This window comes from Emys orbicularis, chromosome 3 (genome assembly GCF_028017835.1).
Source record: "Emys orbicularis isolate rEmyOrb1 chromosome 3, rEmyOrb1.hap1, whole genome shotgun sequence".
NCBI lineage: Eukaryota > Metazoa > Chordata > Testudines > Emydidae > Emys > Emys orbicularis.
The window spans coordinates 122,722,151-122,866,329 of NC_088685.1; the positions used below are offsets into that span (position 1 = coordinate 122,722,151).

Genomic DNA, 144,179 nt, shown 5'->3' on the forward strand with positions numbered 1-144,179 from the left:
AGGGAGAAGACAACTTGATTGTTCCCGCAGCCACTTGCTCACTGCTCCACCACACCCTCTGAGATGTCTTGAGGTTCCACCACTTAACACAGCTTTCAGTGCTCAGTGATTTCAGCTGCTAGTAGGGGAACCTCACTGCTAGTGCAGGCTCGGCAGTTTCTTTCACCGGAGACACTGTCCCATAGCAGATCTAATGCTCAGACCTGGTTATCAGTGATTTCAGCTCTACTGATGTGCAACAAAGACTTTTGGAATGAGGTTAGCCAGGGCTCGTCTCTCTAGGGTGGTGGGGACCTCCACCGCCTCACTAAGTTCGGGAGGAGGTCTAGAAGGGAATTAGTCTGGTTGCAGGAGTCTTCCTCTGCGGCCTTTGTGAGGGCAGAAACAACACAGACAGTCATCAGCCTAAGCCCTAGGTCAGGGCAGGGCAATGGTGAGTCAGGGGCTTAGGCCCTCAAACAGGGACCAAGCAATAACAGTATATACACAGTGGGCCCAGGCCCTGGATCAGGGCGTGGCAATGGTGAGTCAGGGGCTCAGGCCCTCAGGCAGGGACTGAGTAACAACAGTATATCAACAGTGAGCCCAGGTCCTGGGTCCGAAGGCCTGGGAGGGGGGAGACTACCACCCATGAGTTGGGTGGCACAGGGGGACGCAGGCCCTCCCACTCCATTGCGTCCCAGCCCAGGGCCCTAGCAGTGGCAGAAGACCCGCTGCTGCGTCAGTGGGGATCCTGGCTGCAACACACTGGCATGCATTCTGGCAGTGTTGCAGCCAGACTAGGGTCAGCTGTCCCCAGGCTACTTTTGGACTCCCCCTCTTGAGGTACCTGGGTCAGGGTGGTGTCCCCAGGGGGGTCCAACACCATAGGTTCCTCGGGATCGCTGGTGCAGGGTAGGCTCGGCCACTCCTCTGGATAGCTGGCCTGGGGCAGGCTTGGCAACTCCTCCGGGTAGCTGGCCTGGGGCAGGCCTGGCCAGCCCTTGGGTCCGCCGCAGGTCGCTGGGGCTTCCCAACTGGGAAGTAGGCCAGAGACGTCTGGTCTCCCCAGCGGCTGCTCTCCCAGTGAGCTCTGGGGTTGGGCCTTTATACTTCCTGTGCCATGCCTGACCCTCTGGGTGACGGGCTCAGAGCTCCCGGGCTCCGCCCACTCTGGTGTCCGTAGGGGCTCGTCTCTCTCTGGGGAGACGGGGACCCACACTGCCTCACTACACACACACACCATCAAATCTGGCTCCCGCTCGTCAGGGCCAGGCTCTTCCATACCTCCTACGCGGGACAGGAAGTCCGCATTGGCGTGGTCTTTGCCGGCCCTATGCAGAACTGTGAAAGCATAGGGCTGTAACGCCAGGTACCAGCGCATTAGCCTAGCGTTGTTGTTTTTCATTTGGTTAACCACTGGAGTGGGCATGGTCTGTGACTAGCATAAATCTGGCCCCGAGGCAGTAGTACCGCAGGGCATCACAGGCCCATTTCACTGCAATGCTTCTTTCTCTACTACCGCATAGTTCTTCTCGTGGGGGAATAATTTCTGGCTGAGATATAAGACCGGGTGGTCTTCTCCGTTGATTTCCTGGGACAGGACTGCCCCAAGCCCCACCTCTAAGACATCCGTGTGGAGGATGAAGTCACGGTCGAAGTCCTGGCTATATAGGACCCGGCTTCTCGCAGAGGCGCTCTTTGAGTGTCTGGAAGGCGTCTTTGCATTTTTGAGTCCACGGCACGCGCCGGGGGCTGTCCTTAGTCAAAAGTCCTGTCAAAGGGTCTGCAATGGAAGCGAACTGGGGAATGAATCGCCAATATTAGCCAGCAAGCCCCAGGAACTGTCGCACTTGACATTTCATGGTGGGTGGCGGGCATGCTGCCAATGCTTGAACCTTCCCAATGAGGGGCTTCACCCATCCTCCTGCTATGGTGTATCTGAGGTAGGTTGCCTCTTACCATCCAATGCGACACTTTTTGGATTGGCCGTTAGTCCCACCTTTTGCAGGGATCTCAGGACCGCTGCTACCTGCTCCAGGTGGTCATCCAAGTATGCCGCTACATAGTCTCAATGGGGCCGTAGAAGGCAGTCCATCAGTCATTGGTACGTCGCCATGGCCCCATGGAGGCCGAAGGGCATTCGGGTAAATTGATAAAGTCCCGTTGGGGTGGCGAACGCTGTCTTCTCCTTAGAGATGGGGTCGAGCAGGATCTGTCAGAACCCCTTACTGAGGTCAAGGGTTGTGATGAAACAGGCCACCCCTAGGCGTCCGAGCAGTTCATCCACACGGGGCATAGGATATGCATCGAACCTCGAGATCACATTGACCCGCCAGAAGTCTATACAGAAGCGCCGTGTTCCATCGGGCTTGGGTACCAATACCACCGGACTGCGCCACTCACTCTGCGATGGCTTGATGACTCCTAGGGCTAGCATGGCCTGTACTTCCTCCTCGACCTCCTGGCACATTCGGTGCGGCAGTGGCCTGGTCATCTCCCAGATTACCCTTCCCGGCTCAGTCTGGATGGCATGATGGACCAGGTTCGTGTAACCAGGTAGGGCTATAAAGTTTCCCCTGAAAACCTGCAGGAGACATTGGGCCTGCTTTCGCTGCTCCTCCGTGAGCGTGTCCCCGAGCTGGAGTCCTGCGGGGTCCTCCGTCGGGGCGCGCGGGGACCCAACTCTGGTTCTGGTGGGTAAGGGTTAATTAACAGGCCCTCCCGCTCCCGCCATGGTTTCAAGAGATTCACGTGATATCTCTGGGTCTTCTTATGCCGATCAGGTTGGTGGACCTCATAGGTGACAGGCCCGACCTTCCAGGTCACCTCATAGGGTCCCTGCCACCGGGCTAGCAGCTTCGATTCGCTTGACAGCAGGAGGAGCAGGACCCGATCACCTGGCTCAAAGGCCTGGACCCGCGCTTCCTGGTTATAGGTTCGCGCCTGGACTTCCTGCGTGGCTTTTAAGTTTTCATGCACTAGGGCTCCGGCGTGAGCGAGGTGCTCCTGGAGCTGGAGGCCCTGGGTCGGAGATGGTGACTGCTCCCATGTCTCTCACATTATGTCTAATAGGCCCCACGGGCGGCGGCCATATAGTAGCTCAAACGAAGAAAATTTTGTTGATGACTGGGGTACCTCGCAGATGGCCAGCAGTAAAGGCAGGAGTAGCTGGTCCTACTGGCGTAGCTCCTCTGGGGGGAACTTGCGCAGCATCTCCTTCAGGGTCTGATTGAATCGTTCCACCAACCTGTCAGTCTGTGTGTGGTAGACGGAGATGCGTAACTGTTTAACTCCCAGAAGCTCGTGTACCTGTTGCAACAGCCGAGAGGTAAAATTGGTGCCCTGGTCCGTTAGGATCTCTCGGGGAAGCCCCACTCGAGCGAAAACATTCACTAGTTCGCTGGCGATGGTTCGGGCAGTGGTACTCTGCAATGGCATGGCCTCGGGAAAACGGGTGGCCTAATCAACGATGACCAACATGTACTGGAATCCCGCGGCACTTTTCAGGAACGGGCCCACCAGGTCCATGGCCACCCGCTCAAATGGCATTTCCACTATGGGCATGGGAACCAAAGGGGCCTTAGGCACCCGTGAGGAAGCCACTAATTGGCACTCTGGGCAGGAGCTACAATAATTCCTCACCTCCTGGTGAATGCCGGGCCAGAAGAACCGTGTCAAAATCCGGGCAATGGTCTTTTCATGGTCCAAGTGCCCTGCGGCAGGGATGTCATGTGCGAGCTTCATCACTGCTCGTCGGTGGCACCGAGGCACCAGTAGCGGGGTCCATGGTTCCTTCTTGCGGGAATCCCGTTCCACCCTGTAAAGACGGTCATGGTGTAGCTCAAAACGGGGCCACTGATTCGTGTGACGCCGGTGGATCACGGCCCCATCGACAGTGGCTAGTTGTCCGTAGGCCCAACTAAGGGTGGGGTCTGCTCTTTGATCGCGGCAAAAGTCAGTGTCAAGTAGGGATTCGATAGCCGGTCCAGGTGGGGGGTCCTCTGGTTCCTCAGTCCCTTGCTTGGGGTCTGGGACCTCCTCCTCCTTCCAGCGCAGGGGTCGAGCAGAGGACCTCCTCAAATGCCGGGCAGTCACACCCCAGAATCACTGGATAGGCTAGTCAAAGAGCCAGGCCAATGACCATCCAGTGTGTGACCCTGGCCATGGTGAGTGGGACCCGGGCACTGGGGTATGGCCGCATGTCGCTGTGGATGCATTGCAGCTGGATTGTCCCCAGATGGGGGTTGCCCCAGGGCCTGACGGACTAGTGTCTGGCCGCAGCTCGAATCGATCAGGGCCAGATTTGGGTGGTCCCCAACAACTACTGGAACCGTGATCTTGGGGACCTGTGGCAGCCAGGCCCGGGTCTCTCCCACACAGACATGGCCGAAGCTGCAGTCCATCTCCGTGCAATCACGCTGCAAGTGCCCATTTTTTCCCCGCATAAAACTGAGTTCCGGGCGACCACCCCAGTTGGAGGCTTCCGTCAGGCCCCTGGAGGGACTCCGACTGGTCCTCGGGACCCCCTGCACGACGGGCGCGGATCCTTGTCAATGTGGGAGTTTGGGACATCTGGCCCAAACCCCCGAGCAAGCCTCTTGCCCGCGTGGGAGGCTCTGCGCTTCAGTCTGGGCACCCCATTTCTTTTTGGGGTTAGGGCGCTCTGGTTCTGCGGGGTGGGCTCGGCAAGGAAGTCTTCCATCAGTGCGACAGCGGTGGCTAGTGTCACTGGCTGATGGCGAAGCACCCAGGCCCTTCCTCGCGACGGGAGGATGTGGACAAACTGTTCTAAAATAATTTGCTCTGTGACCTCGTCCGCGGTTTGCCTCTCTGGCTGTAGCCACCGCTTGCACGCTTCCCTCCGCTCTTGGGCCACCAACTGGGGTGTGGCGCCTGTGGGGTAGGTCTGGCTCCAGAACCGCTGTCGAAAGGTTTCCAGGCTGATGTCCGAGGCATCCAGGATTGCGGCCTTTACCTGGCTATAGTCCTTTGCATCCTCCGTAGACAGCCCTCTGTACGCCGTTTGGGTTGTCCTGTTAATTACGGAGCCAAGAACATCCCACAACCAGTGCCACCCTTTCAAAAGTTACCAAAAAGGCTTCGGGATCGTTGTTGGGTCCCATCTTTGTCAGCCGCACCGGCGCCATGGTGCAGGGTGACCCAGCTGTGTCTCCCAGCTGGGACTCAGCGGGGCGAGGCAGTATTCTCGCCAGGTGCTGCAGGCATTGTGCTGGTGTTCCTGGTTCTGAACCCCCAGGTCCCGAACCAGTTGCTGCTGCTGGATGAGCTGCTGCTGGAACTGGGCCGCCTGCTGCCGCTGCTGGCTCTCAGTCAGGAGCTTGATAAGTTTGTCCATATCCATGGCTCTTTCTGGGGTATGGTCCCCCCAGACCCCTTCTCACAGGGGTCGAGGGATCATGCCCACATTCTCCACCATGTGTAATGAGGTTAGATGGGGCTCGTCTCTCTCTGGGGCGGCAGGGACCCCCACCGCCTCACTAAGCTTGGGAGGACGTCTAGCAGGGAATTAGTCCGGCCGCAGGAGTCTTCCTCCGCGGCCTTTGTGAGGGCAGAAACAACACAGTTAGTCGTCAGCCCAGGCCCTAGGTCAAGGCGGGGCAATGGTGAGTCAGGTGCGCAGGCTCTCAGGAAGGGGCTAAGCAACAACAGTTTATCAACAGTGAGCCCAGGTCCTGGGTCCGAAGGCCTGGGAGGGGGAGACTACCACCCACGGGTTGGGTGGCAGGGGGGACGCAGGCCCTCCCACTCCACTGCGTCCCAGCCCAGGGCCCTAGCAGTGGCAGAAGACCCGCTGCTGCGTCAGTGGGGATCCTGGCTGCAACACACTGACATGCAGTCAGGGCGGGAGGGATAGCTCAGTGGTTTGAGCATTGGTCTGCTAAACCCAGGGTTGTGAGTTCAACCCTTGAGAGGGCCATTTAGGGATATGGGGCAAAAATTGGTTGGATGATTTAATTGGGGATTGGTCCTGTTTTGAGCAGGGGGTTGGACTAGATCAGGGGTTGGCAACCTTTCAGAAGTGGTTTGCCGAATCTTCATTTATTCACTCTAATTTAAGGTTTCGTGTGCCAGTAATACATTTTAACGTTTTTAGAAGGTCTCTTTCTATAAGTCTATACTATATAACTAAACTATTGTTGTATGTAAAGTAAATAAGGTTTTTAAAATGTTTAAGAAGCTTCATTTAAAATTAAATTAAATTCAGAGCCCCCCAGACCGGTGGCCAGGACCCGGGCAGTGTGCATGCCACTGAAAATCAGCTTGCGTGCCGCCTTCGGCACGCGTGCCATAGGTTGCCTACCCCTGGACTAGATGATCTCCTGAGGTCCCTTCCAACCCTGATATTCTATTCTATGAGTGTCGTAGACAGACTAGGGTCGTCTGTCCCCAGGCTACTTCCTGACTCACCCTCTTGAGGTACCTGGGTCAGGGTGGTGTCCTCAGTGGGGTCCAACACCATGGGTTCCTTGGGATCACTGGTGCAGGGCAGACTCAGTCACTCCTCTGGGTAGCTGGCCTGGGGCAGGCTCGGCAACTCCTCCGGGTAGCTGGCCTGGGGCAGGCCCGGCCAGCCCTTGGGTCCGCCGCAGGTCACTGTGGCTTCCCAACTGGGAGGTAGGCCGGAGTCGTCTGGTCTCCCCGGCAGCTGCTCTCCCAGTGAGCTCTGGGGTCGGGCCTTTATACTTCCTGTGCCATGCCTGACCCTCTGGGGGGCAGGCTCAGAGCTCCCAGGCTCCACCCACACTGGTGTCCGTAGGGGCTCATCTCTCTCTGGGGCAGCGGGGACCCACACCGCCTCACTACAACTCTCAATTGAGTTTTAATCAGCTCTGTCAGTACACAGTGGAGAGGGGGCAGGTCAAGTGATCTCTAGGACCTTTAGGCCTGTGGTTTTTAAACTGCGGGTCGCGACCCAGCACTGAGTTGCGGAATGTAAGGCACTGGGTCGTGGTGGCTCTGGTCAGCACTGCTGACTGGGCTGTTAAAAGTCCCGTCAGCAGTGCTGCCTGGCTAAGGCAGGCTAGTCCCTACCTGTTCTGACACCACACTGCAGAAGCGGCCAGCAGCAGGTCTGGCTCCTCAGCAGGGGTGGGCCATGGGGCTCCGTGCACTGCCTTCACCCCAAGCACCAGCTCCGCACTTCCATTAGCTGGGAACCAGCCACTGGGAGCTGGCCGGTGGGGGGGGGGAGGATGCCTGTGGGCGACAGCCATGCAGAGCTGCTTGCGCACCTCCACCTGGGAGCTGGACCTGCTGCTGGCTGATTCCAGGGTGCAGCGCGGTCTGTGGTGCCAGGAGAGGCAGGAAGCCTGCCTTAGCACCCCCGCTGCACCGCTGACCAGATAAGCTCGTGCTCCAACCCCGTGCCCCAATCCTCTGCCCCAGCCCTGAGCCCCCCCCAAACCCGGAGCCCTTTTTTGCACCCCAAACCTTTCATCCCTGCCCCCACCCCAGAGCCTGCACCCCAACCCCCTGCCCCAGCCCTGATCCCCCCCAAACCTAGAGCCCCTTCCTGCACACCAAACCTTTCATCCCCAGCCCCATCCCAAAGCTTGCACCCCGAGCCCTAACCCTCTGCCCCAGCCCTGAGCCCCTCCCACACCCCAAACCCCTCATCCCCAGCTTTGTTGGGTCGCGGGCTTCAACAATTTTCTTCAACTGGATCGCCAGAAAAAAAAATTGAAAACCACTGCCTTAGGCAACACCCATATCACAGGTACAAACATCTGTCCCCACCCTCTCTCAATTCCACTGGGTTTTGACACCCCTGCAGTTCAGTTGAGGGTGAGTCCCTCAATCAGGGTGTGCCACACACAGTTCTGCTGCCCTTGATTCACACAACAGGGATGACAACCCTTTATTACCCCTGCTCCCCAATAAAAAGGTGACTTGTGATCCAACACCAGCCGAAAGTGAGCATTTGGGCAAAGCATTCCCATCATGCTGCACAGCTAGACCGAGAGGGTGTGTCCATGCAAACAAGATTGGCTCCTGAAATCCTCTTCCCCCACTGATCACCAGATGTCAGGGGAGAGTTCATTCAGACCCTGCTTACACATAATTGAACAATAAAAAACAAGAAAATTGCCAGAGCAACAAAGATTGTCTGACTCTGTCTTTTCACGAGTAGGGAAAAATAGTCATAAGTATAACACAATACAGATTTTGTAAAAGTTTGAAAAACGTGTACATTTAGTCTTAGAAAAAAGAAGACTGAGTGGGGACCTGACAACAGTCTTCAAATATGTTAAGAGCTGTTCTAAAGAGGATGATGATCAATTGTTCTGCATGTCCATTGAAGGTAGGACAAGAAGTAATGGGCTTAATCAGCAGCAAGGGCGATTTAGATTAGATATTAAGAAAAGCTTTTCAAATATACGTATAGTTAAGCACTCGAAGAGGCTACTAAGGGAGGTTGTGGAATCTGCATCATAGGAGGTTTTTAAGAACAGATTAAACAGACATCTGTCAGGGATGGTCAAGGTGTTCATAGTACCGTCTCAGCACAGGGGGATGGATTATATAAACTCTTGTATAAAGTCCCTTCCAGCCCTACATTTCTATGATTCAGGCAAACCTCCATCCAAGCTGTGTAAAGCTATTGGCTGTGTTGTGGCTTTTAAGCCACAGTCTGTATTTGTGGGGTGGGGTTGCATGACAGTGCGAGTCACCAGAGGCATTTTGGCTCACTGGGCTAGGTGCAACAGGCACTCCCCCTGTACTAATTCAGCTTGGCCATGCCTCGCTAACCCTGACCCCTTTTGGGAAGTCTGGTGCTACCACTGCACTAGACTCCAGAACCTCTCAGAATGCAAGAACTGGGACTGTGGCTGACACCTGCATAGGGGCATAGGGAGGGAAATGATTCCGGGCCCTTTCTGCTCTGTTTGATTCCCATGCAGGCCTAGCCATAGTTTGGTTCTGTATGTTTTAAATGTTACCAGATGTTATAATTTATATATAGATCAGAACTGAATGCACAATTGCCGCATTTTTAAATTTTTACTGTGCACAGAATTTTAATAGCAGCAGCAAATCCATTGTTTCTGAATGGTGGTATTCTAAGTACTCATTTTGGGCCATCTCCGAATGTCTTTATTCAAGTGTTTGCTGAGGCTCAGATCCACAAAGATATCTAGGGTCCCAACTTGCATGGAATTCAGTGGAAAAATTAGAAGCCTAAATACCTCGGAGGATCTGGGCCTCTGTCTTTATTCAGGCTAAACTCCCATGTACTTAAATGGGAATTTAGTCAGAATTTGGCCCATTATTATTTTATATTTGTACCAATACAAATCCTTGAAAATATCACTATTTGTGTACAAATAAACTATTCTGTGAATCTCTAAAAAGGATTCTCTCTGCTCCCCATTATCAGCTTGTTATGTACTGTTCAGAAATAGCTGCTGTCAAAAAGCTGTTTCACAAAATGGGCCTGAAATCTTTAATTCTGTGTGTGGCATTTTGTAGACCGGGGGGAAAACCCTTTTGTTTTTAAGAATATGGAGGGGCTGGGAAATAACATAACTATTCATTTATTTATTTGATAACTGTAGGTGTTGCTGTTATTAGCAGTGTATTAATATTAATCCTTTGAGATGGGTTTTGCTTGGTCCCACTGCTAATTACTTCTGTGGAATTTGCTAGTCTCCAAATGACATGCCTCCGAATTTTTGCCTTCAGATTTATTGAGAACATTGTAACAATATTAGCTTTTCAAATCAATCCTAGAGAAATAGAAGGCACTGCTCACAGATTCTCCTGGGGCCTGATGCTGTGTGGTGCTGCATGCCGCCTGCAAAGTGCCTCCTGACTTCAGTGGGAGTTGAGGGTTCTCAGCACCACTCAAGGGGGATTCAGTACCTGGCAGGATCAGACTCCAAAAGAGAAGAGCCTTAAAGAAATGATGGTAGTGAAAGATCAACTTGAGCAGTGGTTGTGCATGTCTTTGAAAACGGCCTATGTTGTGAGAATGCATAACTGCTGTGGCTTTAAATGTGTTTTAGTAACTTCCTGTAAAATGCAATTGGTGAGGAAATAAAATATGATTGTTCATATCATTGCCTCCTCTGTTTCCACCGGAAATTCATGATATATCTTTTTTTTTCTTTAACAGTTTTCTATGTGAAAATCTGTCAGTTTTTTGTCATCAAAGAATTTTATCAAAAGAATGCAGGAGCATATACACAGCTCCTGTCTGGATATAAAAAGCAGCATCTCCTCCTGCCTTCTTTTACAAAATTAGGTGGATAAAGTTGAGCTAGCCTGACAGCATAGGTGATGCGTGAACTGCTGGCTAGCCCTCAGTCCTGCCCCTTCCACCCAAGGCCCCGCCTCTTCCGTACACCCCCACTGGAGCCCAGGGTCCCCACCAGAGCCACTGGCCCCTGTCCCAGGCTAGCTCCCCTCCTCCCCTCCAGCCCTGTAGCACCGGGAGGGCGATGCGGCCCAAGCCCCTCCCCAGAGGGAGACTGGACTCCAGCCATGGCAGTGGAGCGTGAAGCAGGAGGGAGGGGCTGGGGACAGAGCATGGGTGGGGTCACGCCTTGCTGTTTTGGGAGGCACAGCCTCCTCCAGCCTATGATACCTGCTGCCCATCCTTGACAGTTTGGATGTAAAACACACATATAAAACAATCAAATAGCTGTAGATATCTGCAAATAAATTGGTAACGTGGAGTGTCTGGTACTTAAAACAAAACATACAGATAATGAGTCAGATCTTCAGTTGGTGTAAATCAGTGTAATTTCATTGACTTCAATAAAGCTACACCCGTCCATACTAGTGAAAGATCTGGCCCTGTGTATTTAATACCTGTAGAAATATGTTTGTAGAACATGATAATTTAGAGACACTCCCTCATAAGGGATAGTATTATGAACGTAGGAATTTGGGAGATATGCCCTGGAGATGAGGGTTGAGAGTATTGCATGGCATGGCTGTGTGCTGCAGTTCACCAGTTATGCTCTCTAGTTTGTTTTGTTAAAGTTTTATTCCTTTCTCATTCATTTGGTTTGCTCTTTAATGAACCCCAAGATAGTTACATGGTGTCAGAAGTGTTGAAAAAGAAGGAAACCGCAGTGATTTTGAAGTTAACTCCTGTGTTTGCAACTGAAAGCGGAGAAGAAGTGAGGTTCTTACCCACGAAAGCTTATGCTCCCAATACTTCTGTTAGTCTTAAAGGTGCCACAGGACCCTCTGTTGCTTTTTACAGATTCAGACTAACACGGCTACCCCTCTGATACTCAGTAAAACCTGTGACTTTGGTGAGCTGACAGAGTCTCTGGTCAGAAATAGACTCATTTGTAGCATTAAAGACAATGTGTTAAGAGAGAGACTTCTACATGAAGGAGACTTAACGTCAGAAAAAGCTCTCCAAATATGCAGGGCAGCAGAAACTGAAACAACATGCCAAAGAGCTGAATTCACCAGAAAGGGTTATCCAAGTACTAAGTACAAAAGAATATAACCAGAATAGGTCAAATCAAAGAGTGGAAACACCTATGAAAACCATTGCTAGGGGGAAGACTGGTTACACATGCTCATGTGGAAGCTGTGGATCATAGCATGGCCCCAAAGAGTGTATTGCCTTTAGGATATTGTCATAAATGTGGGGGAAATAGTCATTTTGAAAAATGCTGCAGATCCCAAATGCAGAAAAGTCAAATGCATCCAGTTCCACAAAGGCCTTATTAGAAGGTTGGTATAACTTATTTATCTGACAATCAAAGTATTATTTAATAGTCACAAATTATTATTCTCTGTATCCAGAAATGTGCACACTGCACAGTACTAATAATAAGTCAGTGATAGCTGGCTTGAAGAGGATCTTTTCCAAACAGGGAACTCCAGATGAAGTCTTTAGCAATAATGGGCCGCAATTTTCCAGTGCAGATTTTAAGCAAATTGCCAGAGATTGGGATTTTCATCACAAAACATCAAGTCCAAATTATCCCCAATCAAATGGACCTTAGGAAATGTTTATACAGACAGTAAAGAATCTTATGAAAAAGATTTTTGACAGTGGGGGTGATTTGCATAAAGCATTATTGGTTACCAAAGTACACCCCTGGAGAATGGCTTTTCTCTAGCTCTGTTGTTAATGGGAAGAAAGATCAGATCTAATTTACCAATTACCGATGATCTGTTGAAATCTCATAACAGTGCTACCATAGAGAAGATGAAAGGAAATTAGAAGTGGAAGAAGAAATATTATTTTGACAAAAGGGCCCATATCATCCCATCTCTTAACCCAGGTATTAGTGTGCTCCTGAGGAATCACACCTCTAATACTTGAGGCCAAAGGGGTGCCATTAAAGAACAGCTACATCCAAGGTTTTATGTAGTCCAGACAGACCAGATGGACACATTTTGACATAATTGAAGGGATGTACGATTAATCTCAGAAGGTTCCAACACATTGACAGCTGATGTGGACTCTGGCATTTCCCATGTGACTGATCCTTTATCATCAACTCACAAAAGAGCAACTGTCAAGGAACAAAAGAACAACTCAGACTCTAATGAAAGGCTGATCCTCAGAAGATCAGAGTGTGAGATTAAACATCCTGGAAGACTCAGAGAGACTTGCTAACCTGCCTGGAGAAAGGGTATTTGAGGAAAGTGAGTGGTAAAGATTCATTGGAGAGTGATGTGCTAGTAATCTGTCCTCTCTAGGTAGTTGACACACTGGGTTTATGGAAATGTACTAGATGGGGTTTAGAATTTAATGCATGTGTTATTAGATAGTTGTTAGCCGTTATATATGAGTTAATTTGTTTTTCTTTAACAGGGAAGATACAGAGATATGTTTGTAGAAGATTATAATTTAGAGACGATCCCTCATAAGGGACAGTATTATGAACATAGGAATTTGGAGATGTGCCCTCGAGGCAGTGGTTGGGAACACCACATGGCAGTGTGCAGTTCATCAGAGATGCTCTCCAGTTTGTTTTAATAAAGTTTTGTTCCTTTATCATTCATTTGGTTTGTTGTTTAATGAACCCCGAGATTGTTATAATACTTAGATTAAACACTCAAGACTTTATCTTAAAACTAATTTTTATTTTATTGCCTTTTAATACTAGAGGTGCGTCAAAACTGGTCTGCTTTTAACCCTCCTGAATAGGTCATACCAACCCAAATATAGACTTTATAACGTAATAGAAACAGTATGATTTTGTAAGATATGCAAACGTTCTGAATGTGATTCAAGAACAGTTTTCCTTTTGCAGGTGCTACAGTAATATCCATTATTATTAAAAAATAACACACTTTTTCTTTTGTTCAGTTTTTTGAAAGCTATACATATAGAGCCAGTTTCTGCAGTTTCATCAAGCAAATGCCTTTTGATTTCAGTGGGAGTTTTGTACAAGTAAGTACCACAGAATTTGTCCCATAGATACAAAGCAGTTCTTGCGTGTTTTTATTTAAACTTCGTTGTCACGGTTCTTGAGGTACCCAGAACTGTGAATCATCTTGTTGCCCTCCGCCTCCAGCAAGAGGAAGTCTTGCTTGTGGTCGCTGGATGTTAGCTTCCTGACCGTGCCAGCCCTTCAGCCACTCGAGCATTCTCCTCTGGGCTATGCCAGCCCTAGTTTAGCAGATTAGCAATAGGTGTACCCAAGTCCCTTTGAAGTGTTCCCCTGCAATATCCAGCCCCTGACACTGATTACTCTCAGCAATTTCTGATCCTCTGCACCCAAAGATGCAGTATACCCCAATTTACCAGTTGTACCTTAAACCACTGCTCCTGTAAACCACACAGCACTTGAGAGCACTTATAAAACAAAAGAAGATTTATTAAAGTAAGAATAGTATGAGGGGGTAGCCGTATTAGTCTGTGTCCACAAAAACAACAAGGAGTCCGGTGGCACCTTAAAGACTAACAGATTTATTTGGGCATAAGCTTTCGTGGGCAAAAAACGCACTTCTTCAGATGCATGGAGTGAACAAATAAATCTATTAGTCTTTACGGTGCCACCGGACTCCTTGTTGTTAAAGTAAGAATAGGGATTTAAGTAGAAATGAGAGAGTGGTAGAAAAAGTGGTTACAATACGAAACAAAATCATAAAATGTGAACCTGGGTCTTCACTTATTAATAGTTACTTTTCTTAGCTAATAAAGTAGATTTCACCCCCAAAGTTTAGTCAGTTGCAGAGCTGGCTAGTTTCAGAAGAGCCAGCATTCAAATGCTCCTGAAAGCACCCTTCTCTCCCAGGGGTTTTCCTCAATGAATGGATACAGAGTGCTTTCCCTTACACTCTGGTTATCTCTATATGTACAGCACTGCAGTGGCGCATCTGGTGAAGATGCTTTATGTCAACGGCAGAGAGCTCTCCCGTCAGCATAAAAAAACCACCTCCGAGAGCGGCCGAAGCTATGTCGGCGGGAGAAGCTCTCCCCCTGACATGCATTGTGCACATGAGTGCTTATGTCTCCGTAACTTATGTCGCTCAGGGGGGAGGTGTGGATTCCACCCCCACCCCGAGCAATATAAATTTTGCTGACATAGGCTATAGTATAGACATTGCTTCTCTTAAAGTGAAGCAATCTTTTGTCTTTATTCATACCCAGAGCAATTTCCTGCCTCCTATAATGTTCATTTTCACCTCCAAGTGGTTCCAGTCATTTGCAATTGTCTTTGATGGTTTTCTATTGATTGTCCTGGGGCAGGGGTGGGCAAACTTTTTGGTCTGAGGGCTGCATCGGGTTTCGGAAATTTTATGGAGGGACGGTTAGGGGACCTCCCCAAACAGCCAGGCGTGGCTCGTCCCCCGCCCCCATCCGCGCCCCCCCCCACTTCTTGCCCCCTGACGCCCCCCCCCCCCCCCAGGACTCCTGTCCCATCCAACCACCCCTTCTCCCTGTCCACCCCCGGAACAGCTGCCCCTGACTGCCCCCTGCCGCCCCATCCAACCCCTCCTCCTTCCTGACTGCCCCCCTGGAACCCCTGTCCCCATTCAACCCCCCTATTCCCCACCCTCTGACTGCCCCGACCCCTATCCACAGCCCCACCCCCTGACCACCACCCTGAACTCCCCTGCTCTCTATTCAACCCCTCCTGCTCCCTGCCCCCTTACCGCGCTGCCTGGAGCACCGGTGGCTGGCGGCGCTACAGACGCGCCGCCCAGAATACCAGGACAAGCAGCTGCGCCGCCCGGCTGGAGCCAACTACGCCACCACGCAGCACAGAGCACCAGGTCAGGCTGGGCTCTGCATCTGCGCTACCCCAGGAGCTCCCAGCCCCGCCGCCCAGAGCATTGCCCGACGGCGCAGTGAGCTGAGGCTGCGGGGGAGGGGGAACAGCAGGGGAGGGGCCGGGGGCGAGCCTCCCTGGCCAGGAGCTCAGAGGCCAGGCAGGAGGCTCCCGTGGGCCGGATGTGGCCCGTGGGCTGTAGTTTGCCCACCTCTGTTCTGGGGTGTGGCAAGGGTAGACAATAGAACCTTGCATTACCTCGATGGCTGACTAAGGAGGGATGATAACTCCCTCTTGCTTGACTGGGTCAGCATGGAGACATATTACCCCTGGTGACTAATTTTTACTCGAAGTCCATAAAGCCTATTTTCCATATAAATACATTATTCCATAAATATTACCTGTACATATATATTGCAATGAGATTATGAGTCTTGACAAATTAGGAGCTTTCTTTAGATACCTTACATACTATTTTTTAATGAATAAGACATGTAAGACACATCTTTGGTGTAGTGAGTTTGTCAGGTCTGAGGTGAGAAAAAAGGGTCTCTGTGTCACATTCATCCATTTCTCTTTCTGTATTTTCCTGCTTCTTGTATGTTTGCACATAAGTAACTCATCAGTTTGGGATGAGGAACTATTTGTGCACAATGCTAGAAATAAAACTGTATCCTCTTGACTTTTTGTGTTTGTGTGTATTTAACAAAGATAGCAGCACTGCTGTGCACGAAACCTTTTATCTAGCCTCTACAGAAAGAAGCTAGATGTGATTCAGATGGCAGGCCCATTAGCTATTAAAACCTATAAATAATTGATAGAGCAACACCCCTCAGAGTTGTTTCTTTCTCCTTTTATTACAAGTTTTTAATGCTTTGTCACTTCTAGAAGATGATTAGTACAGCTACTAATCAGCTAAGGAGCACATATCATAACCAATATGTCTTGAAGTCATGAGGCCATAGGGCCAGCCTCTGAATTTTCTTGGCAGCTACTTTTATTGATTGATTTTTTTTGCATTATCAGCACAACACAAAAATTATTCTTCTCCAAGCTATTAATGCAGAAGGCTAAGCATTAATGGAACATGTGGGTATGTATGATGGCAATGCTGACTGAAGAATGGTCTGTCTTATTCAGTATCTCCAGGCTAATCCAGCATATCTGAATCAGTGTATGAAAGGTATATTTGTATACAATAAAGTTTGTTTTTCACAGAGTAATGCCCAGATGCTAGCAGGAAGATGTTGAAGAAGAAGAAATGAGGGAAAATAACACTTTATCTTTGTTTTTCTCTAGGTCCTGAACAAGATACTATTTTTATTCTAGCTACTTCCTACCATGAAATTTCTAAAGCAAGAGGTCAAGTAAGACAAGCTGCTTTCCTCTCCTTCGTGTCCTTTTCCTGCGTGAAGGCTCCCTCAGCCTTGTGATTACAAATAAAACCTTACTTTGGGCTATTGTCAGTTTTGGAGCCACTCTCAGCAAAAAAAGAACTTTCATATGAAAGGCAGCAGACTGTTGTGACCCTGCTAAATGACCTGTTCATCAGGGGGCAGAGACACTCTGGAAATAATGATTTGCATAGAGATCAACATTCTCATTTTTTTTTCTTCAAGAGTATGACACAGTAGAAATGTATCACCAATGAAATAAGAGCACAGGCACTTAAAAGAACTCATAGACCTCCTGAGTGCTATATTATACTCCAGACAACAGTAATATCTGTCAGCTTGGATATAGTAGAACTGTGTATAGTGCAGGGGTCTCCAAAGGAAGTGAAGTGTGGGGAAAATGACCCGTGAACTGAATCTGAACTTCCTTAAGGAATTGGAACGAGAGACAGTTTTACAGGTCCTGTACCGTGACCAGATGGTGAGAAAAGTGGATGAGGAAAGGATAAGGTATTTGCCTTTTTTGTACTATGCCACCATTTCTCTTTGCTTTCCTCTCTAATTTTATTCCTTCTCTTGTCTGCTGTTAACTAGTATCTTCTTTCTAGTTGGGAAAACTAAGAGGTATCCAGTGTGTCATGGCTTTAACATGCTAGTGGCTCACTATCCATTAGAGCTGAACAAATACCATGCATTGAATAAACTACTGAATGAATTTAGCTTCTAGCATTCCTAAAAAAAAATCAAGCTATCACAAGGGTTACTCCCTCAGTGAAGAGTTTATAGTTAATTCTCTCCCATCACATTCACAGGTGCACATGCATTGTCCCAGTTACAAAGAATGAGTTCAGGTCTTTGACTGATTTATGTCATTTCATCTGTTCCAGGATTCTCACAAGGGGTTTTGGGAACCTTTTCCCAATGCTGAGTGAAGCAGTGTCCCATCCCATATAAATTTTATGCCAAGTGCATTGCATTTACTAGTGTGCAATTTCCTGTCATCACCAGAGGGTTTTATTGGCTGAATGAAGAGTTTAAATTTAATTCTCTCTCAGCACCTTCACACAGATATTTGATTTGTAAAGGATGAGGTTAAATCTTTGTCTGGCTTATTTTGTTTCCTGTATACTAGGGCTCTGACAAGGTTTTTTTTGGAACCTTGCAACCTACTTTGTCAAGCAATAACCTACCCCATATAAAACATGCCATTTGGGTTGCTAATATTTACACCTGCAAGTTTAAAATTCTCTGTGTTTGCACACTTGAATGTAGGGCCCTACAGTTTGTTTTCTGCAAGTATTTGCATGATTAAACTTAAATGTCTGTGGAAAGCAAATGCTAATAGGTTGTAAGCAAAGCAGAAACAAATTCATTTTTAAATTTGAGCAAATACAGTAACTTTTTTGGTATTTACAAAGTTCAACTTTGTATAGTCTCCTGCAGAAGGGTTATGATGTAACGAAATAGTGCAGGGAACAGGATTCTTAATGTTACTGATCCTTGTCAGAGAAACACTGAACTAAGGTTATGTCTGGTAAGTAAAAGCAACAATCTTCAATTTTTTTGGTTTAAAATGTGGGGTTTTTTTGGTAATTTTAAGTCTACACATAATTCGGTTAAATTCACCTGTAGCTGATTCATGTATTTGAGGAAGCTGTTTTTGCAGTTCTCACTCATGAATCAAATTTGCAAAGGGAACCAAATCCAGCTTCTATTTGCATGTGCACAGCTTTGAACACATGATCACTTGCATACATACTTTTGGGCTTCCTATTAAGTGTGCATAATTTGCATGTGCAGAGCACCATTTGTACTAGATTAGAACTCCATTTATGCACACAAGTGGGGTTTCATGTGCAAGTGATAATGCAAAAAAATACTGTATGCAAGTGATTTTAGGCAACTTAAAAATAGAGACCACAATTTGAAGATATGACCCATAAAGTATTATCACTATTGGATACAAACATCAGCTTGTGATTGTACATATTTTTATTTGCTTGGTGGGGACAGGAAATTGAAAATGCAGTTGCAGCAACTTCGGTGGAAGGGGGCAAAAAGTGTAAACCATGAAGACCAGGAAAGATCCTGCGCTCGCTGTCAGAAATCCTTGGGCCTGGTTATGAATAGAGGTGCAGTGTGCAATGGATGCAGTCATCGAGTGTGCTCTGAGTGCCGTGTCTGCCTGAATCCCTACCTGTGGAAATGCACCATCTGTTATGCTCATGGGTGAGAAATTTGACTAGTTTTGTTAAGCCATCTCTGTTATTTGTGGTGTTGAAAGTAATAGTTAGAGAAGCAAATAAAATGCCTAAATTGTTATAATTAAGATAGCATTGACAAGAGTTGAAAGCCTGGGGTGAAATCCTCACCCCATTGAAGTCAATGGGAATTTTGCCATTGACTTCAGTTGAGCTGAAATTTCATCCCTTGTGTTTAGCAAAGTGGACAGGTCACAGAGACTCAAAGGTGCATCACTATTTCCTGGGGCTGTGATAGTGTTAGATCTCATAAGGTAGGGCAGGATTTGGTATAGTTGGTTCTTGCATAGAAATTATCTGAAGAAAACCCAGTTACTGCAGGAAGTGATACTGTGATTCCCACAGATGGCTCTCTTCCCTCTGAGTCACTACTGAACCAGTGCATTCCTGCAGGGTACTGGGGATCTTGTGCCATAGGAGGTACCATCTTTTGGATGAGATGTATGACTGAGTTCTTGACTACTTCCTTGTAATTATTTTTCCCAAGGCCCTTATCACAAGAGTAGAGGTATCCCCATTGTGTTTAATAATAATAATAATTAATAAATAATGTGAAGCCATAGTACATGTAGGTTAAAAAAGTATAACAAATATTAATAACAACATTCTGATGACAAGCGCATATAGTCAGACTCAGCCCTAAACTTATCTAATTTAAATTTGTTACCTTTTAATTTCATTGCATATCACTTTGTTCTTGTATTACCAGAAAGTGTAAATAAGAGTGTTTGATTTACCTTCTCTGTACTATTATATTAAATACCTCCACTGAATACACTCTTATTCATAACATCCTGTCTAAGCTGAATAGTCCAAACAGGGATATTCTGATACATTTCTGCCTTTGATGAGAAACATTCTGATACAGAGTTTTGAAATCAAACCAGCAGTTCTGAAGGTGAAATTCATCCCTGTGCATAGGGCGAGTACTTTAAATAAAATTCATCACTATGAAGAAATAACAGGAGTACTTGTGGCACCTTAGAGACTAACAAATTTATTAGAGCATAAGCTTTCGTGGGCTACAACCCACTTCTTCGGATGCATATGAAGTGCATCCGAAGAAGTGGGTTGTAGCCCACGAAAGCTTATGCTCTAATAAATTTGTTAGTCTCTAAGGTGCCACAAGTACTCCTGTTATTTTTGCGGATACAGACTAACACGGCTGCTACTCTGAAACCTATCACTATGAAGGTCAGTATAAGGGCTGTGCACCACTTAAATCCCTCGTTAGACCTCAAATTTAGGTTTAAATAAGAACTCAAGTGGTGCATAGGTCTTGGACTAGCTCTTTGAACAGGGTTGACTATCTGTGAATGGTTGCCAGTTTAAAGTCAGTTTGTGTATCTTGGGTGACAATGCAGACTTTAAGAATGCACAATGAATGTCTTTTCATGTAAACTGTGATTTTTAAACAATGTATTTTGAAATGCATTTATCACAAAACGGGCAAAGTAGTTTGCCCCACATTTGGGGCTAAATAATTATGGGGTTGTTTTTTTGGGGAGAAAGGAGGGAAAAGCAGCTTTTGAATTATGAGTTCCAGAACCATCATCTCCACCTCCAAAATGCTTTTATTTTTAGTGAAAAGGGGATGGATTCATAACTCTTTTTGTGTGTAGGCAACCATAAGTTTCCTACACACAAATGGATCACATTTTTTCTAATTTGTTTTTTAAGATTATTGTTCAGAGGCTAAGTGTTCCAAGTTTTAACATGGAAAAACTCTTTTTATCCCAAAGCAACTAAAAATAGAGGTTTATAATAAAAGTGTCATTTCAGCCATATAAGATCACATCATATAATATCTCATATCATCACTTATCCTGTTATTTATTCATGCATGCAGCAAGACACACACACATAAACATGCCCAGGGAAATCTATTTTTCTGTCTATTGTAGATGTTGAAAAATGATGCAACTTCAGTGAGTGAAATTTACCTTTGAGGAGAGAGCCAGCACAAGGCCCTATCTCCACTTACACCTCATTTGAGCTCATCACTTAGGGCCTGATCCAAAGCCCATTGGAATCATTGCAAGTTTTTCCATTGACTTTAATGGGCTTTGGTTCAGGACTATAAAGCTTAAGAGATGGATAGGGCTATGTGTGGGCCCTCTGTAATGGGGTAGTTCCATTCAGTGCCCTATGGGAAGAGGAAAGATGTAGAAATTTAGAGTCCGATTTTCAGAGGTACTGAGCACTCAGTTCTGTTGAAGTCAAGAAAAGCATGTTGACCTCTGAAAATCAGCATCTAAATGACTTCTTGCAGAATCTAGGTCAACAGAGGCTCTGTGTGTCTTTGTGATTACAAGTAGAGTGACTGCTTATAAATGATCAAATACAAAACATACTGGTGTACATTTGATAGGCAGTATAATTTCATTATCTTCAGCTTGATTTTTTTTACTCCTGATACTGTCTAGCTCTCAGTTGCTGTTAAAATGTTTTTTCCCCAACAAACCATTGGTATCAGCAACATCACTGATGTTCTTCCTTCCCCACCCTGCTCTTTAGATACTAGTCTTAGATATTAGATTATCTGTGGAGACAAACTTCATGTATCAAACTGAGCATAAGCAATGACAAAAAGGCTATCATAGAATACCAGTTTTGACATTTCAAAAACAAAATAGAAATGTATTTCCCGTGTGCTGTATCTAGATGATTCTAGGTATTACTATGAGTCACACATAAGTGAACAGAAATCAGCCATCATTCTCTGTTCTTGGTCTTGCTCTGATAAGTTTATAAATGTGAGTAGAAGCATCTTTTAACTTCTCATGTGCCCTTTCTCTGTGCATGGCTGAGGGCAAATATCTCTAAAGCAATCCCATTATACCCTTGGTTATGATTTATCACAGGACTACATACATGTCCCCATTTGCTACATGAACACTGTTAGTCAAATTCAACTCTTAAGTGCTCAGATCCCACCTGTCCAAAGAAAATAAATGTTTAACTGAGGTCGGCATTTGGTTTGCTATATTGTGAGTAGAAAGAGAGCCAAACTACAATGTTCCAATTGGGATCTTAACCTCAGAAAGTTTGGGGATGTTCAGATCAGGGATTTTGGGGCTGATCATATTGTTAGTCATGTAATGTATTCAAACGAAATAAATCTGGATTGAATGAATGCTAGATGTAAAGTAACATTTAAATATGTACATCCTGTAGTAGGAAGGAAGCGGTGAACAAGGATAAAGTTATTTATAATGTTATTTGTCTTTCTAAATGAGTGGGCCCCAAACTTTTCAGGGTCGCATCCCCCTTACCCTTGTCCATGTCCCCCATAAAAGCATGATTTTATGGAAAATATGTCTTGTTCAAGAAATTTTATATATTTTTTTTATTTGGATGAGATTACAGGTATGGTTGATAAAGGTAACTGTATTGGCATAGTATCAGGGGGTAGCCATGTTAGTCTGTATCCACAAAAATAACAAGGAGTCCGGTGGCACCTTAAAGACTAACAGATTTATTAGGCCATAAGTTTTCGTGGGTAAAAGACCTCACTTCTTCAGATGCATGGCCATGCATCTGAAGAAGTGAGGTCTTTTACCCAAATAAATTTGTTAGTCTTTAAGGTGCCACTGGACTCCTTGTTGTATTGGCATAGTATGGATTTAGACTTCTGTAAGGTGTTTGATTTAGTTTCGCATAACATTCTGATTAAAAAATTAGCATTATACAAAATCAATATATCACATATTGAATGGATTAAAAACTGGCTAATTGATAAACCTCAAAAAATAATTGTAAATGGGGAATTATCATCCAAAGCAGGTGTTTCTAGTGGGCTCCCACAGGGATCTGTTCTTGGTGTAATGCTATTTTGTATGTTTATCAACGATCTAGAAGAAAATATTAAATCTTTGCTGGCAAAGTGTGCAGGTGATATGAAAATAGGTAAAGTGGTAAATAATGATAAGGATAGGTCAATTATACAGAGCAGTCTAGATCACTTGGTAAGATGAGTTCATTTGAACAACATACAACACATATAGGTCAGTTACAGGATTGGGGACTCTGTTTTGGAAGCAGTGACTCTGAAATGGACCTAGGGGGTCATGATGAATAACTAACTGAATATGAGCTCCCTGTGTTTTACTGTGGCTAAACTGGCTAATGCAATTCTTGGATGTATAACCAGGGGGAAATCAAATAGAAAGTTGATATAACTTATGTATACATATGTTTGCTAGAAGCTGGGAATGGGTGACAGGGGATGGATCACTTGATGATTATCTGTTCTGTTCATTCCCTCTGGAGCACCTGACATTGGCCACTGTCGGGTAATGGGCTAGATGGACCTTTGGTCTGAACCAGTATGGCCTTTCTTATGTTCTTATGAACAGCACCGGTGAGACTGCTACTAGAATAGTCTGTCCAGTTCTGATCTCTACACTCCAAAAGGGTGTTGAAAAATTGGAAAGAGTTCAGAAAAGAGCTACAAGAATGATTTGAGGTCTGGAAAACTTACCTTACAGTGGAAGACTTAAGAAGCTCACTCTATCTAATCTATGGTATATATAGAGCTGCATGGGGAGAAGTTCTGATAGCATGGGGCTCTTAAATGTGACACAGGCATAATAATGCCCAGTGGTTGGAAGCTGAAGCTAGATAAATACACGCTAGAAATAAGGTGCACATTTAGAACAGTGAGTGTAATTAACCATTGGATCAAGTTACCTAGTGTTGTGATGGATTCACCATCACTTGACGTCTTTAAGGCAAGATTGGATGTCTTTCCAACAAGTATGCTCTAGTCCAACCACAAGATATAGGCTTGAGGCAGGAATTACTCGGTGAAGATCACTGGCCTGTGGTGTGTAGGTTAGACTAGATTGGGGTGGGGAACCTGTGGCAGGATCCGGCCCGCTGCTTCATTTCATCTGGCCCATGGCAAGTCTCCGTGCCGCAGGCTGGAAGCCCCAAGCCTTGGCGCCCTCTCCCCCCTCCCTCCACAGGGCTTGAGCCACCAGCGCCAGCTCACCGGGTTGCCAGAAGTCTGGTTGGCTCTGTGCCACTCCCAGCATGTCCCTGTGTCCCCTAGGAGCAGGGGTGATCAGGGAAGCTCTGCGTGCTGCCCCCAGCACCGGCTCCGCAGCTCCCATTGGCCGGGAATCGTGGCCAATGGGAGCTGTGGGGGCAGTGCCTGTGGGCTCAGGCAGCATGCACTATGCAGAGCCCCCTCGCCCCTCCGCCTAGGGGCTGAACATGGCAGCTGCTTCTGGGAGCAGCGTGGAGCCCCAACAGGCAGGGAGCCTGCCTTAGCCCCTCTGTGCCACTGACCAGGAGCCGCCTGAGGTAAGCGCCGCCCGACCGGAGCCTGCACCCCAAACCCCCTGCCCCAAGTCGGAACCCCCCCCGCACCCTAACTCCCTCCCAGACCCTGCATCCCCATACCTCCTCCCACACCCCAACCCCCTGCCCCAACCCTGAACATGCTCCTGCACTCCAAGTCCCTTGGCCCCAGCCTGGATCCTCTTCCTGAACCCCAACCCCCTCATCACACTTTGTATCTGATCCACAGCCCAATTAAGTCAATGGTAACCTGTGTGACTTTGGGAAAGTCACTTAGCCTCAGTGTGCCTCAATTCCCCATCTGTAAAATAGCACTGCCCTACCTCACAGGGATTTTGTGAGAATAAATACATTAAAAATTATCAGGCCCTCCAACACTATGATGATGGAGCCTTATAAGGACCTAAGATGGATAGATAAGACTCTTTTAGTGGCTTCAGTAGCTTTGCAGTAGGCTCTCTCTGGATGAATTCTGTTCTACTGTTTCCCCTCTATAGTCAGTCAGTTCCCCTATTTGTATGGATCATTCACACAACAGGGGAGAGAAAGATGTTTTGGAAAATGCAGTATTAAAACCAGAGGACTCAGAAGCAGTTGTATGATCTGAACCAACTTGAAACTTGTTTGTTTGTTTGAAAAAAAAAGTTCAGATTTCAAGTTGATTGCATTCATTTAAAGCAATCTAAACATTACAGATCAGTATTCCTTTCTCCAGAACTATGGAACCACTGTAACAAGATGCTTACTTTCTTATAGCAAAAAGCACTTTCTTAACAATCAACAGACAGTAGGATGCATGGGTAAAATAAAACTGGATTCTGGCAAGACACTATTATTTCAGTGTTTGCAAACTGTAATAAATTCTGGGTTGTTTTGCTTTCATAGCCATCTAATACTGATGAAGACCAAAATGAAAGCCATACATTATTGAAAGCAAGCAGGCAAACAAATTATTTAAGATACAAAGGGATAACTCACTATAGTTAGGCTTAGAAGGATTAGCACTGATCAAAACTATAGTTAGGCTTGGCAGAATTTGCTTTTAAATTTTTTATAATTTCAATGGATAATATAGATGTTTATTTTTAAGCATTTTTTCGAATTTTATCTGATTAAATTTTCACACTTGCACAAAATTATGGGTTTTAAGCATCTTTTTCTTCATTTATAGATTTAAATTTTCACACCTGTGGGAAATTATGGGGGGAGTTCAGACAACGGGGGGCAGACAATAATTATTTCTTGATAGTAGACGTTGAGGTTCAAAAAACTGAAGCTTTATAACCTTAGGGGGGGAGGGATAGCTCAGTGGTTTGAGCATTGGCCTGCTAAACCCAGGGTTGTGAGTTCAATCCTTGAGGGGGCCACTTAGGGATCTGGGGCAAAAATCAGTACTTGGTCCTGCTAGTGAAGGCAGGGGGCTGGACTCGATGACCTTTCAAGGTCCCTTCCAGTTCTAGGAGATGGGATATCTCCATTAATTTAATTTTTTTAATTTAATTTAATTTAAACCATCAAAACACAAATTGTATCACATGTCAAAATTTACAAAGTAAATATCCTGAAATCAAACTTTAATAAGTTCTTAAGCAGTACTTTTCTTACTTTGTCTATCTATAAATTTTGATTATTATTGATGGAAATATTTTTTCTTCAGTTTGTGTGTGTATGGTGAAATAGATGTTTACCTGTATTTACCAATACAAATCTAATCCTTTCAAGCCTAATCATAGCACATTATATGGGTTTAAAGCAGTGTCCAGTACCCCTACTGCCAAATTTTCAGATTCCATTGTCTTAAGTTAAGCACCAAAATCTATGGTTAGACAGGTAAATAAATGGCCTGATTTCAAGAGGAGCTGAACATACTCCATTTCCAATGGAGTAAGTGAAAGTTGCAGGTGTTCAGCTCCTCTGAATACAAAGATGCTTATTTAGGTGCCTAAAAATGGATCCTAAAACCAAGCTGCAACAAAAGCACACAGCGTCCTAAACATTGTACCATATTTTAAAAGGGAATGAGTTGAGAACCAGAGTGGCAGCCCAGTTGCTGCATTTCCTGTCCTTTGTGAATTTCAGTAAGAATTATGTATAGTTTTTTGGTTTTGGTTAGTTACAGGCTTTTGAATTTTTCTCAAGGATCTGTCCTTATATGCATTTCATACTCAGTAAACATCACCCATTTGATCTCATGATCCTGATGCATGCAGGTACTGTGCATGACAGTTGCCAGCAGTGGCACTAGCTTCTCGAAAGAGGAGCAGGGTAAGGTTAGGGTTAGGCCATGGCACCACCACACTGTCCACATCAATGAGGAGAGTGTGTGTTGCACCTTCTTCTAGGGTTATGACACTGCAGTGTGTGCTGCTCTTATATAGCCATTCTGACTTACACCTAGGAGCGCACACTACAGTACCTTTACACTCCCTCAAGCTAGGCTATGGCAGAAAACAGCAAGCTAGCCCTAAGGTCCTTATCGGAGGTCACAAAGCAAGTCAGGTGCAGAGCTACGAATAGAATCAAGGACTCTTGATTTCCAGTGTGTTGTTCTAAACACTAGATAATACTTACGTCAACACAGAACAGTTCTTACAGGGAGAACAAAGCTGATCCTTTGCCCTCAAACTCGGAGTCAGATTGTAGCGATCTCCCATTAGTTATACTGTACAATTAAGAAGGGTCACTGTATAGCCTTTGACTGTTAAACAGATTTTTGTCTTAAGTGCACATGTATATGGTCATGAAAATTCATCTTGGAAACTGTGTAAAAGGTTCAAATGTGTGTTGTTTGTTTTTCAGAGACATGAAAGTAAAGACTGGGGAATGGTTCTTTGAGGAACGTGCCAAGAAATTCCCAGCTGAAGGTAATTACTGGCGCAGGCAACAAACTGGTTTGCGGTGTATAGTCCTCATCTAAGTAATATACAATACAAAATCTTGATACACTACTTTGTTTCATTTTTAGCCCATTTAGTAGGAGATAGGTCTGAAATAAAGACTAGATCTTGTGGTATGTGTCTCTACAGTGGGTGTAAGACAGCAGAATGCCTGCCTTTTTGCCTCAAGCATAAACCAGAAGAAGGCCTTTAAAGGGCAAAGTACTTTGGTTGGGTAATATGAAAATATGATAACCATTTTAATTTGAACAATGTGACTGAAATTGTGAGCACCAAATAAGTGTGCAGCTTAAGACGAATAAGAAATACAATGGTCTGTGAAATAAATATAGATGCACTAGGGTATGTGTACTGCAAGAAGATATCTTGCAGCCTTTTAAGTTAATGGCAAAGTTCCCATTGATTTCAGTAGTGCAGGTTCAAAGCCTACAAAGAGGACAGGATGGAAGACAGTAAAAAGGGGAAATTTACAAACCTACTATGAGACAGTGTTCAGCACATATTAATCTATGCGAACCTAAACCGCAACCCATTTGGTGCCCAATTATACCATCCCCCTTGTGTAGTGCCCTCCTATGCCACTGGGGACACAAAGTAGCCAACAGGTGTGTGGAGGTGGCAGATCCATCCCCATCCACAGCACTGGAACGCAAAGCAGGTCAGGTGAATGAGGAACATGCTGCATCACCCAAAGGGCTACTGCAGTGTGCACTCTACCTCTGCATTCTGGGGAAAGGATTGTGTTTTATGAGACATAGTCCCTTCTTGAGCTCCCCTGGGGGTCCTGTAGCTTCCCACTTCCCCTAACTGAGACCTGTGTCTAAATGACACAACTTGGACCAGAGTATCCCCATTTTATGACTTTAGATGTAGAAGGAGAAGCCAATAGGCACTGGTCCTTAAAATACCACCTCAGGGAGCTCTGTTTATCTGGGAAAACATTAGCAATATAAGAGAAAAAGGACGTTATACATTAAATAAGCAAGCAGTCTTTGAAACAACAGGCATTCACTGAAAGCTGGCATCAAAACAAAGTGAGAAGCTGAGTAATGATACACTTCCTTGCTAAAAATCAGATAACAGCAGTTATTTATAGACTTCACTGAATCCCCTTCTAGATAGAACACACTTCCCAATTTAATAATGTTGGTTGATTCACCTTCTTACGGGCAGTGGTGTTCCAAAAGTTGTTATATGAGCTCATCTCACTCTCTCTCTCTTCAGAGGTAGTTGGTGAGAGTAAAGACGTAAATCTAAACAACCTCTCACAAATACAGAAAAGTGATCTACTGTTATTCTTCTTTGAGTGCTTGTTCATGTCCATTCCAGTCAGGTGTGTGCGCGCGCACGTGCACGTTGGCCGGAAGATTTTTCCCCTAGCAGCATCAGTCGGGTCGGCCTGGGCGCCCCCTGGAGTCGCGCCCTCATGGCGCCTAATATCTAGCCCTGCCGACCCGCCACCCTTCAGTTCCTTCTTACCTCCAGTGACAGTGGCTGGAACTTCCCTTAGCTCTTGCTCAGCAAGTTCATTCTTTATCTGCTTGTATATAGTTAATTCGTTAGTGTTATTAGAGTTATTAGTGTCTTAGTATAGAGTTTGTTGCCCCCCCCCCACTCCACTTCCTGGAGCCGTGGTATGCCGCGGTCCCCGGGTTTCAAAAATTGTGTGGCCCGCGCCGAGGGCATGCCAAAGAGTGACCCTCACTTGTCGTATCTACGGTGCCTGCGGGAGACCCATCAGAAAGATCGTTGTAAGATCTGCCGCGAGTTCCGTACGAGAATGCTTAAGGAAAGGGAACAGCGGCTCAAGGTGATCCTCATGGAGGCAGCTCTACGGCCCCACTCCAACCCGGGCTCGGGAGACCCGACCCCTACTGCGTCGTCCTCGATGCGGAGCGCCCCGGTGCCGTCGGCGAGCTCGGCACCAAGAAAGGACTCTTCCCGAGACGCTCGGCACCAACATGGCTCCTCACGGGGCCCGTCTGATAGTAGGCACCGTTCCCACTCGCCAGTGCCTCAAAAGAAGAAGAAGCCGGATGACCATTCTCCGGCCCAGCCACGAGACGTGCGATCCCAGGTGGGCCACTCCTCAGGATCCCCTGCCGGGGCCGTGTCGACTCCTGCCCAAGTGCGGCAGTCAAGTCCGGCCCCGCCTTGATCATCGGCGCCTACACAGCAGCTGCAGCTCCCATCGACGCTGGACCCATACCAGGCTGCTCGGGACCTCTTCCATCTTACGGCACCATTCTCGCCTGCCAGAGAGGAACCCTCAGCGCCGGCGGATCCACGTCCTCCAGTGCATTCGAAGGGGAAGCCAGCTATGATGTCGAGACGATCCCCCTTGCCATGTCCCTCAGTGCCTACCACTTGGACAGGGAACCTACCCACTCCCTGAGCTCTCAATGTCCAAGACACCGAGGATCGGCTCCTCCATGGTCTTCAGTGTCTGAGACCTCAGAGTCAGAGTCTGACTCCTATCACTCTGGGAGGAGCAGAAGTCGCAGATCGAGGTCCTGTAGAGACAGGAGAGAGCCCCAGGCGTGGCCTCCGCAGTGGCAGAACCCGCCTCAGTGGCCCTTCTGGACCCCCTGGGCTTTTCACCAGGGTCAGGGAGGAACCCAGGGTCCACACTCTGCGACATCTTCCGTGGCCTCTACCACCTTCATGCCACTTTCCACTGCGCATCTGCCCTTGGCGCTTACAGTCCTGATGCCTCTGCCTCCGGCTCCATCGTCGATTCCGGCACCGTGCTCGGCTCCGACCTCAGCACCGCCCTTCACGGCATTGACATACCCGTCTCCCACGCCTGACCATTGTCGATGTCGACCTTGATGCAGGCACTGGCGGCCCCGGTGCCAATGGTCGGTACCGGGCCCCCTGCTTCCAGTGGCTCCTGTGAGCGTGCTGATGCAGCTCCCTCCAGTAGGGCTGATGGCAGCGCCGACGTGTGCTTCGACGTCCACAGCCCCGGCACCATCGATGGCACCACTACCTCCAACGCTGCCCTGAGAGTCACGTGACCCCCCCCGGGGGTAGATGGTAGGGAGCTTCCACTCCCGGCACACGCTTCCTCCTGTTCGTCGCCGGACGAAGCATTGGTGGGGACAGCCATAGCCCCTGCATTAGAGGACAACAGAGTGCTACAGCAGTTGCTGCGTAGGGTCGCCCAGGGTCTGGGCATCAAGGCCGAGGAGGTGGTGGAGGAGGCTGATCCCATGGTGGACATCTTAGTACCCTCAGGACTGTCACGTATAGCCTTGCCACTTATAAAGACCATTGTGGACGCCACTAAGACCCTGTGGCAGATGCTGGCATCCTTGCCTCCTACTGCCAAACGCAACGAGTGGCAGTATTTTGTTCCCTCCAGAGGGTTAGAGCATTGATACTCTCACCCGCTTCCTGACTCCCTGGTGGTCGATGCGGCTAACCAGCGTGAGAGACAGGGCTTCCAAGAACCCTCCCCAAAGAACAGGGATGCTAAACACCTAGACCTTGTGGGTAGAAATACGGAGCTTCAAACCACTCGACAGGTGGTTTGCAGCTCCGTATTGCTAACCAACAGGCCATTGTGAGCGGGTACTCTTACAACACCTGTGCAGCAATGACGAAGTTCACGGAGCTCACCCCTTCGGATTCATGAGCGGAGTTCACAGCCTTGGTGGAGGAAGGGAAGCTAGTCTCCCAGGCTTCTCTGCAGGCTGTATTAGACGCTGCAGATGCTGCCACTAGAGTGATGGTGACGGAGGTAGCTACGAGGCGCAGTGCTTGGCTCCAAGTCTCAGGGTTACCCTACGAGGTCCAGCAAACCATTCAGGACCTCCCATTTGAGGGTGAGATTCTGTTTTCTGAAAAGACAGACAAGCAGCTGCACAGCCTGAAAGACTCCTGAGCCACCCTCAAATCCTTGGGCCTGCACACCCCCGCCACGCAGCGGAGACACTTCCACCCACAACCTCCTCAAAGGTTCTAGCAGCAGAGCCGACAGGACGGTTCTTGGAGGAGGAACAGGAGTGGCAGGAGAAGGCAACACCCTTCCTCAACTCAGGGCTCTGGCCATCCCAAACCGCCCTCTGGTCCTAAACCAGCCTTTTGAAGGTACGGTCGAGGACGGCGCACCAGATCACAGACTGGATCTAACCCGCCTTACCTTTTCCTCCCGACTATCCCCTTTCTACCGTGCATGGTCCCATATCACCTCGGACCGCTGGATGCTTCACACGGTAGAGAGGGGGTACTCCATCCAATTCTGTGCCCTCCTGCCCTTCCACCCTCTTTCCCCATCCCTCTTCAGGGACCCTTATTACGAGCAACTTCTCATTCAGGAAGTGCAGTCGCTCCTATCACTAGGGTCAGTAGAGGAGGTTCTTCGAGTGCTTGTGGAGCCCCTGGAGTGGCACCTTCATGGCGCTGGATATATACCCCAGCCGACCCAGCGCCCCCTCAGTTCCTTCTTACTGCCTGTGACGGTCGTTGGAACTGTGGAGCGCGGCATAGCTGTCCTCCACTCTCCCTAGCTTTTACTTCCCGGTTTGGTTAATTGTTCTAGTTCTTAATAGTTATATAGTTAGTGTAGTTTTGATAGTTGTAGAATTAGTTTTGTAAGTGAAGTTAGCGGGCTGGAAGGGGTCCCTCCCCCTTCCTCCCTGCGTGCCGCCCGGGCTCATGCCCAAGGCTCCGGGTTTTAAGCCGTGCTCAGCCTGTTCGAAGCCTATGCCAACGGGAGATCCCCACGACTCTTGTTTAAAGTACCTCGGGGAGTCTCACCAGGCCGAAAAGTGTAAGATCTGTAAGGCTTTCAGGCCACGAACTAAAAAGGAGCGGGACTTTAGACTCAAGCAGCTCCTTATGGAGGCGGCCCTCAGCCTGGATCCTCCTTCGGCACGCCAAGTTCCGGCACCAAGTGCCTCGGTGCGCAGTGCTCTGGCGGCAACTTCGAGTACTGCACCACGGGGAGACTTGGATAGAGACCCACGGCACCGGTCCTCGCCGGCACTGCGTCCAGCACAAGCACCTCGGCGCCGTTCCCTGTTCCCAGGACAGAAGAGACCTGCCTCCCAACAACAGGCACCGGCACCCCCTTTGACAACCTCGGATTCGCGTCCGGCACCGGAGCGACCGAGACTACAGGCGCCGATAATGGCACCGTTGACTCGGGCACCGAGGGAAGGGCCGTTGAGTCCGGCACGGACTGGCTCCCCGACCCGCACCGTGGTTGAGCCCTGACTTCCATCGACGCCAGAGACGTTTGCAACGGCGAGGGACCTCATTGCCCTTACAGAACCGGCACCAGCTCAGGCTACGGCACCGCATCTCACCCAGGCGGTACAGTCTAGGGGCAAGCCAGCCCTAATACGTCCACCATCTCCGAGCGTGGACACTCGACACCACTCCCAATCTCGGAGCAGGTCCCGGCGCCGCTCGCAGTCCCGGCGCCATTCTCTATGACGGCACCGGTCGTACTCGCGGCCCAGATCTTACTCCCAGTACCGTTCCGCCTCGTGGCACCGCTCCGGACCTCGGTATCATTCGGGCTCCCGACGCCGCTCCCGGCACCGGTCAGAGCGCCGATCCCATTCGAGAAGCCGCTCCTGGCATCGCTCCCACAGGCGGTCTTCACACAGGGCAAGGGCTTCTATTCCCAGTATTTCCTAATACCAAAAGCCAAAGCCAGCCTCAGGCCTATCCTGGATCTGCGTGAGCTCAACAAGTTCATGAAGAAACTCAGGTTCCACATGGTTTCCCTGGCCTCCATCATCCCTTCACTAGATCCAGCAGACTTGTATGCCGCCCTCGGCTTGAAGGACGCGTATTTTCACATCACAGTTGCTCAGAACCACAGGAAGTTCCTCAGGTTTGTGGTCAGTGGTTCCCACTACCAATTTACTGTTCTCCCATTCGGCCTGTCAGCAGCACCCCGAGTATTCACCAAATGCATGGCAGTCGTCGCTGCTTTTCTGCGGAGACATCAGGTACAGATATTTCTGTACCTCGACGACTGGCTGATCAAAGGCCGCTCCAGGACAGGTGGAAACTCAGGTCGCGTTTATCAAAGCCACTTTCGACAACCTGGGTCTGCTCCTAAACGAAGCAAAATCAACTCTGTCCCCCGTCCAGAGGATAGAGTTCATGGGGCAGTATTGGACTCGACCCAAGCCAGGGCATTCCTCCCACAGGCGAGGTTTCAAGCCCTCAACAACATGATCCAGGGAATCACTCAGTTTCCCATCACTACTGCGAGAAACTGCCTGAGGCTTCTCGGGCACATGGCAGCCTGTACGTATGTGGTACGGCACGCCAGACTCAGGCTTCGGCCACTACAGACGTGGCTAGCACCAGTCTATCGACCAGCCCAGGACAGCTTGGACAGGATCGTGACTCTGCCTTGCCCTGTCCTTGATTTGCTCCGGTGGTAGATCGACACTCAGGAGGTGTACTCAGGGGTCCCCTTTGCTGTCCCACAGCCATCCCTGTCATTGGTGACGGACTCATCGGATTTGGGCTGGGGAGCTCATCTGAGGGACCACAAGACCCAAGGCCTCTGGTCGCAAGCAGATCTGCGCCTCCACATCAATGTCAGAGAGCTCAGAACGGTGTGCTTAGCGTGTCAGACATTCTGCCCTTACCTAACTGGCTAATGTGTATCAGTCATGACGGACAATATGGCTGCAATGTTCTATATCAACAAACGGGGGTGCACGCTCCTCTCCCCTGTGCCAGGAAGCCCTCATACTATGGGACTTCTGTGTAGAACATTCAGTCAACCTCCAGGCGTCATACATCCCTGGGATTCAGAACGAGCTGGCGGACCACCTCAGCAGGTCATTCCGCAGCCACGAGTGATCCCTTCGCCCGGACATCACAAGTTCAGTATTCCAGAGTGGGGATTTCCCCTGATCGACCTCTTCTCCACGCGATGCAACAGGAAGTGCCAGCAGTTCTGCTCCTTCCAGAATCACAGCCCGGGCTCCACAGTGGATGCGTTCCTCCTCCATTGGGGAGGAGCTCTCCTATATGCCTTCCCGCCGATACCACTCGTTCACAAGGTCCTGCTCAAGATCCGCAAAGATCATGCTTGGGTCAGACTGATAGCGCCGGCCTGGCCTCATCAGCATTGGTACACATCTCTCCTAGACGTGTTTGTGGGAGCCCCGATTACCTTGCTGCTCTTCCCAGACCTTCTCACACAGGCTCACTGACCTCTCCAACACCCAAACCTGCAGTTGCTCCATCTCACAGCGTAGAAACTCCAGGGTTGAATCCGTCGGAGCTTTCCTGTTCAGACCAGGTTAGACAGGTCATCCTTGGCAGTAGAAAACCCTCAACGAGGGCCACGTACCTTGCCAAGTGGAAGAGATTTTCAATCTGGTCGGTGCAGCCTGACTCGCCCCCGATGCTAGCCTCAGTGTCGCACATTCTGGATTACCTTCTATATCTGAAACAGGAGGGTCTCTTGTTACCTTCTATAAGAGTGCACTTGGCTGCCATCTCAGCATTCCACCCAGGCGTACAGGGCCACTCGGTTTTTGCTAACCTCATGGTCAGCCGCTTCCTAAAGGGGCTCGATAGGCTGTACCCGCATGTTTGCCAACTGGTTCTTGCCTGGGACCTCAAATTGGTCCTTTCTAGACTCATGGGGCACCACTTTGAGCCTTTAGCAACATGCTCCCTGCTCTACCTCTCCTACACGGTCGCGTTCCTGGTGGCGATATCCTTGGCCAGGAGGGTGTCTGAGCTCAGGGCCCTGACTTAAAGGCTGTCCTACACCGTGTTCTTTAAGGACAAAGTTCAGTTCAGGTCCCACCCTGCTTTCCTCCTGAAGGTTGTGTCGCAGTTCCACATCAACCAGGACATTTTCCTTCCAGTTTTCTACCCTAAACCTCATTCTAACAACAGGGAGCAGAGACTCCACACTCTGGACGTCCACAGAGCGCTTGCTTTCTACACTGAGAGAACGAAACCGTTCAAGAAGTCGGTCCAGCTCTTCGTGGCAGTGGCGGACAGGATGAAAGGCCAGCTGGTTTCGGTCCAGCGCATTTCATCATGGATAATGGCCTGTATCAGCGAGTGCTACAACCTGGCAGGGGTTCCCGCGCCTTCGATCACAGTGCACTCTACCAGGGCACAGGCTTCATAGACGGCATGCCTGGCTCAAGTTCCTGCCCAGGAAATCTGCAGAGCGGCGACATGGTCTTCCATACACACTTTCGCCGCACACTATGCAATCACCTGGCAGACCAGAGACGATGCAGGCTTCGGAAGAGCAGTACTCCAATCAGTGGACAGCTCCAACCCCACCTTCTGAATTTGGCTTGAGAGTCACCTGATTGGAATGGACACGAACAAGCACTCGAAGAAGAAAAAACGGTTACTCACTTCTCATGACTGTTGTTCTTCGAGATGTGTTGTTCATGTCCATTCCAATACCCAACCTCCTACCCTTCTGTCGGAGGAACTGAAGGGGTGGCAGGTCGGCAGGGCTCTATATTAGGCGCCTTGAGGGCGCGACTCCAGGGGGCGCCCAGGCTGACCCGACAGATGCTACTAGGGGAAAAATCTTCCAGCCAACGTGCACATGCGTGCGCACACACCTGATTGGAATGGACATGAACAACACATCTCAAAGAACAAGTTACGAGAAGTGAGTAACTGTTTTTTCTCAGACATTGGGCCTGGTCCTACAGGGTGCTGAGTGCTCTCAATTCCCAGTGAAGTAAACTGTGGTTGATGACGTTCATCACCTTTCAGGATCAGGTCTCTGTGGATAACTGAAACACTGCATTGTGCTTAGTTATGCATCTTCCAAGAGTGTAGGAACAGAGCCCTCTTTTGGCTTGATAGCGTAATGCAAGATTAGCTGTTCACTGTATAAGGTTAATTTACTAGCATATACTATCGCTAACATTTTTATTCTTTCCATGTTATAGGCTTTAAAAAAATGAAATGCAATACCGGTATGCAGCTTCTCCTGTTAATATTTTAGCAACTTAAACAACCAACCTTCATAAAAGCAATTAGCTGCTTTTACTAAATAGTAAATTACAGTAGAACCTCAGAATTACGAACACCTTGGGAATGGAGGTTGTTTGTAACACTGAAATGTTTGTTATTCTGAACAAAACATTACGGTTGTTCTTTCAAAAGTTTACAACTGAACGTTGACGTAATACTGCTTTGAAACTTTACTATGCAGGAGAAAAACGCTGCTTTTAACCATCTTAATTTAAATGAAACAAGCACAGAAACAGGTTTCAGAGTGGTAGCCGTGTTAGTCTGTATCAGCAAAAAGAACGAGGAGTACTTGTGGCACCTTAGAGACTAACAAATTTATTTGAGCATAAGCTTTCGTGGGCTAAAACCCACTTCATCGGATGCTCAAATAAATTTGTTAGTCTCTAAGGTGCCACAAGTACAGAAACAGTTTCTTTATCTTGTCAAATCTTTTTTTTTTAAACTTTCCCTTTATTTTTTTGAGTAGGTTATGTTTGACGGAGTACTGTACTGTATTTGTTTTTTTGTCTCTGTTGCTGCCTGATTGTGTACTTCCGTTCCAAATGAGGTGTGTGGTTGACTGGTCAGTTTGTAACTTGGGTGTTCTTAACTCTGAGGTTCTACTGTAATGGGCTAAAGAAGCATTTAAAGCTGCAATAAACCAAGATACCGGACATTACTCACTGATTATTGTCCTTACGGTCAACTGAGCATCAAATTCAGGACACTTGGTAAACTTTATAACATTAAGAAAAAATTATTATTACCACCAAACCCAACTGTTAAAAGGTGTTACCTCCTCTATTGTTATAGTTAATGATGTCTTCTGCAACAGACCACAATACCCACATTGCTCTTAGAGCAATATTACTAGTGACATACTGACATTGCTAACAGTGACTTAGCAATGAGCCAGTTACTTGCTATTTTCCACTTATTAAATGAATTTAGTTTACAACTTTTGTCTGTTTGTGATTTTTATTACGCTAATTGTTCGTGATTGATAAAGCACGTATGGTTGTTGTTCTTAATGCCTTGTGATTGGTCATCTAAGTCATGTGGCATTGTTTCTGCTCCCTGATTGGATGACCCAAGCTTTATACACAGTCTCTTTTTTGTTTGTGAGTCATTGGTGCATATTCATAATTGTTCAAATGTATTGTGTGAAAAATGAAAAGACCTTTTCAAAATCACATTGAAAGTGCTTTCATGGGTATTGCTTTTCTGCATGTTCATTTGCACTACTTTTCACAGTGCTTATGTTTTATAGGTCATATTTACTTCTGTGCATTGGTCAGCACAAGGCCTATGCACTACTTAAGTCCCATTTACGTCCACTTAGAACCCTAGAGAGGAAGGATGGTCTAGTAGTGGTTAGCCTCAGACTTGGAGACCCTGGTTCAATTCCCTGCTCTGCCACAGATGTCCTGTGTGACCTTTGGCAAGTCACTTAGATCTATGCCTCAGGCCAGTTCTACACTGCAGACCTATGTCAATATAACTACATTGCTCCGGGGTGTGACATAACTACTGCCTCTCAGAGAGGTGGATTAATTACACTTATGGGAGAGCTCTCTCCCATTGGTGAAGGAGCATCTTCACTTAAGTGCTGATCCTGCATTTTAAGTGTAGACCTGCCCTCAGTTTCCCATCTGTAAAATGGGGATAATAGTACTTTCCTGCCATGCAAGAGTGTGAGGATAAATACATTAAAATGTTGTGAAGTACTCAGATACTATGGTGATGGGGATCATATAAGTATCTAAGGCTTGGTCTACACTTACCTCCCAATTCAAACTAAGGTACGCAACTTCAGCTACGTGAATAACGTAGCTGAAGTTCGAAGTACCTTAGTTCGAACTTACCTCGGTCCACACGCGGCAGGCAGGCTCCCCTGTCGACGCCGCGGTACTCCTCTCGTCTAGCTGGAGTACCGCAGTCGACGGCGATCACTTCCTGGTTCGACTTATCGCGTCCAGACAAGACGCGATAAGTCGAACCCAGAACTTCGATTCCCAGCCGCCGAACTAGCGGCTGGGTGTAGACATACCCTTAGATAGATAGGCCCAGTATCTGGGAATCAGATAAGATTACTTTTCTGTATTTATGAGCGGTTTCTCACAGTCAAGCTGGAAATGCATCTTGAGTGGGGTCCTGCAGGGATCAGTCTGGGGTCTGGTTCTGTTCAATATCTTCATAAATGATTTAGATAATGGGTATAGAGCATACACTTATAAAATTTGCGGATGATACCAAGCTGGGATGGGTTGCAAATGCTTTGCAGGATAGGATAAACATTCAAAATGATCTGGACAAACTGGAGAAATACCCTGAAGTAAATAGGCTGAAATTCAATAAGGACAAATGCATTTAGGAAGGAACAATCAATTGCACATGTACAAAATGGGAAATAACTGCCTAGGAAGGAGTACCATGGAAAGGGATCTGGGAGTTGTAGTGGATTGCAAGCTAAATATGAGTCAACAGTGTCACTGTTGCAAAAAAAGCAATCATTCTGGGATGTATTAGCAGGAGCGTTGTAAGCAAGACATGAGAATTAGTTATTCCACGCTACTCTGTGCTGATAAGGCCTCAACTGGAATATTGTGTCCAGTTCTGGGCACCACATTTCAGGAAAGAGCTGGACAAATTGGAGAAAGTCCAGAGGAGAGCAACAAAAACGATTAAAGGTCTAGAAAACATGACCTGTGCGGAAAGATTGAAAAAATTGGGTTTGTTTAGTCTGGAGAAGAGAAGACTGAGAGGGGACATGATAACAGTTTTCAAGTACATAAAAGGTTGTTACAAGGAGGAAGGAGAAAAATTGTTCTTGTTAACCTCTGAGGATAGAACAAGAAGCAATGGGCTTAAATTGCACCAAGGAAGGTTTAGGTTTGACATTAGGAAAAACTTCCTGTCTGGGTAATTAAGCACTGGAACAAATTGCCTACAGAGGTTGTGGAATCTAGGCCATTGGAAGTTTTTAAGAATAGGTTAGACAATCACCTGTCAGGAATGGTCTAGTTATTACACAGTCCTTCCTTGAGTGCAGGAGACTGGATTAGATGACCTCTTGAGGTCCCTTGCAGTCCTACACTTCTATGATTAACATCTTTAGTCTTGCCAAACTATCTCTGAAGAGAGGGTGAGGTAAGCTAATAAAACAGTTTTTGGCTTAGGTGGGATTTAAATGATGCTGAGGGCTTGTGGGGGCCTGTTGCACAGGGTTTAATTTCACCTATAGTGATTTACATCCTCACAGGCTTTTATATATTTAGTCCCGTGCCTGAAAGCACTTTGATTCTGAAAAGTGTTATCTAAGTGCTAATGACTGTTATTGCTACAAAATGACCTTTACATTATTTTCTTGCTTCATAGGTAGACACGAAACAGCTGGTGCAAAGCTCTTGAAATCTTATCAGAAACTGAGGTAAGACTTGTAGAAGGACAAATTGTCCTAGGGCACTGAGACTACTATACAATGAACCTATTTTATAATACAAAACAGCTTGCTGCTTAAGTTTTCTGATTACCAAGATGGCAAATCTCAAGATTTAAAAAAGTTTGGAATGCAATTAGTAGTACTATAGAAAGATTGTCCTCTTTTTGGCTTTGTGCATTCTATAGAAAGAGGTTGGAGTACAGTAGAAAGAATCCTACTTTTAGCTGGACAGTTTCCTTGCTTTAATTTATTGGAAATTCAGGGAAGCATACAGTATTTTGCTGTGATCTTTTTCTCTAGTGCTTTTCACATTTACAGGCTCTGTTTAAAAGATATGGGTTGAAAATCATTGCAGGAAAAATAGTAGTGGTACAAACATGCAGTAAACTGACTGGAGATTTTGCCTATTGTTATTTTTTAAGTAAATATAAGACAGAAAGGTCCCTGTTTGTCAAGGTGCACCTAAGTGTATGCAGTGTATATTCTGTTAAAGGAATCTTGTTCCTTTAAAAGTGAGTAAATAAGAATAGATACAAATCATAGGCCAAACTGAGGCTTTCTGGTGGGTCACAGGTGCATCACCAGAGAACCTGTGAATGGTCAGATACAATGGTGAGGATGACCATATAAGTACCTAGATAGAACAGAGTAGAAGCACAGGGGAAGTGCATTGTCTGCATTGGGGGTTTTGATTGTGTTAGGAGTACAGGATCAAGGGGCAGATCACTGCTCCTGGTCTGGCCCCTTTATGCTGCATGAAGGTGCTGGGGTGGAATACAAGTGCTCTAAAAGCCCCAATTCCAGCCAGGGGTGGATCCCTCCAGCACAGGAACCATGGAAGATGGCCATAAGGCTGATTTCTGAGGATCCTCTCACAACCTGTGGCATAGATGGCAGGAAGATGCATGCATGCTGGAGTCAGTGGGGGGGTGTCGGGGGGAGGCGGGGATACAGTATGCACTGGTGACCATAGAGCAGCCCAAGGAGGCTGCAGTGACTTAAATAGGCCCTCAGGTCTGTCTAAATTATACTGGCTGGAGCAGCTGAGGATCTGGAGGGTGCAAAGCCACTTTAGCCCCCACTCCTGTGGCTTCAAGTTCTTTGCTGAGCCTGTAAGAAGCGTAGCACAGACTCACCCAAGATCTTTAGGTTGCAGGAGAGAGGTGGCTCCTTTGAGGAAAGAGAAGAAACAAAGAAAGAGGTTGGGAAAGCTGTAAATATTAGAGTCTTGTGAAAAATATGTTAATTGTTTCTTTTCTCCTAACTTCCTAGTAAAATTTCTGTGGTTCCTCCTACTCCCCCACCTTTCACTGAAACCACCGGGAGAAACACCGCAATGGTAATGTTTATATGTGCAGATATCTAAGAGCTCTTTCAGTGGAAATGGCCGGCCGCAGAAGTGTAGCAAATAGCAACAACTCGTAATATTGTTTAGGAATTTGTTGCAATATAAATGATGCTTTTATTTCCTTTGTTTCATTCCTTTTTCTGAGGTGTTGGTCTCTTAGGGACATATTAGATTAATCACCAACTTTTTAGTGCACATTATGTAGCCATTTGTAATGAAAACTTTGCATGTGTTGTTTGTATAAATGAGCGAAGAGCAGAATGATTTTGATGTTTGCAATTTCATCACAGTTTCTAGCATGTGGATTATTAGGACCGGATCCGAAATCAATTGAAATCAATTGGAAGACTACCTTTGACTTCATAGGGCTCTGGATTAGGCCCTGGTGCCCTAATTCAGCAGCCCTTCCCTGCTCAGGAAAGCACTTAAGCACATGTTTAATTTTATACACATGCTTAAATCTCATTGATTTTGATGAAAAATTTTGACTAGCTCTACTTCCAATTCTTGTGAGGATCCTCTGAATCCGCACTGCCAGAAGCATTACAGCAGCTCTAAGATTAATAAGACTCTTTCTTACCTTAATTTAAATGCAAACAATATTATAAAAAATTAATCAGCTATGTCATTTGCTTAGATTTATGAAAGCAATATGGAAATTCAGTTGAAAGAGCCACCCCCTTCCCCAGCCAAATACTTTTGTGCTAATATTTACATGTAGTGCAAAAATACGTGCTTATAAATGCTACAGAAATGATAGCTCTGTGCAATCTTACACACATGCTATTTTTTGCAATTTCTAAACGCATGTGACATGAGAAGCTTTGAAAACACAGTTCTTTATTTTATCTCTTAATTTTTTTTTCTTTCAATTGCAGGAAATCAGCCAATCTAAAAGTTTTAATAAGTCTGTGGAAAACTTGTTTCTGTCTCTTGCCACAAATATGAAAAGTAAGTGTCCTTCAGTGCTTTGCCATTTAAATTTGAGCCACAAGTGGTTACAAGTGAAGGGTCTGTTAGTGACTGCTGCTAGGACCAACAAATAGTTACAAGGCATGTCTAATTTTCCATCAGAATTCCCTCTAATGTTTTAACAAGCTGAGCAACTGATGATCCCAGCTGAGCACTCTCTCTTTTCTTGCTAAGTAGCAAAAAGACTATTTATGAAGGTGTTTTGTTTTTTAAATGTAACAGTTCAGATATGTGCCGATAAAACCTGAAAATACTGCAGCAAACTCAACTATTGTGGCGTGGAATATGCCAACTTTCTATTGTGGTAACCGCGGTATTATCCATCTTCCCCTCCCCCAGTGAACTTGTCACAGATTGCCCTTCTTTGATCACTCTCAGAAGGAAGGATTTAGTATTGTCCTTCTCTTTCCTATCAGTTTTTTTTTAAAAACCTCTCCCTTCTCCTTCTCCCTCATTCTAGCTTCCTGTCAGTGTATGTGTTTTTAAAAGTCATCCTCTCCCATCAGTTCATCTTTAATCCTGATATTCTTTGTCCTCCTCATTTTCCTCTTTCACTTATTGCTATTCTGTTCTTCAGTAACTTTAGAGGGCAAGTTTAGGCTTTGGATACATATATGGAACAACCTGCACCTACTGGAGGGCAGAATTTGGCCCTATGTGCATAACAAAAGGGAGCAGTAGCCAGAAGAGAACATGCTCTGACCCTTCTGAAGACCAGAGACCCCACAATTAGCATATATTTTTACTAATCTGCTGCCTGCTGCAGAGACTGGGGGCAGTTGTAAATTTTGTCCCTCATGGCTAGAGTAATATCCTTATCCCAAAGATTATCAAATGAGACTAGACCTGAGTAACTTGGCACTAGTCTCTTGCCTCCTCTCTGTTGTCTTTCCTCTTAATCACTCCTTTCTAATGAGGAGTCCTCACTGTTTTTGCTGATACAGACTAACAAGGCTACCACTCTGAATCCCTTCTAATGAGACTCCTCCCTCCTCCCTAGCCAGTCCCCTCTCCTTGTTCTCACCAAATGTAATCCAGTTTGCCCATGTGACCCAAGAACACTGAGAAGCATAACAGCCTGTATATATATAGACACTATGATTGTTAGTGTGGATTGAACCTGGAATATACAACACCAAAAGCACAAGCTGCTACCATTTGAACTAGGGCAAGAATCTCTTTAGCTGTAAGAAAGTATGGTAGGCTGTTATTGTCTGTGAAGTCAGCTACCAAAGAAAGACATGGTCACTCACCTTAAGACAGCATGTACCCAAATACTATGTGAGGAGCGTGGCTTTTCCTTGCTGATCAGGGCAGAGCGTGGAGGAAGGGAGGCCAGCCAGGGAAGAAAGGGGTGTTTCCTAGAAGGAAGGGTTGGCTAGCTGGGAGTCACTGTAGCTAAGAGCTCTAACTCACCACTGCCCCCTGTTGGACCAGGAAGCCACCTCTTCTTGACACTATGCCCCTTAGGAGTTTCCTTCAAGCCCAATGATAAACATGTGGGCCAAAATTTTGAGTCATGAGAGCCTAAAGTTAGATTCCTAGATCCATATTTTGGCATCTAAATAAAAGTGGGCTCATTTGCAGCAGTACTGAGCATACACAGCTCCTGTATTTTGCAAGAAGTAAAAATGAAGAGCCTGGCTATGCCCTCAGACACTGCCATTTAAGCCAATGGGACTCGTGTGTGCATATCTGACAGCACATCTGGAACCAAAGGATTTGAGTGTAGGATACAAAGCCTTAGTTTCTATAAAGCCTTTCCCTTTTAGGGTGCTAGTTCCAGTTGATTCTCTTTGGCAAAGAGAGAAAGTTGTTATAACCTTTTAGTTGTTGGATGGCGTATGTGAAATGAGTTGCTGGTCTTGGTCTAGTTCACAGCACAATCCGCAACTGGCAATAATTGGCACCCTTACTGATTGTCTCAGCAGAGACACCAAAGAAAGAATGGATGTGAAAATTGAACTAAGTTGACTTTAGAAATCCCTCCAACAATCCCATTGTTAGAGCAGTGTGGGGCAAGCCTGTGCTGGTGCTGAATCTTTTATAAACCTATTCGGCCCATTAGGTCTGTCACTCCAGCCCCTTTTATGAGTGCTGAATTCGCTATACATTAAAAAAAAATCCAGTCGCATTTACTGTAGGAGACGACTGGACTGAGCCTCTTTATGAATGTGTCACCTGGCACGTTCACTGCATACACAAAGCTCAATAAATGTAGGAGGATCAATTGCTCTTAAAAGCAAAACCTATGTCACAATGGCTTTAGACGTCAGACACCCCAGAGTCCCATTGTTCTCGAGTATCTTAACAGGCTTTGTGAGTTTCCCATTGCAGCAGCCAGTGTTATACACTACAGGAGAAAGATTTATTTCCCCAGTATATATTAAACATGCGATGGCTGTTGTTCTTTTTGCACCACTTGTACTGCAATATTAACTCTTCATAAGGAGCTATGTAAGATAGTGTTTACAACACACAGTGTGTCTGTTGCTGGGACTGCCCGTCTTTAATCTTAAGAATCATGAATATGTCCTCTCCTTCCTTCCCCTGAAATAAAGAGAAGCCCTCGTGACTGCACCCAAGGTGAAAGAAGCAAAGAAGTGTTGCACTAAAGCTCTAAGTGCACTGGCAGGTTTATTTGGCTAATTGTGTACAGCCCATACGGATTGATGCATTACCATATTTTGTTGCATTACCTATACTGCAATCTGAATTGCTTGGAAAAAGGACCTTTAATGCACCGAGGCCCTAATTTAGCCAGGAATTTAAGCACATGCATAAGTTTAAGCAAGTGAGCAATCCTATTGAAGTCAGTGGGGGTACTCATCCTTAAAATCATGCATGTGGCCTGAATATAAAATGTTTCCACTTTCTTCCATATTTTGTATCCATTTTAATTGACTCCCCATTTTCCTAATTTCCACTGTAGCACTCCCATAAATGATCATAATGGTATTGCATTTGTGAATTTAGGTAGGCAGAATGCAGTTACACAAAATGGGACAGGTACTTGCTTTCCCATCTGTTTCTTTTTCTCAGGAGATCAATAGTAGATCTGTAATCTAAAAGATCTGAAAGGCATAGGATTAGCTTCATAAATCTCCAGACTTGCTGACAATGTTTATTATAAATGTGTCCTTCTCTCCTTGTATTCATTTTAGAAATCTCAAAGTCCCAGAATGATATGAGGGCTGACAAAAGTCTCCTAACTACAGATTATGGGCAGGACATGGAACAGAGGAAGGAAAGGAGGAGTCAGTCTGACACTGCCATCGATATTGCAAACAGGGTATGCAATTCATTATACTTAGTCATTATCGTTTTAAGGGCTGTTTTGTGATTGGAATATGATTAGAAGACTGATGATTGTCGTGATACAGTACTGGCTTTATTAGAGCAGTGGAAGCTAGTTAAGGTTACTTTCAGATGGCCACTGGATCTCCTTCTTTTGTAACTCTTTCAATAATTCTTCTTTTTGGCTGAAATTCTCCAGCCTTAGTCTCAGCTCAAAGCTAAGGGCTGGTTTGCATGGAGCCACCTTGCTCCAACAGTGAACACCAGGAGTGCACATGGTCACAAGCTCTCCTGGGGCTGCTTGGTGCACACTCTGCACCAGCCAATAGGCTGCTCTGATTGCTCTCCCAGTCCATCTGCTAGCCCTCCTTCAGCCCCTACTGATAAAGAGGAGACTGAGCTATGGCCCTTCCACACCGTTCCTGGGACTTTTTGGGCAATTTGCTGAGGAGAGAAGGTGTTGGCCATTTTGTGAACTGTTTGGGGAAGGTTTCCTGCAGCTCCTCCCTTTGCTCCTTCCCATGCACCTCCACAAGGGCCAATCACTACCCCTCAGTATTTTTGAAATGTTCGAGCAAAATCCATTCTCCTGTTTTTAAGTTGTGAGAGAGTGAAACAATTTAGTTTATCTTCTGTAAAAAGATGGTTAAGGGTTTGTTTTGTACACATCTAGCTCCCAAATGGCTGAGCTTTATAAGCTGAAACTTTCTAGGTAGCTGGGCCACACTGAGTTGCCGCAGCTATTTGAATAGCGTAGACTTCACATGCTGTGTTGTTACGTGAGGTGTTTACAAAACTGCTCCTGCTTTAGGGCATGTACTTCTCAGAGCAGGGGGCAGAAAGGGACATTTCCCCCCATGTACAACGTTTTACATCGTGGTGGCTTTTCATGTTCCACTAAAACATCGGGAATTGGCTGGTGTCAGAGTCAGAATGCCAGACTTAATGTACAAGTCATCTGACCTAGTACAGCAAATCCTATGTAGTTTAGAAAATGAAGCAAATTATCTGTGGTGTTTATTTTTATAGGATGCATTGAAACTATATTATAAATATTATGGAGAATATAGATAGGTTAATCACCTCAGTGCTTCCTTTTAGTTCTATGCCAGTTGTGTGTGACCAACCATATCCCCAGTGTTTCCTCATCAATCTGGTTTCACTGGAAAATCATTGCTGTGTTTCACTGCACTGAGAAGCAATAAGGAAGGAGTTAGTATACTGACATCCTCTACACACCCTAACCGTGCTTTCATTGCACATTAAACACACATCCTATTGTGTTTTATGGATGAATGAGATCTCTATAGTTTGAAATCTCCCTGTGATATGTTTGCCAAACAATATGTCTGGATTTTGTAATTGGCTATAAATGCTAAAGGTTTTAGGGTGCTAAAGTATGTCAGCACTTTATATTAAGGATATAGAAAGGTAACATTTTTCTTGATTGAGTTGTCAGAGCTCTGCTCCTGGAGATCAGGAATTTCTAATGCCCCTCTAACTGAAAAACCCAAGCTTCTGCTGAAGTTTTGGCTGATTTGGGTGAAGTTTTGGTTGATCTTCTATTTTGGATATTGCAATCTAGATTTTCTAATTCTGGTTGAAGTTTTTACTCACACCTTTTTCCCCACCCCTATTTTATGGCTCTTAGCATTCATGCTGTGATCCCTAAGTTTACTTTTAATCTCTGTGAGCTGTTGTGCCCCCCTCTTACTTTTTCCTAGCATTATCTCTAGTTCTGATCTTTGTCTTCCTTTTGATAGGGCTAGTGGCAGTGTCCATCAGTTCTTACACTTCACTGTGTAGCCTGTTTGTTATCTTTATCAAATGCCTCATCTGCTATTCCCTCTGTGGTTTCCTAGTTTTTTTTTATCTTTGTAAACCAGGTTACCACCTTTCTTCTTTTGTATTTAGCACAGTAGAGACGTATAATGGCTTGGATGGTGTGTAACCTGTTGTTCAGAATGAGGTCTGTTTTCAAATTAATCTCACCATTTCATCTTCATCAATGGCCATTTTTGTAGTTCTTTCTACTAGTAGTACAGGAAATCCCTGTGATTATTAAGGGCATGTTATCCCCTCCCTGTGTGGAAATAATTCTCACTAATGTTGTTGGTTCATTCAGGCAGGAATATTCTCACTAGTCCTTTGTTAGTAAACTCCACCAGAGTGTTTCTTCAAACAAATATTTATTCCAAAGTGATCTTTTCCTTCTTTCCTACTGCTATTTCCCCCCCATGCCCTTGAAGAAATGTGTTTCACAGACTGTATTTTCTTGGAAGAACAGAGGCTGATGGATGGGAGATCCTGAGGAATCCTACCTCATCTCTTCATTTTGCCCACACAGTCAGAATTTTCATGGGGGAGTGGAATTTAAAGATGTGCTGCTTGGAACTCCCTCATTCTGGACTATAGCAAAGTTACGGTTAAACAAACATTGAATGTTCAGCCTTTCTCTGGAGTCACAGCTAAAGTAAGACTTGTCAGTCCATCCTTGTACTGACTCCTTCAAATTACGTTCATTCTGATCTTTCTTCACATAGATGGAGACAGGCATATGCCATGTATGCTGCAACATACAATTTGTAATTTCCTGGAAGAAGAGTTCTTTTGGCAAACTGCCAGGATTTTGGGGGTCGGGGTGAAGTTGTCCTAATGAGGCCTTTTATTAATACACTGCTACAGTAATTACCTTTAATTGTAGCTACCATGTTAGCAATCATCATATGGTGGATAATGGCATGTCCACCACACAAGATTATGGGTATACTATGGACAGGGTGGAGCAGCAGTGGATCAACCACTGGAACAATACACATGTGTGTACAAATTACAATTTAGTTATAGACCTGTTCCTTGGTCAAACAGTCTCCCAAAGCAGCCACACCCATATGTAAATTGTAGGTATGGACCACATATTTATGTGGCAGAACACAGGGGGGAGGAGAGTGGGAACCACCTGGCACTTGACTTAACAAACAAATGAATGGAAGTTCAGTGCTACATCTCTTACAGATAAAAAATATACCAAGCCTTCAGCAACTCATCAATGGGACACGGGACGACAATGAAGTCTTTACCAAAAGGTATTGCAAGCAGGCAGAAGACATTCCAACCAGTCCCATGAGTGACGCTGTATTCTGCGGTGGCAAAAAACATGTAAGTGTCAACGCGAGATGAAGCAGAATAGAACAGTGGTGTAAAATGGACTGAAGTGTAGGAGTTAAAAGCTTGTTCAGTATATCGTGTGTTATGGATTATGCTCAGAAATAAGAAGAGAATTCTACTTTATTTCAGATCAAGGAAAGACTGTCTGTCCTTGGCATGGTCCTTATAGCAGTGGTATAAGTTTACTGCAGCATAAATACAGCTGAATGAATGGCAGTTAGCTGAAACCTCAGGTTAACTGAAGTTTACTTAATGTCCTCTGAGGTGTGCAAACTCAGCTGCCTCATTCTCTTCACTGAGGACAGTTTATAGAAAAGGACAAAAACATTAAAGTGCAAAGGCGATCATAGTCATTAGGGATGGAAAAGCCTTTCTAAATCATTGACATTTTCTACAAAATATAGTCCCCTGACTGATGACATATCAGATACTGCACTTGATCTTAGGCAGAAGGGAGAGAAGAAAAGCAATCAGAAGTGAATGCAACAAGGGTTTTAAAGTCTATTTGATTAGCTGTTATGTTAACTGTATGTCACTGAGGGTAATGCTTTCAGTATGTTATAAATGACTTGACAGGAATTGTCAGGACACAGTGGGAATCATAGCTGCAGTGTCTAGGCATTTCAGAGCTGGAGTTAAGAAGGAAGGAAACTAAAATGGCTCTTAGGGGCCAAACATAATTGAACCAGCCTCCTGCTTTTTAGTGACAGAACAATGAGATAATTTTACACACGCTTTGCAGAGGTGTGAATAACTACACAAAATGCATGGCAGTGGACAATCAGGTCCTCGGTGTTTGCCAACAGTTCACCACACAGTTGTATCTGAGTTGCCATACAATTCCTCTTAGCATAGGTCGTAACTGTGATGCAGTTGGCAAAGTTGACTTTTGAATGACAGTCACTACTGCTCTCTGTAGAGATCTGCCTGTATTCCTCCTTTTCCTTTTCAAACATGATTATTTTCTTTGAGGGATGGGACAAGGTGCCGGAAAAAACAAATACAAACCCCATTGATATAAGGGATTTACCTAACTTGTATTTCTGACAAAATATAAATGAACATAATTATAAGCAATTATTAGGGTTATACACCTCTACCTCGATATAACGCGACCCAATATAACACGAATTCTGGTATAACGCGGTAAAGCAGTGCTCCAGGGGGGCGGCGCTGCGCACTCCGGCGGATCAAAGCAAGTTCGATATAACGCGGTTTCACCTATAACACGGTAAGATTTTTTGGCTCCCAAGGACAGCGTTCTATCGAGGTAGAGGTGTATATTCCTTCATACATGAATAGATATTTTACCTGTTGGATAAATACCCCAGCAATGATAAAACAACCATAGACCAGGGACAAAGCCTTCAGAATGGAAGAATGGACTTGGGGTCTCTCATGTTAGAAACCCTTGTGTTCATGAGTCAGACCTCTGTATCTGAGATATAGGGCTAGTTTGTGCCTGTAAGGCACAGCTCTGTGTTGGGGGGTAGTATGGAGATGTACTTGCCCCACTGCTCTGGAGAAGCTTGGAGGGGGGTTGTGCATCCTAGCATCTTTCCCACCTTGCATCCGGGTCAAGCCCATTACAACCTAGCTTGCAGTGGATTGGAGGGCAGTTGCAGGATGCATTCTGGGACTCCACTGGCTGTACTATGGACAGCCCAGTCTAAACAGTGGAATATCGCCTACTGTCTTGTCAAAGGGGAGGCCCAGCTTTATCAAGCACCTTCTTTATGGGGGAGCTCTGTGATGCTGATCATCGATTCATCAAAATCTATCCTTTAACCTAAAGATGGTGTCGCTCCAACTCCTGCCAGCTGGGCTTGAGTACAGGAGGTCATTGTTAATTTATTATGAGGGAGGACCAAATGGAAGGGGTATTTCCTTGTTAAATGTTTCCAATGCCTGCTTTTGTCTGAGGATCTGACCCCTGCTAAAGCCACTGTACAGCCTGCTGAAAACAAGGAACACCTAATGCTATCCAACCTGAAGAGCACTGCTTGGAATAAGCATACAGCTCCTCTGAATAAATAAGAGGTTCAATGAACTAAACAGTAGGGCAGCTTTGCAAAACTGTCATTAAAATCTATCAGCTGAGGCACAAAATCTATTTGCCTCCCTTTCCTATGATGAGTGATAGTGAAAAATGAACGAGTTTTTTACTTAGCTGTCAAATAATTTACTTCCTTGTGGTGAGGGGGTGAGTAGAATTTAACAAAACTGCAACAGAGATTAACTGCTGCTCTGGCCTACATCCTGTGAGGTCAGCTGGATTACATGAGCTGTACATCAGTTCAAAATGGAACCCTAGCTCCTGTCAGGACTTCTCTTTCCGCCCTCAGGCCAAAAAAGCAATGTGTGTTACTTGGAACTTATAAGGTAGAGCAGGTGACTTCTTTGACTTCAGTCAAAGACATTGTTGTGAATTTTGAAATGGTTGCTTGGCAAGCTGCACAAATTAAAAATAACAATTGCAGAGCAGAAAGATACAATCTATTCTAAACATTAGCCTGTGTTGTTAGCTGCTCAGGCATGCAAAGTAAGAACTCCTTGGTTAACCAAGCTGGGGTGGGGGTGTAGAATGGGACGGGACTATTTTTTTCAAAAGGAGGGATGTCAAATACTGATGACATGAAGGTGTTAGTGTCGGAAGAGATTGCTGTAATAACAAGATCTTAAGGACACACTTGCTGGTAACGGTACTTAAAAGGAAACCCTGAAGCACTCACATTAAAGCCTATCATTAAAAAAGAATGGAGAGGAGAGACCAAAACTGTCTTGAATAAATACATAGTTCAATACGTTGAGAGCTAGATTACCCCCTGCAGTTATGGGGCTGCACTGGGGCACAAAAGGGAGTAAAGCCTCCTTCTTCACCCCACCTTCAGGGCCTGTGTAAGAGCTGGCCACAAGTGCTGTCTGGGCGCTTGGGGGAGCACAGAGGCTGCACCCCAAAACCTCCCCCCCAAGGAGGGTAAAGAGTGGGCAAGGAGGAGCGGAGCCATGGGTCCACCTCCCCTATGCACTGGTACCCAGTGCTGGCTGGCTATGCAGGAAAAGTATGCTATTCCCTTTAAATATGCCACTGGGGAGCCCTAGGGAATGTTTAATAAGTGACCCTCTTTGTTTCCTACAACACTTCCTCGGGCTCTTTCTAGGGCTGTGTACTTCAGCACTGCCTGTTACTCTGGGCTGCATACAACAAACACGGTCTAGTTCAGTGATTCTCAAACTTTTGTACTGGTGACCCCTTTCACATAGCAAGCCTCTGAGTGCGACCCCCCCCTCATAAATTAAAAACACTTTTAAATATATTTAACACCATTATAAATGCTGGAGGCAAAGCGGGGTTTGGGGTGGAGGCTGACAGCTCGCGACCCCCCACATAATAACCTCACGACTCCCAGTTTGAGAACCCCTGGTCTAGCTGTACATTTTTAGATGTTTGGGACTTTGGCCATTGACATCAGTGAGTGCTGGTCAGTCCAGTATCCATATTGTTCCTATCACATGCTTTTTAAAAAATCCTCTTTTTGGTCACATACTAATTTTTGGGGGAGTCAACTTCCAGATAGAGATATGGTCTCATACAGTGAGTGCCTATAGGATAGTTATGCTCAGTCATATATGGAGGACAGAGGAAGACACTGCCCTTACCTCATGGAGCTTACTATATAAAGATGGTTAATTCTGTATAGAAAAATGAAGAACTAGTAGAATTTCAACAGTAGTTATTATTTAAGGCCTAGTATGGATAGTGAAGAAATAGCTTTATGCACGTATTGTCGGTTCTGAGTTGTTTGCTATGACTTTAGCAGTCAGTTTGGTGCAAAGATATTAAGATTGAGGGAGAAAAACTATTTTATCTTATTGGATTTGGACTCACTTTTTTTAATCCTGGTCTTTTCTTAGGGCAGTTTATATAGCATTAACAGCACTTGCACCGAGGCTGGCAATTTTGACATGGTTAATGTCACAGGAGAAATAGAGTTTGCCATCAGATATGTCTTTAAAGCCTGCACTTTAGAAGTCTGCATCAAGGCCTGCAAGAACCTGGCTTACGGAGAAGAGAAGAAGAAAAAGTGTAACCCGTAAGTGTTTTGGTGTCAAAAGAAAAAGCCAAAAACAAGGTGTTTAGTTTTTCAAGATACACACGTGTGTGTGTGTGTCCGACTTGCCACTGTGTACTATACACATATCAATTTATACAGAGGCCCAGATGTCAGACCATTAGCACTTGAGTTGTGCCTGCAAAAAATGCCTGTACACTCATTGTCTAGTGGTTCCAGCATGAGACAGAAAGTTGGGAGATCTATGTTCTATTCCCGACTGACTCACTGCATGACACTGGGCAAGTTATTTAACATGTCTGTGTTTGTTGTCTTCAGCTATAAAATGAGACTACAAATCTCTGCTTTTGTAAAATGCTAGGACAGCTAATGATAAAATATAATATAAATATTACCTGTGCAAAAAGTACCCATTTCTGTGTATGAAAGATGCCTGTGTGTTTTTTATTTGCAATGTAGGTGCTAATGTTGGAACATTTAACCCAGTATTTCCTCTCTGGTTATTGTTTTATGAATGATTCTCTCTGTCTTTCCATGGCAGAAGTCATTCATGGAAATTCATCGGGCAGAATGTCCAGCTGTATGGTTAGTGCTTGACCCTGCTGTAATACATTGTTTGAGTGCATTTGGATCAGCTGGGCCAACACTAAGCATGCTGGAATTCCAGAGTTATGCTTAGATTCTACCAGGAAGAATTTGGCATTGAGTCTTTTGCAGAGGAGGATCATAAAACTGAACCCTAATAAAAGGATCCTTGTTGGGATGCCAGCTAATACAGTTAGGGAATATTTAATAAGTGACTGAATAACCCTTGAGTTTCCTGGTGGCGTAGCCAGCATTCAAATCACCAAAGATCTGAGAGCGTGGTGTGGGAAGTTCCATGTAGTAGTGAACATTACATTCTGTATTTGGTGTAGAGAGTGCTGTCTCTCAGCCAGTAGGAAAAAGTACAGGCATTGTTTACAGTTAGAACACTTGACACAGAAGTTGGCTGGGATAGGTGTTGTTTCCAACACTTATGCTAGCAAACTGTCAAAACTGTCAGCTTGTTGGCTGGTTTGAGCTATGGCTGGTTGGTTTGCATGACTCCCTGTTGCTGAAAAGGCTTTTAAAATACACACAGTACAAAGGGGCTTGGGAAGCACAGGGAAGCAGTGCATTGCTGCTGAAAGCTACAGCTGATCTTCAGTTTCCCCAGAATTTAACCCAGACTGGTTTAACAGTTATATACTGTTATAAATTAAATATAAAATACTACATTTTTAAAGAATGTTCTGGTAGAATTTGTCTCCTTCACCACAGGCCCTACGAGCAGATAATGGGCATCCATAATGCCATCGATCACCTTTGGCTCTGGATTCATACTCCATGGTGTAGACCATTGTCTGTCCATAGAATTCTCATTCAGAGAGAATATTGCTTAACATGAGTTATTTACGTGACAGGGGCCCTATCAAATTCAGGGTCCATTTTGGTCAATTTCACTGTTATAGGATTTTTAAATTGTCAATTTCTAGAGTTTCAGATATTTACATCTGAAATTTCATGATGTTATAACCATGGCGGTCCCGACCCAAAAGAGGGTTGTGGTGATGGTCGCAAGGCTATTGTAGGGGGGTTGCGGAATTGCCATCCTTACTTCTGCATTGCTTCTGATGGAGGCGCTGCCTTCAGAGTTGGGCAGCCGGAGAGCAGTGGGCAGTGCAGACATGAGGGTCGCATGGTATGGGAGGTGATCATCATTTTTTTGGCTGCGGGCAGAGCCGGCCTTATGGGTGGATGACCGACCAGGGTCCTGTGGTCAGGGTGGCGCTGTCATCCCCCCACCCCATAGCCAGCCCAAGGCCCCTTTAGCAGAGACCAACGATTGAGAGGTCGTGGAAACTGACCTGCCCTCTAACTCTTAGAGATGATCAGGATAGGATTGAAACACATCAACTGGACAGTATGTGAGGAACACTGCACTGTATCTGTCCATTCTGTTGATAAATAGAGGTTGTCAGGCACCATTAACCAGCACTGAATATACCCTGGAAAAATTCAGAATGTGCCAAGGATTAGACAGTGGGGAACATGCTGCTTTATTTCCTTCCCTTTCTTTCTCAGTTTGAACTGTCCTAAATTTTGCTCTCTCCCCCCAACCCTCTCTCTAATTGCAAGGTATGCAAAGACTTATTTGCTTCCTGATAAATCTTCTCGGAGTAAACAGAAGACAGCTGTTAAAAAGAACACAGTGGATCCGGCATTCCATGAAACTTTAAAGGTGACTTGTAAACATTTGTGACCTGGAAAGATCTCTCACTTGCAGAGCAAAGTCTCCACTTCTAGTGTCCAATCCTACAAGCTCTCTGTGAGCAGAACTCCCTTTGACTTTGAGAGCCCTGTGTAAGGGCTTTTAGAATTGTGCCACACCCTTCAATTCTAGGGGTCAAAGTGAACCTAACCATTAACTAATGATGGATGCCAATCAGAATAAAAGCAGCCTCTTGTACATTTCTGTACAGCTCTATTAATAAGTTGCAAGCTGGCAGAAAAAAGGAACATCTGGCTTTGTCCATAGAAAACATAAAGTTGACTGAATTCTGTTGCAGTTTCTGGCTAAAGAGATCGGAAATATGGTAAAAGGAAACTCTCATATCTTTTTATGGTTACATAGACTAATTGTGTATATTACAAAGGAAAATTAGTACTTTCTACTGTTATCTGTTTGAACTGACAGCTCTTTTGTGAATGTCAAAGGGAGTGTCTCTTTGCAATTTGCTACATGAATCATGGCTATTCCATTAATTCCTATTCTGCTCAAAGGAGCGATAGATCCTATGTGTTAGTTTCCTCCTTTTTCTTCCCCAACACAATTGATGTCTCATTCATCAGTGTTTGGACTTGTTCATTTACAACACATTAATCATCACAGTAGAGAGTAAGAGTGGTTGTAATTTTTCATTTTCAAAGTGCTTTACAGCATTATTTCATGAATCCTTACAGCACCTCTGTGCAGTCCATAAGTGTTGTTATCCCAATTTGACTGAGGGGGAAGCTGAGTTTGAATGACTTGCTAAGGCTGCAGTGAGTTACTGACAGAGCTGGGATTAGAACTCAGCTGTTCTTACCTCCCATCCTGTACTAAGGCCATTATGTGTAACTGAGGGATTGCAATGATGTGCAAGGTAGTAAGGGCCCCAATGGAATCTGATGATGTCATTTGCATGGGAGGGGAAAGATTAATGCCCAGACTCCTCGACTCTAATAAAGCTGTAGTGTTTGCTCCTCCCCTGAGTCCACAGAACCAGCAGGGGTGTGGAGTGGGTGATGGTGGGGGAGGATCTCAAAAGGAGAGGAAAGCCCCAGATTTGGACTCTGAAGTCCCAGATTCTGGCTAGCTTTGCAGAAGAACTCCTGCTCTATGCTTCTCTGCTGTATACCCCCTTTCGTGGCAGTATGGCACAGCTAGTACCCCTTGTCTGCTGGCAGAGCTGTGCAGAGGAGAGTCACTGAGGGTGCAGCAGGCGTTAATGCTACCTAAGGCTTTTCCTACAGATCAACCACAATTTTGGGGTGTCTTCTCCCTTCACGGCTTGCCATGCCAGCTTTGGGCCTCTGAGATGTTTTGCAGAGGAGGGCAAAGGTAGTTATGTGGAGTGGAGAAGTGTCCAGCGTAGCTACTTCCCTTTCTGCATGGCTCCACTGTGACTTTTTGCACAGATTTATTCCCCTCCACACTGCAAACTGAGAGAAGGGGGTGAAGCACATGGGCCATTATTGCTAATTATTGTTGTACAATTACAGAGTAAAATAGGATAGGGTCTTGCTCAGTCTGCAGTGGAGAATAACAGGATGGGAATGGGAAATATTCTAAACTGTGTGAGGGAACCATGAGACAATATGTTATCTTCAAGACCTTCTGCATGACATGAGATGCAGAAATCAGATTCTGGGCCCAATCCTGCAGCCATTACTCAGCCAAAACTCCCACTGAAGCTCCCTACAAGGACAAGCTCCATGACTACAGCATGTTCACTCTACCCCTGTACGTGTACTTAGAGTACTTTTCATAAACCTGTTTCATTTAAACATGTGAGTGAACAGTCCAGTAGTTCCTGTTATAAGGAACAGGTCAGTGTGTTTTGGCACAATCTGTTTCCAGGAAAGATTCAGGGCTGTGTTACCACTGAGAATTGGCTCACTTCTAACACAGTGCGCAGGTGGCAAAGAGAGGCATTACGGCTCTGGCAGTGTATCACCCTTTCACTTTCTCAAACACCATCCAATCCATAAATCTAAATAGCCCAGGTAATTTCCAATTGGTGGACTCTATTGTGCTCTTGCTTCTTCAAGATGTGTGCAGTCACACAGGAGACATTGTCCTTTGGGGGGAGGGATAGCTCAGTGGTTTGAGCATTGGCCTGCTAAACCCAGGGTTGTGAGCTCAGTCCTTGAGGGGGACACTTAGGGATCTGGGGCAAAATCAGTACTTGGTCCTGCTAGTGAAGGCAGGGGGCTGGACTCAATGACCTTTCAAGGTCCCTTCTAGTTCTAGGAGTTAGGATATCTCTATTTATTTATTTATTTATTACATCTTAAAAGGAGGCCAGAAAACAGGCTTTGGACCCAAACTTAGATTTGATAACATAAAAAGGGTTTTTTTACAGAATGTAATGGGCCTAAATTTCATTTATACTGGGGCCCCTTTACTCTGCTCTGGCCCTGTAAAGGGACTTAAAGCAGCAGTAAATTACAGTTACCCCGCTTTATGTGGCCAGAGCAGTGCAAAGAGGACGTCGAGTAAATGAAGATTAGGCCCACTGTGAAGAGAACTGTTTTTGTGATTCTTAAAAATAATTCAATTTAAAAGTTATTTTTCTTCACTTTAAATATTAGTCTGCACGGTGCTGCCGACCCAAGCACAACTGCATTATGCTAGTGCTGGAGAACTAGAACATGACATTGGCCTGTCCAATATTGCTGTCTCAGCTGAGTGAGGTGCAAAAAGTAAGCAAAGAACAAAGAGCTTGAAAAGTTATTTAGATTCTTAAATTCAGGTTATTCATCTAAGGTGTTAGCAGCACAGGTAATGACATAGGTGGTCCTGTTTTATTTTTGTAATGTTAAAAGTGAGTGAATACAATGCTTTAGAAGTGAGGGGCCATTACACTGGCTAGAGACAAGCATAGTGTGGGCAGACAATATGCAGATTTCCCAGTCCCAGCTGAGATAACGCTGCTCAATCTAGATCTCCATACCTTCAGCAAGCCCATTCTTGGGCTTCCTTTGAGCGGAGACCGGTGATTGTGTTGTGATTGGGTCTTGTTTGTGCATATGTGCTTTCATTAATCCTGTACTGCTATTTATCTTTTTTCTAGTATAAGATTGAATACTCCCAGCTGGAAACACGACAGCTTCAAATATCTGTGTGGCACTCAGAAACACTCAAGCGAAGGGTGTTCCTTGGAGAAGTGGTTGTTCCATTGGCGTCTTGGAATTTTGAAGACAATTCAACACAGTCATTCAATTGGTACCAGCTTAAAGTGAAGGTGACTCCTAGACTTTAGGTTATCATTATCATTTTTAATTTTCCAAAATATTTGTGTTTTAAAAAAATAGCATATAGTGAAAGCTGTATCAGGGCCCACCCTTACTAGATCATAGAGAGGAAGGATGAAATTTTGATGTAGCAGGCCAGTCCTGCCATACCAGCATATGGGCGGGAATGTTCCAGATATAGGTGAAAAATGAGAATGAGGAGAAGGGGAGGTGGTATAGGATGATCATAATAATACAGACTTTGTGTCTCTCTCTTTTCAGTCTGAAAAGCCTGAAGACAACCTGGTTCAGTACAATGGAGAACTCCTGGTGTGTGCAAAACTGATCTTACCATCCCAGTCTAAAAAATACCAGTATGAAGAGCAGATGAGAGGAGGTACAAAGTATTTCAGCCTTGTATGAATTACTCTGGCTATGAAAGCATGGAGACAAACAAAGAATTTGTGTGTGCATCTGGGTATAAACACTGCCTGCATAGGGGCTTATTTCTGCTTGACTAAATAGTCCCTGCATATTGTGGCATGTATTGTGTTGTGATTATATCAATGGTTAGAAACCTTTTAAGGTAAAACAAAAACTTGGTAAAATTATTTGAATTCCAGACTTGTCAGTCTCACATTTTCTCCTTTTCACACCAAAAAAGCAGGTATAAATGTGCTTATTAAAGTGGCGTTGGCATAGTGCACTCAGATGCTCTTGAAGCAAGCTTGTGCCCTCAGACCTCTGCCAGTGCACCTCATTCCTGAGCTGTAGCAGGCCAGTTATTCCACCCCAGGACCCCTCTGGAGTTAGAGACTCAGTTTTGGTAAATCAGATGATGGGGAAATGTCTGCTAGGCACAAGCACTGCACTCTTCAGACTGTTTTTGTTCCTCAGTGGAGTTAAGTTTAACTTTTCATTCTAACTGGGATTCAGTTTCTGTAAATGGTGCAGTCACTGCTGAAGGAAGGAAAAACTGTAGCGGGTCGATGATTAGGACAGCTTCACATTCTTTTGCTCACTGGATAATAGTAAGCACTGCAGGGCAGAGCTCCAGAGGTGGCTACATTGGCTGTTGTTAGCCTCCTACAGCAGATCTCCTAGACATAGAGGTAGGAAGGAAATAGTGGAAAGATCAAGTCAGTTGTTAGTTTTATTTCTTTCCGTCCCTTGGATCCCCATCTCCTCTCCCTGTATCCCAGTCACCATTCCCTTCTTGGTTCAATCCTCCTCCTCCCTCATGCTGTCTGTTCCCTCTCTCCTTTCTACACTCACCTGTGTGTTCCTCCTCTGACACACACACACACACACACACACACACACACACACACACACACACACACACACACACACACACACACACACACACCCCAGAGGCAAGGTGCATCATGTTGTGGGTTGTGCCAACTGTCCCTGCTGCTGGTTCTGCCTCACAGTGGATTGCTCCCTTGATCTCTGCAGGTGCATTGCGGGCTTGGTCTTTGAACAGACTGCCTGGTAAAGCTTCCTCATCATCATGCCACTGATTTTCCTCCCTCCCTCCATTTTTTGAAATCACATACTGTAAAAGTGTTTTCAAACCTTTCCTGTTGTCTAAAATATCTCTGCAGTTCAGCAAACATGCTGCACTTCCTCACTTCAGGGCAACAGTGTTTAGTAACTTTCCTTCCTTCCCTTAGCCCTGTGTTAACTAGCCAACCATTTACACACACTGGTCGCTAATTATAAGCAATGTTTCTGTTTTAGGGATAGAAGACCAAGCACATGCGGATGGCCAGCTTCACCTTGTGGTGCTTGGAGCCAAGAACTTGCCTGTGATGAGAAGTGGTGGCACTTTGAACTCATTTGTTAAAGGGTATGTTTTTGAGATTTAACACTTCAGATTTAGAATCTTTTAAAACCATCACCCACTTCTGCATGGAGCTAAACATTAGCTTAACACATACCAGGGAGTAGATCTTCATTACACCTGAGTATGAAGCCAGATTGTGGAGTCCTTTCTTGTGATGGTGAGCATTTACCCAAGTAGCTCCTGAGGTTGCAGCACTCACCAGCGTAAGTAAAGGGGCCACAATCTGACCCTTAGGCCCTGTTCAGACAGATTTAGGATTTGTGGCAACTCCACCAGTTATTGAGATTTAATCTCTGCTTTGAATACTGAGGTTTCACAGTTGCAAAAGTGTTTAAATGTCAAATTCTGAAGCAGTAAAAGGAAAACACTTAGGAAATGTGATTATAAACAACAAGGGAGGAGAGCCACTCTTGTCTTCTTAATTCATGCTTTGAGCTGTGCTGTTGCAAAGTGAATTATGGCATTATACTCACTGGGAGAGGTAACCTATTATCCTACTCATTCTAGGCATTTCAGAAGAGTTCTTTTAGTACTATGACTAGGTCAGAATGTTTGGAACTGATGTAGGTGACAAGTACACATATCTGTTGGAGACCACCCCCATCCTGCCTTTGTCACGGTGACTAGGAAGGGTGCATTCGGTGAAAGCTGTCACTTAGTTTTGTATGTGAAAACCTATTATGTTCAGTCGGCATATCACAGAAACACGTACCCCATGCACACTCAGCTTTGCTGTCATTTTGTATTACCTTCCTAACACGTTCTCGCTGTGCAAGCTCAGATGGAGCTAATCACATTTCCTGCTCCATCACTTCAGGGGTCAGGAAGGAATTTTTCTCCCATGTGCAGCATTGCAGAGTTAGCACTATGGGGTCATTTTACCTTCCTACAATCAAGCATCGTACACAGCAGGAGGCAGGATATTGGATACCTGTAGTGAGGGTATGTCTCGTACCTGATAAGAGCACCTTACCAGAGGTGGAATGGTCTCTTTAGTTTTGTGAGTGAGAGAAACGCTGCTCTTAGGCAGGCATTGCTGGATGGGCTGGGGGAGCAGCTGCTGTTGGGAAGCAAAGGCTGCTACAGTGGTCCCTAACAATTGGATCAGCAAGCAGAGCCAAAGGAGCTCATTCTTACTCCCCATACAGGTTAATGGGAATAGACCCACTGGCTTCAATGGGAGGAGGATCAAGCCTACGATTTAAAAGAAAAAGTGGTGTTAATATACTACCATTTCACACTTATGCCTCACTTTACTAGTCAAAGCATTCCAATGAGAAGTGTCCTATCTTATTAGACTAAATGCTTTCCCCCCCTGACTGTGAGATACACTTAGAGATGAGGTGGGTGAGGTAATATCTTTTAGGTCAGTGACCTCACCCAACATCTATTTTATTCCTTTTTGGAAGTTGTCTCACTCTCCCGGACCAACGTGAGATAAGACAGAAGTCTCCTGTCCTGAAGAAAGAAGCCTGTCCTCAGTGGAAGCACCTGTTTGTCTTTGACGGCGTGACCCCATCTCAGCTACAGCAATCTTGTCTGGACTTGGCCGTCTGGGACCAGGCATCTTTTGGCTCAAATGACCGGTTCCTGGGGGGAGCCAGGCTTAGCACAAGTAAGTCTTTTATCATTAAAAAATTGAAGACAAAAGAAACACTCCAATACTCATTTTACATAACAATAACAATAATAATAATTTACAATGCAGTAGCAATTGGAGCCTCACTCAGGACTGGTGCTGTGCAAACACACACACACACAAACACCCCTTGGCCTGAAGCACTTACAGTCTTAGGCCTTGATCCTGCAAATATTTATGCACATATTTCACTTTATGCCTGTGAAAAGTGCCACTTAAGTCAATGGGGCTCCATGTGGGCACAGAGGTCTGCTAACTAGGGGCAGGATTTGGGATCAGGGCCTAAGAACACAGACAGCAGACCTATGAAAGGCAGGGGCAGCCACTTGCATATACAAGTGTGATTTTAAAAATAATTACAAATAAGTAAAGTAGGTGCCAGCTCTCTTCATCTGCCTCTCATTCTGTCCAGTCTTAATTGGCTATTTTCTTACAGATTCATGATAGAGCTAGGTGTGGAGGACAAGTTTGAAGAAAGAAGGGGGAGTGGTCCCAAGCTTGCAAGCACTTATGCCTTTAACTTTTCACATGTGAGTTAGTCCCATTCAATAGAACAGGTGTAAACTTAAGCATGTGCACATAAGTGTTTGCCCAGTTGGGGCCTTACTGGTAACTTCTGCATAATTTATCTTAGAAGAGGCAAGGGTAGAACTCTGTTCTTCTTTAACATTTCAGAAAGCTCTGTTTGAGCTCTCTTTCTGTAGTTATTAACCTCTGCCTGGACTGCCCCAGGTAGCTTGTGGGGCCCCTAATTTCATATGCACCCATTGTCAAACTCTCACCTGCTGTCCAGCATGTGACCACACCCACTAGCCCAACCAGTTGTTGCTTGTCAAGTCACGCTATTCTGGAACTGACTCACTGGAGCCTGTTGTTGCTGCTTTGGCATCAGCCATTGTCCATCAGGTGACATTGGTAAACAAGCTAGAAAGCATGACTGGAGCAAAGAATGGGCCTGAGAATTCCTTTGAACCACTCCCTACTTGGAGTTGCTGTCTGACTGCTTTAGCTCCTGCCAGGCTTTCCCACAACCATCCCGCCTTTGACATGACCACAGACCAAGTCAACCCCTAACGTTTTACAGCTTGGCTAATTAATGCTTTAAAACCAAAGCCCACCCAGTTAACAGAACTCAAAGCTTCACAACACTGCACTCACTTTTGGTTACCAGCGGCCTAGCAAGGACCCCCCCTGCTAGTTGCATCACTTAGGAAATTCTGCAACTGCTTCATTTACATTTTAAAATGGAGAGATTTATTGCATTGAATCTGAACGTGATTAATAAATGCCCTCTGTACATAGCCCCAGGGTTTATATGGGTATTTGTTTTTCTGTCCCCATTTTTGTTCAAGCTGCTGCAGAGTTTTGCAATATAGCTGCTGCATGAAAGTTGTCGGGGGTGGGGAATAGCTGGAAATTTTGGTGGCTTGGGTGAGGGAAATTGGAGGGTCAGGCACCCAGGAAGGCAAGGGCCATAGTTTGGTTTTGTGGCAGATTCCCTTAAAATAACTGGCAGAGAAATGATCTATGTCCAACACATAGAAAAACAAACTGTTGAGCAATAGTCAACATGGTTTCTGTAAAGGGAAATCGTGTCTTACTAATCTATTAGAATTCTTTGAAGGGGTCAACAAACATGTGGACAAGGGGGATCCAGTGGACCTAGTGTACTTAGATTTCCAGAAAACCTTTGACAAGGTCCCTCACCAAAGGCTCTTACGTAAATTAAGCTGCCATGGGATAAAAGGGAAGGTCCTTTCATGGATTGAGAACTGGTTAAAAGATAGGGAACAAAGGGTAGGAATTAATGGTAAATTCTCAGAATGGAGAGGGGTAACTAGTGGTGTTCCCCAAGGGTCAGTCCTCGGACCGATCCTATTCAACTTATTCATAAATGATCTGGAGAAAGGGGTAAACAGTGAGGTAGCAAAGTTTGCAGATGATACTAAACTGCTCAAGATAGTTAAGACCAAAGCAGACTGTGAAGAACTTCAAAAAGATCTCACAAAACTAAGTGATTGGGCAACAAAATGGCAAATGAAATTTAATGTGGATAAATGTAAAGTAATGCACGTTGGAAAAAATAACCCCAACTATACATACAATATGATGGGGGCTAATTTAGCTACAAGTCAGGAAAAAGATCTTGGAGCCATCGTGGATAGTTCTCTGAAAATGTCCACGCAGTGTGCAGAGGCGGTCAAAAAAGCAAACAGGATGTTAGGAATCATTAAAAAGGGGATAGAGAATAAGACTGACAATATATTATTGCCCTTATATAAATCGATGGTACGCCCTCAACTCGAATACTGCGTACAGATGTAGTCTCCTCATCTCAAAAAAGATATACTGGCACTAGAAAAGGTTCAGAAAAGGGCAACTAAAATCATTAAGGGTTTGGAATGGGTCCCATATGAGGAGAGATTAAAGAGGCTAGGACTCTTCAGCTTGGAAAAGAGGAGACTAAGGGGGGGATATGATAGAGGTATATAAAATCATGAGTGATGTGGAGAAAGTGGATAAGGAAAAGTTATTTACTTATTCCAATAATACAAGAACGAGGGGTCATCAAATGAAATTAATAGGCAGCAGGTTTAAAACAAATAAAAGGAAGTTCTTCTTCACTCAGCGCACAGTCAACTTGTGGAACTCCTTACCTGAGGAGGTTGTGAAGGCTAGGACTATAACAGAGTTTAAAAGAGAACTGGATAAACTCATGGTGTTTAAGTCCATTAATGGCTATTAGCCAGGACGGGTAAGGAATGGTGTCCCTAGCCTCTGTCTGTCAGAGGGTGGAGATGGATGGCAGGAGAGAGATCACTTGATCATTGCCTGTTAGGTTCACTCCCTCTGGGGCACCTGGCATTGGCCACGGTTGGTAGACAGGATACTGGGCTAGATGGACCTTTGGTGTGACCCGGTACGGCCTTTCTTATGATTAAGTGGCCAGATTTAAATCCTCATCAGTAGGCTTCAGAGTTCAACTTGCTGACACAATGTGAAAACTTCCCATTTAGCTCAAGGGAGCGAGCAGCATTTCAGGCTAGCTGCCAGCTCAGGCAGGCAGCCCTACACCAGTTTATATTCATATTTTTAAGTTTCTTAACTACCAAGGCTCCAAACATCTCTTTATTAAATGAAATCTTAGCTTCTGGGGCAAGGGGCAGGTGCTGCAGCAAATTCCTCAGGGGCAACTGGACAGTTTTCTAAAGGTTAATATAGGCCCAAGTAGCAGTGTTAGGATTGGATAACCTAGCTTTTATCATCTTGCCTGCCAGCCTTAATGATAAGCAAGCCTCTGTCATATGTGCTCTCTCTCTTTCCACCTAGCTAGGCCCTTTGAATAACCTTGCTATGCCTCTGCTCCACTGCAGTCAAAGGTGCCTCAAGTTCACCTACTTAGACTTTTCCTATGGGGATGAGTTCATCTGGCAAAGGCTCAGCCTCATTGGCTTTGTTCAGTGAGCTCTAGGGTACGTCTACGGGGCAGCTAGGAATGGGCTTCCTAGCACAGCTAGGCAAACAAAGACTTGCTCTGCTCCAGCTAAGGTGCTAAAAATTGTAGAGGGGCTGGGGTGGTGCATGCAGCAGGCTTGGGCCAGTCATGTGAGCACATACCTAAGGGTTGGGCAGGTTTGGACTCAGGTGACTAGCCTGAGCTGCGGCACATGCCGCCACCACACCCACATTGCTAGTTGTAGTGTGCTGGCTTGAGCAGAACTAGCACATGGCTGTCTACCCATGCCGCGAAGCACGCCTCCAGCTGCTGTGTAGCCACACCTGTAAGTCTTGTTTGCCCATCTGCCAGACACGCTGTGCAAACTGAAAAACAGTTAATCTGCTCAACTGCATTTCTGTGCATCTCACACAGCTGCTGTATTTCCATTTTGTCACCAAATACAGCACAAGCATGCGACTGAGTGTAGGTTCACTCCAATGCAGAGTAGTGGAGGCCTGCTCTCAGAGCAATTGTACCAAAAGGGTCTCATGCTTTGAAGTAGATTTTAAGACAAGAGACAGGTGATTTTTCTGCTAAGAAATAGGACAGTGCAATATAATTCTCTAGCCATGGAATTTGTTGCAGAAGCCACCTCTTCCTTTAAAACTGATCTGTAAGCTTCATGGTTAAAAATATGAGCTGCATGTAAGCCAATGCCTGCTCTCCTAACTTAACAGCTCCATCTCTGAGTGGGGGACTCTGAAAATAAGTGACAGTACATATCCATTCTTAATTATTTCACTGCTGATTATTTTAGCAGAAGCACCTAGGTAGAGTACTTATCCTAATCTGCCTTCCTGGGTACCAGAAGCTCAAACACCCTAGCTCAGTGGTTCTCAACCAGGGGTACACAAAGGTCTTCCCAAGGCTACATTGTCATTTAGATATTTGCCTACTTTTACAACAGGCTACATAAAAAGCACTAGCAAAGTCGGTACAAACAAATTTCAGACAATTACTTGTTTATACTTCTCTATATAGTATACGCTGAAATGTAGGTACAATATTTATATTCCAATTGATTTATAATTATATGGTAAAAATGAGAAAGTAAGCAATTTTTCAGGAAGTGTGCTGTGACAGTATCTTTGATTTTGTAAGCAAGTTTTTAAGTGAGGTGAAACTTGGGGTATGCAAGACAGACTCTTGAAAGAGGTACAGTAGTCAGGAAAGGTTGACAGCCACTGCCCTAGCCCGCTTCCTCACCGACAGTTTCTGTGATACAGTAGAGTGCTACAATCAGATAAATTGTTTAATAAACCCAACCATGGCTGTGCTGATTTTAATTTCCCATATTTATATCAATATACTTCTGTTTAAATGGAGCCGCCGCAGCAATCAGGGTCCTTAATGCAGAATTTAAATCCAGATTGCTGCAGAATACATGGTGTCTTCACTGTACTGAATTAAATAGTTTGACACTTGTGGATCTAAGGATGGCGTTACATAATGAGACACAAAGCATTAGAAGAAATAATGGAGAACAGAGATTATATGTTAGGGCAGAAATGCTCATGTACACCTAGCCTTACCCTTTTGTTTCAACTTTCCTGTAGAAGAACCATCTGGCACCTGGGATTCAGACCCCCAATCAAAACAGTGGCAGAAAATACTCAGCAGCCCAAACACTTGGATAGATATTACACTTACGCTGCATTCAAATACGGACACTTAAGTCCTAATAGCACCCTTGTGACAAGCATATCTTCCACGTGTGAGCAGTTGGAAAGGAAAGTATTGCCCAAGCATTGTACTCAAGGTTAAGCAGCACGGCATGCTCTCTGGTCATTTCTGCCTTCTGGAAAGAAACATATCCTTTGAAAAGAGCTCTCCACACGTAAGCCACTTGTATCTATACGTAAAACGGAACTGTGTAATTAGAATCATTACAAAACTAATAAAATATTAAACTGTTACACTCCAGGAGCATTTAATTAAAAAAATCCTGTGGGTGATTTTTCATCATGAGCAGCTCTGGTAAGACATTTATCAGCGGCAGCCAGCTCAAATGTGGTGGTGGTGGTGGTGTTTTGGGGATTAAATGATGCATTGTTATAATATTACAAAAGGAGAAGCAATAGTTGCTGAGTTGCTTCAACACTTGTTGCCAAAAATGTTACTATGGTCAAAGGCCATCTGTTTGAGTACAAGTGAAACTTCTTCACATTCCCTTAGGAAACCATGACACCTGAAGCATTGTTGGATTCTGGCTTGCAAGTTGTTTTCAGTACAGTTACCAAAAGAAAAGCAAAAAGATGTCAAGAAGGAGACTGCTGGAGGGAGAGAGCATAAGGTATCCTTCCAGATGTTAGTAACTTTGATATCTTGGGACTGCAAGAGAGTTTGGCACTCAGTACAGAAAGGACAATGGGATATGCATGTTAAGGGAGTCTGACTCAAGACCAAATACTCTAGATTAGAGATTTAGTTTTCCCCCCATAGTGTGGCCATGTTTTAATAAAGCTGGGGTCATTAACAACTGCCCATCCTTGTAGCAACTACAGCAGTAGCTAACAAGAAGGAAAGCACACTATCTTTTAATGCAAGTTAGCTGGCGGGCAGCCAGCTCTCTGCAGACCACCAGCAAGCGATCTGTGGAATACTGATGGTCCATGGATCACTGTTTGGAAACACCTGCTCCAGGCTATGGGAATGTGGGGTGGAGGTTTGTAAATGGTGCGGGGGTTGCTGTTAGTTACTTTCTTGTCTCCCCAATGACAGAGCTCTTAGCCCCAGAGGCTGGGAAGTGCTCGAAGCTGTAGAGCCAGTTCAGGAGGGCTGCAGAATGTCACTTCTATCACAGAGCCAAGCTCTGGGGCATGCTGAGAAGCTGCCCTAGGACTGGACAAAGGCAGCTGCAGGAGGGGAGTGAGCATGCTGTTAGTGATGCAGCAATTTTCTTGCTCTCAGCAAATGGGGTGCCCCTCACAACCCACTCCTGATTGAGTGGCAGCACACTGGAGAACTCATAGGTCAGCCTTTTGGCCAAAGCCTTGTCTGCCTTTGGTTACATGTCTTCATCTGAAGTGGTGCAAATTTTGTAAGTACCAGTGGGAAGCTTAGACAGGTGAGGCTCTTGTGGCTGAAGCCATCTTTACTGCTGTGTTAGCCTCAGCAAGTCTGACTGCAGAAAGCAAGCCTACGTTAGAATGAATAGCAATTTGGTGTGTGAAGTTTTCCCAGTGTAGAGGCGGTCTAAGATCAAGAGAAGTACCAGTTTCCTGGTGGATGCATCTTCTCTGAAGTGGGGAGAATGCTCTATCTGAAAGGTCTCATCCCTTTCACCCCTGCCCCCCGATCACACATTACTGCAAAAAGCAGTTGTCTTCCTCTTCCCGCACCCTCACTAAAAGAGAAAGTGTTTTTCTCCAAGGACATTTCACTGTGAAGCTGCAAATGTAAGAGTTCATATTTACAAAGTGAGAAATGTAGAGCTGCACTGTAGTTTTAGCATACATACAGCACTGCTCTGCTGGGGTTAAAACACCCCACACAACACAAAACACAATTTCAAATCCTTTGTTATCTTGCAGATCTTTTATTCATATTCATGTGTTGTGAAAAACCCACAACACCTTGATATAAAGGTTTAATGTTAACAGTATAAAGCAGCATTGGAGTTGTAAATGGAGGAGCAGAACCAACACACTGACATTCTAACAAATTTTCAAAGATGGGGGTGGAGGTAACAGGAAGTCTACAAATGCTCTTTTCATGGACAGAATAAGAGGGGGATATAAACAAACAATCCCTTCATAGTTGGAGTCTGAAATATTATTAAATCAAATATTTTAAAAAATTAGAAAATTTGTTAGAAAAAATAGGTGCAGTAAGATTGTATATACTGAATCGTGCATATCACAATTTTATTTGAAGTAAAAAAATCATTTTACAAATAATGTTTTATAGCAAGTAATCAGTTTTACACTGCTTCTGTAGCAGACAGCATATTGTTTAGGCAAAATTTTTTACATATGCAATTTATTTTAATACTAAATCTGAAAAAGGTAACAAAATATACAGAGCAAAAACTTTCCCCCTTTTTAAACTAATGTTACAATCCATATTTATCACTTATATTTATATATAAATACTACACTACAGCTGATCATTAATTAAGATGGAGTATATAACACATCAACAAGTGTATGAGTCCAACAGAATATTTGCCTACCTATGCAAGGAGGGTATCAAAGAGTGTTCCTATACTGCATTTCGTCTGAGTGATCACTGCAGGAATTTCTCCAGTTGAATAGAGCAACAAAAAAGACCCCTCACACTTATCGTACGTAGAAATAACAGATTTCCAGATGGTTGCTGGTACCATTTTGTAAAATTATAAACAAGGGCCTGCAAGTCTTTGCTGACAAAGCATAATGTAGAATTAGTCAGGTTATATGCTGTATGTAAAGATATATGGCACAAAATTCACCCACAGCATTGTGTTTTTATTTAAAAAGCTGAATCCAGATGTACCGCCTATCACAGCATAATATCTTTATGGATAGAAAGATAAAATAAACCCTGCTTGAAAAAAATGGACGTGACTTATAGGCCTTTTGGCACTAGGATATGAATGAGCAAAAGTTATCAGAATTGCTAGGCTGCCGGACTTAATGGGCAGTCACCACATTTTAATAGTAAAAACTGGAGGATAAGCTAGGTTTAGAGCATTTGATATTTATATATATTTAGATGTTATACAGTGACCCCTCAGAAAAGGCAGATCGTATGTGAAGATCTGCCTTTCCCATAGTCTTGCCTTCTTGGCTGTAAAGTGCGCTTACATGGCCTCAAATTCATCGATTCTCTGCTTGGTGTTGCCCTGTCGGATCTGCCTCAGCGTCTTGTACTTGTCACGTCCCTGTCGCATGTTTTCTGTGTGGATCATGTCGTTGTGGGTTCTCTTGTTTTCATCCCTGGCCTGGGCCAGCTCATCTGTCAGGGTCTGCAACATTGAGTACAGGATGTCACAAATCTGGGTCACACATGAAAGACCTGGATCTCAAGAGTTTGACCAGAGTCAAACATTAAAAATGTTTTAGAGGCTTTTGACAACATCTTTGGGATGCAGAAGAGTACTGAGGAAATGGGTGAACTGGAGATCTGGACATTTGAGTATTACAACGTGCTGACTGAACACTAGCTATTTGAAAGAACCAGAAGCGTCAGTGCATCCCTACTGTCTGAGTCATAAGAAAAGCCCGTATGTATTGCATGAAAAATCAATCATGTTAAAGTACAGGCACAGATGGCTTTATGTTCAAGACTTCTTGTAGGGCTTGTCTGCATGGAGATTTAGTGCATGGCAAACCAGGGTGTAAACCTACAGCACGCTAACTGGCCACGCGGCCCCTGCTGCCATGTACAAACAGTTCTGCAGTGCACAGTACAGATCCCAGCAGTCGGTTAAAGTGCACTACGAACTTTTAGTGTGCAGTAGCAGGGTCCTCACAGCTTGCTGCAGATTTACACACTGTTTGCTGTACACGACGTTTCCATATAGATGAGCCTTTAATATTTTACATACACCACTTTGGGGCTCAATTTTCAGCAACATTAGATTTAAGTTTTCTCCCAATAATTTTGTTTTCTTACCATCAACTGCTTCTGAACACGCTGATTCTTCTCTGCTTCAGTAGTGCGTTCCTCTTCATTGCGATCATCCAAGATGCCTTCACTTGAGAACTCTGCACTGTAGCCTGAATATTCTGTTCCTTCATCATGCAAGTTATCATGGACATGGTAATTCACTGGCTCATAGACAGGGGCTGGCGGTGGAGGTGGGGCAGTCATTACCAAATGTAGCTCTTCTTTTGTCTTCACTAGGTCATCTTGGGCTTCCCTGGCCTTTAAAAGTGGAAACAAAAAAATGGGCACAAAAGCAGATATGTGAAGTTTATTTAAACCCAGCTCAATGAACACACTGTAGCACCCAAAGGGGAAGGGAGAGAAAGAAAGGGGCATGTTAGAGTGGTTGGATATTTGCTAACCAGAAGACAATGCTTTCAATATACTCTTCTGTATAGTGAGATTAAAAAAAAACAAAATTTGATTGGGATTGTGGATGAGGCCAGTATAATTTCACTAAGCAAGAGTCTTCCTCCAACATAGAACAATGCCTGAAGAACTACTAGTATTGTAGGGGAACGTGGAATCCATATTTATAACATACTACTTGTCAAATAAACAGAAGCTGTTAGTCAGCCTTAGCTGGGAAGTCCATACAATGAGAAATGACATTCCTAAATTGCGGGACTTTAAAGAGGTGTGTAAATTGCAAGAAATTGGCTTCTTGCTTGCTAAACAGTTCTTCCCTCCCCAGGGCTAGCTATGGTCTTGTGGGAAAACTGAACTCAGCATCCAGCAAATGTAGAAAGGGGGCTGTAATACTGTGGCAAGCTTCAACTTCAAAGGTAGCTGGGGAAAAAATGGAAAAAACTGTTGGTAAGAGTTTGGACAGTTTTCACTGAAGTTTTGAAATATCCAGAATATCCCCAGCCAGCTCTAAACTTTTGGATTGCTATCAGATCTCTAATCAGTGTTTAAAAAAAGTTCTAAGAACACACATTTTCCTCTACATGATAATTATTCTTGAACAAAATGCTGCAGGGTTGTTTTCCTAAAGGTGCAAAATAGCAAAGACAAAATAGAAAACTAAAGAGTGAGAAAATGTTTTCCAGATATAGTGTTGAACTTATGTTGGCACATAAATATAACTATACACTTAGGATCTTCCAGATTTGCTCTCACTTCTGCTGCATTCCATTATGAATACTTCAGTCCCCCATGGCAAGACAAAAGAAGGCACTTTCCAATAGCACAAAGTTATTGGGACCACTACATTAGTACTTTGTCCGTTTCTCTCTCCTTCATTCAACATTTTCATACACGAACGTGTGTATCCTAAGATGCCCAAATACATTACGATCATGACTCTATAGTTAAGATTGCATTCTAAGTTGTTATATAGCTCACTGGTTAGAGTTTTGAGAAGAGTCAGATTTATTGGAGGAGGGAGATTACACATTGCACTTTGGGTTGGAAGTTAATAGCTACATTCATAAATTCAGCATTTCCATTAAGGCTTTACTAAAGATTCTCTTTTGTGGTGTTGTACAAGGCTAAGCAGATTAAACTTGAATTAGTAAAATGTACCAAAGCTCTGGATCAATTTAGGAAAGCAGAGAAACTCACCCTGTGTTGCCATTCTTCAACCTCATTCTCTTTACGCTTCCTTGCCTCTTCCAGAAGAGCAATCTTGGCTGTATATTCTGCAAGTTCTGTAGCCTATTGAATAGCAAGGCTAGAATTATATTTGGAGCTCTTTCAATAATGCTTTTGTGAATGAGACACATGACCCAAATGTTATACATGATTTTGTGAATAGATTCCTCCACTGTGATAAAGACTCCATTAAGTTATGGGCAATTTGCACTTATTTGGTATATCATTTGAAAAGTTTCCAAGTCAAAATTGAGTCCATGATTATGCTACTGCAGTGTGTCCTCTAGCCTAATGGTTCATTTCCTTGTATGCAGGACTTCATTTAAAAATATGCAGTAACAAGCCCACGTTAACTGAAATATACGATTCAAGGCTTTATACACTAAGACTCAAAAAGCCTATTGTTCCTACCAGCTGTTCCTGGCTCTTCATCTGGTCAACAGTTTGCTTCTCCAGCTCTTCCTTGGCTTGGAGAGCAGCCAAGCGCTCGGCCTCCAGACGTTCAGCTTCCTTCTCTGCTCGCCTCCTCTCCTCCTCAAGCTGCATAGCTTTTTGGATCTGATCTGAGAGCTCTGTAAAGGAAGAGGAAAGCAGTAAGTCATTGGGTTTAACTAACCTCTTCACAGAAGGGGTTTTGCAAACTGGTGCAAATGCTCATGGGAACAAGACTAAGAAATACTTCCCTCCAGTCTTCTATCCACAAACTCCAACTTGGTTTATGAACAAGTCTAAATGCAGTTACCTGACATCATACGCAAGACGTCCATAGCTTATGTTCTAGGTAATATTCCCTTTACAGAATGTAGGCAATGAGAGTCTAATTGTGGGTTTTACTCCATATTGAGGAAAACATGGCAATTCCAAAGTCTTAGAATACCAGTTTATGGAGTAGGACTGGATGTTGCTGCTTCTGGTCCTCCATATTTCTCTACACATTGGAGGTAGGGAGGACACAGACTCCAATTTCACTGATGTCTTGTTAACAAAGCATCAGGTGTCCTGGCAGGGGAGTTATGGGAGGGACCATTAAAAGCTACTTGAGTGAGAAATGTTTGAGTCAGTCACTGATGGAAGTGGCCATATTACACTTTCCTCCTATGGGAAAGCGAACATTCAGTTTTAAACCTCAGTTTCCAGACCAAAAAATAAAGGTCACATGACATCTACTTTCTCTATACAATAGCTGGTGATCACTGCACTGAAAAGGAAAGATTTCACTGTCCCTGTATTTACACAGGCGCACAGACGCACTGGTAGAAGCCAGTTTTGTGCAGCAGATCAAAGTGTCACAAGATGGAAGCGTTTAGGATAAGGGCAGCTGTCAAGTAGAAGGGTAAAGCCCAATGTGTGGTATCACCTGTACCCTGCCTGCTGACCAGTGCAAGCCCTTTACCTTTCTCAGCCTTCTTGGTCTTTAGTTCATACTCTTGCAGTCTCAACATCAGCTCCTCTTTCTCCCTCAACATCTGCTCCTTCTCTTTTTCAATGGTCTCTCTCTTCTTCTTTTCACTTTCTAACTGTTGCCTGTTAGAGAGAAATAACTTAAGTTTAGAACCTAGGAAGGTAGGAGTTTGCTTGCTCCATTGAACTGCATGCATGCTGCAGGAGGCCTAGGCATCTCTGTAGGAAGCTCAGTGAAAACCTCTGGTGAATGGCAGTCAAAAACTATGTTAGGGGGTCCTTGGGGGTGGGAACTGTCTTTGTTCTGTGTTTGTACAGCACCTAGCACAATGGGTCCTGGCCCATAACCAGGTAATACTATCACTACTACTAAGGAATGGGATAAGTTATATACTTTCCATCTTTCTTTTCCAAGTCAATGCTACATCCTACCCAGGAGCACTGTGTTGAGTGTTGGATACCCCACTGCATAAAGAAGGATTCACAGACAGCTGACAAAAACAATCGATGCAATGTAGTTGTACCTGTGTCAGTCTCAGGATATTAGAGACACAAGGTGGGTGAGAGAGACAAGCTTTCGAGGACCTGAAGAAGCGCTCTGGGTAAGTTTGAAGGCTTGTTTCACCAACAGAAGATGGTCCAATAACAGATCTCTCCCACCTTGTCTCTCTAAAAATGATCAGAGGCATGTAAATACTTCCAGACGGAGAACCATTGAGAAGATTGGTACCATTTAGTGTAGAGCAGAGTTAAACAAAAGACCTGCTAGAAGTAACAGGCATAGGCAAATCACATGTTCCTATATATCCTCTCATAATATAAGATAAAAGACAACAAATTTAAAAACTGACAGAAGGGAACACTTTTCCTACAAGACAATCAACCGCCAGACCTACTTGCCTCTAGTATTCATTGAGGCCAAAATTTAAGCAGAATTCAAGGAAGGGATTAGAAATCCATGTGGATAAGAAGAATACCTACAGTTACATTAGATACACAAAGACTTTAATGGATATAAATACTCATGCTCCAGGGCAGAAGCCAACAAATGGGGGTAGGAGGAAATTTGTCTATGGGTAGGTTATTCTCTAACTGCCCACTATGTAGTTTCTTGTACTTTCCTCACAAGCATCTGGTACTGACCACTGTCAGATAGGATACTGGCATGCGGACTTCATGTCTGAGCCAGTCTGGCAAGTCCTACGTTCTTTTGAATTGTTTCTTCTCCCTTTAGTCAATACCCCCTCTGTTATAAGTTAGAATCCAGGGCCAGATACTCCCCTCTGGCTAAGGTGGGATGAGGGCAGTAGCCCTCAGTGTCTGAATGGTTCACCTCCTGCTTTGGTGCAACCCCACCCTATTGGCTACAGTTCAGCTGTCTCACAACTAAAATGCTTAATCCTGCCAATTTGCTTCCGTACAGGTCACCCACATTCCCCCTGAGCTCTCACCCTCCTCTGTCCAGTTCAGCTCACCTCTCCAACTGTTTCTGGTGTTTCTCCTCACGGGCCTGGGCTTTCATCTGTTGGACCTCAATGGTGTCAGGCTTCCTGCGGCGCATGTACAGCTCATGGTTACCCATGCACAGCTGCAGGATCCTCTTGTTAATTCTTAGACGAGGTGCATAGAACACAAAGTCCTAGGGAAGAGAGGCAGAACAATGGAATTCAGTCCCTGAGGCAATGGTTTCCTATGGAAGGAGATAAAGCACTTCTAACTTATTGTAGGCAGACCAATCACATGGCCACTGTCCTACTGCAATCCAAAGACATGCACAGGCATTTATATATTAATAGCAGCTGCATTTTCAATTATGTATATCCAGTGACTGTAACAACACTCCCATAAATACCTCGATTCAAGAGTGACAGTAGTACAGAAGGAGCTTCCTAAGGTTTGAAACGCTTGGAAAGTCAATCAGATTTTTTTGGGAGGATATCTAAGCAGCCATGTAACCCACCCACCTCTATTTATTACACAAGATATGACAATGTGTGATTACGGTGTTATTCATTTGTATACAAAGTGGGCAAGGAGGTCTTATGAATGGAAATAAGACCTAAGGAGGCCTGAAACGTAATAGTATATGATTAATATATTAAAAAATACCACAAGGATTTACAGTCTTAGGTCATATCACTGATCCCTCCAATTCAGTGTCTTAGAACCTGCTACTATCTCTTTCTTCAGACAAAGATGAAGAATTGTCAGCACCCTCAGCCAATTGTACCATGAGATACTTTTCAGAGGGTCGGGATGGTTCAGGAGGAAGGGACTGTTAGAAGGGTGAGAAGACAGATTCCCTCCTGCCCCTTGAAGGTGATTAGGTTATACTCTGAAGTAAGATATGTAGCATCTTAATAATGTTTGTAGCTGTGCAAGCTATGTCACAGACAGTCTCCTGTACTGGAGAGTCCAGCCACAATAGTTGTATCAATATTTGCTGGGAGTCCCAGCAATGGTATCTCTACATAGGTGCATAATATAGAACATGGATGAGTGTAGCTACACACTGATGGAACCACCACTTTGACAAATGACTGTCCATAGCCACTTCTGAAGTGGCCATTGAGGGACTGCCACCATCAAGCATTCATGCAGCCCTTCCTCCTAGATGATGGGGGGAAAGGAGAGGAGAAACACCTTAATTCCTTCCTCTAGAATGAAGATGGGAGACTCCTCATTCCTTTTGCTACTTAGCCAAAAATAACTTTGGGAGTTTTTATAGGAGCAAGATTTCTGCATTCATGACATCTGCATTGTTGTCTTTGCCTCTTGGTGGCATTTTTAAGAAGATTTGTGCTGTGATCAGAGCTCTGAGCATTAGTTGAGCATAAGTGAGCTACTCTATCACCCTCCCCAGCTGCCAGCACCACATGAGTAATCCTTTGGGTATTGGGTTACATGCAGCACTGATAACCAACAGAGTTAAAGAACAGGGAAAGGTTTCTGAGTTAACAAGAATGGAACAAAATCCAATCAACCAAGTTGCATCAAACAACAATCCATTTATTAGACTAAAACTCATTCTCCCTGTAGGTAAAGTAAACAGGTAAAAGTAAATTCTTTAGTAAGGCTATGCCCAAAGCCACAGAATTCTTCATCTGTTACTGGGCCAGATAGTTTTTTAAGTGTATGAACAATTATAGATTCAGTAAGGCTTTGAACTCAAGAAACACTGATTAGTCAATAAATAAAGCATTGCATTTCTGCTATTACAGCATGCTTTGCATAGGGTGATAAGACAGACCAACAGATAAAATGACAAGTCACCTGGGAAATGCACTAATCCCTTAGAAATGCCCTCCTGTGGAGTGCCTCATAGTTCATATGAGATGGAATTTTCACAAGAATCAGAGCTGTGCATTTACAGAGAATGGGTCTCAGACATCAATGACTGCCACTCCAAACATTTCAATTACACCTGGAGTTCAGAAGGTATTTTGGACCTATGACTAACACTGGAAGTGACTCCAGAAATAATGAAAAATGCTCCTAACTCCAAATTCAGCAAGAACCTGCTGGCAAGGATAAGTTCTCTTCAGCACAAACCCTCCATTATGATTCTATTCACATATCAACTCTGAAGGATGCAGACTTTGCAGTCAACCAAGGTGGTCTGTTTGGTTTTTCTAACTATTCAGATCACAATGTCTTTGGCATGCCTGATACGGTCTACAGCTGTAAATTATTCATTATGCTTCCACTTATGGCAAACATTCAAAAAAAGCCAAACAGCTATGTGTATTGTATGCAGGTATGGCCTCCATCTCTAAGCAATGTCTAACTCCAAGAAGGTAAATACTAAAGTCACGGATGGTAGCCCACGTTTGTCATCTATTGCCTCGTAACTAAGGGAAAAAGAATTAATGTAAGAACACAGGAGTTTTGCAGTGAACATTATAATCAGAGGCACAGAAGAGGTCAGGCCCACCCTCCCCTGGTTTGAGATGAAGATGTGCATTCTCACTTGGTATTTTGATACCCCCAGCAAAATCTTCCATCTCTATTCAGTATCAGTGGCACATAGACTCAAAAAGAATCTCCACAGCACTAGGTGCCTCAGGAGTCAGACTCTGCTCCTAGTAAACTTAAAGCCTTGTCAATATAAAGAGAAAAAATGGCAATCCTATTTTTACTTTGGGGATTCTACTAGTAGGTACCCAGGGCTGGGTTGTTATTTTTGTTGGTTTGTTTTTAAAGTTTGCCTTTGGAAACTCAAAACTTGAGTCCAGAAAAAACAAGACCTCTGCTTCTCTTTTTTGTAGCAAAGTTTGAATACAAGAAGCATCTAGAGCATACAAGGCACTCCAAACCAAATGGAACAGACATAATAGGTGTTTTCAATAGTAACAGCTTCACTGTATTAGTCTCCTGCAAGTTTCCATTTTAAATGCATTCAGATTTGCATCTGGAGAGTGGGTGGAAAGCTGTGTCCTTGAATCACAAACAGGAGATTAATATTTTGTACTCAGCATGAAGCATGAGTGAGATCACAAAGGGGCTTTCCTACCGAGAAGTCCAGCATGTACAGGAAGGTGAACCTTTACTGTGGGGCAGTGTTTTGGTGGTTGCCATGAATTACATTATAAAACAGATTTGTTTCTAAGAAAAAGGATGGATTTCACACCAACAGTTTTTTCAATATTCTGCTGTTCGTTATTTAAACAGTTTGTTGAGTCAGTTGCTTTTAACTCCATAGCCACCATTTTCTCAAAAAGCCCTACCAAAACCAAACTGACTGTTTCCAAAAGCTGCGTTTTCCCCACGCCTTGTTAATAGATGAGCTACTGCAAGAGCATGCCCTTTTCTTAATGCCTTTTTCTCCTGCTCCAACAGCTGACAGGACTGTCAGAACAAGCCTCACCTATTCCTGTTATTCCACTCTTCATGGTTTGATAATTGATAGTGATATTGGTAAATTCACTACAGTTACCTGGGAAAACATGCTCATGGTGTATTTTAAACACACAGGTACTGTATTTAAATTACCTCTTTTCAGGTATCCATGTCCTTGCTTCTCCATACCCTAAAAAGTCTAGAAGCTCATTTAAGAGACTCTGCTCCTTTCTTGGAATCAGAATTCCAATGCGATTTGCCCCCTAATCTGTCTCCAAACAATTGTGAAGTTTCAGAAGTCAAAATATGCAATGATCTGGTGTGTGATGTGCACTTTTGGAGTGACGCGTTCCTGAGACCCTTAGTAAGAATGCTGTGCATGTTCAGTTTTAGAGTAGCATCACAAGAAGCCTTTAATAGAAAAACAATTATCCAGCAACTCCAGGTGTTCTGAGAAGTGAGAGAGAAGCCCTGGAAGAATTTTTTTTTAAAACAACTCAAAAGTTATTTGTCTATGAAGAGGTAACTCAGACATCACCTTTGAAAGTACCTCAGATATGAGCGCGAGATAGAATTGTAGAGAATATTTTTTTGGTGGGGCAGTGGTGAGTGGCTTGGATGGTGGTATGTGGGGTATAGCAAGACAAAGAAGGTTTCTATAATTCTGAAGTGTTGTTTTGCACTCCAACCCCCTTAGAACATAACATAAGAAAGGCCATGCTGGGTCAGACCAAAGATCCATCTAGCCCAGTATCCTGTCTTCTGACAACAGCCACTGCCAGGTGCTTCAGAGGGAACGAACAGAACAGGGCAGTTAGAGTGATCCATCCCATCGTCCAGTCCCAGCTTCTGGCAGTCAACAGTTTAGGGACACCCAGAGTATGGAGTTGTATCCCTGACCATCTTGGCTAATAGCATTGATGGACCTATACTCCATGAACTTATCTAATTCTTTTTTGAACCCAGTTATACTTTTAGACTTCACAACATCCCCTGGCAACAAGTTCCACAGGTTGACTGCGCATTGTGTGAAAATGTACTTCCTTATGTCAGTTTTAAACCAGTGGCCTATTAATTTAATTGGGTGACCCCTGGTTCTTGTGTTTCATGAAGGGGTAAATAACACTTCCCTATTCACCTGCTCCACATCATTTGTGATTTTATAGACCGTTATCATATTCCCCCCTAGTCGTCTCTTTTCTAAGATGAACCGTTACAGTCAGCTGCTGCTTGGGTGCTCTCCAGGGCCAGTGCAGCTTAGGGCCGCCCGAGCAGCAGCTGGCCCCGGGGTCAGCCGCACCGGCTGCTGCGGAAGTCACAGAGGTCGTGGAAAGTCACAGAATCTGTGACTTCCGCAACCTCCGCGACAGAATTGCAGCCTTAGTTATAGGTAGAAATATTTGATGAATACTCTGTGGTAGTATATACTGTTTCTGATGCAATGAGCAAGTTTTTATGAAGGAGTACAAGAACTGTATTTTATGGCATGGAGATGAAAAGTATTTAACAATCTAAACAGGATATGCAAGAGTTCATTCTAGATGTACTTACAGGTGCCTTCTTGTCAATAGGTTTTATAACAAACTTTTTGTCATTGAAAGAGATGTTTCTGATTTCACTCCAGGGAAAGCCAATCTTTGGGGTCAATCTGAAAACAAAGACAGGTTTTAAAAGAAGCCAAGACACAAACAAAACGACAAGATGTGTGATTAATTGATCTTCTTTCCAGAATTTGAAACAATGTGTCATTACTTCACTCCTCTGCAGGGGGGCCCTGAGCCACATGCTCTAAAACAGACTAGACAACTTGAAATACTAAATAAAACACGAGAAAAACGTTTGCTCCTGCCCATGGGAAGATATGTCCCTCAATATCCCTTATCAAACTCAGCGGCTCTCCCTTTCCTAATTCAAAGTAACCAGCCTAGTGACATTGTGGCCATTAAATGCAAGAGTGCGTGCGCTTGAATTTCAGAAGTGCTCAGGCCCCACAGCTCCATTTGACTACTGCAAGATCTGTTGCATTCTCAGCACGTTTGACTGCCAGGCTTCTTTATTTAGGTATCTAACTATGGACTTAGGAGCCTTAATTTAGGCACCAGTTTTTGAAAATCTTGGCTTTAAAAAAAAAAAAAAAATGTCTAATACTTTTCCCCCCCTTGCACTGAAGTATATAGGACCCTTCCAAAACTATTAACAAACACTGTCTGGCATGATACAGCCTCAGAAGTTTACATCTATTTTCTGACTAATAAAATATACAATGGAACATATTTTTAATCTTTTAAGGCCCATGTTCTGTAAAGTATCCCTATTCAGGTCAGCACTTAAGCAAGTGGCTAAGTCCCATGATCATATGCTTAAAGAAGATTTTCTGAATTGGGGCCTAAATCCATAGCATGCTTATTAGAGACAGTTAAGGGAAGCAGACACCTCTTATATTTCTTTCCCTCCCCCAGATTTTTGGAGAGACGGGAGACAAAAAAGTCTCTGTTTTGTTCTTGCCTGAAACCTGCACAAGGGACTTTGCCCAAAAGTCATACAGCAGAACTTTAAACCATGGGCTCTCTCATATGCTAACAGTCCTATGCAGTTCTTTGCCACTGGAAAACAGACCTGCAGTTAAAGCACAAACTGGTAGGCTAAAAGTCAATTTTAAACAAACAAGAATTCCTCCCAGTAATACAAAGACTTCAGATTATTAAAACAAAAAAGTCCATATCTTAACTTTTCACTATTTATGCCAACTACTTTTTGAATTTCTGAGCTTGGAAAAATAAGATAAATCAAAAGAGAAATTACTAAATCTAACTGGTTTCTAGTCCGTTTCATTTTTAGGTTCTCATATGTCTGCCCAATACTGCAACATCCGTGTTCAGACACTGTTGGGGTACGTGCAGTTGTTTTTAAAAACCAGTTTTCATTAGCATTTGAAAAAGTTATTTTTGCAGTCTAAATTTTGAGCCAAAATCTGCTCAGTGTCCCTTTACAAGAAAGGGCCAGTGTAAAATTCTCTTTAGCTAGATGAAGTGACAAGCACAAGTTTAATTTCTCTGTTCTAATTAAAATAGAGAATAAGCAGATTCCATCTTGACAATTTAATGAAGCAAAGTGGAAGTGAAGCAATTAAGCTTGCAGAATTCCAGTGCTTGCTCAAAGGACAGCAGATTCTTACAAGTTCTATAGCACACTGCATGGGGGGGGGGGGGGGGAGGGGAGGGAGCTGTGCATGCGGTAATCCATCATTAAGATGGCAAACAGTTTCAATGACTGAATGGAGATATCAAAGTACCGAAAAAAACCTCTTTAGTGTATTAGACATATTTAATGTTTCAACAGCCCAGGGTTACTACTTCTAATAACTGAAGTTTCTTCAAGATTATAAGCACTATACACGAGGAAGGGAAGGAAAGGAAAAAAGAGGCCCAGAGAAACAAGAGCTTGCAACTTAAGGCAAATTCGTCCAAGCCTTGTATCAAATGGTGGAAGCTACCTACCATTTAAACACAGGATTGTAGAAACACTGGGCCCAAGCCTACTTCCCAGCACCAGCCTTTAAACCAGTGCAAAAGTAAAATGAACACCTATTAAAATGTAGCATTTCTTAACACACACACACACACACACACACACACACACACACACACACACAGTAATTTGCTTGCCTATGTTTTGATTTGGCAATAACTGCTCCAGTCTCCAAAATATTAAATTAAATGAGAAATCTAACACTAGCATGTAGTAATACAGTACACTTGAGGTGGCACTGATACCTTGTTGAATAAATTCCAGATGTAGTACTGTATAATGGTAGTCTTCTCTCTCCCCCACCCCACATTTTAAATACTGTAGTAGAAATCAAGTTTTGGGGGACTGGTATTCACCCTTAAATATAGGTACCGACATATAGCAGACTCCTGTATTTAATAAGTAGTAATGTCTTACTCAACAGTAAACAAAACATTTGCAAAATTTTCCCCAACCTCCCCCATCCCAATCCCAAAGCTCTGCCAGTGCATCCAGTCCTGATTTAGGTACACCACAGTTTTTCCTAGTCTTGACATTATGTGCTCAAAAGATCCAATTGCATAGTACCAAAAAAGTTGAACAAAACAAAGCATTTGGCCTAACTTTTTGTTTTGTTTTGTAAGTTTTTCTACATAATTCTCTTTCAGAGGTCACGACTACATATTGCCTGGTTATGCAGCTAGAAAAACCTGTTTGTGTGACCATGGTTACACAGCGAAACCAGTCATTCAAGAAATAAAGAAAGGTAGTTTCACTCATGTAATATCTCATGTGACACTCCTTGTTTTCTGGGTGACGGCACACATTAACACAGCAAAGAGAAATGCCTTCTTTTCCTCTGCAGTCCTAACAGGAATCCCAAACAGTTCCCATTAACGTTACATCTCAACTGTCATTTTAGACCCAGACTTACTCTCCACCCCCTACGGTCCTGTTGCTACCCTACTATTATTAGGGCTTATAATTTACATTAGAAATTCAGAGAAATGAAGCCAAGACTAGGAGCCTAAGTCATTGACACAGAATCCTTCATTTCAAACTTCCTCGTATTTCACCTTGCTGCACTTTGGGCCTGTGCTTCATTTTTTTAGAGTCCAGCAAAGTGAGATACACACAAACAGGACTCATTTCCTTTTAAACTTTATTCTTCTTTAATCTTCAGTCTACTTCTTCCTGCTTCTCAGCCTTCTTTTCCCCTCTCATACTCCATTATTAGTGAGCCCACAACTACTGAAAGGATTGGTTGCAACTACAGACACACTAAAACAATTTACTCTAATTAGCTCTTATATTATTGGCAACTGTGTTTAACACTCATCCCTGAAAAAGGCAGTTCCTGGGAGTGCATAATGAGAATCTGGTCTCTAGATTCTTACGCTGCAACCACTACTGTGGTATCTGATCCCCTAACTTTGGAAAACGTTGATATTTCCCTAAAATAATCCTTTAGGGCCTGATTTTACAGCCGTATATGGAAATGGAAGTTAACAGTGCTGGCAATTTAGTACCATGATTTCATGCACTGCATTTAAAGAGCTGTTATAAACATAATTTCAAGTTTCCTACATGCTGGTGCATAGCCTAAGAGGAAAGCAGTCACACTGTGAGGGAAAGGAGACGCAAATCAGGATTCACGTAAAGTACAAGCCTTGCCCTGCCTCCCAATACAAACTTTACCCTGTGGCTATCCAAACTTAGGTGACATTCACCAAGCAAGCACTAATTTTACTAATTTAAAGTTCTTTGGGCTCCAGCACCAGCCCGTTGTCTTTTGGAGGGATCAGGCACACACCACACACACACACACATACTTACTTATCATCCTTCTCATAAATATTCAGGCCCAGTGCATCTACTCCCAGCCACAAGTCTGTTCCTTTCTTATTCTTGATTTCAAAGTAGTTGATTCCATACATCTCCAAGTCTTGGGCAATCTTTAGATATTCCAGCATTGCATTCTCTCTGGTTGAGGTGGGAAGAAAAAAAACAAAACAAAAAAAAACCAAAAAGGTATAAATATATACATAAGATAACCAACTCCTTCGAAATTACAAGCCAAAGCTAGTGGAAGAAACATCTGTGCAAGTGGGAAAACAAGAGGAGTTGCTTCTGGGACAGACAGTTTGCTCTTAACTCCAGTTCTGATGCTTGGGCTCAGGAGAAGTCCTGAATGTGTTTTAGTTTATTATTGAACAGAATAAAATATTCTTGTTTAGTTAAACCCTAAATCATGACTTCTCAGTAAGTAGCATTCATCTGTCACGGTGTGGGATAGGGGACAACCAACAAACATGTGGACAATGGAAGAATGTAACACCTGACTTTCCATTCTACAAGCCTAACTGTATTTTGTTTTAAAGGCACTTTCAATAAGCCTTCGACATGAATGTTTCAGAAGGTTGTATTCATTCATTGAGGTCTTCTCCATGTGTGCCAGCATTCATGTCATCGTAACTTTTATGAACATCAGAGTAGTCAATGCCGACCTACAGGTTTGTTAATCGGACTGGAAATGCATTGAGCTTGGCTGCAGTACACTTTACAAAACTGGTTTCCAATTCTACTGAATTTTCATGTTATTCCATGCTGGATTGCAAAATAAGTGTTAGCTATTTCCAGGTCCAATTACTTTGAGATTCCACTTTAAAAATACGTAATAAAACTGCATGCTTAAGGAGATTAACAGAACAAATCAAGATGACCTAGATACAGCCCAACAGAGGTACTCACTTGAGCATTCCACCATGTTCAGCATGCCAGACCTGAATCCGTTCTTCCCACTGCTCTCTGGAAAGTTTGTGCTGGTCCATTACTCTGATACATGGAAGGAAGTTAGAAGTATTAGGTTACTTGTTCTGCTGCATATAGTTGCAATATTTAACTTTGCTATACATTTATATTTATGTCACACTTTTCCCCCCACTCTTGTGATCTGCAGATAAAGCTGTTTTAAGATTACTGCTGTAGCATTTCTGAACAAAACTGGTATCCCTCTACAGGAAGTGCACGTGTGCTGCTGAAATGAACCTCACAAAAAGCCTAAATGCCCCCCACCCCACCCCCCTCAGCCAGGAACAAATGCCTTTGGGAGAAGGACTAGTTCATGAAGTGGAACATAGATAATTGCCCATCTCTCCCCAGCAAGAACCCCTGTCTGTCATTGACCAAGGCCACAGTCTCATTCCACAAGGGCATGAAGGTAGAACACATGACCCCTTGACCAAGTGGAACAGTTTATGGAAAGAAAAACGCACACCACTGAGACAGTTGGAGGAGTGAGTTAAAAAGAGAAGTTCATTTCTGCAGCTGGAGAGTGTCTCACTGGGATAATTTGATTTTAAAAATTAACGATGTGCAAACAGAACTTCTCCAGGGGCAGGGATGTTCATAATGGCAATCTGCTGTTCCCCACTCAAAACCTGCTAACAGTTGCTAGTGCTTAGGCTTTGGGGGAGAGGGGGATCCAAACTCTAACTGAAAGAAGTAAAAATATTCCCTTATCTATTTTCTGATGAAAGGAAGTATTGAGTAGTGCTCTCCAGTCGTGCGCATGCAGCCTGGATGGAACAGAGGACAATGAGATGCAGAGGCTTTAACTTTTGAAGTGTCATGCCTTCTGATCATACCATTTTTTGAGGGAGTTCAAATAACTGGAATACACTGGAAGACTCAGGGCAGCGTTACCCTTTTATTTTAAAGCACTCACCGTTGAGGGATCAGGCGTTCTGAATTGAGGTACCCAGACTTGTGTAATTCTTTATTGTAGTCTCCAAATTTGGCTTGCACAGCATACGAGCCAAGAAGAACTGCTGTTTCAGGTGGGCAGTAGATTTCATCGCTGAGGATCCCTTCCTTCACTTGCAGGAAGAACAGCTTCTGGGTGATGTCCTGGATCAGCTCCTCAGACACATCTTCAGGGAAGAACTTGGCACGGAATTTGAACTGGAGGGGATTTTCCTTTTTGACTTCCTGAGCAGAGACCTGAGACAAAACAAACACACAGACCCAAAAACTGAGCAGATGGCTAACTGACAATAGGAGATGTTTCTTTCACAAAGAAAAGGGTTTTGGGGGTGTTCTAGTACAGGTTTACAGACAAGATTACTTCAGGAATTTACTGTCAATATGGCCCAACTCTGCAACAAATTCCTGCACCAGCATGGGATCCCTTTCAAATCCATGTGCACCTGTGTAAGTGCCAGGGTCCACCCATGAGGCATTCATTGTAGGATCACTCCTACGATAGCACAAAATTTAACATACAGTTAATCCAAAGAGCAGCCTGTTTAGTTACAAGAAAAAAGGCAAAGACAGTATCCTTCTAACACTCCCTATCAACTCCTTTCACTAGATAGTGGGGGCAAATGGATACTATTTCAAAGGGAAACACATACCTCAGACTGATCTATACTCCATGCCAGATGGTTTTGTTGGGGGGGGGGGGGGGGGGAAGAGGGAGAGACTAGAAGGAAAACGAATTTCTGTTTACATTTTAAGCAACAAACAGAAGACCATCCCAAACTATGGCACATGGAACTGCGGGTGTTCCATGTGATCAGTCCATTGCTTCAGAGTGCTGGCTCTCCTCCTTACTCCCAGCTGCTAAACAGCATGAAAACTTTAATACTCTTTATGCATCTTATGTGGAAAAATACTCAAAAAACATTTGCTGTAGTTTCCATAAATGTGTCACGACTTAGAAGTGCACAGTCTGACCTACTGGAGAACCCAGTTGCATGGACAACTTCCTGTTCCTATGCTGGGTTTACAGAGAAGCGATGAACTGATCAGGACTCCCGGCATTCTGTCAGAGTCCAGGACTGGAGTCCTCTGTTAGGGTTCAGCTTCTATCCCAGCAACTGTTCGCCGGTCCCCAGATAGCAGGTTGGAATTTACTAGCTCTTAAGAGCCCAGTGGACCAGGGTTTAAGACCCGCAGTCCCTGATAATATGGGAGCAGAGACTGCCACAATAAACTCTGTATATTCAGGAACACAGGAATACAAGAATTGCCATACTGGGTCAGACCAGTGATCTGTCCCGTTCCTTGTCTGACAGTGACCAGCACCAGACACCTCAGAGAAAGGTACAAGAAACTTCACAGTTGGCAGATGTGGAATAATTTATCTGCTCACCAAGGGCTCATCTTAATCCAAGACATCCGAAAACCACTGAACGAAGAGTACATTAAATTACAGCATAACACTTTTTAAAATCTAGAAATGAACCCTCTATTCTAATGAGCCTGGCAACTAATTCTATACTAGCATGAAAGATTAAGCACCATAAATTAGCAGGTTCCACTAAGAGAAATAAAAATAGTTGCTTATTTTGTGGAAAGCCCTGATGTGCTGGGGCTAGACTCAAGGTACACCCTGCTAAAGTGATTGCAAACAGCTCTATCACATTTATACACCACAGACTGCCAATATGCATGCACAGGGATGGGAGTGAACCTCCAGTTTGCTAGACCATTGTTCACAGGATTCCTGCCACCCTAAGTCAGCTGGTTCTCTTAAAAAAAAGCCACAAACATGGAGCTGTAGGAAATTAACAGCAGCATCTACAGGACTGACATCAGCAATTGATATCACATGACTCGTACACCAAAAGTTATCCTCTTTTCAATATTTAACCCAAAACAGCAATTACCTTTTTATCAAGTTTCAGCCAAGTCGGAAATGCTTTGTTGTCCATATACTGAAGACCAAAGTACCATACTTCACGCAAGCCTATTGTCTTAACCACCTGAAACAAAATAAAATAATAATAATAATAAAAAAGAGTTGTTATACCTGTAAAATGTCATTTGGCCCATCAGCTCTCTCCGTTGGAACCACCCCCCCCCCCCCCACACACACAACTAATTAATGTTCTAACAGGCCTCCCTTCTTCCCATCCACCCAAGGTTGCCAGCTTCAGGACCTCCAGTTGCAGCCCCTCACTGCTGAGCTAGTCCAGCCAAGAATCAGATCTCCCAGACAGGGAAGAAAACAGAAGCCTGGAAAAAAGGAGGTAACAGAGCATTAGCTGCATATTTCAACTCCCAAAAAGGAGGGTGAGAAGTGACTGATGGAAGGCCTACCATCTGTGTGTGACAGATGGATTTGTGCTTCATAATGCTACTCAAGCAGAATTGCTTGGTATAAGGCACTTCAAAAGATGTGTTGGTTGGAAGAAGGGAAAGGAGAGTTTGCAATTGTATCTGGAGCCAGTGGATACCATTATTCTGAAGAATCAAAACGATGAAATTATAAAAGAAACCCCTCTCCAAGGCTTCATCTTTGCTGCAAAAAAGGTGCATTTTTACCGTGGGAAATTAACCCACTAAAATCCTTGTGGAGACAAGGCACGGGCAGTTTCTCTGTGCGGTAGTTAGGTGAGGTCAGCCCTATACCTCTGCCTGTGGTTGAGGTCACTGTAAACACAACAAGTGCCTTGTCTCCACTAGGATTTTAGGGCTTGTCTACACATAGGGTAGTTCTTGAGTAACAGTATGTGTGGACACTTATCTGGAGTAAGAACACCTGGTTCCAGTGGGTTAAGCTAAACAGCAATGAGAACAAAGTACTTTTATTTCAGATAAGGGTCCACATATGGAGTTACTCAGGAACAACCCCACGTGTAGACAAGCCATTGCAGTGGAATAGCTAACAGGTGTTATCCCACAGTAGTGCACACACCCCTCTTTTGACAGCAAAGCAAGCTTAAATGTAAATGCGGATACAGTACTTTGCACCAACTAGAAGCACCTCTAGGTACTTCTATTACAGGAGCATCTAGAAGTACAATCCCCATTGTGTTGGACAGCTGAAACTATCAGGTAGTCCCTTCCCTGAAGATTTTACAATCTAAACAGACAGATGGTGGGAGGGTAAAAAGGTTCAAAGGTGTGCTAAAGGCTGCACAGCCAGTGACAGAGCTAGTACAAGAAACCAGGTCTCCTGACTCCCTGGCAAGGGCGCTGGAACAATCTGTATAGTGGGAGTGCGGAGAGCCATTGACCCAAACTGTAAACCCTGGATGTAATGGAAACCACTTAAAGCCAGAGGGTACGGCAGCACCCCCAACTCCAGCACCTATGCTCTCTGGCCAACACCCTATCCACTCATTCTCATACGGTGTAGTCTGTTTGCTTGAGGGACTATGTGCTGAGCCTAGCGGCTTGCTAGGCAAAGCTGAGAGCTTCTTAACGAGGCTTTGATCCCTAAGGCCTTTAGCACCCATCAACCCTTAACCAGGGAGCGGGGCTACTCAGGGAGACCAGAGCTTTAAAAAGCCTGCTCCTAAGCGGCCAGAGGAGCTAGTGAACAGGAGCAACTAACAGGGGAGTTTTGTGAGAGTGTGAGGAAGGGCTCGATACACTTAACATTCTTTAAACTTACAGCCAATCACCCTCTGATAAAAACAAAACAACAACAAAGGAAGGAGCTTCAGGAGTAAATAGAGAATGCAGGCAGAAGTCCAGCAACAGAGTGGGGGCTATCCAGTTTATTGCACCCAGTGCAGCACGTATGATTATCTGCCCTATGGGCAGGTGGCATACGTGTGCATTCAATGCAAGGAGCTCCTGGCCCTCCAAGACCATGTATGCGATTTGGAGACCAGAGTGGCTGAACTGGAGGAGCTAAGGGAGACAGAGGTACATAGATGAGACTTTCCGGGACACAGAAGAATGGTCCCACCCTTGGTCTGACAGCCTCTGTGCTGTTGAGGAGGATAAAAGTCTCAGGGAAGGAAAACTTCCAACTGGAGCAGAGGGAAACAATGCCATAGTTGAGACCCTCCTTCAAGATGATGATGTGGTATCCTCACGCACTGAGGATACCTCTCCGGGGGAGGGAACTCCAGTTATTGGGAAGAGACAGGCAATAGTTATGGTGATTCGATTATTAGAAACATAGATAGCTGGGTTTGCAATGACCAAGAGAACTGCATGGTGACTTGTCTACCTGGTGCGAAGGTTGCGGATCTCTCAAGACATCTAGATAGACTTATGTGTAATGCTGGGGAGGAGCCGGTAGTCGTGGTACACGTAGGTACCAGTGACATAGGGAAGGATAGGAGAGAGGTCCTGTAGGCCAAATTTAGGCTGCTAGGTAAGAGATTGAAGTCCAGGACCTCCATGGTAGCATTTTCTGAAATGCTTCCAATTCTACGTGCAGGGCTACTTGGACAGGCAGAACTGCAGGGTCTCAATGCGTGGATGAGACAATGCTGTAGGGAGGAGGGGTTTAGATTTATTAGAAACTGGGGAAACATTGGGGAAAGGGGGAGCCTATACAAGAAGGATGGGCTCCACCTAAACCAAAATGGAACCCGATTACTGGCACGTAAAATTAAAAAAGGTCATAGAGCAGTTTTTCAACTAAGGGCTGGGGGAAAGCCGACAGGTGTGGAGGAGCACGTGGTTCGGAAAGAGACATCCCTTAGGGGAGGATCTATTAATGGAGATTCTCTATGTCCTAGTAAGGAGGAGAGGATGCAAGATGATAAAATACAAGTAGGATCTAATGAGAAACAGTCAAATGAAAAAGAGGAATAGCGACAGGGGATGGATCATTTGATTACTTGTTCTGCTCATTCCCTCTGGGGCACCTGGCATTGGCCACTGTCGGAAGACAGGATACTGGGCTATATGGAACTTGGTCTGACCCAATATGGCCGTTCTTACGAACAAACACTGTTTGAAGAGTGGGAAACCCCCACAAGAACTGTAGTAAGGTATATGGTTACTGAGAATGTCAGTGTACTCAAACCATTTGACAGCGAAGAGCTTAGAAAATCCTTTATAATACATCAAAAATAGTATATGAACCTCTCTTAAGGATCAAATTAGTGTTATATTGTAACTGGTACCTTCTTAAAATCATGTAATCTGTGAACTGCAGATATGCTGGTTTCTCTGGTCAAAAAAGGTGACACCACAAATGCCAGAAACAGATTTGAGATTTAGACCGGGACAGCGTTTTTATTTTCCTTCCCTTGTTTATGGTACTTGTGATGCCACTCAGGGCACAGAGGCCAAGGTGTTTGCAGCTCAGATTTCTCAGGAGTGTAGGAAGGTAGTTTCATTAATATTCCACTGATTGTATTTTTATAAAAGTCAAATTCATGCAAACATCTTGTTCAGAGTCCAAAAACTTCCTCTCCTCAGAGCACTTACCTGACCTTCACTCCACAGTTTGCTTTCCTTGAATTTAGTACCCAATGAGCCAGAAGTTGGCAGTTAGCGTGTGAGAATGCCTTTAAAAAACCCCAGCAACTATGTTGATTACCACTCTAGGGGGGTTACAGTTTCAGTGGCCATGGCTGATTAGTGATAGACAATCTGTAAGTTACAGCAATGCACATGACTCAAGGGAAACTGGAATTCAAAGGAGAGGTTACACAGAGGAATTACAAGCTAGATGCCCTACTCAAGAACATAAAGGTCATCTCACACACCTGTGGGGGCTATTTCCAACTTGTTTGAAGTGTACCTTTTAAAAAAAAAAAAAAAAAAGAAGAAGAAGAAGGAATATGCTCTTGCACAACTCAGAATGCGGTCCATACGATTCTTGTGCCCTACTTTGGCTGGCTCATAAGTGAAACGCTAATTTTACTAAAAATAGACTTTAGGTCAAAACGAATCTTATGTTGTCATCAGAACATAACAAAAATCAGGGGTTTTGGAAGGTGGTGGGTGGTAAGAGGAACACACCTCAACTAGCAACTGGTAGTTGACTAAAATCCCTCCTCCTTCCCAGCTGCAGAATTGGTTTGTTCCATCACAAGAAGCCTGAGAGGTTCCTGAGGACTAGGTATATTCTGAAGAGAGGGAAATTGAGCTTTACTCCAAACTCTCTGGCAGGGAGATAATGGTGACAAGAATGCCAACGCTCAAAATCCATTCTGCTGCACAAAGCCCAGTTCTCATGATTTTATGGCAAGTGTCATGGTTTGAGGTTTTTATTAAAGTCCCACCTGTTGCACTCCAGAAAAATCTCAAGTTTAATTGAAAAATATATAGTTTTCTAGTCTGCATGGCTTGAAAAAAAAAGCTTTAAAAAAATGAGCCCTCAAGTCTTCAAAGTCAGATTTTAAAATGCATTTAGGTGCCCAACTCCTATTTCAATGGAAGTTAGGCTCCCACAAACTTAAAAATCTGGCCCCAGCAACGGAATACAAAGAAGCCTAATTTTTTTTTTTTTTTTTTTTTTTTTTTTAAATCTCATGAGTTTTGAGATTTGAATCAGGATTTGACTGAGTGGGGATGGTAATACAGAAAACCTAGATCAAACCACAAAATCCAGTAACTGGATACATGCATCAGCTCACCATTGAGACCTTTAGATACAACTTAAAAAAAAAAAGCGCTTCCCATGGTCAAGATGGCAAGTAAAGGGTACTGAAGCAGCAAATTCTAGAGTCTCATATCTATTCCAGATGGCGTAAGATGCTTGGTAATCCTATGAAAGCCAACTAACAGCAGCATGCCAACTGAAAGGCGGAAGATAAAAAAATAAGGCCACATTCTAAAGCTATTTTTATTGCCTACAGCAGAGTCACACTGCAGGGCCTAATCCTACTGCTCGTATTTGATTGGTCTCTTAGGAAATACCATGGCAGCCAACAGGAATACTCCATGAGTTAAGCAAGCAGGATTTAGCTCATTTTTGCAATGATGAAGGACTTAAGCCTCATCTTCAGTGCAATTGAGCCAGTTTAAGTTAAAATCATGTTCAACAGAACTATTTGAATCTACTCTCCAGCAAGGTTACAACTCATTTAAAAAGGCCTTTAAGTTCAAGGGTCATTTGGCTCTTTCCAGATCAAATAAAGCAATTGTACTACTCATTTAAAAAAAGTCAAGACACTACTTTAGCTGATAGCATACATTATTTAGTTTATTTGTAGGACAGAGGTAGTCAATAGGTGGACCACGTGCCAAATCTGGACCATCAGATGCCTTTGAAAGGACCCAGAAATTGTAGTTATTTTTTTATTATTTTCTCTGGAGTCTGGACCCTGACTATACCTTCACCAAGAAATTTGTAGCTTGACAAAAAATAATTGACTACCCCTGTTGCAGGGGTAACCTAGTTCACCTTGACAAGCTATTACAAATGGTCTACTTGACAGATGCTGCTCCCTGACCTCTGGGGATTTTGAAATGTTAACTCCAGGCACCACAATCAAGATAGATTTTCACAGATCACAAGAACATGAAAATACTCTCACTCATACTCCATGATGGTCTGTGATTTTAACAAGTCATATAGAATTAACTCACACTTTGCAATAGGTACTTAAAAAAATTACGTGGTGCGATATTTAAAAAATAAACAGATGGTATGTAGCTTTATAACTTAGTACTTTTCCGATTATTTTGTTTGTATTAAAGATATTGACTAGATGGGAGATCAGTCATTGATACGGATGGGACTAAGTTTTGGTTAACTGATGTTTGATCAGTGTGAATGTACAAACAGAATGACACAAACTGGACTAAGGATCTTCAGTTTAATCACAAAAATTGTTCGTTAATTAAGCCAGCAGCTCTCAAAGTAGGTGTTGCCTTCCCAAGTGTATTCTCAGAAGTTGTTTAAAGGAGGTGAGTGTGCCACCAACTTGATCCCATTCCATTACCCATAAGTTACCATGCAGAAACTAGTGGCTGTTTTTGAAAGATTGTAGGAATCCAGGATTGTGAAACTCCTTGTACTGTGGGAAAAGTATGAAGACTCTGAATATGAGCCTGATCTAAAAGGAAAGGGGTTGGAACATTCATAGGCTTAACTTTTTAAATAAAATAAACACACACCTTTACACAAGCCAGTGAAGTAGTTTCTAATTAAATAAAGGTTCAGAGGTCTGCCATACACACAGTAAGTTTGAAAACAGAGTTTGCTAGTAATCCGCAGAGCTTCACTACATGTATTAGAGCCTGCTCATGCAGATTTCAATCTTACTCTGCTGCTTTCAGGTACACTTAGATTTACATGCTTGTTTGGGCTTGTCTACATAGGGAAGTTGTTTTGAATAGTGGAATAACTATAGCTATAACTTAATCTATCAGTTCCCCCATATAGACAAGCCCTTCGTATTACTGCAAGCAGAAAACCAACTGATGTTCGAAAGCCTGAAAATAGGCTACTGGGGTAATGAATTAGGCCAACTTAAGATGAATATTTGATGTTATACTTCCAGTGCTCTACATTCTAGTCTATGAGGGTAGGGATATTTTCCCTTGTCTTTGATATTGTTAAACTTACAGATTTCAAAAGTCCTACTTAAAATATTTACCAAAAAGGAAAAAGTGGTCTACACCGGTTTCTCTTCTAGAACATGGTGTATTTACATACACTTATACAGAAAGCATAACTTGAGAGAATAGCATACATTGTGGCTCCTTTCGGCAGAAGACTACGTAAAGTCCAATTCTGCTCCAGATAGTGATTCTAAACATGGGGGCGGGGAGAAAATCCATTCTCTCTGTGGATTTCTAGATAAAGTGTGCTGCCTCCTAAAATGAAGACACCTTCTGATTGCCAGCCCTGAAAGACTATTATATCACAGCTGGAGTTATCAGATTCCTTTCATACTCTCACATCACCAGCAGCGAGGGTTCTGCAGCCCAAGTTAGATGTGTTCAATAAAGTGGTGGCTTTTGCCAGACTAGAAGTGCTCTTTAATCAAAACACTTCTTAAAACACACATACACAAATTCACAGCCAGTCCACAGATTGTGACCTTAAATTGGAAATAAGCTGGTACATTAGTAATGAAAATTGGGTTCACAGTCACCTTTCCTTTTAAAGTCTCCCATTGCTGGGCAAAGGCCCACATAAATAATGGACTGATTGAGTAGTGATATTAAATCTCATGCTTCAGGATTTAAGCCAATCTAATTATTAGGGGTTAGGACAAGTGTGTGTGTGTGTGGGGGGGGGGGGGGCAGATTATCACACATCTGCCTAATGTAGGGTTTCTTGCCCCTTCCCCTAAGGCATCTGTTGCTGGACCCTACTGGAGACAGGATACTGAACTGGATGGATCCCGGGTCTGGCAAGTCTTACGTTCCTAGTTAGTTTCACTGTTTCTACACACCGAATGCAAAGTCAACAAAATGAAAGAGCAGGAAAATAATTTCTCTCTAATCTTAGGTGTCACTTGCAATAGCAGAAGGTAAACCCCCACCACCACACACACACAGTCTGAAGGTTTTAAGTGGATGTTATCCCTTTACGGTAGTTTATTCTAGATTTTTTAAAAATAAATACTACTTTCTTTTTCTTACTTCATATAGAAAGCCTGCTTCTAGTCATTGCCTTGTTACAATTGTCCCTTACATTGCGCTGTTGAGGAGTCCTTGGGAGCCAACTTCTGCATGGACTATGGCAAGATGTTGGTAGACTATAGCTTTATTCTGAATAGCAGCTATTGTCACACAGCAGAGTGCCTCAGCAACCAGAAAAGATTCAGGTGTGGAAGTTTTAAAATAAAGATCAGTTTAAGTTTCAACCCCACCCCTTCAAAACATAAAAACCCGACAATCTCTCAATGCAGCTTTTCAATTAGACATAGATGAATATTGCTGTTCACCTGCAGCCCCCAGAGCTAACTGGTTTCTGATGGGGAACTGGTCCCCAACCCAACTCTTGTTCTTTTTAATTGTTTGATGAGAGATGGGAAGAGTTGCTGGAACAGAATATCATGATGGGATAAATGAGACTTTAAAAATAAGTATGTCTGCTTTGGATTACATCAACATACATTCTCCATAGACACGTGGACCTCCCCAGCCCTCTCAGTATTTCCCCAATATAGAACAAGGTCTTGAGGGAAATTAAATGAGATCTTCTCATTTCAGTGTGAGATTTGCAAGACCTTGTTACCTTTCCAGCAACGGACACTGCAAGACCATGTCAGATTAAAGAGTTTTCTGTCCCAGCATACTATTTCATTGATATTTCATCCCAGTCATATGGAAGACTGTTAAAAAGAACAGTGGGCAGGGGTGGGAGAGAAAGGTACTCCTAGGAATCTTGGTAGATGCGGTAAGTCATTGTAAGCAGTAGTAGCCAACACTACTTTGCCACTCCTGTTATTTTTTAAACTTGTTTTAAGCTTATTTTTCACATCAAAGTTCAATTGTAGTTAAGAAATCTTGAGACTTTTCTGCCATTTATGCAAAAGCTAGCTATATTTAGTATACCACCCCCCCGCTTGATTGTATTTCAAGATGGAATATCCATAGAAATAGAGTTAGATATTTGAAGAAGCATCTTAAAACAATCACTTCTGCCTGAAATATTTGACTTGCATCTATAGCAGGCAACACTAAAGATTGAGGATAAGATTTTTCAATAGTTCCTAAATCATTTTTGAAAGTGAGACTTTGGAACTTTTGAAAGTTATACCCTGAAAGATTGAAGTAAATATATTCTCCCCCTTCCTGCTGCAACCCTCCTCTATTCTCTGTGTAGCAAGTCAAGCCAGATCTACAGGTAGCTACTGTAGCTAGGTCATACAACTAAATGCTGCTTTAATTAAAATCATTTTATTGGAGATTTGGCAAACAGTCTATAGATTTCAAATCTAGCCCAGGTCTGTAGTGATCAAAAGAAATTAAAATTGCGTCATTCTTACAATAAAATGTGATATTGCAAGTTAGCTTTCAAGTACAGCAGTGATTGCAAGTCAGACCAAAACAAAAGCTACTCAGACTATCATTTCTATAAAAAAGGAATCCGCACAGTTCCCACAAGACTGAGTTGGCTCTGACCAACTCTTGTCTGAAATGTCATTCAAAGTGTGTTGACAAAATTTGTACAAAGAATGCATGCTATTCAGCCAGTTCTGCCTACTTGAGCTGAAAGACAGACTACACAGCCTTTTGTTAAAAGGACCAGTAGAGGAGCAAAGAAAAACTGTTTGACCCACTCATTCAACATTTTGTAAGAGACGTTAAGCTAATCTTGCCATTTTTGTGTACAGTTTTAGTCTCTCTTTCCAGGCAATATTAATGCTCTGTTGGCATACAGGAGTCTTTATGATTACAAACAAGTTCTCTTTCAAGCCAGAGCTGTGAATTCATCTCTAATATATATAGAAGTACAGCTAGGTCTTTGTGAAAAGCAAGCCTAGGATAAATTAGGCCATTCTTGGCCTATTTCTGTTCTACCCAATCAATAAAAACTCTTGGGTATTTGTTACAGGCACAAAAAGAAGGTATAAAAAGGTTTACAAAAATGCCACTTGCCTCAATCCAATCACTTCCTCGTTCTTGTTCTGAGCCATAGCGGCCCCACCTCCCACTAGTGACATCAGAGATGAGCTCATGCTGTTTCTTTTAAGCATATCCTCGGAGCAACAGCAAGAGGAGACAGTTTGGCTGCCCATGTTCTTCAGTGCCTATAAGTCCTGTGTGTTTTGAAGAACCCACTGACACCAATGGTCAGCCTCTTTGCTTTGTCCTAATGCACAGGGTGGATGTGCCCTGTAAAAAGCGGTTACACTTAATATGCAAAATGCCTGACTCTTCTGGGGTCCTGTTACTCTGCAGCCAACTCACAACATCTGTCCCTCAGTTTCCTCCTTGCTTCCCCATCTGTACAGAATGGTGATAAGGCAATTGCCAAAGGTAGGTATTAAGACTTGAATCAAGAAGTGTTATTGTAGAAGTCCAAGGTATTACAGTAATTCATGTGCGCAATATTTTAACCCAGATATTTAAAAAGATACCTGATGGAAGTAAGTGTGTTCATCATATTTATATAAACCAGTGGTCCCCAACCTTTTTCATCTAGCGGGTGGCAGACGACGAGCCACGGAGGACCGTGGCAGCGGATGAGCATCCACCGAAAAGCCGCCAAGCGGCAACGTCAATAGGCGTCGCCACCGAAATACCGCCGACAAGCAGCATCATCCAGAGGTGTCGCTGCCGAAAATCAGGGGCATTTCGGCAGCAACGCGTCTGGATGACGCTGCTTCTCGGTGGCATTTCGGCGAATGCTAGTCCACCGGCCAGTACAAGGGTGCACTTAGATGCCATGGTGCCCACGGGCACCGCGTTGGGGACCCCTGATAAAAACAGTAGAACCTCAGAGTTACAAACACATTGGGAATGGAGGTTGTAACTCTGAAGTGTTCGTAACTCTGAACAAAAGGTTATGGTTGTTCTTTCAAAAGTTTACAACCGAACATTGACTTAATACAACTTTACTGTGCAGAAGAAAAATGCTGCATTTATCCATTTTAATTTAAATGAAACAAGCACAGAAACAGTTTCCTTACCTTGTGAAATCTTTCTTTTTTTAGTAGTTTACGTTTAACAACGTATTGTACTTGCTTTTTTAATTTCCATCTCTCCTGCTGCCTGATTGCGTACTTTCGGTTCCAAATGAGCTAATGTGACTGACTGGTCAGTTTGTAACTCTAGTGTTCGTAACTGATGTTCTACTGTATATTCAGTTATTAAAAGAATTTGCCCTTAATACACAACCCTCATATTGTCATGTACACCTATATTAGGTCGACTTACAGCCACTGCAGTAATTACTGCGGAGTTCATATCCACACTGCCCTCCTTCTGTCAGTGGTGCACATTCCACCGACTTAAGAGGGGCAGTGTGGGGAGCGTGGAGCCAGGACCCCAGAGGCAGCCTGGCTCGGCGGGAAGAGGATTTTCTTGTCAATTTCACAGCTCTAGCATGGAGCCATGAAATTGACAAGAATGACAGCCAACAGCTGACATAAGTAAAGCAGCATCTACATGGACAATGTCGCCCTAATTATACCAATATAAGCCCTACGCCTCTCACGGAGATAGAGTTAGGCCTTGTCTTCACTATAAAGTTTTGTCAGCAAAAGCGGCCTTTTGCTGACAAAACAGGGGAGATGTACACACTACAAAGCTACTTTTGGTGGCAAAACTCTGCTGTTTTGCCAACAAAATAAAACCACCTCAATGAGAGGCATAAAGCTTTTTGCAGCAAAGTCAAAGTGACAAAGCATCAGAGTAGACACTGCTGTTTGTTTTGTCCACATAAATGGCTTCCACCAGTATCCCACAATGCCTGCTGTAACCGCTCTGCTCACTGTTTTGATCTCTGCTGCCCTGCAGGCATGCGCCCCTCCCCTTTCAAAGCTACTTGAAGTATCTGACAGCTGAGCATGCTGCTCCATTTGGAGAACAAAGAGCAAATAATTAACGTGGAATGCTCCTATTCTGCTCTGGGGGGGGGGGGGGGAGGAGGACACCAGGGCCTGATGTGGGGGGAGTGTCCCCCTCCCCCTGCCTCAGGATAGGTCTGTCAGCCTGTCTCCCGTGCCCCAGACACACCTCTCTCCTCTCCTCTTCCCCCCCCCCCCCCCACTTCAGTCATCAGCTGCTTTTTCAACCTAGTAGGATGTCCCTGGAGAAACCTGCATCACGTGACGCTATACCTGCCCCATGAGGCATTGCAAACCCTTCCCAAAGCACCCTGCAGCCAGTTGCACAGTGGGATAGCTACCCACAGTGCATTGCTCTGTGTCGATGCAAGAGCTGCTAGTGTGGATGCCCTCTGCCGACACAAGGAGCTAGTGTGGACATGCAACAGCGGTTTTAATTAAAGCGCTTTAAATTAAAGAGGAATAACTTTTGCTGACAAAACTTTGTGGTGTAGACAAGGCCCTATTACGTTGGTGTAGTGGGGCAGTTATATTGGAGGGAGTAAGACTGTAGTGTGTACAATGATAGAGTTAGGTCGACATAAGCTGCCCTATGTTGATCTAACAGTGTACTGTAGCTCAGGGCTCATTCTACAGTATGTCCCTCTACATCAGTAGAAAGACAAAAGTCACTAATCTAGACAAGACATATCATCAGCTTAAGGTAAGACATTACCCACGTGAAAGAGTTTTAAACAGCTCATTCTTCACAGGACAGCACATCAGCAATGGAAGAAACTAGCAAGGTGGCACAGTGAAACCTTTCCAGGACGCTCTACTATACCTCTGGCACCCAGAGAATGAAACTCAATATAAAGGGAAAGATTCATAATCACTTGGAAATGGGCTTCACTAGAGAAACGTGGGCCCCAGGGATACTAATCAGCCTCTCTCATACCCTTTGGAATATAAGCCATTAAAGTCATTACCATTGCCCCTTCATTCCAGGCTGTTATTGTCTCCTTCCCTTTGTAATCCCCTAGCAGGGACAGATGCCCAATATTTAAAGTCTCAGAGTGAGATTAATAAATATTAAATGACTGAGTAATTTCGTAAGATACTGCAACCTCACAGAAGGTGCACTGAGTTCTAGCAGAGGCTCATTATGGGGGAGATTATGTTCGTAAATTTGTGTTTATCATACTGAGAGGACAACCCATGAGCGTCTCTGCTGGAGAGAATAAGGCAAATATCAAGAGCAGTAAAGGCTGGGTGAATGCACTAGTGGATATTTGACAGACATACCATTTATTTGTTAGTTATCTCTAACATAAAAAAAAATAGTGGCCAATTATTATTATTATTATTTTTAAGGATCTTTGCTTATTTATCGTGGCCAAGTCCAAAGGCAACAGTCAGGCTTTAGAATACCCCATTCTGATAGGCCCTGTACAAAGTCAGAAGAGAAATGGTTCATGACGTGAAGAAGAGCTTACAATCGACAATGGTTTCACACACATGCACAACTGACCTGGTCAAATAGCTGTTTGCCGGTAGTGTTGGGCTGGATAGCAAACTCCAGCTCCGCATCCATAGTGGTAACTCGAACATTGAGCTAAAGAGAAAATAAGTAGAGTGATTTCAAAAATATTGAAAAGCCACACAACCAGTGTGAACTATATGTATAGTTCATAGAACCGGTACTGTACATGTTTGTAAGCATTATTTCCAATAAAAAAAATTCTTAAAGGCATCATAGGCATCTTCACCTCACTGAGGATGAGCATTAACAGTGGCTCCAGTCTCTCGCTCTCTTTTTATTTTTAAAAGACTATTTACATTTTAGTGTATTCCTCAGTTAGAGTTTTGTGTTATCACGTAGACAAAGTTAATTAAGGGCACTGACTTCACTGGCTTATCCAGATTGCTCCACAGGTTTTGTTATTCAGCCTGGAATTGGATTGGATTTCTGGTTAAATGAGAAAACATTTTAGTGTTGATTGCTTCTGAGCACAGCACATGGTGAGCAAGGACTGCATGATGCATTTAAGACACCCCTTAATCCTAAAAGAATGTCATGACCAAATTAAATTTAGGAGTTTAAAATTATATGTTCAGCTCCCCTTTATGCTAGAGCTAGATTTAACATAAGGTTTTAAAGGTAAAAGGCAGTTGATTATTCTTCCAAGCCAATCAGCATTAATCCAATAAACATCAATTATGCTTATAACTGATCTACTGAGCATGTAAAAAGGCGTTAAGGGAGGTTTAAGAACACTGAGGAACAAATATTTTAATAATAAATCTTATTAATTGTGTTTATTTCAAAGGCAAAAGGAGAAAGGTGATCAAGTGTATAAAATAGAAAGGTTAGTACTATATGCAGAACACTAATAGACAATTTCTTTGTTACTAGTAAAATATCTCTAATTAAAAAAACAAACAAACAGGAAAGCAGCAACCAAGCCTGCAGGAAGGATCATAAGGAGCCGCACAGTAGTGGCAGCTCAGAAAAGGATTGTCTGAAGGTATGATACAACAATACTGTCACCTAAAAAGTACTGCACTTTGTACCCCTCAGGAAGACTCCTCCCTCCACCCCCAGGGTTGCAACATAAATATCGGTAAGGGAGAGGTAATAAACCATGAGAACAAGAACTTGAAACCACAGACAGTTTTGCTACACAAGATGAGGGATAGGGGATGTAATGCTCTCCTCTTCCTTCTTTGTTCCACCATTTGCTTCCTGTATAATCTGCATTTCTAAAATAACACAAGGATATTTTTATTCGCCAGCTACATATTGTACAGCTTGGTGTATTTTTCCTCCTCCTGAGGGTGAAAAGATGGGACACATCATTTTACGAATGCAACACTACAGAAAGCCAAAACTAACAGAACAGAAAAGTCTGCTATAGGTGAGGAACTTGTATACCAGTGACATTTCAAAATATTTTTAGACTGGGATTAAGAGGTGGAAGAGGAATATCTGCCCTTTTGCAGAGTGTTTCAAGTTTAAATAGCTTTCAGCTACTTAAAAATAATGTAGATACTGGAGACCGCCCTTGAAAATTATAATTTATATATGAAACTACACTTACGTCAACTGTAAAATATTGGCAATACTAGTTTTAATGTATTTAATTACAAAATGGAACACCTTCAAGTTAAAACGTAAGACACTTTCAGTGAGTTACATAGGCTCCAAGAGTCATTAAAATAACAAGTTATTAGAAAAATCTCTCCATTCCTTCTTTCCAGTTATTTACCTATTGAAGAATCAACAGTTGCACAATTGTGTATCCGCCGTGGCCAAACCCCAGAAGCTGTCTGCAAGATGACCCAATGCCTTTAAGGATTTGTTCAGATAAAAGGATACTGTTTAAAAACAGTCAAGCATGAGAGAATTTTGCAGGTTCTAGATTTCTTTTCAACTGAATCTAAACTTTTCGAAAACTTCTTTTCCACCCTAGCTTTAGTATTTGCAGAGTTCTAGAATGCTTTAAAATATGAGACAGTACCCAATTTCCATGCTTTAAAAAAAAAAAAAAAAAAAGTCTTTTTCCTGTCAAAAGGGAAGGAAGGATTTTCCAACTCAATGTGCACTCGGGGTGGGGGGCATTGAAAGCTGAAAAAAAGCTCTATTTAGAAATGGCAAGACCAAGATTTGAAGATCTAACCCCTGCCAAATAAGAAATCTTCTTGCCCACCCCCTGCAACACAGGAAAGTCAGATAATATTATCTACTAATCTCTCCCCACACCCTCTAAGGAATGCATACATTCGTAATCCTTACATACAATACAAAGCTGCAGTTCCTTTAGATTATTTACACTTTTGGCTGAAAGCCACATTGTGGGGTAAAGTACATTTTTGCTGAGATTTTAGGGAGGTTGAAAGGATATTTTCCCTACCACCACAGAGCTGAATCCTACTGCCTTCCTATACATGGCATTCCAACTGACATCAAGATACACTTCTTGCTTTAGTAGCAACTAGCACATCATTACTGTATGAGTGGGGAGAATATTAAGAGTTCTTTAGCTCCCTAGTTTGAAAGGATATCAAAGATTAAGTACTCAGATAGCGAGATATCCTCCTGGTTATACTTAATTTTTAAGAAGCTACAGAAACAGCCACACAATCAGCTACTGCTTATAAAGGTCCCACATCTCACATTTATTTTTAGTTGTTTGAACAGGGGTTAGCTGTAAGAACATAGGGCAAAACTGTTAACATGTAAACTATCTGCTCTCTGCTGCAGTGGGCTATACCGTAATGCTAAACATGTATTCAACTGGCTGCCTGGTTCATCCAAATATTAATTTTCCTTACACTGAGACAAGGTTAATGAACCCTCTCATTCTGCATTTCAAAAAAGGTTCAGCAGAGGTAAGGAAGAACTTGGCTCTGAGGCCTGGATATCTGTCAGTGCCAAAGAGGTCAGAAAAGGACTCCTCATTGATCTATAGAAAGAGAAACATTATGCTTTCAATTGTCCACTGTACTTTCAAGGATCTGAGGCCTTCCTGGTAAGGCTACAGAGTCTTCCATCTAAGAGGTCCCCCCGCACTTCCTGCCTCCCAGTAAGCCTTATTCTAAACAAGAACTCTGTGGTCCGTCTGAAAGCTGATTCTGGAATATTCACACGGAGACATGGTACAAGTTTTTGGTCTCGGAGGCAAGGTAACAAAGGCGGTGTCTAGAGCCTAAGCCTTCTTGAGACCCTTGGTGGGAGTCAGGGATTACAAGGCTTTTTTCCCCCCATAAGGTGAGGTCAATGCCAGAGCTGTAATCAGCAAGGCCCATAAGAAAGTAGTGGCCACAGATGAGAGCCAAAGCAAACAGACTGACAATCTAAATTGCATAGGTACAGACAACTGGAGAAGATGCTATGGTGGGAGCAGACAGATTAGTAGTCTATTAGCAACAGAAACCTCAGTGGAAGGGAGTTAAGGAGGAAGCCTGATGCATAAGAGGGAGACTTCCAAATGGGAAGTCATCTCTGCATGGGACAGCATGACAGCTCACCATTTAGGACATCCCTAGTAAATCTTGGCATTATCCCAAGACTGAAATTTGGCCCTTAGCTATGATAGAAAAACCCACCAATATGGTAGCAGCTCAGACAAGTAAAGGGATAATGTACGTACTATACACAGTGTATGAAATATTTACACTTTAGCATATACAAGTGCTAAACAGCAAGATGCTGTCTTTCCACATTTAGGCCCCAATTCTGCAAACACTTATGCATATTGAGTAGGTTATTCACATGTATAGAATTAAGTAGGCATTATATATTATATATGTATTTAAGTTTACAGGATCAGGGCCTTAAACAAATGTATTAAATATTTTGTGTTGTGTTTTCATATACAGAAATTAAAAAAAACAAACCCCAAAACACATGGCCTGGCCTGTGCAGAGACACTCTTGTGCACTTGGAGTGGAAAAGATGAGGAGAATGAACACACCCCACCCCAGAGCCCGAGAGAGAACTGTGCAAGTGATGAACTATATAATCGTTTCCTCTCTTAGCTTTTCAGCATGATCATAAAATAAGTTTACACTCAGCCTTGAGTCAAACTGTTCAGGTTTAAGATCACAGTTTTTATAAGCCTCATCTGCTGGACTATGGAATACTAAGCCTATGATTTAGACTTGAACAATGTCTGCTCTGAACAACCTACTTGTTATTGGGACAGAAAAGTGGAAGTATGAAGAAAAGTTTCATTCAGGCCCACCCATAAATAAGGCTGCTCTGCTCCTACCTACTTAATCCAGTTTCAGATCAGCAGTATCTTTTTAAGTAGGGCCCTACCAAATTCACGGTCCATTTTGGTCAATGTCATGGTCACAGGATTTTAAAAATAGTAAATTTCATGATTTCAGCTATTTAAATCTAAAATTTCACAGTGTTGTAATTGTAGGGGTCCTGACCCAAAAAGGAGTTGTGTGGGCGGGGGGGGGTCACAAGGTTAGGGGGGGGGGGAAGAGAAGGGTTTCTGGTATTGCTATCCTTACTTCTGCGCTGCTGCTAGCAGCAGTGCTGCCTTCAGAGCTGGGCAGCTGGAGAGCAACGGCTGCTGGCTGGGAGCCCAGTTCTGATGGCAGAGCTGCTGCCAGCAGCAGCACAGAAGTTGTGGTATGGTATTGCCACCCTTACTTCTGCCTGCAGAGCTGGACCCTCAGTCAGCAGCCGCCGCTCTCTGGCTGCCCAGCTCTGAAGGCAGCAGTGCAGAAGTAAGGGTGGCACAGTGTGGTATTGCACCCTCACTTCTGTGCTGCTGCGGGGGGGGGGGGGGGGGGGGGGGGGGGGGAAGACGCTGCCTTCAGAGCTTGGCCACAGCCGCAGCTCTCCGGCCACCCAGCCTTGAAGGCAAAGCAGAAGTAAGGGTGGCAATACCACGATCCCCCTGCAACTCCCTTTTGGGTCAGGACCCACAATTTGTGAAATGCTGGTTTTCCCCATGAAATCTATATAGTATAGATTAAAGACTAGATTTCATGAGAGGAGACCAGATTTCATGGTCCAGGACGTGTTTTTCATGGCCATGAATTTCGTAAGGCCTTATTGTAGAAGCCGTGTTAGTTTCAATAGGAACCTTTTGTTTTCCAGGTAACCTGTCAATCATAAGGGTCTTAACAAAGCATTAATGTTTTTTTTTTTAATAAGCCATATCCTAGGGCAAGATATCATCTTTTAACAGAAGGGTGTTACACTCAATTAAGTTCAATTTTAAAAAGGAATTTGTATGAAAAATTGCCATAAATCCTGCAACACTGGATCAGTGGTATGATCCATCTCTTCTGTTTGCTTATTTGAGCATTGGCCTGCTAAACCCAGGGTTGTGAGTTCAATCCTTGAGGGGGCCAGTTAGGGATCTGGGGCAAAAATCTGTCTGGGGATTGGTCCTGCTTTGAGCAGGGGGTTGGACTAGATGACCTCCTGAGGTCCCTTCCAACCCTGATATTCTATGATTTCTGACCACAGTTAATTCCAAGAAGGCACCCACCTTACAACTGGGCCAGGTTAACCACTGTACAGTCAATTGTTGTATGCTGTACCCAGAGGGGAGGAGGAAAAAAACAAAAACAAAACAAACCAACAAAAAAAAACACACACACTAATAGTCATCTTACACCCTGATACATGAGATCCTTTACCTTAGTAACATCTGTGATTTTGTAAATTAAAAGACCATAAAGTTAGGCAACACACTTATTTCTTTCCTTCAGCAGTAAATTCCATACGATACAGGGCAATAATTTAAACACCAGTAAAACACGATAAGTACATTATACAGAGCAACTCCTTGTCAGATGATGGGAAGGACTTATCAGTTTTTACTAGGGCTGTCAAGTGATTAAAAAAAATTAATTGTGATTAATCACGCTATTAAACAATAGAATACCATTATTTTAAATATTTTGGGATGTTTACTACATTTTCAAATATATTAATTTCAATTACAACACAGAACACAAAGTGTACAGTGCTCACTTTATATTTATTTTTTATTACAAATATTTGCACTGTAAAAAAAATTTTCAATTCACCTCATACAAGTACTGTCATGCAATCTCTTTATCATGAAAGTTGAACTTACAAATGTAAAATTGTGTACAAAAAAACTGCATTCAAAAATAAAGCAATGTAAAACTTTAGAGCCTACAAGTCCACTCAGTCCTACTTCTTTGTCAACCAATCACTCAGACACACAATGCTGCCCGCTTGTTTACAATGTCACCTGAAAGTGAGAACAGGTATTCGCATGGCACTGTTGTAGTTGGTGTTGCAAGATACTTACATGCCAGATGCGTTCAAGATTCATGTCCCTTCATGCTTCAACCACCATTCCAGAATACTTGCGTTCATGCTGATGAAGGGTGCTGCTTGATAATGATCCAAAGCAGTGCGGACTGACGCATGTTCATTTTCATCATCTGAGTCAGATGCTACCAGCAGAAGGTTGATTTTCTTTTTTGGTGGTTTGGGTTCTGTAGTTTCCACATCGGAGTGTTGCTCTTTTAAGACTTTTAAAAGCATGCTCCACACCTCGTCCCTCTCAGATTTTGGAAGGCACTTCAGATTCTTAAACCTTGGGTTGCATGGTGTAGCTATTTTTAGAAATCTCACATCGGTACCTTCTTTGCGTTTTGTCAAATCTGCTGTGAAAGTGTTCTTAAAACAAGCACATGCTGGGTCATCATCCGAGATTGCTATAATATGAAATACACCTCTACCCTGATATAACACAAATTCAGATATAACGCGGTAAAGCAGTGCTCCGCAGGGGGGGGGGGGGGAGCTGCGCACTCCGTGGTTTCACCTATAACGCGGTAAGATTTTTTGGCTCCCAAGGACAGTGTTATATCGAGGTAGAGGTGTATATGCAGAATGCGGGTGAAACAGAGCAGGAGACATACAATTCTCCCCCCAAGGAGTACAGTCACAAGTTTAATTGACACTATTTTTTTAATGAGCATCATCAGCATGGAAGCATGTCCTCTGGAATAGTGGCCAAAGCATGAAAGGACATACGACTGTTTAGCATATCTGGCACGTAAATACCTTGCAGCGCCAGCTACAAAAGTGCCATGCATACGCCTGTTCTCACTTTCAGCCGACATTGTAAATAAGAAGCAGGCAGCAGGATCTCTCATCAATGTAAACAAACTTATTTGTCTTAGCAATTGGCTGAATGAGAAGTAGGATTGAGTGGACTTGTAGGCTCTAAAGTTTTACACTGTTTTGTTTTTGAGTGCAGTTATGTAACCAAAAAAAATCTGCATTTATAAGTTACACTTTCACAATAAAGCGATTGCATTTCAGTACTTGTATGAGGTGAATTGAAGAATACTATTTCTTTTGTTTATCATTTTTACAGTACACATACTTGTAATCAAAAACAATATAAAGTGAGCACTGTGAACTTTGTATTCTGTGTTGTAATTGAAATCAATATTGAAAATGTAGAAAAACATCCAAAAATATTTAATAAATTTCAATTGGTATTCTATTGTTTAACAGTGCAATTAATCACGATTGATTTTTTTTAGTTAATCATGTGAGTTAACTGCGATTGACAGCCTAGGTTTTACTCTAAAGTTCTGAATAGTTCAGTCAAGTCATCTGTTAACTATCTTCCTTGTGGTCAGAAATTCTAGTCTTTACTATTCCTTATCCAGTGAGGTTAATTACTGCTTTCCTTAACATTTTCTTTTTGTGTTTTAAGCTACATTTAAATCATAGGCAATTAAAAAATATTATGGTTGCAATAAGATGGAGAGAGCGTGCAAGCCATGCAAAAGTTTCCCCATTATGCATTACACACAAGAAAACTTCTGCTCCTTCAGTAGTAAAATTCTCATCTCTGATGCAACATGACAGAAGTCCAATTTCTGCCCTCCCAATACACAAATAATTCATATAGTCTTTGATACAAGTAGTATCTGGGCGTAGAACCAAACAGTAAAATTCCCCTCTCAGATCTGCACTAAGTCTTTACAGGTGGTAATCTCACTTCAGCCTTAGCAAATACCAGTAGCTCTTTCTGTAAACAGGTCTAAATATCTGCTATTAGCAGTAGTGCTTTCATGTTACAAAATATCAGGAAGGGCACTCCCCTCTACTGACATTCACGTATTATTAGTGTTGGTTGGTTCAGGACCAAAAGTACAGAAGTGAGAATCATTTTTATCACAAATCTTGAGCTGATATTTTAAATATAGCCCCAGCTTTTGGAAACAAGTTATTATGGAAGAATCTCAGCTTTGATTTTAAAAAAGTAATTTTTAGGCCTCATGGATGCAGAGAAAAAGCTTGAAAACATGAACCCTAAAGGCTCTAAAACCAGAAGGCAAGCAAACCCCAGATTTATTTTTTTTTAAATCAGCATTGTTAGGCCAATCTTTTGGGTCCAACCCATGATTTTTAAACATTTGATAATAGCAATATGAAGAATATGTCCAGTATGGACTGAAAAATGGCTAATAAGATGTGCATCTGCTGGCCCAAAGATAGAGAAAGCACAATATAGTTCACAATATAATCAGAGGACTGTAGAAGACTGGGAGCTCATGAACATAGTTTTAAGTGTTTTCTTCTTCCACTCCTAAACTGGTGACACAGAAAGTGACCTACTTAAGCAGGGGTGGGGAAACCTTTGGCCCGCAGGCCTGATTTGACCCGCTGCTTAATTTCATCCGGTCCACAGCAAGTCTCCACACCGCAGGACAGAAGCACTGAGCTTCAGTCCACTCCTCTGCAGGGCTAGAGCCGCGAGCACTGGCTTGCCCCACTGCGGGGAAAACCTTGGCTTGCCAGGCCGTTAAAAGTCCCGTTGACTCCGCGCAGCTCCCGGAAGAAGCCAGCATGTCCGTGCAGCCCCGATAGGCCCTGTGCCTAGGAGAAGCTCCACGTGCTGCCCCTGCCCCTGGCTCTGCAGCTGCCATTGGCCAGGAACCGTGGCCAATGGGAGCTGCAGGGGCGGTGCCTGTGGGTGGGGGCACCTCTGCCTAGGAGCTAGACATGGCGGCCGCTTCTGGGAACAGCGCAGAGCCAGGGCAGGCAGGGAGCCTGCCTTAACCCCACTGTGCCGCCAACCGGGAGCCACCTTAGGTAAGCGCCACCCAGCCGGAGCCCGCACCCCTAACTCCCTGCCCCAGGTCAGAAGCCCCTCCTGCAACCTAACCTCCCAGACCCCGCATCCCCACCCCAACCCCCTGCCCCAGCCCGGAGTCCCCTCCCAAATCCAAACTCCCTCCCGGCGCCCGCACCCTGAATCTCCTCCTGCATCCCAACCCACTGCCCCAGCCCTGAGCCCCCTCCTGCACTCCAAACCCCTCATCCCCAGTCCCACCCCAGAGCTCACGTGCACGCACACACACACACACACACACACACACACCCCCCAGGGCTGTGTGTGACCCATGATTGATTTTTTTCTGTAGGTCAATGGCCCCTGATACAAAAAAAGGTTCCCCACCCCGTACTAAAGAAAAGAGGCCTCACTGTACACACAAGAGTCGTACTGATTCAACTAACTAGGTTTAGAAACTGAGTAGTTAAAATTCTGTGCAAATCTGATTGTGCAGACACTTCTGAATAGATTTTTAATTTGAAATTATTCAAGGAACATCCACACCAGGGGGGTTACACTGATTTGACTACGCCAGTCTCTAAATAGATTGAAATTGGTACAACTTGTGTTTAGATAAGGCCCAATGTTCAGAAGCTACAGAGAAAACAGTAGAGGCAGATGCCTGTAGTTGCACAGGACCCCAATGAAATAAATGGAACTCCACACGGATTTCCAGCCACATGTTCTCTTGGTAGGATTAGGTCCTTAGCAATCTAAAAGACCTCTTAAAGTCGCAGCAGATTTTGAAATAAAATGCTATAAAGCATAAAATGCAGCTTAGTGTTAAAACAGCTTTTATGCTATTATCTACTACTCTCATCACTGGGTATTTTTGTTGTGTGTTTCATGAATGGGTTCCAGACTCCTTGTAACTTTTACACCTTGCAGGTCCAGTTTGTTGGTTTTACTAATCCCTCATTAAGGGCCATTAAACTCAAGACATCTTCCCTCTCTCCATCTCTCTTTTTTAAATAGGTCACCCACAAGAAGAGGGAAAATATTTGAGTTTGTGACCTTTTTTACTTCTTTACATAGTGCATAAATGGGGCCTGAAAGGTTTATTCTGAAGACGATTTGGGGGGAGAGGGGATGGTACATAGGATAAAGGTCTTCTCTACTGCAGAGGACACCAATGTCTGGAAAATAAGGACCATCACAAGATTAGAGTATGAAAGCTGAAGCAGTTGAGGAGGCAAGGGATTTTTTAACCAGATTTTAAATCTATGGTTTGTATTTGCATTCTTCAGCAAAGGCTCAGACAACTATCAATTTGAACTACAATGTTTAAGGAAGATTTAAGCTTTTTAAAAAAAAAAAATAAAAAAAAAAAAGTCAAGGACTAGTCAGGCCTAATCCATGATCTATTTGTTTTAATTCTTGATTTTGTGGCCAAAGAGAAAAGCGTTCTTTTCTACTCAGTTTTCCATTAGGCTTGTATTTTCACTTCAGTAATGGAATGAAGTCATTCCCCAAATTTACATAATTAGCCTGGCGTAGATTTCGGATTGTGTGCTCCTTTGAAACATTACTTTATTTCTGAACCAAAGTTCTTCAAAATACATAAAAGGCAGCAAGTCTGATGTTTTTAGTAGCATAAGCGGTTTGATTTAGCATGTGAGCACGCACACCCGCTGAAAAATTTCAGAATGGAATTTTAACCCAGTCTTTTGAAATAGTTGTGTTGTAAGTAATAAGCACAAAATTAGGCATTATCCCCTTAAAATAGTTAATATGTAACCCAACATTGCTTGTAGAATAAAAAACTCCTCTTGAAAAAGTCTATTGAGACAGGAGTAGGAGAAGCCGTTTATGGAAACTACCACTGTTTCCAGTCACTCCGTCCTTGATCATCTTTTATTTCAATGTTGTTGCTCACTGAAGTAGTCAGTCTGTCTTGATATTTTAAGTTTTTTGGATTCAGTAGAAAGATCAAGGAAGACATTTGACAGAGAATGTCATACGCATCTTTTAAAGTGTTCTGTGCGAGTATAGTACAAAAGAAAGGTTGACTAATTTATAATGCTTGGACTTTAATGTAGATTTTAAAGGTTATACTGCCCTCTGTGACCATATTGTCCCTCCCCTGAAGTTCTATGGCACTGCTCTGGAGGAAATCAGTCTTCTGTGTACCTGTGAGCCAGGAAACAGCCAGCACTACTTTCACCTTTGTCTGCCTATCCTCCCCTTTCCTATACAAGGATCCAAGTTCAATTTCCTCTGAAAGTGCCAGCCTCCAACTGCCCCAGGTAACAAATATCAAGTTCAGATTGGCTTAAAACTTTAAGTGCTTGCTGGCAGTTTCAGTGGAGAGAGGGGAAGAAGAGAACAACTGCAACACACATACCTAGACAGATAATATGGTAAGTAACATGGCTAGACTGGCACTAATGTCACAGAATATGGAAATACTTCTTAGTCATACAGCATGCTATGAACTTGTCCTTGCCAGATGTGACTCATCTGTGTCTCTAAAATAAATGACACTATCAGATTGCTAAGAGATACCTACCTCTATACAAGATAGTCATTTCTATGATGCAACATCTGCTTGTTAACACTGAACATTCCGTCTCAGATATTAGTTTCTGCTAAATGTTTCTTCTCCCATTACAAGCAAATGTGGGCATTAGGTCATATTCACCCAAATCTCCCCTCTTCCCCCCCACCCTCCTCTCTCACAACACGCAGTACAATTAAAGTTATTTTTCAGCGTTTACAAAGTAGATTTAGAACACCAATCACCAATATTTAGACAGTGGATAAAAATTCGAATGGGACAGGCTGGACTTTGTCACAGACCTTGTGTGCCTTTCATGGCAAGGTGGAAGAAACATGCTGAAAGTAAATACAGCAGCTCAATAGCCTTTGGAAGTTCAATTTGTAAAAAAAGTATATTATGTAGCTTCAGATTGTCCCATATGTTTACTATGTCTAATTTACTATGCTTCAAGGGCAATTTTTCTAACAAGACAGCTATCAGTTTTAATACAGTAACTCATGCCTTCTTAAATGTCATGTTAGTACACAGTAGTACCTACCTACTTACATTTATAATTTAAGTAAGTTCCTGTACCGGCACTATCCTAGAAACAGATCTAGGAGTCACAATCCGAAATCTACGCCAGGCTAATTATGTAAATTTGGGGAATCTCAGCTAAATAGTACTTTAAAGAATGAGGGTCAAGGAATTTGTCATTTTCCAGCTGAGCCATACTTCCCCTTTGCTATATAAATATAATGAAAGCTCTTTTGATAGTGAAAGGATTCAAAGCAACATGATCCATGAATTTTAGCTACCGTTCTATAGAAGGGTGGCAAGAGACGACTATAAAAGAAACACTGTTACAAGCTATACAATACGTTTACTAGGGCTCTGTGAATTAAACAGAATAAATTTTTTTTAAACTTTCAAATGTTAGTCGGTCACAGGCAGAACACTTATCAGTGCAAATTAGTGAGGTTTTACTTTATTCAATAAGTGGCAGGTAGGCAGGATTTGGTTCCCTAAACTTTTTATTGGCCCTAAAACATTTTTTTTTTTTTTTTAAAGAGATAGCACAATTACTGACAATGTTATTTTCTTACATAAAGAAACGAGAGGGTGAGAGAAATCGGAATATGGCAATGCAAAGTGTTGCCTAGAATACAGCCTCCTTTACAGGAGAATTTGTGGTTCTAGGGTGGCTAGTCCAGGGCCCCAATTCTCTATTACCCTACCCGCATGTAATTATTTATGCCTCGGCAGAGTGAGTGTAAAATGCCAACAAGTCAGAATGGTCATTGTCACAGTTCAGGGCAAGGACATCTGTATCCCCCCTCAGTGATCCAGCAAGGGCACCCATTTTCAGGCTTCTAGATTCCTAGCCATTGCTCTTAGGTGGACACCCACCTCTCTCTCTCTCTCTCTCTCTCCTGACCAGGATATTTCCAGGCTGAACAGTTCCCTGCCTTCACTGTGTTATTCCCAGCAAAAGAGAGTCTGCCTAAACAGACCTTCTTCACTACTCTTCTCAGAGATGAAACAAGGTCATAACTTCTAACTAGCAACTACACAGTTCTTTCTAAGCAAGCATATTTTATTAAGGTAAAAGGTCTACAGAGAAAACATTAAAAAACAATAAAGGAACCTACACACACGCCAATAAGATTACCAGAGATCACCCCCATCCATCTACACAAGGGCTCTGGTTGGGGTCAGTCCTTCCAATACTTCCCTAAGGACTCGGGGTCCTGTCCATTTACTGGATCAGGATGAATGCCCTGGGCCTGTTTAAAACCAGGCTATTTATCCAAAAATCCTTTTTGTCTGTTGGTCCATGGAGAATCCAGATTGGGTCTTTGAACTGTCCTCCTGTAACAGGTGATCACCAGACAAAAGGTCTCCCCTCTGAGTGAAGTTTCATAGTCTTAGATTGTAGGTGGGGGGTTGCAATCCCCTCTTGCCCAGTACTTCCTACCAATTCCACTTCACAGATATTGTCCCAAAAGATCAATTGTCTGCGCTATATTGGTCAATGTAATCTTTTGAAGTTCACATTATCTCCCAGAGATTAAATTAATCCTTCTTCCTCCTAGCGAAGTTCCATACAAGCCCACAATAGTACACAAACATATGCATTTTCAATACAATGGGCCCCAAAGCTATTAAACGTCATTCAGTAAGGTTTAACTTAATTCCATAGGGTTTGCCCAAGATATTGTAGGACACTGTTTTACACTTAGTTTCCACTGTTGTAAGTAACTTCAAGGTGCACAAAAACGGAGACCTCTGGTCTGGAAATTCTAGAATTATAATCCCAACAAATCGAGCTGGTCAAACATCAAAGTTTTTTGGAGAGAAAAAGAGACTTTTTTTGGGGGGAGGGGAGGCGTAAAGACTCATTCCTGTTCTTCAGCCAGCTATATTAAGGCCAACTTGGCTCTTCAGCCCAAGTTAAATAAATGGGCACTATTTCAGTTTAATGGGACGGTGTCTGGGATAGAAACTCAAAACAGAGTCCTCTCTGGTCTATATGGATATTAGAAAATATCAGCCAGTTTTTAAACAAGAATGCAGGTTTGCACTGGTGTCCTTGGCCAAAACATCCTACTCCATTCCACTGACATGCAACAAAACCATGTGACTGTACAGCTGCTGCCCTCTATCCCAGAGGTGGCTGAATTTCAGTGGAGCTTTATGTAAATAGCTCAAGTGTTTGGGAACCTTTTGGCTGCAAAGTGTTAGATTACATGCATACACAGATATGGCTATGATATCTATGTGATAATTTTAATTGATCCTGCATCAACAGTCTCACGTGCATACTGCCCACTAAGCCCTCTCCCTGGGACTTTCAATGTTGACCTCTGAGCAGCTTCAAACAATTGCCCTTTAAAGAAAAACCTACTTCCCGGAGAAACATTTCTCCTCCACTCCCAAACACAAGCTTCCTGCAACCCCTCCCACACTACATTTGTACCAATCTAACACTTTGAACAACAAATATTCAGTCTGAGATGAGTGACAGGATTAAGGTCCAATGTCTCAAATTTTCATGGCAAAAAAACAAAAACAAAAACACCCCACACAATGCTTATCTGCTTCAGGGTTGATGTAAGACCCAATATCATGTGAAGTACATTGAGATCCTGGGACAAAAGCACTAAATAAGAGTACTAATTACACACACATGCAAATGTGTAAAGGTCATCAAGTAATTTTAGTCTCAGAATCTGACCTACTTTTAAAATCATCAGGTTTTTTGTTGTGTAGTATGTCCAAACGGAAGCGTTGAGCTTTTTTCTTTACTAAAAAGTAGCACCTCCCCCACCCTTTTTTTTTTTTTTTTTTTTTTAAAGTTTCTAATAAGACAAGACATTAAACTACCATTTCCCAAATACGGCCCCGGCAGTTTCCTGGGCAGTGTCGGGGGAAGCATCAGCCCCTCCCTTTCTTCCCTGTGGCTCCTGCATGCGCCGCCTCTCTGGAGACAGGCGGGACACACAACGCTTAAGGAGCAAGGTGAGGAGGTAAGGGGGGAGGTGAGGAGACAAGCGGCAAGGACAGGTACAGGTACAAATATACTTCTTATATTACTCATGAGTACTTTTAAACATTAAATTGTTTTGATAGCTAAACCAATCTTGAACAGGATAGTAAAAATCCATCTTAGGGGTGGGAAATTAAGTGCAATAGACATTGTTGCGAACAGCTTGTGAGCGTCAACATATACAAGAGTTTCGTTAGTTTTGGACTCAAGTCTAGTTACGCCAATCTGATCCCAAGAATTGACGGAGATAAAAAATTCCTTTATGAAACATGAAGGCATGAGTCCATTGTCCTCCACAGTTAAAGGTGCATAATGAGGAATAGAGCTGGGTGGGTTTTGGGATGGAGGTATGGAAGGGGAAAAGTTTATCAAGACTATTTTCTCAGGTGTTTAAAAATGAATTCCTCTGACCATACTCACCCCTTTTTAGGGGTTGCCTTCCAGGAAAGTAAGAGAGACTAAATTTTAGTGGCATAAATGTATAGAGAGCCAATCTGACAAATCTGTAGAAGCTAAATATGAAATCTAATTTCCGGTATTCACAAAACTTGTTTGCACTTGACTAAATCAGGAAACATACCCGGAGACTTATATGACCAGTCACTGCCCCACACAGTTTGGGGGGCAGGGGGGGAAGCATCCAGAGGTAACGGCCCCACATAAAATAGGAACGAAGACCAAATAAGTCTGAGAAAGTTGCCATCAGCACACAGACATTCCACCAGCGGAAGACAAGACTAGGTTTGTTAAGTCAGTCATTCATTACACAGGACTTGCTCAACTCTGATCAGAAAAAGAATTTACTAAAAAATCCAAAATATATGCTGGGGGGAAAAAAGTAGAGATGAGTCACTAAAAAAACTCAATACAGCAAATAAAAGTGACTGATGTTTGTATACAGAGCTTTGGTTGTAGATCCTAAAAGAACACTTCTGCATTTGTACAAAAGAATGACCGCATTAGAAAAGTCAAATACCTCCTCTTTTGCCATTGTGTCCATATCAATCTCACAGTGCCCTTCACTGGCTTCCTCTCACTTTCCAATTCAAGCTTCTCATGTTCCAGGCCCAACACAACTCACTTCCTGCCAGCAACTACACTCCCTTCCTATTGCCACCTACACGCTTTCTTCTGCTGCCCCTTACATTTGTGGCTTCCCCTCCCTCTATTTACTGAGAAGAGTTTCACCAAACTACACTTCTGCAAACCCTTCCCTAGCAACTTCTTCTACTATTTTGTTTTGTTTTTAAGATAAACAAATCTCAGGCAGAGAGTCTAGGTAAATCCCTTCAGAGCAGGATGGTATCTACTTATACTTGCTCAAATAATTTAGTATGTATAATCTAGAGAACCGTTGTCTAGAGGAACTTGTACAGTATTTGGTTTGCTAGCAACTGATTGATAATTGCTACCATCCCAAATGGCTTCCATCCCAGCCTCCAAACACACATGAATTGGGGACTTAAAGTTGTGCACTAAATAGCTTATTTAAAAGTGCGTCTACCTTCAGAACAGTTACACTTTGTACATATTACATGATTATTGAAAAATCCACAATTTTAGTTTAATTGAGTTGGTATTATTTTGGAGCTGTCATATAGTACAGTTGATAGCAGTTTTGAATTCATATTATAGCAGTTTCTGTAAGATAAAATGTGCATCACAAGATTCAATAGAAATTCCCTCAAATGTAGCTGAAAGTGTTGGGATAGTGGTAAGGGGGAAAAAAGCTATTAAAAAATACAAGCCACTAGAGCAGTAGTATTGCCAGTGTCCTGATTTTAAGCAATGAATCTCTTTGTATAAAATGACAAGTGGAACAAAAAAGGTAATGCTCTCTAGACCAGAGGTGCTCTCTGGAGAGTTCCATTCAGGTGGTCCCCGGATAGTTCCCTCTAAGGTGCGCACCTGGGCGGCCGCACACGAGAGAATGAAGGGCCACCCACCTAATTAGTGGAGCTTCGCAGGCATGGCTCCACTAATTAGGTGCCTGGACCCTGGAGAAGACGCACATGTACGGTGAGGTGGTGGCCTTGCGGGGAATAGGGGGTAGGTGGGAGGGGGCAGTGGGGTGAGAAGCGGGGGTGGGGGGAATTTGGGACATGCAGGACTGCGGCGGTCAGAGAAAGAGGTGACTTTCCCCAGCTCCAGGGCTGCAGTTGCCAGGGAGAGACCCCCCCGTCCTTCCCAGCCCCAGCTCGGGGGCTGCCGTGGCGGGGGAGAGAGGGCACATCCATCGCATTAGAAAGGTAAGACAACGGATATTAAAATCTGAGTTGTGTGCTTTTATTTGTAGAACCAAAAAATGTTAATAAGCCTTTTTTTTATATAGCGCTTTTATCCAAAGTGCTTTACAATAGTTAGCTAACGGTACAAACAACATTTGGAAAGATCATTAAGTGGTCCGCCAAGACCCTCAGCAATTTTCAAGTGGTCCGTGAAAAATAAATAAATAAATAGAGAACCACTGCTCTAAACTATGTAAGTTTGTTTCGTTGGTTGTGTTTTTAAGGACTTTTTTTTAAAAGTGTTTAAATGACTGAATTAGAGCTTTTTAATCAATTTAAAAAGTGACTATTATGAAAAATAAGAGCAATCTGTCATCTCAAAGTCTCCGATCAATGATGGTATGAAATATGAATAGATAAATCATATTTGTTTATAGCAGATCACCACATCACTGTAAAGGAGTCAACACCTTACCTACTTTTAACAGAAAATAACATAGTAAGTTAGCGTCTGTCTAACTCCCCTTTAGGAGTCACTAAATCTTCTGGCCAGAGGGCATTAGCCTTTTCTGATCTCTCACAATGCAGTTCCAGCTCTGAAGTGACAGCTTTAATTTGTATCCCACAATGCCCTATAAACTGATAAAGATCCTATTTAATGATAGTAAAGAACAAGGGGCAGGGCTGGGAAGTCCAAACTAATCATCCCTAATTTAAAATTGGCAGACTGAGCAATGTGTTCTAATAAGGTAATCCCAGTATGATTCTTCTTCTATCCTTTTCCAGTAAACATACAAGTTAGGTCTACTGAACAGCAGATTAAGTACTGATTATAAAGACTGGGTTTATGCTATATCAGTAGGTGCTGCCACAGAGTCATGCCTGTTGTAAATCCTAGCCAATAGGTCACATGGCTCAGAAACCAACCAAAGGAGGTGCTGGCTGCCCTTCCCCAGCTGCTCTCACTCGCACCCATCAACATTTTGGCTCTTCACTATTCACTTAGTAGCCAGCAAAAGGAGAGGAACAATATCAACCTCTGTCAGGTATTGCTCCAGTGTCATGCTCAGTTCAGGTAGAATTAAGAACATGGTTGTAAGCAGCTTTTGTTGATTAGATGAAAGAACTTTTCTTCAGCCTACAGTACCTTTCAGCATACATTAATCAGAGCCCCATGAGTTCAGATTATTCCAACTGGATGATTTCATAAAGTTTGTTTTCCAATGCCACTTTGATAGTCTATGAAGGTTATAGGATAGTCTCTGCAGCATGTTACACTTTCCACTGACACTACAATATTTCCATATTAACTGTAAAAATGTCATTACCAAGATGCAAACTGGAGAAACAGCATGGAGGAGGGAGGAAGACAAATGGATACACTTAATAAAACTCAACGGATATATTTGTGTGCACATGCGCATTCCTGTTAAGCAGATTACAAACTGGGTAAATTGTTCATAATGCAATATGTTCAGAATGTAAATTGTTCATAATGCAACATGTTTTTTTCTAAGGGGGCAAAGTTTATAAAAGACCTTCATATGGAAACTACTGCCTCTCAGTAATAGAAAGACATATTCTTACATAAAGAAAGGAGAGAGATTGTACTATTTTTAACTGAACATTGAATTGTCACTCAGAAAAACATTCTGCAGTCCATATACATGTTAACCTTAGACTGTAGTACAATTGTCATTGGCAACATAATTAAAACAAACTCTTCAATTATGATGGGTGGAACATCAATTGATAGTCACTGGAAGATAAATCTGTTTACCCTTTTTCCAAAGCAGAGCTATAACTTAAAATAAAATAAATAAATAAAACAAAACCCAAAGCCACAGAGCTCTGACTTGCTACAGCTGCACTGCATTTTAAAATAAATTGATGACAGGCCTCTACGGAAGATATACAGTGAAAGTAATGCACTAACTTTGTCCTTTATGGTTAGCAACTTTAAGGTTTCCCCTGACAGCGAACCATAGCACACAGCAAAAGCCTGATCCTAAGTCCATTGAACTCAATGAGCTTTTGATCAGGCCTCTAGTCTTTTGAGTAATTGTTATATTTGGTATGTCCCCAACTAGCAACAGGTATTCCAAGATATTTGTAGCAATGTTGGCAACAGCATTAAAAAAAGTGACCAAGCTTGCACAGGAAAAAAAAAAAAAAAAAAAAAAAAAAAAGATCGAGCTATTTCTGCCTATATTTGGATGAAAATCTAAAATCAGGCCTCTTAATAAAATCCTATATAGTGCTTCCCGTGAGCTGTTACAGAAGAACACGTATATTAGTGTTGACTAGACAGAAACAGAGATAAAAGGCCACAGGACTCTTCCTGTTATAGATACACACAGTACCTATCCCAGAAGATAACGAAGTTGCAACTATCTTGTTTTAACTGCTAACTCTAAAAGTTACATTTGGGAGCATAATAAAATACCTCCCTTTTAAGTTACTCAAGGGTTAGTATTTTTCTACCAACATATGAAAGTTTTAGAACATAATACAAAATGCATTTGATTTTAAAAACTTCTTATGCTTTCTAGTCTAAAAATCAAGTTATAGTTGTCCTGACACAATGGAGGCCTGATTTTCAGGTCCTGAGCATCTGCAGTTCCCACGAGTTTAAATGCTCGGCACCTTTGAAAAAGCAAGGCCCTTGGCATTCTTGTCCTAGAAGTGACCTATTCATTAAGTGACTTATTCAATGAATTTTAAGTATGCATATTAGTTTCAATATCTTTACAGAGAATAAAATATAATTTTTATCAATCTGTTGACCTCTGCCTTCCATCTCCAATCAAAGTCCATTACTAAACCCCTTTTCAGATATAAATTCTGCTGGAACCAGTAAATTCTTTGGTTTTCTCTCTCTCTCTCTCTCTCTCTGTCACACACACACACACACACCCTTCGTAAAGCATAGAAATGATTCTATTTCTCCTCTTTTGGAATGATTACTTTTGAATAGCAAATGAATCTTAAAAAACTCCAAAACATTTAAGTCACTACAAAGTAAACCTAGCCTCAGACACCTGTCAGTCCACAGGCTATAAATTAGCTCTTTTATAAAGGGACACACACGTCTACCTTTAAGGCAACCTTGCAAAATTACAAAGACTTACCAATTCAGGTGCAAAGTCTGCTCAACCATGTTAACCATAAATGAACAAAATTAATTATATTTTTGCCCACCAAAACAGTTACTTGCCCTTGAGGAGTAGAGTTTTGTGTAGTTGGATTATGGTACAGTAATATTTTAAATACTAGTTTAAAAATTGTTAAATTAAAAAGTCTAAATAAATCAATACAAGTTTAAATTAAGAATTGGAGGATAGGACTTCGGATTCATGATTCTGTTAGAATTACAAATTGTGTCACTCACTTGAACACATCCCGTCTCCCCCCCTCAACAACATTTGATTTTTAAATTGGATGGTTATCTGCATGGGCCATCCCTAGAGGGATGCAGGGCCTGGGACAACATCCCCCCTCCGTCCCAGGCCCCACTCCATCCCTTCCCCTAACCCCCCACCCCGCCTCGCCTCTTCCTGCCCCTGCTCCGCCCCCTTCCGGCTTCTGTCCCCTCCCCCAAACGACACCGGGAGCCAGAGCAGGGCGGGACTGGGGTCCCTCCTGCTGCTCGGTGAGTGCCGGCCCAGGCCTGACCCCTGCTGCCGGCACCAGGTCCCCCGCTAACTCCCTGGGCCAGCCTGGCCCCCTGCACCCTAACCCCACCCCGGGCCAGCCTAGCACCCCCCGCATGACATGCACACAGTTATGTGGTTATATGGACTTCTTCATGCTGCTATGCCCTATCAAAAAGATTTGAAATTGGCATGGATATCTCAAATTACGAGGTCTTAATTTCTATAATCCTTCTCAAAATAGGAGGAAATAGAGAAACAAGGCAGGCGAGGTAATAGATTTTCTTGGACCAACTTCTGTCAGTGAGACACCCAAGCTTCTGAGCAACAGAGCTCTTCTTCAGGTCTGTGAAATATACTCAGGGTGTTACAGCTAAATATAAGGTGGAACAGATTGTTCAGCATAAATAGTTAATACATATTTCAAGATGAAGGGGCCCATTAACACCCCTCCAGTCATAGGGGGAAAGGAGGTAGGGGGAAGAGAGCTGGCAGGAAAAGGGGGGGGGGGGAAGCTTATAGATTGTTATAAACCACTGTCTCTGTTCAGTCCGTTCTTTTTAGTGTCTAATAGTTATAATTTAAGCTCCCAGGCTCATCTTTTGAAGGGGTTGAGCAGATTTCCTTTGCGGATGAGGACTGAGACCAGATATAGAGTGATCGTTTTGTGAAAAGTGTTAGAAGGAAACAGTCACCTAAAAAAGTTAAATTACTAATCTAAAGTAAAACATAAAATGTACATTGAATACTACAAGATACAAGACATGAAATATAACACTCACCGGTTTGGGCATTTTCAGCTCTTGCAGTGGTTCTGTTGTTCCAGAAACAAATGCTCATACAGAGGCTTGAAGGCGTTTGTTCTTTTTCCAAGAGATCTGATAATAGGAGAGTAGAAAGAGTTCTAGTTTACTGAGAAGGGGGCAAAGTAAAGAACTTTAAAACCTCTGCTGGGATTCTTAAGTAATCAGGGGGAGTAGCAAGGATGATTCATACATGACCAACAATTACCAAGGCACTCCACTGGTTTAAAAAAAAAACAACACACACCACTCACAAGTGGCCTCGCCCAGTGGGGAAAAAAACCCAGCTGCAACCAGAGAAGGTCATTTGGCCAGACACACCCATAAGACTAAATACAATTTCAACACCTTTCCTGACTCCTGCGCGGCATAAACTTAATAACCTGGGAAAGAAGAAGGAGGGGACAGAAACTGGAAACTATTATCAGCCCTCGGTTTGCAACACAGCCCGTCCGGGCTGCTGCCAGCAAGCAGGTCGGAAGCATTCAATACAATTAAGATCCTGCCTTGCAAAGCAGGTACTTTAGAGTCCTTGCGAGGAGCCGCTGAAGGGTCCTGCCCAGAGAGCCCCGGAGGGGTCAGGGCAGCACCTGGCTCCCTTTGCCCTTAAACAACCACCAGGGAAAGAGAGGAGCCCAACAGCTCTTGGGGTCAAGCCGAAGGCAGACTCTAGTCTGCAGACACCCAGAGCCGGCGGGGCTCGCTTGCCTGCTCCCCCTCTGTCGCGCGGCGCTGCGGGCAGCACCTGGCCCCGGGAGCCCCGCGCCCTAGAGAAGCGGAAAAACGACGGCGGCGGCAGGAGGGAGCTCCCGGCGCGCTAATCCCCGCAACACCTGTTGGCAGCGCCGCCCCGTCCTCCCGCGGCCGGACACGGGCGCGGGGGAAGCCGAGTGGCTGCTCGGGCTCGGGCTCCGGCCCCGCCGGCTGGGGAGGGGACTTACCCGGCTGCCCTCTGCGGCGACTGGGCACACTAGCAGGCGGCCGTGGGGTGCGCTCGGGTCCCTGTGCGCGCCTTTAGCCCCGCCCCGCCGCTCCCACTGCAATATGGCCGAGCGGGGGCCCGCCTCCTCGCCGGGGCTGTGCCCCAGCCTCCCTCTCTCCACCTGCCTCTGCGGGACCTCAATAGGGGCTGAGAGCGGGGCGCGCGCGCGGAGTTCTCTCCCGTGTGGACAGCTTGAGTCCGGCTCAGAGCGTCCACGCGCGGCCTTAATGCGGGGCTGCCTCCCTGCGCACGCATTGCAAGCCCTCCGGCAGGGCTGCTCCCACCTGCAGCACTTTCGGCGTCCCTCCCGGCCAGTCGGCGTGGCGCTCTTCTCCCAGGACTGAGGCTGGGAAATTACCGCGGGGCATTTTAGGGTGCAGCGATGAACGAGCATTAGCTCCGGGTTAGGGAGAGAAGCAAACAACAGGAAGGAGCCTCCAGTAACAAATAACACACGTATCTGGGGAACTTACCCAGACTTGGGTTTGTTTGGTTTTAGCGCTGTTGGGGTTTGGACAAAAATTCTTCTCCCCACTAGCCCCTCCCCCCCCCGCATTGTACTCCCCACATATAATTTGAGGAAGTACTTTCATTGCAACTAGCACTTTGGCATGTGCTTATAATTTTCTCCATTTTCTTCCTTATCCTAGAACTGGAAGGGACCTCGAGAGGTCATCTAATCCAGTCCCCTGCACTCAAGGCAGGACTAAGTCTTATCTAGAAGACCATCCCTGACAGGTGTTTGTCCAACCTGCTCTTAAAAATCCCTAGTGATGCAGATTCCATAATGTTCAGAGGCAATTTAGTCCAGTTAGGAAGTTTTTCCTAATGTCCAACCTAAACTGACCTGCAATTTAAGCCCATTGCTTCTTGTCCTATCTTCAGAGGTTAAGAAGAACAATTTTGCTCCCTCCTCCTTGTAACAACCTTTTATGTACTTGAAAACTATTATCATGTCCCCTCTCAGTCTTCTCTTCTCCAGACTAAACAAACCCAATTTTTTCAATCTTCCCTCATAGGTCATGTTTTCTAGACCTTTAATCATTTTTGTTGCTCTTCTCTGGATTTTCTCCAATTTGTCCACATCTTTCCTGAAATGTGGTGCCCAGAACTGGACACAATACTCCAGCTGAGGCCTAATCAGCGCGGAGTAGAGAGGAAGAATTACTTCTCGTGTCTTGCTTACAATACTCCTGGTAATACATACCAGAATGACGTTTGCTTTTTTTGCAACAGTGTTACACTGTTGACTCATATTTAGCTTGTGATCCACTCTGACCCCCAGATCCCTTTCCGCAGTACTCCTTCCTAGGCAGTCATATCCCATTTTGTATGTGAGCAACTGATTGTTCCTTCCTAAGTGGAGTACTTTGCATTTGTCCTTATTGAATTTCATCCTATTTACTTCAGATCATTTTTCCAGTTTGTCCAGATCATTTTGAATTTTAATCGTATCCTCCAAAGCACCTGCAACCCCTCCCAGCTTGGTATCATCTGCAAACTTTATAAGTGTACTCTTTGCCATTATCTAAATCATTGATGAAGATATTGAACAGAACCGGACCCAGAACCAATCCCTGTGGGGCCCCACTCATTATGCCTTCTAGCATGACTGTGAAACACTGATAACTGCTCTCTGGGAACGATTTTCTAACCAGTTTTGCACCCACCTTATAGTAGCTCCATCTAGGTTGCATTTCCCTAGTTTGTTTATGAGAAGGTCATGTGAGACAGTATCAAAAGCCTTACTAAAATCAAGATACTACATCTACTGCTTCCCCCCATCCACAAGGCTTGTTACCCTGTCAAAGAAAGCTATCAGGTTGGTTTGACACGATTTGTTCTTGACAAATCCATGCTGACTGTTACTTATCACCTCATTATCTGCTAGGTGTTTGCAAATTGATTTCTTAATTATTTGCTCTATTATCTTTCCGGGTACAGAAGTTAAGCTGGCTGGTCTGTAATTCCCCAGGTTGTCCTTATTTCAATTTTATAGATGGGCACTATATTTGCCCTTTTCCAGTCTTCTGGAATGTCTCCTGTCTTCCATAACTTTTCAAAGATAATTGCTAATGGTTCAGATATCTCCTCAGTCAGCTCCTTGAGTATTCTAGGATGCATTTCATCAGGCCCTGGTGATTTGAAGACATCTAACTTGTCTAAGTAATTTTTGACTTGTTCTTTCCCTATTTTAGACTCTGATCCTACCTCTTTCTCACTGGCATTCACTATGTTAAACGTCCAATCGCATTTTGTGATGAAAATTTTCATGCTTATTCTCAGCACAGAGAGGAGGATTTTGTGGTTGTCTTTTTGGTAGTTTGCAAATTTTCATGGATGGGGCTGTTTTTGACTAATGTGAAACAAGATGTTTTTCGCACCTTAAGAAAACTTTCTGACACTTTTTATTTCTTTGGCTAGCTCATTTGTGTGTGTGTTTGTGTGATATAGTCAGTGATGTAGTGCTAAATTTTACAGTGCATGAGCCCTGCAGAAGTGATATTAAGTTGGTAATTCTGTCACACGTGAGAGTCTCCAGTCCAAAATCTATCTTGTGTGTTTGACGTCATCATAAGATAGAGCACCTATACTAACTTTTTTACCACTAAATTTTATCTAATTGAGAGTCTGTGCAGCAGCAGTTATGAGACTTCACACATTAGTAATAAATACATATATCACATCAACATAAACCACCTGTAACTCAGTATTTATGTGCCAGACTTTAAGTAGCAAGGCACATCTAAAGCACACATATAGTTAATCAAAAAGACCACTGGTGGGACATGTAAAATACTGGTTTTACAACATTAATATTCTCTGCAAACTTAAAATAAGGGCAAGATTCACTTGTATGCTCCAGCTGCTCTTTGGACATTTCATAAACCCAATTTAACTGGCTGATCAGACCAAGTTGGCAATGGGTCTCCACTAGACTCCACTTATTCTGACAGCCCCCAGGCATCCCAGTAGCCCTGATGTACATCCTGCTCACTGCAGCCCCCAACATCCCCCACTTGCCCCCAATCCATCACCCCACAGCTTCCCAACACTCCTCCTGTAGTCCAACAAGAACTCACGGCCAACACCTTCCTGGCCTTTCACCAGCACCTCCCTGGCTCAGTGCGCCATTCCTGTGCCTGGCTAGGGTGGCTCCTCCCAATCCCAGCCACCACTTGCTCCCATTATCTGCCACACTCACATAGCATGCACCAAATTTGAGTAATGAATGGCGTTGTGACCTGGCATGCGGGGCTGCAGCGCCTCTCAGGTTTGTCCCAGGACACTTCCCCTCATCATGGAGGAGCAGCCAGGCCAAACCTGAGTCGTGCTGTGACCCTGTGCACCTGGTGAATTGCTGGCGCTCCTCTGTATCCTGGATTTCAGGTGCTGGAATGACATTCCAGACTGCTTTGGCAGCATTAGACCCCTGGATATATTGCAACAGTTTATTCACTAATGGTCTGCTCCTTCCATCCTGAGGTTCGACTAGTCCAAGGGGCAGAGGAGAAAGCTCCATAACCCCGGATGCAATGTTTCCATCTCTCACAGTGTTATTAGGCAAGGGGGGATGGATCACTTGATTACCTGTTCTGTTCATTCCCTCTGAAGCACCTGGCATTGACCACTGTTGGAAGACAGAATACTGGGCTAGATGGACCTTTGGTCTGACCCAGTATGGCCGTTCTTATGTTCTCTCTTAATCTTTGCTGCTTTTCTTAAAGCCCCAGCTGCTGGAGACATAATTATATGTAATACTTGGTTTGGCCACAATAACTGGGTCTAATTTTGGTTGTCGGGCTTAGTGCGTGGGTGGTGGTAGTGGTGGTCTGTGTTATACAGGAGGTCAGACTACATGATCTGGTGGTCCCTTCTGGCCTTAAACTCTATGACCTGATAATCTCATCTTTTGTTTTTATTAAATGTTGCTAGGTCTCATGAGTACAGAGAAAAGCTTGAACACATGACCCAAGTGCATCCCAAAGGCTCAGAAACCAGAAGGCAAAATAAAAATAACCCCCCTATTTTTTTTATATCTCATGATTTTTTTACACCAATCTATGAGTTTGGAGGTCTGTCTTTTGATTTTTCAATATGAAGGGTCAGTGATACTGTGCATCTGCCCCTCCCCCCTCTTCTCATATGCAAATATGCTTCTGTGGATAAAGCAGCAGGCAGTTCCTTGAAAGCGCCTGTGCTTCCATCCCGGCTTGCACAGTATCCCCTCCATAAGAACAGTGTATAGAGCTGCAGGCAACAGCCTGTAGGCCCATACTTCTTTCATTTATTCCTGTGATGGCACTCAACTGAGCTACAAGACAGAAGAGCCCCCACAGTCCAGCCGCTGCTGCCATCAGTGTGTGTGTGTGTGGGGGGGGGGGGGGGGGGTTCCCTCAGGTCAGCTTCGCGTGGAGTGTCCTGTTTTCCATTTGGACAGAAAAGTATAGGTGAAACTTGACAGAAAAAAAAGACAGCACAATGGTACAGCGCATGGGCATAAAGGGGTGCCTCCCTCACCACCAATCCATCACCAAGCCTCCACCAGGCAATGGTTGAAGTCCCTACACCAAAGAAAAGGAATCATCACCAATTCAAGAATTGAAAAGGAAGGTGATAAACGACATAAGAGGGTGAAGTACATGGAGTGAAACAAGAGGTTAATAGTATTTCACATTTATATGCCTTTCTTGCTCTTGATGAAGGATCCCCAAACACTTTACACTACACACATGCATCGCCACTGAAATGCAGACATTGCCAGAGGAGCTGAGAGTGGCCCCAACTGGCACACAGCAATGGAGGAGAGGAAACAGTTTAGTTACGCCATGAAAACTGGCTTTTATGAAAAGGGTCATGGGGCCAAATGTCCATGGAAACCAGATAGGGCCTTGGTTTTAAATCATCTGTGGGTGGGTGCTGGACAGACGTTGTTTCAGTATCTTTTGTGGAATCTCCACTCTCTGGTTTCACAAAATGTTCAGGAATCACAAGAACAATTTCCACACGTGTCTAAGAATCAAGCATGTAAAGTGACATTCCCTGGACAAATTTCTGCCTGGATTTATGTCCTGTTCAGTGGGGTTGCATTGAGTGTGGCCCAGACCGGAATTAGGCCCCATTTTGGGTAGACTCTGGCAGAAGCTAGGAACAAACATTCCACATATGGCATATTTTAAAAACCCAATACCTGAAACTTTCACACAAAATTCTAAGTGAACATTTTTTGAGCTTCAAAAGCATTTTATTCTTTCCAATATTTTCTATTTTCATGTACCCTTAGTGTGAAACTCTGGTTTCTGGCTGTGCTCAGGAGAAGAAATGCCAAACTCAGCCACTCTTTGTGGCATGTCTGGACACAATAGAAATAGGTATTTGTAGAAATTCCAGGAAAAGTCAGCATTTGAATGTGTTGGTTAAATATCCAAACCTAAACTTCTGAATCTTTTCAGGTCCACCCATCACTACCTGCCACCTACTCATTCCACAAAAGCAATGTTGTCCAGTCAATAGAGGCTTGGGAGTGAGGCTCAGGGAACCAATCGTCAGACCATGAAACTGGGCCTCATTGAGGTCCCACTCCTGTTCAGTAGGACTCTGTGGATATAAAGGTCTGCCCACACTGATCACTTTGCAGGATTGGGGCCTGTGTGACCTTGGGAAAGTCATTTAACATCTCTGCAGCTCAGTTTCTCTGTCTGTAAAAACAGAGTGATGATTAAGGATATGATTTAGTCATGGAGGTCACGGATTCCCTGACTTTACTGGTCCTCCATGACTGCTTCAGCTGTCAGTGGCTGCAGCCCCCACATCCTGAGGCTGCAGCTGTGGCCATGGCAATGGGGCTTGGGCTCTAGTTGTCATTCCCCCCCCGCCACCAGTTATCAGCTGTCATTCCCTCCAGTTATTTTTAGTAAAAGTCACAGACAGGTCACAGGCGCCAATTAATTTTTTTTTTATTGCCTGCGACCTGTTCGTGACTTTTCCTAAAAATAACTGTGACAAAATCTTAACCTTAATCATGAGTAAGATGTTAAGATGGAAACTGGAGTACAGGGACACACCTAGGGAGATCCTCTGTTTGCTCTATGATAATGCAAGCGTGTTGAAAGTGGATGGCCACTGCTAAAGAAATTGGGCCAAATTCAGGCATTGAATAAGAGGGGCAATGCCTCTGAACATAGTAGAGCTGTGCCCTTTCACACCAGGTCTGCATTTGGTCCCTGGTATTTTGTAGAACCTACCTGGAACCGAACTTCTGTTGGACATAGGCTTGTCCAGTTCCTCTGAGATAAAGAGCTATTCATGTTTCATGCTGAACAGCGCACTTTACACATCCACAAATAAATCCTCAATTAGTTTGAAACTACACTGATAAACAGTGAGAGCAAACTTAACACGTTTCATTATTTGGGCTGCATACAGTTCTGCATACACATAACTGTCTTATCTAATCAGCCACTGGTGCCTTCAAAGCGGCAATTCAGAAACAAGGAGGCCACCAAACCAAATGTATTCTGTGAGGCCTCACTGGAAGAAATGGTACTGTGCTGATTACTGCTCACCTGATGCTGTTAGGCATGGAGGTAATCTAAAGCAAATGGAGTTTTCAATGCCTCCCAATGACACACCTAGTCTGAGGTGCTGTGAAGTAATTAGCTCTGACTCATGGCACAAAAGGTAAACATGAAGTTCTGCAATATGTTGGCTAGCAACTCCTTTCAAAACACTCTGTAAAGTAATTCTTGTTATACTGCCTTTAAAAGCAGAAGGTGAATTTCACTGTTGTACAGAGAACCAGCACGGGTCTAGGCACCACAAAGTACCATTAAAATCCTCAAAATAAGGCTTATAAATGTTATTAAATAAAAAGTACATTTAAAAGATGGGGGCAGGAGGATATTCAAAAGAACCAGAGTGACCTTGACGTGGTATTGGTTATCTAGGAAAGCCAGACATGCAGTGGTTGCCATTAAAAAGTCAACATTTGCTCATGGTTGCCACATAGTAGTATTTGAGACAGTGTCTTTTTTTTCTATACTGTACTTAAAATAGGAATTGCAGGATTAGGAGCCACAGTGTCTCAGCAACTGTGGGCACAGACTCACTTCTTTAGCTTTGTTTGCTTTCTAAAATATCACATTTTAACAGGGGCAATATAACTCAAACAGAAACTGAAACAAAAGTTATGAGCTTGATGCATCAATTACTGGGGGAGGCCTGCATTATGCAGGTCAGATAAGAGGATCAAAATGATCCCTTCTGCCCCTAAAATCTATAGCTTTTGAATATTTATAGTGCACAAATACTCATGCCAATCCTATACACTAAGGATGGATAAACACATTTTGTTTCATGTTGGCCCACAGAAACATGGGCTTAAAGTTAAGGGTACAAGTTATTGGGTTGGAATTCCAGTTAGACGAAACTGTGGTAAGGTAGGGGGAAAGAGAAGGGAACAGGAACAAAATAAATTTCTAATGAAATAATAAATACAATATAGAAGGCACTTATTTAGCTTTGGAGCATGGTTTTTATCCTGTATGCATACACAGTAAGTAGCTCAGGCACAGACTTCCATGGGAGCTGTGGGTATTCACAGCCTCTGAAAACAACCCACTTTTTATGTGCCCAAATATAGATTTAGGTGCTTTACTTTAGGACTCTTATTTCTCTCCAGAGACTAAGCCACAATGTTATGGTACCCATCCCAGTACAGCCACAGTTTCACCAAAAACTCACAAGCACCTCACAAAAGCAATTTCAGAGCAATCGGTAATAGGTAATTGATTACTTTTCAGATCTAGTAATCAATACCATATAACCCATTTATGGGAAACTCAGCTATAGAAAACCCCCATTTGTAGGGGAGAAGAATGGAAACTTTAATTGTTTCAAATGCATTAAAATACACAAACTACAGTGCCAGTTAGAGTGAGCCTCTGCTTATAGGACCCAAACTTACAGTCCTGATTTGACGTCAAAGGAAGTCTTGCCTGAGTCAGAACTGCAGGATTGGACCCCTACTGGAGATGTTTTGTGTGAAAAAAGCCATGTCTTCATTATAGCTGGATTCCATTGCCATTTTTAATTAGTTACATTAGACTAATTTCTCAGCTAACCCTTGTTAATTCATAGTGATAACCTTGAACTGTGTTCATAGTTTAAGTAATATCCAAAGGATTGCATGCATAATTTACAGGGATAAAAGTAAGAGATTCTTCTGCACTGGTGTGAGATCAGAGTCAAGCCAATCTAAATCAAAAGTAACCCCACCAAAGTCAATGAAGTTACTTTGGTGCAAAACCAGTAAGTGACATTACTGTCGAGCCTTATATGTGTTTAACATGTAACATTCATACTGTTGAGGTAATAAATTACTCCTTCATACCAATATGGAAACTTTGAAAGCTTATGAGCCTGACTCTGCCACCCTTATTTATGTCCAGTAGTATCTGATTCACTGAGTTTTCCTATTTAAACAACATGAGTATGGGTGGAAGAATCAGGCCCTATATTCTTTTGGAAGCACACTGAAGGTGACATGGATGCCAACACAGGCGGCATGCTGGTGGGTTGGGTGAACACAAGCAATGAGTGTGGGGCATTTTTTGTTTTGTTTTGAGGGCAGGCTGATCTGGTATTGGTGGAGGTAAGTCCACTGCTACCCTAAAAGTAAAGTCAAATGCCCATAAAAGTTGTTTTGCTGCTTCAATAAAAAAAGTAATTTTCTTTAAAAAAAACCATTTCCTTTTATTCTTATTTTTATAGGTAATGATGCTTGGGTTTCCAGAATGTTGTCTATGAAAATATAAGATCCCTCCCATTGTTTGTATAAGGATTGTACTTAATACTGTGAATTATATCTTGGTAACCCTCATGCTTCACACACTATCATATCATACAAAATGTAACCAAAACAAACTATATAGAAATAGGTTTAAGAGTGGTAGCTATGTTAGTCTGTATCAGCAAAAACAACGAGGAGTCCTTGTGGCCCCTTAGAGACTAACACATTTATTTGGGCATAAGCTTTTGTGATGCATCTGATGAAGTGGGTTCTAGCCCACAAAAGCTTATGCCCAAATAAATAAAAAAATTAATAAGGTGCCACAAGGACTCCTCGTTGTTTTTATATAGAAATAGTGATCAATGGCACAAGAAATGATACTTTTATTTTGTGGACTTTTTTCAAAGAAATGTAATTACTTAATTCAGGTGGCAATGAGCAAAATGTACAAACTGGTCTATTGGTAAAGGAAATAATTTATTGCCTCCTTCATTACTTCATTGTGTAAACACTCAAGTTACATTAAGTACTGGATTTTGGTGGGAACAGCAACAAGCTGAGATGAACAAACATGACACAATGTAAAACAAGGGCTTTTGGTCCACATCCTGTTCTCACTGATTTCAATGAGACCAGAATGTGGCTTTGTGTAAATAAATCCATGTTATTACCAAAAAATGTTGGTACCTGAAAATGAATACGACAGAGTCTTTTTAATCATGTATGTCCAGACTATTTCCACAGGTTCCCTGTCTCATTCTGTCACAGGCTGAGCACTGCACAGTGAGTTCCTGCTCCTGCTCCAGTGGCTAAACTCCCATTGATTTCAGTGGTTCAGGATCTGGCTCTGAATGAGGATGGGGCTGCAACACTGATTTTAAAAATAACTTATTAAAGCAGGAGGGAGGCTGCCCAAAGGACAATTGCTAATTGCCAACATCAAAAAATTCCATATTTTCTTTATGGAAAAGAAATATCTCTGTTAAAATATTCTTTAAGAAATCAAATGATTTATAATATATTATTGTAAACATGGTGTTTAGTCCTCCCTAGTCAGCGAGTGCACTTCTGCCTCATGTCCAACCTGTGCACTGAGGAAGCCGTGTTCCGCTGTCCTCACTCACCACTTACTCTGGTTTAAATCACAGCGCACTGTCCGACGTATGTGTTCAGAGCCAAATTTTGTTCTTGGTTACACCAGTCTAAATCCAGAGTAGTAACTCCTCATTGCAATTAATGGAGTTACTATTCTGGATTTATATTGTCATAACTGCAAATGGAATTTGGCCCAGAATGAGGTAGGGATCCACAAGACCCCTACCTGATTCACAACATTCCCCTGCCTCATTCCCAACCCATTATCTAACCCGTACACTGAGAGTATGTCTACATGGGGATAAAAGCTCCATGACATGGCCACAGCTGGCCCAGGTCAGCTAACTCGGACTTGTGGGGCTTGGGCTACAGGGCTAAAAATTTCTGTGTAGAGGTTCGGGCTTGGCCGGAGCCCAAGCTCTATGACCCTCCACCCTCACAGGGTCCCAGAGAGCCCAAGCCTGAATCTTTACACAGCAATTTTTTACTGCAGGAGCCCAATCCCCTTGAGCCCGGGTCAGCTGACCTAGCCCAGCCATGGGTTTTTCATCCCTGTGTAGACATGCCCTGAGGCTCCAGATCAGCAAGGTATTTAATTACCTAACTTTAAGCACAGGAGTAGTCCTGTTGGCTTCAGTGGGTCCTTGTAACTCACTAGAGTTCAAGAGTCCTATGGAATTCAATTAATTCATATATTTCACTTAGACATGTGCTTAAGTATCCTACTGAATTGGAGCTTGAATAAGGTATGGGTCCTGTGGAAATAATAGTATGTGCTCATGAATCTATGCACACATTCAGGTGGGCACAGTTGACATGCATCCTTAACATTGGCATTTCTGACCTTTGAGTGCTTAACTTTCATCCTGAACATTCTTTAAAGTAATTTTTTGTATGGAATGAAACCATAGTCAGTAGAAGCAATTACATTATACACTTTATGCATTTTTTCTTGAGGGCCAGTGAGACTGTAAACATTTACTAAAAGCATCCTGCACTGCACATCAACGGGGGTGGCTCCAGGCACCAACGCTCCAAGCATGTGCCTGGAGCGGCAAGCTGCGAGGGGCGGCCTACCGGTCGCTGTGAGGGCGGCAGTCAGGCTGCCTTCGGCGGCATGCCTGCGGGAGGTCCGCTGGTCCCGCGGTTTCGGCGGCAATTCGGCGGTGGGTACACCGAAGGTGCGGGACCATCGGACCTCCCGCAGACATGCCGCCGAATCCGCGTTACCAGCGGACCTCCCGCAGGCACGCTGCCGAAAGCCACCTGACTGCCGTGCTTGGGGTGGCAAAATACATAGAGCCACCCCTGCACATCAATACTATTTTTTCTCTACCTTGTAATACAAAATAACTTCTAATTGCATATGGTTTCCCTCAACACTTGGAACTTATGTTTTCATAATCAAAATGTATGATTATCCTAAGCAACAAGATTGCTTTGCAAACACAGCCTCAACCTCTCCAGGTGTATCAACTGTCTGGCAGGAAACCTCGCTGCTTCTACCTCTGTTTGTGGCAAATTCATTTCACATAAGCCCCCTAATCATTGTTCTAGGAAATTCAAACATACAGGGCCTTCTGAATGTAAAGGTGGAATCTCTCACTGCCTGTATTAATCTTCCTGTACCTTACCAGCTGCTCATTTATACAGCTTTTGAAACCTCATTTTATGACATGTTGATTATGAAGTGGTGTGTTTACAGTCATGTCCCAACAATAGCACACTCCAAACCCATAGCAACTAGACCTGGGTTATCTTTAGTAACTAAGCTATTCTTTAACAACTGCATTCTTTCCTAGTCCACAGTTCACCTTTCCTCATCCTTGTAGTTCTACGATCAAATTCCGCTCTGATGTACATCCTGTGCAACACTCAGACATCAAGGAATGTTGCAAGAGGAGTGTGCCTAGTTCTTTTCAAAGACACTGCACACAAATATTTATTTCTCCATGAGGGGTCAGCCTTTCAGCTGGTGTAAACTGGCATAGCTGCATTGACTTCAATGCTGATACACAACAGCTGAAGATTTGGCCCGATGTCATTTGGCTTTGAAAGTTATTGAATTATAATTGCATTCTAGTTGAAATTGTTTGTATCCCATACAGTTGAGATTATGGCATATAGGAGACGGAAAATCACACAACCCACCACTACCGTTATCACTGCTGCTAGCTATATGCATATTTGCCCCAGTATAGGTCCTGATCCAACTCCCACTGAAGTGAATGGAAAGACTGTCTCTGACTTCACTGGGAGGTGGATCTGGCTGAGAGTCAGGGACAATTTTCTGGTTACAGGTAGAAGTGAATAGTGGGGGATAAGCAAGTTCATATAATTAAATTTCTTGCCTCTAAATACAAACACCTATGAGATTTTAGTTGACAATTGGAATTGTAAAGTGTTAATGAGGATTAGAGGCCCCACTTCTTTTACTATTACAGTGCAATCCCAATTTTCTGAATTTCTGCTAATTAAAACTTCTTGTAAGTACTCCAGAGTTGCAATGGGAGCTTCAGTGTTGCATGGCCCCTGTATATCACAGGTCTGAAGCTCTGCTCTTGTAGACCGTGGTCCTCTTCAGCATCACTCTTAGCTACTTAGGAGAAATGCTGGCTTGACGCTTCCTAGACAGCAGACCAGAAATCAGGAAATCCCAAATATCAAACCCTCTGAAAATGTATTAAGATTATTGTCAAATTGGATTTCACTGTTATTTTTGTTTGGATAGAGTTAGCAAAAGATGCAGGATATGAGACACCTGGTTAAACTACATATCAATGAACTGTGCTTTCACCTAAACCCCAGACCTGTGAAGAGCACTGAGGGGTACATCCTGTTACAAAGATCCACTTTGATGCACCGAGGGCCTGTTTAAAGACTATTGAAGTTAATGGAAAGGCTCCCATTGGCTTGAATGGGCTTTTGATCAGGCTCTGAATGAGAGAGAATTAATATATTTGCTATAGATTATATGGAAATTAAAATCAACAGCCCTACATGAAAAAAACTTCCCTTTAACACATTAAATGGTTGTTGCTGGAAAATATATTTAATATATATTATAAATATATAGCTTCCAATGTAGAGTAAATAAGTTTAATCCATGATACATCTCTAAATTGGGTTATGAGAGAATTATAGCCAGAACAGATGTCTGAGGATCAGTAAGAAATAGCAGGAGATCAGCAACCGGAATACATATCTAATTTATGGTAATCCAGTAATTTTGTGTATAATGTATAAATTTGTGTATAATTTTAACACAAATAGCTATTGAAATCCAATGGCAGAGATAGGGCAAAAAGTAGAAGATCACTCCAGGCTCATACATTGTGTTGTGACTCCATTGACTTCAAAGGCATTTAAACCAGAGATGAATTTGGCCTCATTTTAGTAATTTGCCTGAATCCACCTAATGAATATTTCACCAAGTCCACTAGTAAGCAGAACATAAGAAGTCCTCTACCCTCTCAAATGTATATTAACATGCAATAACACTAGTACCTGGCAGAAAATATCTATGGCTTTTTTGGCTGTGTGAGGTCCTGAAGGATGTAGATCCTGGTTGCATAGGCAAAAGTTTCAATGCTCTACAAGATGAAGAGCTCATACACATGTGCTCTCGCTTACGATATGTCTACCTGCAATCAGGACAGCACATATAGGTACACCAGAGCTAGCAGCTCTAGCTAGCTCACTAAAAATAGCAGTGTAACCACAGTAGCATGGGCTAGCTGCTTGAGTATGTACCTAGGGTCCTGAACAGGACTGTACTCAGCTGGCTAGTCCATGCCGCTGAAACTACACTGTTACTTTTAGTGAGCTAGCTCAGTCAAAGCTAGCTCAGGTATGCCTATAAATGCTGCATGTGGGCCTCCTGATTGCAGTGGAGACACACTGTTCTGAGCTGGGTTAAGTCTTGTTCTGGGTTGAGTTAAAACCTCATTGAAACAGATGGGTGTGTAAGTACCCATTATTTAAAGTTGCTGTGAGAGATAGTTAAAGTAGCCACACCCAAAACATGGCATAATGGACTCTGCCCAGAAACTAGCATCATGTGGATGGAGATTTCTACTGACTATTGTTCTGACTAGGGATGTGTGTGTGTGAGTGTGTGTGCATGTGCGCGGCTTGGTCTACACTTAAAAATTATTTTGGCAGAGCTATGTCGGACAGGGCATATGAAAAATCCCCAGTGTTGTTGCAGTTATGTCAATGGAATAGGGCTTCCAGTGACATAGCTAATGTTGTTCGGGAAGTTGGAGTTCCTACACAGACACAAAAAGTCCTTCAGTCAGTACAGGCTACATATACCCTAGAGATCTATGCTGGCATAGCTATGGCTGTGCCGGCATAGGCTCTAGTCTATAATATAGACATAGCCTTAGTTTGTGGAGAAACAAGTTGGTGTACACACAAGAAATCGAGAGAGAGTCTGAGACAGACAGAAGGTCAGCCTGAACAAGGGTGTATGACCCTAGAAGAAGCTAGAGTGAGAGGCCTTTTAGACCTGGTGCTGGGTAAAGAGGCTTGCGGCTATAAACTGAGAAGCTGTCTCCTGTTTTTGGTTCCTCCTGCATTCAGAGAAGCAAGACTTGGTACATTCCTTGTAAATAAACAAGATTGCATCAGAGAAAATATCAGACTCCATCATCAATTTCTACTCCCACCTGGAACAACCTACAAGGCCCTGAACTTTGACTAGTGCTCATATCAAGAAGGGGTAAAAATACCATAATCCACAATGCTGGGTTACCTGTCCCCCACGGCAGCTGGTCAGTAAAGGGAAGTTACACCAAATCTCAGCTGGAGTACAGATCTGTCGCATCTTACGCGCATTTAACATGCGCGATTTCAACTTTACGCGGTCGGCAAAAACAAAAAAACCAAAAAAAAACCCCCAAAAAGAGAAAAATAACAGTTTTAATACTATACCTGTAGTGCAGGCGATTTCGCCCGCCATTGAACTCAATGGGGTTTTGGCTATATGCGGTTTTCACTTTACGCGCTAACCGCGGAACGGAACCCCCGCGTAAGATGAGACAGACCTGTATCTTTTACTTGGCTGTCAGGGCGATATTCTCTGATTTAAATGGCTGCAGAAAATATTAGGAATTCCACACTGCCCCTCCTCCAAGGTAGAGTTCTGACTCCACCTGGCCTGACTGCCATGTTATTGAGCATTACATCTGGGAACACCACTGATCATGATTCTCACTGATATTAAAGGAAGCAAATAACTCTCCTGGGGGTCCTTATAATGGTCTTGTCATCCAGGGAAGAGTCCAAATACCTGGGACTGTAGCCTTGATAAATGATGGCCCATCTGACTGACATTTTGTCAACTGGAGAAGAATCCATTCCTTCATTAGAACATAGAGGACTCTGGTCCAGATTCCCCTCTCACAGCACATTCATGTAACTGCATTAACTTTATTGGCATTACCCTGATTTAATCTGTGTAAGTGAGATCAGGAGATAGTCCACTTTGAGCATGCTCAGTGGAGTCTTCTGACACTATTCTTAAGGGCATACTGGTACAGCAAACAGACCAGCTAGAGAGAGGTCTCCTCTCTAAAGGAGGGGTTGCAGCAGCTGAAGACACTGTTCCTCACTGGAGTTGCAAATAGTTTCTGCAACTACAGAGCATAAAAATGCCACAGAGTTTTTATGGACCAGCAGCCACTAGAGCTACTTTTGGATGAATTAGAGTGCTGACAGAGCCGTCCCTAGGGTACGGCAAATTGGGGCGACCACTCCGGGCCCCATGCTTTGGGGGTCCCTGCGGGCCTGCGCGATTGGCCAGCGCAGTCAGTCCCAGAAGTGATGGATTCGTCACTTCTGCCCCGGGCCCCAAACCCTCTAGGGACGGCCCTGAGTGCTGATATATTTGGCCTACTGTCATTTTAAAATTGCCTAAGTTCTATGCCAACAATAAAACTTAAATGACCTGATTAATAGGACTTTGTAGAAAGCCTACTTCTGTAGACTCATGACTAGTGAGAATTTTCCTATCGCATGGCCAAATTCAGCAAAGCGGTGCAGGCATGTGTAGCATACGCCCTCCCGCCCATTGCACTCAACATGGAGATGCACCGGCTCTCCTCCATAGAGGTGATAGAGCCTGTGCCAGGGCTCTGCTAAGTCGTGTGTGGAACAGTTCCACAGGAGCTATGCTGGCAGGACCCTCTGTGACGAGCTGCTGCATCAGTGGACTTTTTGGCCACTCTGACCAGGTCCCCTTTTTTGGCTGCCGCAGCCCTCTTTCAAGGCCAAGTTGATCCCTTATGTCTCTATCCCTGAAAGTGAAATTGTGGCTGCTTTATGTTGCTGTAACCTGTCCCTGCCTTCCACTCTTCCTTGTGCGCTTCCCGCTCCTGGGGGGTCTTCCACCACCCTTTATTGGTATAAGCCAGTGGTGAATCTGGCACTTTGTTGTTACAAAGAACATGCTGACATATGACTGACTTTACCCTTTCTATGGGAACAAACAGATTCTCCCTGCTTAAACGAAATTTCTAAGGATATCTCCATCAAATCTGTGTTTGTAACAGAGATTGTAACAAAACCTTGACTGGTGCTACTGTAACAAGTGCTGTCTGGAAATCTGTTTATGGTCCAGACAAAAATGTCCAATCTTTGCTAAAACAGGTTCACCTCCACCAGTTTTAGCAGCATTAGGAACCCTAGTTTAGAGGGAGCCATTCATTGGTTGTTGCTACAATTTTGAGAAACATGCTAATTAGACCTGCCTTTTGCAGGATTAGATGACATGAGGTGATATCCTGGCCCCACTGAAGTCAATGGCAAAACGCTAATTGACTTCAATAGTCAGGCTTTTTCTCATGGTACTTAAAAACACTGGTAAGCAGCTGGTGGACTATGACTCCCAATATTGCTCTTTCCAGGGAGGCTGAAATAGTAGTAGGAATTTTTTTCAAAGAATGTTCTTAGTGTAGACAAGGCCTCTCTGTACCTATTGTCCATTCAAGTCTTTATACAGTCCTCATCCCCAAGCCCAAGCACCTCCCCATGTCTATGTATCCACCACACTTCTCCCTCTGAAGCTGTATATTTTACACTGTGCACTTGGCTTCTGTAGTAAAGCTAATTTCCTCTTGGCAGGGAATAAAGGCTCCTCTTCCTACCGCTCTCTGTGTTGTTGTTCCTGAGCCTGTAGTCCCACCCTTTGTTATACTGCTAGTGAGAGAGATGCAGCATTAGGGAGCCTGGCCAGGGCTGCTCTCCCAGTCAGGGGGCTGCTGCTGGAGCTGCACTGGATCGGGTACCTCCTCACTTCCCCCCACAGCCCCGATTCTTCGGCAGCCTGGGGAAGCACCTGGCTTCCCTGCGAACTCGGCGCCCCAGCCGGTGCCTTTCCCCCGCGCGCGTGCGGCCCCCATGACACCGTCTGTCCCCGGCGCGTTTCGCTCTCCTGGGGAGGGAGGGGCAGAGGAGTGGAACTTTGCCCTGGGTGCGATTGTGCCGTCACCAAAGCGGGGCGGCCAATGAGCGAACGCGATTAAAATAGCGCATTATAAATAGCAGCGCTTTGCTCAGCGCTCGCAGTGAGCTGGCGGCGATGTGCGTCAGGGGCCGGGTGGGTCCCTCTCCCTACCTGGTGGGGTTAGGGTGACCTACTGCTCTTTCTCCTGAAGCTCCCCTGGGCTTGCTTTGTATTCACTCGGAACGCAAGCCTTTAAAATGAGCCATAGCCTGAGGCCGGATGTCATGGCGTGATACTGTAAACCGTGGCCATAATATTGTGTTACTGTGTGAGTAACCCAGACACAATCACCAGTGGCTAATTATAGCCACATTCCTCATCCACCCAGTGCTAGTGCTTTTCTCATGGGCAGGATGACTTATTCCAGCTAATTTTAGTTTTTTCCCTCTTAAAGAGCTTGGTTTCTAAAAAATCCTCTTAAGGGTAGCTAGTGCCATATCTTGAAGTAAAAGTCTGTGCCTGGCAATATTTTATTGTGTGAAACCTAAGTCCATAAACATATTAGACTAGGGGTGTAAATATCGGTTAAAAAAGTTAACCAGTTAAACAATTAAAATTATATAGTTTAACCGGTTAACCATTAACCGAGGTAGCTCCAGTGGGCCTGACACAGCAGGGGCGGGGTTGGGGTCCTGCTGGCACAGCTGGGGTTGAGGTCACTCTGGCTGGGGCTGGGGTCCGGCTGGCCCGATGTGGCTGATGTTGGGTCCCTCTGGCTGGCTGGCCCGACGTGCCCTCCTGCTGGCCTGTCGCGGCAGGGCCTGGGGTCCCTCCAGCCCATGCGGGGCTGCCGGGGTTAACGGTTAAGGTTGGTTAACCGGTAAGCCTAATGCTCACCCGTTAACTGGTTAACCTTTTACATCCCTATATTAGACTGTCTGTTAATAGTGAAGGAAATGTAGTGATAAGGCTTATTGTATTATTTTATTCCTCTTCTACTCTCCCATTAATTTTAATTGTGATTTCTGATGGCATCAAAAAGTGGTTTCATTTGGATTAATTAAAAAGCCCCTATCCTGCTAGGAGCTCTGAGTGGGTGCACCTCTGTTCCCAGGCAGAGCTCATTGCAGAAGTAGGATCTTAATGCTCAATCTTCCAGTCCTAAATATTCAATACGTTGACTATTTGAACCAATTTGTTAGCTATCTGGCTATTTAAATCAGCTCTCTTTGTGGGTGAAAATACCCATAATCCCTCACCCAAAAGGATCTGAATCTTTTCTCTGATCAGTCTCCACCTATTCAGTTAAATTACATGTATTCTTATCACTCTCGGTACTAAGGTGGCCCCACCACCATAGTATCAGATCAGGTACTTCCTCTAGGGTGTCTGGCCAATCTTTATTTTAAAGGACATTCCTTATGAAGTCAGAAAGAATGCACTTTGTTCCTTGTTTCAGAAATAGCCATGCAAAGGATCGTATACTGTGATCCAATGATTTTATACACTGAACAAAACATTGTTGGGTGTTTCCTTTAAATATAACCTTTATCCTATATTTTTCATGCTGTTACTATTTATTTAGTGAATGGTAGGTGATTGCTCTACATCTATCATAATTTCGTTCAGAAATTCCTTTCACGTTCTTTAACCACTCATAAATAGCAATGCCTGCAATCAAATGGTCATGTGATATAACTACACATTGTCTCATAGTTTCCTTGTGCTCCACCTTATCAGTCTTTAACCACCTGTTGTCTCTTGTCTTATATTTAGATTATAAGCTCTTTGGGGCAAGGACTGTCTTTTTGTGCTGTGTTTGTACAACACCTAACACAGTCAGGTTCTGGGCCATGACTGGAGCTTCTAGGCACTACCACAACCTGGGGTGCTGGAACAATTTGTATAGTGCGGGTGCTGAGATCCATTGAACCAAACTGTAAACCCTCTATATGATGGAAACCACTTCAAGCCAGGGTGTGTGGCAGCATCCCCAGAACCCCTTGTTCCAGTACGTATGATCACAACACAAATAAATAGTAATAAACTGCATTTCCCAAAAGGTCATGGGCTGAAAGTTCATGCTACCATCCCAGGTATAAGAAGCCAGCCTGGAACTGCAGCTTTCACTGACTGTTTTTGCATGACAAATTCAAAATTTACAACAAACATAATAAAGTTCCCTTAGCAACCCACCAGTAATTACATTCTATACTAGCCCCATGGAGCTATCTGAAATAACATAAATTGTATAGTTATTCAATTGTTTATTTACTTCCCTCAGACAGCAAACCATTTCTAAACTCAAAAGTCCTCTGAAAAAGTATGGAGTCTTTTAAACATTTCTTTTACTCTTGAAAGGATAACACTTGCATGTTTCAGGAGCACTCCAGGACACACCAGAAAACAAAAGAAAGTCTGCTGGCAAGCAAAAAGAACAACCAACCATTCATGTGCATCCCTGTATATATATATTGACAGTGACCTGGTTTTCCTGTCACATGCATTTCTGCTCCCTTATCCACTCAGTTATCAGACGTAATATTTTAAGTCAGCATTTAGACACAAACAAATGATACCTCCCTAACTGATTACAGATTCCTATGGCTCGCTTTCCAGATTTTTTAAAGGAGTAGTCATATTCCTTTCTTTGTACTCTGTCTCCTTGTACTCTCCCTGGTACAATGGCAGACAGAGGCTGCCAGTTACCACTGCCCTCCACTTGGGTTGTGACTTGTGAATATTGCTGTTGATTTTTCTGTGGGTTAGTGAATAGCCTCACTTTGCAATCCTAGCAGTGTCCTGTTTCAGCAGTTCAGTGTACATGGCATATTCCCGGTCCAAAAAATAATCCTTTTTCAAGCAAATTCATTCAAAACATTTAATTAAGTCTTGTAAAATAATTGCACATAACAGTAATAAAATTTTCTCCTGGATTGAGTTTTGCTAAGCTAAATTTGAGTCCACAACAGTCCATTTTATTGCCAAGTTATGAACCTTTAAAGTAGGAGTTTAAAACGGAAACACTGGCAGACATTAATAGTTGTAATGTTTCCAATTAGCTATAATAAGCTAATTTATGGGCTGATCCCAAGGGGATTTTTGTTTGAATAAGGAGTTCAGGATCAGACCCTTCAAAACCACTGAAACTTTATAAAATGTAGAATAAAATATAGTTATACTATAAACTAATAATGTGTCCCATTGGATCCCTATGCATACAGAGGGCTCTGCAAATGGTGTGCATGTATACTGACTTCTCATGCTTCAAGGGTGTCAATTAGTGTTGCTTTGCCCTTATAACTGCCCTTGTCTCTTAATGGAGATGCTGCCATGCGTGTCGGTGTCATAGCACAGTGTTCTACTTCTTCCTCAACATGGTAACCGCATTTTAAAAATTATTGGGTGTTAGTAACCACAATCACTTCTGGGTCCCAGGTTTTTTTGTTTTTGTTTTTTTAACTGTTTGTTACCTTCCCCATTAACTTCTGCAGTCTATTTTACTA

General features: G+C 43.5%; 2 protein-coding genes across 2 annotated transcripts; one reads left to right on the top strand and one right to left on the bottom strand.

Annotated features, from left to right (window-relative positions):
- Positions 1 to 16,997: 16,997 nt before the first annotated feature.
- On the top strand, positions 16,998 to 66,535 carry SYTL3 (synaptotagmin like 3). Its single transcript, XM_065401670.1, has 15 exons — positions 16,998 to 17,107; positions 18,611 to 18,826; positions 26,965 to 27,029; positions 39,429 to 39,480; positions 40,765 to 40,831; positions 41,719 to 41,791; positions 44,977 to 45,104; positions 48,125 to 48,268; positions 52,193 to 52,371; positions 54,511 to 54,613; positions 57,711 to 57,881; positions 58,153 to 58,267; positions 59,617 to 59,725; positions 61,132 to 61,337; positions 66,417 to 66,535. Exons 1-15 carry the CDS (start codon positions 16,998 to 17,000, stop codon positions 66,533 to 66,535), a joined length of 1,857 nt encoding a protein of 618 aa, XP_065257742.1.
- Positions 66,536 to 69,643: 3,108 nt separating this feature from the next.
- On the bottom strand, positions 69,644 to 100,602 carry EZR (ezrin). Its single transcript, XM_065400427.1, has 12 exons — positions 100,525 to 100,602; positions 87,507 to 87,602; positions 85,562 to 85,836; positions 84,586 to 84,669; positions 83,671 to 83,817; positions 79,879 to 79,975; positions 74,964 to 75,127; positions 73,481 to 73,611; positions 72,499 to 72,659; positions 72,058 to 72,150; positions 70,459 to 70,710; positions 69,644 to 69,808 (listed from the first exon to the last, which is right to left on the bottom strand). The coding sequence occupies exons 1-12, from the start codon at positions 100,585 to 100,587 to the stop codon at positions 69,644 to 69,646; spliced, it is 1,728 nt and encodes a 575-aa protein (XP_065256499.1). The 5' UTR covers positions 100,588 to 100,602.
- Between the last annotated feature and the right edge of the window lie 43,577 nt (positions 100,603 to 144,179).

What these genes read in the sequence shown, in the direction of transcription:
- SYTL3 (XM_065401670.1), top strand. Translation starts at nt 16,998, where the DNA reads ATGACCCGTGAACTGAATCTGAACTTCCTTAAGGAATTGGAACGAGAG. An exon ending in TCTTGCCACAAATATGAAAA is followed by an intron (nt 41,792 to 44,976) that starts GTAAGTGTCCTT and finishes TATTCATTTTAG; the next exon opens with AAATCTCAAAGTCCCAGAAT. An exon ending in TTGAACTCATTTGTTAAAGG is followed by an intron (nt 59,726 to 61,131) that starts GTATGTTTTTGA and finishes CCTTTTTGGAAG; the next exon opens with TTGTCTCACTCTCCCGGACC.
- EZR (XM_065400427.1), bottom strand. Translation starts at nt 100,587, where the DNA reads ATGGATGCGGAGCTGGAGTTTGCTATCCAGCCCAACACTACCGGCAAA. An exon ending in GACCAAGAAGGCTGAGAAAG is followed by an intron (nt 72,660 to 73,480) that starts GTAAAGGGCTTG and finishes CTTCCTTTACAG; the next exon opens with AGCTCTCAGATCAGATCCAA. An exon ending in TGAAGAGCCAGGAACAGCTG is followed by an intron (nt 72,151 to 72,498) that starts GTAGGAACAATA and finishes GCTATTCAATAG; the next exon opens with GCTACAGAACTTGCAGAATA.